Source organism: Globicephala melas, chromosome 6, assembly GCF_963455315.2.
Source record: "Globicephala melas chromosome 6, mGloMel1.2, whole genome shotgun sequence".
In the NCBI taxonomy this organism is placed as follows: Eukaryota; Metazoa; Chordata; class Mammalia; order Artiodactyla; family Delphinidae; genus Globicephala; species Globicephala melas.
This window is the reverse complement of record NC_083319.1, coordinates 34,738,104-34,881,137: the sequence shown is the minus strand read 5'-3', so window position 1 is coordinate 34,881,137 and position 143,034 is coordinate 34,738,104. Positions and strand designations below refer to the sequence as shown.

At 46.5% G+C, this 143,034-nt stretch overlaps 3 protein-coding genes across 5 annotated transcripts; 2 read left to right on the top strand and 1 right to left on the bottom strand.

The window, feature by feature from the left end:
• The first annotated feature begins 43,481 nt into the window (after positions 1-43,481).
• On the top strand, positions 43,482-68,116 carry ALDH1B1 (aldehyde dehydrogenase 1 family member B1). 2 transcript variants are annotated; one of them, XR_011377533.1, is made up of 4 exons: positions 43,482-43,590; positions 59,121-59,329; positions 59,935-60,025; positions 62,012-68,116. XR_011377533.1 is itself a non-coding variant. In XM_030884301.2 (2 exons), exon 2 carries the CDS (start codon positions 45,648-45,650, stop codon positions 47,199-47,201), a length of 1,554 nt encoding a protein of 517 aa, XP_030740161.2. In that variant the 5' UTR covers positions 43,504-43,590; positions 45,638-45,647; the 3' UTR covers positions 47,202-48,491. The 2 variants fall into 2 exon arrangements, 1 of the variants encoding a protein (XP_030740161.2); XM_030884301.2 differs by lacking the exons at positions 59,121-59,329; positions 59,935-60,025; positions 62,012-68,116 and adding an exon at positions 45,638-48,491 and having other exon boundaries at positions 43,504-43,590.
• On the bottom strand, positions 55,710-70,381 carry IGFBPL1 (insulin like growth factor binding protein like 1). The gene is made up of 5 exons (XM_030829770.2): positions 69,725-70,381; positions 61,693-61,802; positions 60,936-61,052; positions 59,161-59,314; positions 55,710-58,020 (listed from the first exon to the last, which is right to left on the bottom strand). Exons 1-4 carry the CDS (start codon positions 70,170-70,172, stop codon positions 59,165-59,167), a joined length of 825 nt encoding a protein of 274 aa, XP_030685630.1. The 5' UTR covers positions 70,173-70,381; the 3' UTR covers positions 55,710-58,020; positions 59,161-59,164.
• LOC115838658 (stimulated by retinoic acid gene 6 protein-like) lies at positions 70,005-142,681 on the top strand. Of its 2 annotated transcripts, XM_060300729.1 has the most exons (19): positions 70,005-70,492; positions 90,284-90,412; positions 107,859-107,934; positions 109,689-109,789; positions 112,489-112,619; positions 116,390-116,510; positions 118,099-118,144; positions 120,341-120,469; positions 123,079-123,149; positions 124,551-124,662; positions 127,024-127,177; positions 132,608-132,683; positions 135,780-135,861; positions 136,207-136,255; positions 136,714-136,831; positions 137,923-138,042; positions 139,319-139,482; positions 140,191-140,337; positions 141,071-142,681. In XM_060300729.1, exons 1-19 carry the CDS (start codon positions 70,452-70,454, stop codon positions 141,199-141,201), a joined length of 1,998 nt encoding a protein of 665 aa, XP_060156712.1. In that variant the 5' UTR covers positions 70,005-70,451; the 3' UTR covers positions 141,202-142,681. The 2 variants fall into 2 exon arrangements, 1 of the variants encoding a protein (XP_060156712.1); XR_009564280.1 differs by lacking the exon at positions 141,071-142,681 and having other exon boundaries at positions 137,855-138,042; positions 140,191-140,325.
• The last annotated feature ends 353 nt before the right edge of the window (positions 142,682-143,034 follow it).

The window sequence follows — 143,034 nt, the reverse complement described above, 5'->3', positions numbered from 1 at the left end:
AGTGACAGAATTTGGCAGTGCAGCCTCTGCAGATGGGCCTGCTTATGTCCAGACGCAATCTGAGGCCAAAGACTGAATCATCTCTCTAGCAATTTCTTGTTTCCAAACACGTCTATTGAAGAAGGTGGGGATGCTCTGCACAGATAAGCAGACAACAGAAAAGAAAAGCTGCCTTTGCTGGTGGTGGTGGAGGTGGGGCTGGGGAGTGGCGGGGGAGAAGGGCTGCAGAATATCCCCTTGAGTGGGGTGGACGTCACTGGATGATGAGAAGGGAGCCTGGCAGATGGGTAACGTTTAGTCCATATCAAGTTTTTTACGTGTGTTTTCTTCTGTGAGCCTCATGACACTATAAGAGGGTTAGCATTATCAGCCCCATTTTACAGGAGGGAAGACTGAGATTTTACAGGGTGATTTGTCAAGGGCTCCCAGCTGATGAGGGCAGAGTTGTGAGTGAGGAAGAACAAATGGGGCATCCACACACATCCGAGGGTCCCCTCCACCCCCTGTGTCCAACACTGAGATCCTTGTATCAGTCTCCTAGGTGATCCTGTGCCCCAGCCCCTGTGTGGCCTTCCAAGTTACTTAGTCCCCAGCAGGGCTCCCCAGGGTCTGTCTTCAGGATAAAGTCTGGGCTGCTCTGCTTGGCATGCATTCCAGGCCCTGCAAGGCCAGGCTCCAGCCTGCATCCCCAGCCTCGTGTCCATCCCTCCCCTGTGAGGCTCCAAGCTTGGGCCCAGCCAGTTAACTTGCAGTTCCCTGAACACACTCAGGGCTGTCTAGCCTCCAGTCTTGGCTTTGGTACCTTCCAGTCACATCTCCCTGTGGCATTTCTACTTTGTTATCTTTACTTGTGCCTGTGTCTTTTCTCTCCTCATTTAAATGTCTGGTCTTCTAGGACTATGACCTCCCTCTCCTTGCCACTCATCCCTGCACCATAATGAACATCCTTCACATATGTGTCCCACCTTACAGTTCGCAGAGTGCTCTCCCTCTGCAAGGTGACAAAAGGGGGTGGGTATCAGCCCCATTCCAGACTGAGGCCAGAGAAGGGAAGGGATACCTAGTTGGCAAAGCCACAGTGACTGAACCTAGGTTCCCAGAGTACAGGTCCAGTGCTCTTACGGCTGTGCTCCAGTTTACGGAAGGTGACTTTATTTATTTGAGGACAAGCTGCCCACCCACACAGAGGTGGTGCCCACATGCCTCAGGGTTGCCTTTGGGGAGAAAGAGGGCTGTGTTAGTTTCTTGTTGCTGCTATAACAAATTACCACACACTTAGTGGCTCAGATTATACAAATGTATGATTATCTTACAGTTCTTTAGGATGGAAGTCTAACTCAAGTCTCCCTGGGCTAAAGTCCGGGTGTTAGCAGGGCTGTGTTCCTTTTTGGAGGCTCTAGGGGAGAATCTGTTTCTTGCTTTTTTCTACCTTCTAGAGGCCACTTGTATTCCTTGGCTTGTGGCCCCTTCCTCCATCTTCAGCACCAGCAAAGAAGGCTGGTCAAGTCCTTCTCAGGTTGCATCTTTCTGACGTCCTCTTCTGTCTCCCCTTTCCACTCTTAAGGACCCTTGTGATTACATTGGACCCACCCAGAATCCAGGATACTCTCCCTCCCTCTTTTAAGGTCAGCTGATTTTCAACCTTAATTCCATCTGCAACCTTCATTCCCCTTTGTCATGTAATCTAACATACTCACAGGCTCCAGAGATTAGGGTATAGACATCTTTGGGGGCATTATTTTGCCTGTCGCAGGGACAAAGAGAAGATCCCTGCCCACAGAACCCATCAATGGGTTACTTGGCAGAGTAGGTGACTCAGGCTTGGACCAGATGTGCCAGAGCTTCAGCACCCTGTCCAGGGATACAGTTCTGTAGGACCTAGGAAAGTTCATGGATGGCTGAACTACGTTGATTTTGTTATCTTTATCTGTGCCCATGTCTTTTCTTACAGTCTAGTCCTTTAAAACCTGGAGCAAGCTCCCTAACACCAAGGTGCCCAGGGAAACTGAGGCTGCCCTGGTCATAGGCATTTAAACTTGCCCCAAATTTCCCACATTTTATTAATCTCTCATCCACCACCCATACTCACTGCTTGCCTAATCTCAGGACGTGGCACCATCTCCAACCAAACCCCTACTACCACTCCCTACCTCCCACACACCCAGAGGCCTGGCCTGTTTATAATGAGAATTGGGTCACTTAGAATAAAATCCAAACTTCTTACCAAGGCTTCCAAGAGTCCTGCACACTCTGGCCTCAATAAACTATCCCCGTGTTCACTGAACTCCAAGAAGACTGGCCTCCTTTCCATCACCTGAATACACCATGTGCCTTCCTGTCCCAGGGCCTTTGCACAAGCTATTCCCTCTTCCTGTGACTCTCTTTTTCTACCTTTCCCCTGGCTGATTCCTACTCATCCTTAGATCTAAGCCCTTTTCAGAGAAGTCTTCTCTGATACCTCTCACCTCTCCCAATTAGGTCTCCCACATCCTTGTCTCTCTCTCCCAGAACCTAACTCTTTTACTTCATAGCATCTATGTCATTATCTCTGCCATGTTCAGGACAGAATACACTCAGGCTCTGTCACTGCAAGAAGGTCATTCTTTGGACCAAAATCTTTAGGATTAAAATGTGCTAAACTTTTCAACTTTATCCTCTCTTTTCAAGGAAAAGGAATGAGTCCAGCCTTAGAACCTCAGCTTCTACAGACTGATTTTTTTTCATGGGCTTTGAGGTCAGGCCGACCCCTTCCTGCTCCCTACTCCTCCACCAGCTGAGCAAGTAAGTCACTGTTTCTCTCTGGGCCAATGACTCTGCTCTGCCCAGCTGACTCTGGCCCAGGAGGGTGTAGAATGCCCCCTACCTGCAAGCCATGAGAAGGCCAGAGGCCACCCAGTCAGAATCTAACACCCAATAGAGATGAGAAAAGGTGAAGGTTAACCAAGATGCACATTGTCCCCAGGATGCCCTTTCTGACTCCCTCGTCTCCTTTATCTGCCATTAGCACTCTGCATCCTCTGGACAGGATACATGCTGCCAGAATCTGTTCTGCACCTTCATGATCCCTGCTAGGAAGGCCTGACTTTCCCTTCAAGGACTTCAAGGGTTTCCTCAGGTTACTCTGGGATTGGCTTCAGACACCCAGGCTAAACAGGGGCCCGTCCACTGCAGAGTGGGCCATGGGCCCAGGGTCCACTTCTGCATCTTGCATCTCAGATGCTTCTCTGCCAGCTGTCTCCTTCATAATGCAGCCTTAATAAACCCTTGCTGAGGGTGAATCTCAGGGCAGGATCACTCTGCCCTCTGCCCTTGGTTCCCCCAGAGAGACCCACTTGGCCTACAGATGAGATCAGGCTGGTTGTCCAGAGCTCTTGGGGATGACAGGTGCTGGCCTCTCTGAAGATGGCTGAGCCAGAGTTCACAGTGCCCATCCTATTCATCTCATTCAGAGTCACAATGATGATAATAATAACATGAGTCAGAAGGTCATGATTTTTTTTTTTTTTTGAGTGCCTGCTATGTGCTAGGCACAGGCTGGGTGCTTTATCTGAATTTTCCTCTGTTCCTCCCAACAAGCACATTTACAGATAAGGAAACTAAGGACAGAGAGCTTAACTGATTTATACAAGGTCACCTGGCCTTTGACTTGAGAAGCTAAAATGAGAACCAAGTTCTGCCTAACCTCTCACTGAGGTAGTCATATTCACAAAAATGCAGTCCATGTATATAGCATTTTATAGTCTATGGAGCCCTTTCCCATCTGCCACTGTCTCTGATCTTTGCAGTAACCCCTTGGGCTGTGTATCATCAGCCCATTTATTCAGATGGGGACACTGAGACTTAGAGTAAGGAATCAACTGGCTTAAATCAGGGGGTGTATGATTTATCTGTTGCCAGGTGTGTAAGAAATAACCCCCAAACTTGGCAGCTTAAAACAGTACACATTTATTATCTCACAGTTTGTGTGGTCAGGGATCCAGGCATGACTTAGCTGAATCTTCTGCTTCATGGTCTCCCATGAGGCTGTAATCAAAGCATCAGCCCAGGGTCTGTGGTCTCATCTGAAGGCTCAACTTGACAAGAATCTGCTTCTAATCTCATTCACGTGATTGTTGGCAGGATTTAATTCTTTGTGTGTTGTTGGACTGAGGGCCTAACTTCCTTGCTGGCTGTGGACCAAGTACCACCCTCAGTTCCTTGTTGTGGGGGCCTTTCCAGTATGGTAGCTCATTTTATCAAAGTGTACAAGCCAAGAAGATGATCGAGTCTGCAAGCAAGGAGGTCATGATCTCGTAACCGAATCATGGAAGTGACATCCCACACATTTGCTGCATTCTATCCATCAGAAACAAGTCACTACTTCCACTCCAGACTCCTACCCCAGGGGAGGGAATTACACAAGGCCATGATTATTAGCAGGTGAGATTATTGGAGGCTGTCTTAGAAATCTGCTTATCCCAGCAGGGGGCTGGGCTGGAGCCCGGGATGTGCAGCTCTGAGTCTGGCCCTTCTTCCTGGACATGGAGATGTGCTGGCACGGTGGCAGGTGGCAGTCTTCCCTTGTCTGTGCTCTCGGGAGGCTCTTAGGGCCATGCAGAGCCTGGGCCAGACGTCTCCATCCCAGGAAGAGAGCCGGCCCCATTTTAATTACATTGTCGCCCCCAGGGAAGCCTGTGCTCTTCTCCAGATAGTTTTGCTCCCCCTTTACTGCCATTCCTGTCTTTAAATCAAAGCCGCTCTCTGTTCAAGGGCTTCTGGCCCCGGGCAGGATGAGGATTTATGAGTGGGTGATCCAGAAATGTAATATAAAGGAGTCAGGACCCAGACAATAATGTAAACTGAGAGGTCCTGGAGAGGCAGGCGGCCAGGGCCCAGTGACCTTTCAGGCTCAGCAACCATCACAGCCTCCCCTTTTATGAAACTCTTCCATCATCCATCCTTCCCTTCTGCCTACCCCCACTGTCCCTTCTTACTGCCCGCGCTGCAGCCTCCCACCCACAGCCAGAGCCCAGGTCACCTGCATCTGCCTCAGCCTGCCTTTCCAGAGCTGCTTCTGCTGTCCTCCCCTGTCCTGTCTCCCTTCTCAAATCCTTCTGGGCTCCGGTCTACGTGAATAGGCTCCTGTCTCCATGCCTTTGCTCAGACTGTTTCCTCTCCCGGGATTATCCTTATCTCCAAGTCCTGGAGGTGAAACCTCGTTTAAGACTCCTTCACTGACCTGTCCCTGTCTCAAGGCACTGAGCACTGTGAGCCTTAATATTGGAGGCTGTTATGTCCATGTCACCCTCCCCACATTAGACTGAGACTTCCTTAAGGGTAAGGGCTGGGTCAGAACCCGCCATGGTTCTACCACTACCTGGCTCACGGGAGGTGATCAGTCAATGTTGGAATAATGGGAAAAGTCAAGGTCAGAAAACACTAATTCAAAAAGATACATGTACCCCATGTATTTTCACTGCAGCATTATTTACAATTGCCAAGATATGGAAGCAACATAGGTGCCCACTGACAGAGGAAAGGGTAAAGATGATGTGGTATATATACACAATGGAATATTACTCAGCCATAAAAAAGAATGAAATCTTGCCATTTGCAACAACATGGATAGACCTGGAGGGTATTATGCTAAGTGAAATAAGTCAGACAGAGAAAGACAAATACTGTATGTTTTCACTTATATGTGGAATCCAAAAAACAAAACAAACAACGAAGATAACAAAAGAGAAACAGACTCACAGCTACAGAGGAAAAACTAGTGGTTACTGGAGGGAGCAGGGGGAAGGGCGAAATAGGTGAAGGGGATTAAGAAGTACAGACTATCAGTTACAAAATAAACAGGTCACAGAGATGTAATGTACAGCACAGGGAATATAGTCAGTATTTTATAATAATGTTGTATGCTGTGTAATCTATAAAAAGAGTCACTATGTTGTACACCTGAAACTAATATAATATTGTAAGTCAACTACACTTCAATTTAAAAAAAAGAAATTGGGCTTCCCTGGTGGCGCAGTGGTTGAGAGTCCGCCTGCCGATGCAGGGGACACGGGTTCGTGCCCTGGTCCGGGAAGATCCCACATGCTGCCGAGCGGCTGGGCCCGTGAGCCATGGCCGCTGAGCCTGCGCGTCTGGAGCCTGTGCTCCGCCATGGGAGAGGCCACAGCAGTGAGAGGCCCGCGTACCGAATAAGAAAATAATAAATAAAAAATTAGAAAAAGAAATTATCTTTGAGCAAATAGTGCTCTCCCTTTACCCCTTCCATGTGTGGTCAGTGACTTCCCACCCTGCTCCTTCTCTCTTCCCTGGGGTACTCTCCTGTGCCAGGCCTGCTGGTTACAGCACCCCGACCCTGCCACATACCACATGCTCCAAGCACCTATTCTATGCCTCCCACACAAGTTTGGGAGACTATGGGTGGGAACAGATGAAGGCAAAATCTTCTTTGCCCAGAGCAAAACCACCTTCCCAGACATGTGTGGGGTCACAGATATCCAGAGGGACATAGACAGTTGTGCTCAGAAGATGCCACCCAACCCTCTCCTGCTTTCTACCTGACTTGGTTTCCCGGCCAAGGGCCGCTTGGGTCACCCAGGAGTCACCCCTGACTGCTGCTTCTTCCTCGACTTTTCTCCATTCTCCAATCAGTCCCGTGTTTTGTAAGTTCTGCCTTCTATTGAAAGCGCTCTTCCGTGTGCACCCTTTTCTCCACCCCAACTGCCACTGCCCCGTCCAGGCCACCAAGGATCCCCTCCCTGCCCCCTCCCCCGCCATTGCTCTCCCTGCCTCCACCTCCCCTACGCATTTATCCTCCACTCAAGTGGCCGGAGCCAACATTTGTATCAAGTTCCTCACTTGTGCAAAAACTCTGTGGCTCCCCACTGCCTGGGAACAGCACTCATGCTGCCAGCAATCAAGCACTCCGCAGTCTGGCTGCCCTGGGGCTTCTCTGGCCTCATCTCCCATCTCCCCATCATCTCTCCCCACACTCTCGAAGGCCCCGCAGACTGGACCACGCCCCATTCCCCAGTGCTCCTGGTGCTTCGCATCTCCACTTCCTCCTCATCTCTGCCCAGGTAGCCCTACCATCCTTCCAGGACAGCACAAAGGCTGCCTCCTCCTTGAAGCCTTCTGTGACCACCTTCCAGAAGGCAGTGAACTCTCAGCCCTCTGAGGTCCCAAAGGTTTCGCATTAAGAGTATAAAAGGCATTCTTTTTTGCCATCTTTCACCCCCATTTGCGAGCTCCTGGGGTCAAAGACTAACCTCAGCTCCCTCTCTTCCAAACCCCGCCCTGCTGCTGCCTCCTGCGTGGAGACAAAGACAAAGGCCTCCCTTGGGGGAGGGGAGCTGCCTTGAAATCTCCTGGAGGCTCCTGTCAGCTCAGTCCGGGAGAAGAAAGTGGCCCAGAAGGCTGCGCTCCACGGGAGGGGTTCTCACCAGAAGGCCCAGTGCTGGGCCTGAGCCAAGGAGTGTGTGCGGGGAGCGCAGGGGTGTGCGGATGGGGGAGGGCGGCTTGGCAGCCACAGGGGCTGGTTGTGATCCGCTCTTGTTCTAGTTCCCTGATGTCTTTGTTCAGAATCCCCAGTGTGCTCCTCACTGGGCTAGGCGGTAGGGGTAGGCATGGCTCAGAGAGGGGGCAGGGCCAGCCCCCCTCCTTCAAGGGGAGAACTGAGAAAGGGGAACAGTCTGGAAGGAGCCTTTTTGTTAAAGGGTATAGCTGGGCATGGGTCCCTTCCGTTGCTTAGGGTCTGATTACTTCTCCTTCAAGCTATTCTTTCTGTCTGCTCTGAGCCTCCAGCCTCTCCCTCTGGGCTGGCTCCTTCTCTTCAAACAGCCCACCCTCACCCCACACTGGGCTCCCCTCCCCAAGCCTTGCCCACCCCCCTTTCCTAGGGGTGTCCTCACCAAGGGCTGTGGGTCAGGGTTCAAAGCCTACACCCTCCTCTTCCTGGGCACCCCAGCCCACCCGCTTGTCTGAGCCAATCCATTTTGTTTCATATTTATCTGCCCTGACTCTGAGGTAAAGTTTATCACACAATCCACACAGCTGGAGGGGCGGCCCAGGTTTCCATCTCATCTCCACCCCTTATCCCCAGGTGCCCTGGGCCTGTCCCTGCACCACTCGGAGCCTCAGAGTCCTCACCTAAAATGGAGGGAACAGTACCTGCCTCACAGGTGCCGCGGTGCTGACCAGGCACACGGAACTGCCACATACCATCAGGAGTGCCCGGTCCTCCTTACTCAGTGTCACAGCCCCGTGGTGTCTACTCCACGGGTCTTTCCTTGTGAAGCCCACCTTTCCAAGCAATCTTTCCTTCTCTATCCACCCCTCTCTTCTGCCCTCCTCCTCTCTTCCTGGGCAAGCCCAGCCACCCCTCGGCTTCTGCAGCCGTGAGGACACCACCGGCTCCCAAGCCTGCATCTCCAGCCTAATCTCTCTCTCCTGAGCTCTGGAGGCCCTTCTTGGCCCTCCCTCAGGCACCTCAAACTCAACAGTCCCAAACAACGTGTCTTCCCCATCATACCTTCTCTTCCTCCTGAGTTCCCCATCTCAGGGAGTGGTCCCACCATCCACTCAGTCCACAAATCCTGAAGTGATCCTTCCCTCCAGACAGCCCAAGTTCAGTGACAGCTCTGTCACTTTCAAGCTGTGTGACCTGGGACCTCAGTTTCCTCATCCATGAAATGGGATAACAGCCCAGAGGTTGTGAGAGGATTAAATGGCATCATTCACTCAGGGTGGCAGCACAGAACATGGTATGGCCTAAAATCTATTGTAAACTATTGTTATTATTATGATTACTAGAGGGGCCCTCTTCTTAATCTAACAGCCACTGTCCCTCTGGATTGGCTTGGGAGGAAGGCAGGATGATGCCCATGGAGCCATGGAAGGAGACAGGGGAGGATGGAGCCAGATGAGGAGGAGGAGGGTTCATGGAGCAGGGGATTCCCAGTAGAGGGCCACGAGGGGTAAGGCTCCTGGGGAAGAAGAGCTGGCATGGGACAGGGAGATGTCCAGGACATGCTAATCGGGCCCAGGTTAGTGCCCAGATGACTCCCTCTCAGGTCCTTTCCAGCTGTACATGCTCCCATTCTGGGGAGTTCTCTGTGTCTGACACCATCCCCTTCCTAGAACATTAAAGCCAGAGAGGCATCTCACTGAGCTCAAGACCAGAACTTCCAGCAGAGCTGTACCACTATGCACTAGGCTACCTCAGGAGGTAGCAAGCAGCTGGTCAAAGAAGGTATGCAAGCGGAGGCTGGTGGGCACTTGGCAGGCAGGCTCCGGAGGGGACTCTGGTGTCTGATAACACCAGAATGAAATGATCTTTACGTTTCCTTCCTGCATGCTGCCCCAAGAGCCTGTTGTCAGAATATTCCTAATTAAACCTTATAATAAAGATAAAATATACAGGCACTAAAAAGTGCTAGACTTAAATCCATACCATGGCATACTACTCAGTAATAAAAGGGAATGGACTTTTTAAATCGATATATGCAAGAACTTGGATGCATCTCCCAGGAATTATGCTGAGTGGAAGAGTGGTGGTGGGGGAACCAATCCCAAAAGGTTACATACTGTATGATTCCATGTATGTGACATTTTTGAAATGACAAAATTTTAGAAATGGAGGACACATTTTTGGTTGCTGCTGGCGGGAAGGGTGGTAGATGCTGGAACAGAGGCGGGTATAGTTATATACGCGTGTATTCATTTCCTGTGACTGCTGTAATAAATTACCAAATTTAGTGGCTTAAAACAACACAAATTTATTCACTCACAGTTCTGGAAACCAGAAGTCCAAAATCAGCGTCACTAGGCTAAAGTCAAGATGTTGACAGGGCTGTATTCCTACTGGAGTCTCTGGGGGACAGTCTGTTTCCCGGCCTTTTCTAAAGCTTCGGGAGGCTTTGCTGCAATGCTTTGCTGCATGACCCCTTCCTTGCATCACACCAACCTCTCATATCCATCATTTTCTTCTTCTTTCTTTGACCTTCTTGCCTCTCCCTTACAGGAACTCTTGTGATCACATTAAGGGCCCACCTGGATAATCCAGGATAATCTCCCCCATCTCAGAATGCTTAATCATATCTGCAAAGCTCCTTTTACCATATAAGATAGCATTCACAGGTTCCAGGCTACCTTCGGGGAGAGGGGTGGTGGCATTCTTTAGCCTACCACAAAGGGCAACCCAGGGATCCTGTGGTGTTGGATACACAGACGTACACAGGGGACAAAATTGTATAGAACTTGACACTCAAGGAAACACCACTGAGTACAAGTAAAAACTAGTGAAGTCTGAATAAGATCGGTGGGTTGTACCAATGCCAGAATCCTGGACGTGATAATATGCTATAGTTTGGCATACTGGGCAAAGTGCACAAGAGCGCTCTCTGCATTATTTTTCACAATTGCATGTGAATCTACAATTATTTCAATAAAAATTTCAATTAATAAAAAAGTGCTAGACGGAAGTGTGGCAGAAGCCAGTTTGGTTATCTTCTGAGTGCCTCTTCCCTGGAAACGTCAGTCCCACCCACACAGTGGGCTCTTAGCAGCCATGTGTTGTGAGGTGAGCTTTCCCTCTAGGCTACAGGTGATTGGGCCAGGAATGGGCACTTGACCCAATTAGAGCCACTTCTCAGCTCTTTGGGACAATTTAGAATTGGGACACCAGAGAGTTACCCTTTGGAAGGCTGGACTAAAAACGCATAAACATGTGCTTTGGGTATCGTGTTCCACCACACAGAGGGAGGAGCAGGGGATGCACATTCGCAGGCAGAGATGATCAGAGCCTCTGCAGAGAGAAGCAGACCAGAGCTGGAGAAGAGGGCACCCTGGGTTCTGCTTAGCTTTCTACTTCCTGTTTCTAATCCCTCTGGGGTGTGGCCTGACCTAGCCCTTGGATTTCATAATATTCTCTCTGCCTTGGTACAAAATCCCCTCCGTCCCCATCCCCTAACCTCCAGCCAGCCGAAGAGGATTTCTCTTATTTACAATCAGGAAGCCCTAACTACTAAAGATGGAGTGTGTCAGGACTCTGAGCTCCACAGCCTGCTTGTCCCCACCCAGGTGCCATGGAGAGGTGCATGTGTCACCCCTCCTTGGTCCTTTTTGTATCTTGGGCTTTAGTTCCTGTTTCTTACCCTCTGGGCAGAACTTGTCTGTTTGCACAGTGAAGGAGAGGGCCTCGCCCGGGAGCCCTGTTAGCTCCCCACACCATCACACCGCAGGCACTTGACAAATGTGCATAAGATTGAGTAGAAGCCATCCTGAGAATCCTTAGTCTCAAGGCAGAGGACAGTCTGAGGTGTGGGCGAGCTGAAGCACTGTCACATCTTAGAGAAAAGGAGAATGAGAAGAGTCCAAGTCAGCTCCCCCAGGCAACCAGGAAACAATTTGCAAGATGGAATTCAACAAGCAATGCCAACAAGATCATAATGACCATATTTATGGGAGAATGTGGAGGCCCGAGCGTGGGTTTTCATTATCATGTGTACAAATGTGATCATCTCCGTGCAGCCAGCCTCCCGCTCCAGGCGGCAGCTGTTGGCTGGTGCATGGTAATTTGATGTAAATTGCCCCCAAATATGGTAATTTTCTCTCCTACCAGGGGAGTTTGAAGTCGCAAACCTGGAGATGTTGGCAGCAGATGTTTTCTTACTTCTTTGCAGGCTGCTGGTATTGTAGAAAAGGGCAAGCAGATCTGGAGACAATGTTTACCTTTGCTACCTTCAGCATGCATGTTGTGTGGACTGGAATGAGCCACTTTACCTCTCCGAGCCTCCAGTTTCCTCATCTGTAAAATAGGCACGATGTCTGCCCGGGCTGCTTTGAGGAGCAAAGATATAGTCAGAGCACCTAGTACAATGCTTTTATTAATATTATTGTTTCAGTTCTCAAAGTTGCCAGTTGTGGGGGGGTTGAGCAGTCAGTGCCCAGGGATTTCCCCTGGTCCCCAGAAGTGAGTTCCCCCGGGCAGAAAACAACAAGAACAAGGTGATTAAAATAAACATGAAAAGTGCTGTGGGAAAAGGTCAGACTGAGGACAGACTGAGGGTTCAATATCTGTACAAGGTAAGAGCTCATTGGAATTTGTAGGGAAAACATCAATACCCCAATGACGTAAATGAGCAGAGGGTACAGACAGACCGTTCCCACCAGAGAAGGGCAAATAGCAATCCAACACAAGGAGCAATGTAGCCTCCTTCTTTTTCTTTTCTTCTTTAAAAGGTAGTGAAAGACATCAAGTTGAAACAGCCTCAAGATGGCTTTATTCCCATAAAACAGGAAAATTATTCAAAAGAGGAACCTGATCCAGGTGACGTTGCTAGTAAGGGTGGAACACCCAGCTCTTGGGGTGGCAACCTCCGCGGGCATGGATGCTTTACTAGGTGACCTAACTGTGTGTACCAAAAGTCACAACAGAACGAATGATCTGGGGGCCTCGCTAATGTGTGTTTCTCCCGAGGAAATAATCTAATAGAAGTAAAAAGCTGAGTTAACAAAGATGCTGTGGAAAAATGTGGAAAAGCAGGGTGTGCATGCATTCGTGGTAGATGGTGAATCGAGCCACGATGCTTCCACATGAAATACTCTGACATGCTTAAAGGGGAATGTTTTGAAGAGTGGGCATACAATGCGGAATCATGTTTATGGTATATTTTAAATTTAAAAACAGAACAAAAGGCTATTAGCAGCATGATTGACAATATAAGCACATGTGCCCATGTGAGGGGAGGACGGCTGTTATGGAAAGGAGAAGCCCCCTTGAGAGAAATGGGGAGATAGCACAAAGGGAGACTACCTTCAGCATGAGAGTTCTGTCTCTAGGCCACAAAAGGTCGTCTCAGAGTAGCTGCAGCAGCAGCAGACTGGCTTTGATGGCCCTGAAAAGCTGACCTGGGGTGTGAGGGGAAACTCCTTCTGGGGGCTGCTGGCAGCTCAGCTCCAGGAAGAATCTTCTTGTAGTCAGAGCCGTCTCATGGTGATGTGGGCTGGGTCCTGAGGTAGTGAGCTCCCAGGGGCTGGAGGTACGCAAGCAAAAGCTGGGGCAGAGTCAAGTGCAGGTAGGCAGCTGGATGAGACGTCACCCATTTAGATGGTTAAGTGATGCTAATCTCCTGCCTACTCATAACAGCACATCTGGCCAGATATCCCCCAGACGGAAACAGGGTAAACTCATTTGTTCACGGAACACAGGGAAGGAAAGGAGAGAAAGAAGAAGGAGGAGGGCGGGAAGGAATGAGGGAGAGAGCGAGGGAGAAAAGGAGGGAAGAAGTGAGGGAGGGAGGGAGGAAGGGGAAAGGGGAATAGGAGAAGGAAGGAAGGGAGGAGAGGTGAGCCCCATCACATGCTAAACAGGGATCTAATCCCTTTGTAAACACTGTCAGAAACTTCTCCTCCTAATTGAAAAGCCCATGCAGCTGCTTAATCCAGTCCATGTTAATGAGACCAAAACACATTACAGCAGATATTGACTGCAGGCATCACAGCGCCAGGGCTGAGGACACCAGAGTGAATACACTGACAGAAGCGGCGCTGGGTCAGTCTTGGCCTTTATGGGCATCATCGTGGTGTTCCCTCACTTGAACCACCCTGCGGCGAGACTCTGTCAGACGCAAAGGGTCTGCAGGATTTTCATGGGGGAAAGTACCACTCCCACTACCTAGATTGTTGTCCCTCTGAAATGGAAAATAGTGGCCTCTAAAGGCCTAGATAAAAACATCTGCTCAAACAAGTATAGCAAAGTACAAATCTGTTCATAGGACCTTTTTTTTTTGCCTGTTTAATGACTTCAGAGAAATCGTTACCAAGATAAAATGGGCCATTTGGGAGGCTGTGGTTGAAGCTATGTTCAACCAATTCTCCCCTCCTGCTTGTGACATTTAACCCCTCCTACAAAAGGTTAATGCTGTTATCTTCAGCCTTGCTCTTAGCAAAAGGTCTCTCGTCGTATTTTCAATTAATTAGTGAGGCACCAAAGTGCTGTGGCCGTGGACCTAGACCTTGGAGTCGCACCAGCCTTGTTCCAGCCTTGCCATCCCTCACATGGGTCTCAGGACAACTGTGCATCAATTCCCTGCTCCAACCTCACCCTCCCCAGGCCATCCTCCACACAGGCTACCAGAATGTTCTTTCTACTTTACCATTCTGATTCTGCTTAAAGACCTTCCACGCTCCATATTGCCTACTGGATAAAGCCTAAAATCATTCATCTCCATTCATTATTGTTCTAGCATTAGCTCCTCTCACCACACCCCTAATCATCACCACCCCAACTCCCACTACAATCACACATCCTACTGCACCCCAGCCATTGACCTGCTAGGAGAAAGCTACCTCACTCACAGGGCTGGGCTGAAACCACAGTATCTAGGCCAGCGCACTTCACATTTCACAGAATATGTAGTCATCTGGTTTGAAGGGTTCTTAAAAATAGAATCCTAGCTTCGCACAACACTTCTCAGTTTACCAGCCTTGTCATGTAAATTATCTCATTTAACCCTGACCCCAGCCAACCTCATGAGTGGATATTATTATGCCTGTTGTAAAGGTGAGGAGCAGAGGCTGAGGGAGATGACTCAGAGCCTGGAGGCAGAGCTGGAACCCAAGGGTAGGAACCAACTCCCCTGAGCACATCGTGCAGTCTGGCCCAACAGTTTGTTTCCAAGATCCCAGGTATTATTTCTCCTGTCTTACCAAAGAGGAAGCTGGAGGGGCCAAGGAATGCTGGTATCACAGCGCTACTGAGTAGCAGGGCTAGAGAGACCCCAGTCCATCCAGCTCAATGCCCACATCCCAGCTGCCTTTCCGAGACAGCCATAAAGAGGCCAAGTTGAAGTTACCCTTTGACCTTGGCAGTCATTCATCGTTGGGTTCCGGGGACAGGGTCTTCTAGATCATTATTTAGAATGTGATGGTAAGTGGGCATTTAACCAGACAACAGCTGTCGTGTGAATTGAGTGACCCAATTGTCCTTGAGAAATGTGTGTCTTCTGGGAATGACTCCCAGCCCTTTCTGTGCCCTGATCTGAGATGACTAATGGGAAATCTACGTCCGACCCTGAACCCAGTGGCAAAGAGAAGAGGCTTAAACCCTGGTCTGGTGCATGGGGTGCTGCACACCCTCAAGTTGTGTTTCACAGATTGCTTTGAAATCCTAGTTATCTGCTCATTCATTCATTCATTCCACAAACATTTCTTGAGACCTATGCTGTGGCAGAAACCAGGCATTCCCACATATGTGAAATGTGGCTTCAGTCTAGTGGGGAGCTAGACAGGTAAACGTATAAGTAGGAGGTTTTCTTGGCCAGCTCCTGCCTTTACCACAGGAAGGAGCGGAGGCCTAGAGCAGGTAGAGTCTCTTCTCTGCATTCAGAGGACAGATTTGCACAAATGTGCGTGCGAGCCAGAGACTTCACAGTGGCATTTTTTCAGGAGGCTGAAGGGGTTGAAATTTCTGTTTTCCCCCAGGCAACCTGTAGGAGAGTTCCTTTGACAAGAGAGTAAAACATCTGTGTTTACAAGAGAGGCAGCTAAGGGCCTCTGAGGCTGCCTCATGAAGGTGTTGCCTCAAAAGACACAGTCTGAGGTGGAGGCATCCAGAGGCGGCGGCCAGAGCCTGGCTTAGAGCCTCGGGTGCCGGTTTCTTCCTTCTGGTCTCCCGTCTTGGTGGGAGCCGGCAGACCTGGCCCGGGACCAGGTCTAGACTTGCTTCCCACTGAGTGGTTGTTTGATGGATGGACTTCGTCTCATCTCTACCCTTTTCCTTCCAACACTCAGCTCACAAAGACCTCAGAACACTTCTTCATCCTGCTGTTTCCCATCTCCTAGATCATATTGAGCTCCTTATCTTCACAGTCAAGGCCTTTACTACAGCTCGTCTCTCCTCCTCAAACACGCCTGCATCCCATGCTGAACCCGGATCAAAGTCCTTATTCCCAAACATGTGTCTTCTTTCCTGCGGGCCTGTGCCCTTGCTGTCTGTCCCGTCTGGCGGGCACACCTCTTCCCCAGGCCTTTGCTCCTGTCCATTAAGACCCCTCCTCTTCCTGGCCAAGAAGACTGGCCTCCTCTTTGAGCATGCTCCACTTCCCTGGGTGTTGAGGCAGCCCCAGAGGCAGAATGTTCTGAATTCTTCCTCTGCACATTCCCCTGGTCAGAGTAAAATGCACAAGGAGCTATTTGAGAACAGTATCAGGCAACACACTATCAGTTAAGGAACTAGTGAGAATGCGGGTAGGTGCTTTGCTTTTCCCAGCGAACAACAGCTGGATCAACCCCATGACGAGGGTGACTGCAAAAGTAAGTACAAACAAACTCTCTGTTGTTGACACAACGCTCCTTCGTCCCATGGAAGGCTTACTTCGACTCAAATTGTAAGTCTCTGGTTCAGTCACTAGGTCATGATGCTTGTACTCTCAGAGCCTTAGTTTCCCCATATATAAAATGGGATGGATGAACCCACCCATTTGCGGAGGTGGAAGTGCTTTGTAAACTGTGAAATGAAGTAAACCCAGCAGAAGATCCCAGGCACCCGGTGGCATCTGAGTTCTATCCCCGGGACCAAAGATATCACCTAAACAGCCTTCAAGCAACGAGAGGTCTCATCACACAAAGTCTCACTCAGAGTAGCCAGGAGTAATCCCACTGAAGAGATGCCAGCTGAACTCTTCCCGAGGCCTGGAGGTGCAGAGGGCTGGTGGAGCCAGGACTGACTGCACACAGGAGCCTTGGACGCCCCATAACGAAGAATAGGGAGGGTCTGCAGGCTCCTGGCGGGGCAGAGTCCGTGGGTCCAGGGCCAGGGGCTGTAGTATCAGGGAAGAGAAGCTGGAGAGAGGGACCCATTCCCAGTCCTCTGCGTGGTGATCTGTGACCGAGTGAGATACAAGGAGGGACAGAGGCCAGGGACAAGTCTCTTCCCCTCAGTTTCCTTACTTGTAAAATAAGAACAAGGTGCCCTCCAAGTCCCCCTTTAGCCCTGAAATTCTGTGGGTCAGTGAGAGGTCTCCCCCGGTGAGCAATCTGCTCCTGCACAAACACACAATATGAAGAAACCAAAGCAGATTGTTCTATATTCATTTGGAAACTAACTCCCTGAAACAGCCTCCTCTCCCCCAATGCTTGCTGTTGCTTTTCCAAATCTCGGCATCAGAGCCACAAGTTCCAGGTATCTCTGCATTTGATGCAATCAGGCTAGAGAAATCTCTCCTTCCAGACCATAGCCAGGTGGAGCCATCTGCAACATGGAGCTGAGAATAAAGCAGCAGAAAGACTGCTGTGTTGTTGTGAGTGGAGAAGAGGTCAAAAATGACCCCTCGGCCTCAGGAGGCAGAGGTAACGATGGAATGCCAGAGCTTGACCACGGGTGGGTCAGACGGAGGGACAGTCTGTGTCCCATGAAACTGACCCTCCTAACCATAGCCTCAGGAGTTAGATGTCATTTCCCCCATTTTAGAGGTAAGGAAAACAAGGCTCAGAGAGGGGAAGTCACCTGCCTAAGGTCACACAGCCAGTGGCCAAATCAAGCTTCAAAAGGTAGTCTCACTGGGCTACAGGACCTCCCTGCTGCTGACAGTCATCTGTTATAAGCATGTCCCCATTAGCGGAGTGTCCCTCCAACAATAAGTGCTGGGTAGACTCAGCTCTTATCCCAGGGCTCTCAGACGCAGAAAAGATGCTCAGTAAATGTGGGTGGAATTGAATTTAATTGAACTGAATTTCCATGGGAGCCCACCTGACATTGGAAATAAATGGACAGGTGATCCTCTGTCAGGGCTGTGGTGTGTATCATCTCTGCAGTGGCTCCCAGGAGCCAGGCGGACAGATAAAGTGTTTCCGTCCCAGCGGGGGGCACAAGATCAGACTCTTAGAAGGAATTAATAATATCCAAGGAATTCCTCTGGAACAGTAGGGGGGAATAAAGATTCTTCAAAGAAAGCCTAATAGCGAATTCTCTGGATTTTCCAGCTAATTTGAAGGTACCTACTTGGAACATTTTCTTGTCAGAAAAGATTTTAAAATACATTCATTCAGCGTGACATGATAATTGAGCCTGGCTGCCTGATGAATGCCTTTTATCTATTCCTGAGCTATTGTTCCCTGGGATCGAGCTGATGGGCTGGAACGGGCACTTTGTTAAGTGCACAAACAGAGCTACTTTCAATGATATCTGGCCATGGGATGCAAGGGGGTCTCAGAAAGATGCTGTTGGGGGTTTGTAATGGTAAGGTATCAGAGAAAGAAGGAACTTCAGAGATCAGAAAAGGCAACTTCCTCATTGTTCACCTGGGGACACCAAGGCCCAGGGAAGGACAAGGACCTGCCAGTACTACACGCCAGGAAGATGGCAGAGGTGGGACTTAGACCTGGATGTTCTGACCCAGAAGCCAAGCCTCGCCTTCCTGCCTACAGGACTCCTATGGAGAAAACACAGCAATGGACATTGTGTGTCCGTGTCACTCACACCCCCACTTGATCCTCTGCCTGTTGCCCGGGGAACACTCACCTGTTTCATGCCAGGGCTTGGCTGTCAGAGCGCAGTGCATTTCTGACAGCTACCTCTTCTCGGCTATACAATGCTGTTATCGAATCAGCTATTTTCACAGGCCCTTTTCCCTTTCTCCATCTTTTATCTTTTCCTTTATTTTAATGCCTTTGTCTCATGGAAGGCAAATTTCCAGGCCTGGCCATCTGATAATCATTTGCAAAGGCTCCATGCTTCTTTATCATCCTTTCTAAGATGAAAGGACTTGTTTGGACTTATTGTTTATCTTTACGTAATGTTATGGCTTATATTGATTTTTCTATTGAAGTTTCTTCAGTATTTTTAAAAACCAGTTTCTGTGTTAGGGTGTCTGAGAGAACTCCATATGTTAATAAATTGTTTGCAAAATTGTGACTTAGGTTTTCTGCCTTGTCAGAGCAGGGTGGCTATTTCTGTCTTTAAAAACTCAGTGAACTGCCTTTCGTTAACATTTAACGAATAAAACAGTTCCATCGGGAGTACAAAGTTGACATTTTCATTGTTTTCCTTAGAAAACACCACAGTGTTAATCATCCCTCAAGGGACTTCGTTTTCCACAAAAGTAAGATAACAAAGGCCCAGGGTAGGTGTGCATGTGTGTGCACACTTGTTGGTATTTGGACATGTATGCATGTCTGTTTTTCCATGCTAATGTCTGTGTGTCTGAATGTGTATTTATGACACTATACACGTGACTATATTTGTCTGCCAATGTATAATTAGCCATGTGTATGTCTAGGTTTTCGTTGTTGCTGGTGGTGGTGTGTGTGTCTGTCTGTCTGTCTGTATAGATGAATCTGTGTGGATCTGAATGTATGTGAATATGTGCATTGTGTGTGTCTGTGCGTCTTACGGCCATGTGACTATATTCATGAGTAGATGTTTTCATGTACGTGTGCTGCTTTGTATGTATATACACATCTATCCAGGTGTGTGAGTGGGTGTTGTGTGTGTGATTTGTGGGTTTGTGTGCCCATGTGTCTGATTGTAGGCACTTGCGTGGGGATGTCTTTGTCTGTGTTTCACTACTCGAGTGTTTGCAGGAGGGGATGCCCAGATTAGTGTTCAGAGCCTCCTGTATACATGCACACAGTACCCTCTAGTGGACATCAAAAGAAAGCATCCCCCCAAACCCCCACAGAAAAGAAGGATCTGAATCACCTCTAGTGCTACACTAGTCCATGGCTACATACAGGGCAAAGTTTCCAGGATGGTCCTTGAGAGGCAGGGGAGGGTAAGGCTTCCACTTAACAGGGAACTCCCTGCAGGGTCCAGCCCCCTGGCAGCTGCTTCATAGTGTGGGATGAAAGGACTCATCCTCAGGTATGGAGGCTAGATCACTGAGCTTCTACTTAGTGGGGTCAGTGGGCCAGGAGGAAGGGAACCTGCATGCCATCAGATCAGGGTGCAGAGGGGCCTTACTCAGAGCTTCCACACTTGCTGGGGCCCTGCCTTTTCCATTGTCCCAGTCAGGCCCAATTATAAGAACACGTTCAGCTCCACGCCCTTCATGTACCAATGTACCAAGTTCCACGTCCCAGGAAATAGGATCCCTTCACCTGAGATGTTGTATGAGCTTCCTCTTGCTGCTGTAACAAATTACTACAAACTTAGTGGCTTAAAACAACCCAAATGTATTATTTTAGAGTTCTGGAGGTCAGAAGACTAAAACAGATGAGCAGGACTACGTTCCTTCTGGGGGCTCTAGGGGAGAATCTGTTTCCTTTCCTTTTTCAGCTTCTGGAGGCTGTCTGCAATCCTTGGCTCATGGCCCCGCATCATTCTGACATCTGCTTCTGTTGTCACATCTCTGTCTCTGACTCTCTTACCTCCCTCTTTCCTTGACCCTTGTGATTACATTGGGCCCACCTGGATAATCCAGGAGACTTCCCATCTCGAGATTCTTAATCACATCTCCAAAGTCTCTTACTACATGGGATAACATTATCAGGTTCTGGATATCAGGATGTGGACATCTTTGGGGGACCCATTGCTCAGCCTACTGCTGATACCCATTCCAGAGTCCCTCATCGCCCTGTACAGTTCTGTGTAGGTCAGGACAGACAGACTTGAGCACCTAGGTTCATTTGTGGAATGTTCACCCTGTGTCTGACATTGCACTGAACTCTTTATGGACCATCTCACTGGATCCTTTCAACATGTCTATGAGGTAAGCACTGTTGTTATGGTATAACTGAGACATAGCAAGGCTAAATAATTGGCCCAAAGTCACACAGCTGGAAGTCATGGGGACAGATTTTGAAAACAGAATTTTTCAGCTTCAAAACCATGTTCTTCACCATTAAAAGACATCACAAGGGTCAAACTTCCATTTTATAGAAGAGAAAGCTGAAACCCAGAGACAGAGCATTTGACATCAATCAATGCCTTAAGAGAAATGTAAACATCTGTCCTTTTAGAGACTACGGTACCAAGCAGTCATGGGTGATCCAGGGCATAAAGATTGTTTAAATGACAGGTGTAGGGACTTCCCTGGTGGCTCAGTGGTTGACTCCATGCTCCCAGGGCAGGGAGCCCGGGTTCGATCCCTGGTCAGGGAACTAGATCCCACAAGCATGCTGCAACTAAGAGTTTGCATGCCACAACTAAAGAGCACATGAGCCGCAACTAAGGAGCTCGCCGGCCGCAACTAAGGAACCAGTGAGCTGCAACTAAGGAATCTGCAAGCCGCAACTAAGAACTGGTGCAACCAAATAAATAATAAAATAAATAAGATTTAAACTTTTTTTTTAAAAAGACAGGTGTATTAAGGTATAATTTACATACAGTAAAATTTACCCATTTTTGGTGTACAGTTCTATGAATTTTGACAAACATATAGCGTTTTATAACCACCACCACAATCCAGAAGTAGCATATTTCTGTGACCTGCCCAAAATTTACCTCATGCCTCTTTATAGTCAAACCCCTCATTCCATCCCAGCCCCTCCAACCACTGACCTATTTTTATGTCCCTTCAGTTTTTGCCCTTTCCAGAATGTCATAAATGGAAACATAGATGACCTTTTAATTCTGTTTTTTATTGGGGTCTTATATACATGTTGTAAAATGTATGCTTTTTTGTATAGAGTTCTACAAGTTTCAACAAAAATGCCCACAGTCATGTAACCAATGCCACAGTCAAGACACAGAACTATTCTATCACCCCCCAAAATTCCCCTGTGCTGTGCTTCTGTAGTCATCTTTCTTCCCCACCCTGACAGTCAGTGATCTGTTTTCCGTTCCCATAAGTTTGTCTTTTCCAGAATGTCATATAAATAGAATCATACAGTATGTAGCCTTTGAGTATTTCTTCTTTCACTAGCCATAGTGCCTCTGAGGTTTATCCACGTTATATGTATCAGTAGTTCATTCCTTTTAATTGCTGAGCAGTATTCTATTGTAAGAATGAACCAGTTTGTTTATCCTTTGACCAGTTGAAAGACATTTAGGTTATTTCCCAATGTGGCGATTATGAATTATCCTTTGTAAGTTGTGCTGGATTTGCTTTGATAATATTTTACTGAAGCCGTTTGTATTTATATTCATGAAGAATATTGGACTATAGGTTTTTCTTTTTTCAGAATATCTTTGCTTTTGGTATCGGGGAAGTGATGGCCTTATAAAGTGATTGGGAAGTGTTTCCTCCTCTTCTACTTTCTGTAAGAGTTTGTGTAGAATTGGTATTATTTATTCCTTAAATAACTTGGTATTAGAATTCACCAGTGAAGCCATCTGAGTCTGGAGTTTCCTTTGTTGAAGGTTTTCAGTTATAAATTCAATTTGTTTAACAGATACAGGGCTATTCTTGTTATCTATTTCTTCCTGAGTGAAGCTTTGGTAGTTTGTGTCTTCCAAGGAATTTGTCCATTTCATCTGAGTTATTAAATTTATTATTGTAAAGCTGAGGAGAAAGTATTGAAATAACCAAACACAGGAGTGAATGAGTTACTTAAGGAGACCATAGCAAACAAAGAACAGAAATTCTGGGTTAGGAAATAATTTGAAATTCATGAAAAACTTTATGCTTTTTTGAAACGAGTCAGTGTATTAAAAAGTACAATTATGCAGAAAGATGTAGCGCAAAGTCTTATCAAAAAATTGGAAACCACATAAATGTCAAAGTTAATAGAGTGTATTCACTTGATAGAATATATGTCATTTAAACCATGTAAAAATATGCATAGCAAAGTCTAGTAGCAAAGTCTAGAAAAACACCAAAATGTTAATAATTATTTGTTAAGGTTTTGAGTCTATGGGGTCCTTTTCTTCTTCTTTTCTATTTCCTCCAAATTTGCTATATAACATTTTTTAATGGGATAAAAAATCACATTTCCTCCCACCTCTAGTGGGGTATAACTAGAGTTCCTATCAAAAACAGGACCTGACACATAGTAGCTCCTCAATAAATGGAGTAAAGGACCAGCACCTGAGATGTGAAGGCCCCTCTCTCCTGGGGCCTTGGCTGCTGCCAAGTCTGCTACTTCTGTTGCCACTGTCACCATCACCGCCACCAATCTGGGCTTAGGTCCAGCCCTGCCTGCCTCCTTGGGTCCTACATTAACTCCACACTGCCCCAGGTATAGTGTGTGTGCACATCAAGTGGCCAGGCCAGCTGCTTGGTCTGCACACTGCCCTCTCCCCATGGGGCTGAGCCCACGCACGCATGTCCTGCCACCAGGCATGTCTCCCCTCTCACATGCGTGCTCCATTGTCTCATTAGACTTCATTTACAAAACACAAGTTCAAAGGTAAACGTATTAAGCATTTCAAGACAATGGCAAATGCCCTGTGCAACTGCACAGATTGCTTTTCCGGAAAACCAGCCTGGTAAAAGCATGGTGGCTTGGGCAACAGGCTTTATGTGGAATGACATCCCTTAGAAGTCAGAGTGGGTGCCAGGGCAGGCCCAGTAGTTGCTATTTTTGGAATACACATATACTCCATAACTACAATTGTGTAATTGTATATATTGTGGAAAGTAACAAGAAACCAAACATCATGAGGACAGAGAACATTTATTGGTTTTATTTACAGCTATATCCTCAGAGCCTAGCACTTAGTGGGTAATGAATATTTATTAAATATAATTCTAGAGATTCCTAGCCTTAATCTTTCTCATGAGCTTGATAACTCCTATACATCCTTCAAGATCCTATTGAAAATGCCCCTTCCTCTAGGAATCCTTCTGCAACCCTTCCACAGTTGGTGATTCTTCTTGTGCTTTTACTGCACCTTGTGCAGCCCTCTATATTAGCACAGAGCCAAAGCATGAGATTATACAGCAGCACATTATATAAATCCTCGTAGCTTGGTTTAGTTTCAAAAACTTTCCTTAGGAATTTTGTAACTATCAAAATTCTTAACCCCATCAACTAGGATAAAGCAAATTATTCTACAGCATTTTCTAAGAAGGAAGGTATCTTATCTATTAATCATCCTTCCCTCCTTTTTTGCCAAATGCTTTTATTTTAGTCCTAAAATGTGGCTGTTTACTTTTTTTAAATAAACTTTTTATTTTGGAATAAACTTAGATTCAAAGTTGTGTAGATAGGAGAGAGTTCTCCCTGTAGTTAGCGCCTTACGTTACCATGGTACATGTGTCAAAACAAAGAAATTTGACATTGGTACATGACTATTAAGTAAATGCCAGACTTTATTTGGATTTCATCAGTTTTCCATTAATGTTCTCTTTCTGCTCCATGATCGAATGCCAGACACCATGTTGCAGTGAGTTATTGTGTCTCCTCACGGTCTCCTCTGGTCTATGACAGTTTCTCAGTCTCTCCTTGTTTTTCATGATCCTGACAATCTCGAGAGTCCTGGCTGGGTATCCTTTGGAATGTCCCCCAGTCTGGTTTATCTCTTGTTTTTCTCATGCTTAGACTGGGGTTGGAGGTTTATGGAAAGAATAGCACAGATGTGAAGTGCCTTTCTCATCACATCACTCCAGGTGACACTTGACATCACTGGTGAGGTTCTCCTTGCTGCTTGGTTGAGGTAGTGTTTGCTAGGTGTCTCTTCTGGAAAGTTACTATTTTTTTCCTTTCCATGCTTTATTCTTTGGAAGCAAAGATAGGATCTAGAATTCTATCTCATGTGTCCCAGAACCTATCACCATATTATAATTAAGTGGACACCCAATGATCTGAGAATTACTATAAACATGTGATGCTGTGTTACTCAAATTACAAAATAACCCTGATTTTGAGGAGGTAAGATGAGAGTGTTAGTGGCACTAATTAGTGTTGTTTGTCATAAGCCCTGTTCATATTTCCAATGCTGGCTGCATCTGGCCCCCTATGACAAATGACATAGTTGTTCCCACGCCCCTACTCTGTCCTAGATGTTGTCTTGGGCTCTGTGGCTTGGACCATAGAGTTGAGCTGCTTCAACCCCTCTCTTATACAGTAGGGGAAAGTGAAGACCAGAGAGGGAGAGGGCTTGCCTGAAGTCACACAACCCTTGAGTAGCAGAACCAGAGCTGGAACTTGAGTCTCTCACTTGCCCAGTGTTTACAGTAATACTAGCCATAAACTGGGACCCTCCTTCCCCAAATTCCTATTCAGACAGGAAGGGTTCTCTGCTTTTCTGCATGGCTTCCCATTCCAGTCTCAGTATCTGTGTCCCTATTGTACAATCAAGCCTGGATCTAGCATGGAATGTCCAGAGAAAAATAATCATACTTCCACACAGCCCTAAAGAAGTCTCTGGCAGGCAGGGTGACAGTTCCACTGAGGGCTTAGTACATGCTGGGCACAGAGTAGATGTAAATAATTGTTGGATGAATGGATTAGTAGAAACATTTAAATTCACCAGCCCCTTCCACCTGGTTAAGGCCCATGATGGTAACATATTCCAGCTCTTGAGAACACTTAGCAACCTCAACCTTTACACCAGTGGTTTGACTAGAGACCTACTAAGGGCCCTTCCCCTATAAGCTATACTCTGAGGGCAGGGGCCATGTTGGTCATTCTCACCAGCTGGATGTCAGCATTTAGCACAGAGAGTAAGCACCTAGTAGATGTTTGATGGGAATGAATGAGTGAGTGAATGAATGAGTGAATGAATGAGGTCCCAGGCACAGAGAGGCCTGGGCTGTCACACACACACAGCAGCCAAGTCTTCTAGTGGCCCAGATGCAGCTTCCATTTCTCACCAGCTGCCAGGCCATCGCATCCGATGCAGGTTTTCAAATAGAAGCAAGAAGTTGAATGTTTGAAGCTAAACAAAGCAGTGGGCTGAGCCAACCTTCCTGGAGGCAAGCTGCTTCCCCCTCCACCCCGCCTGGCACCTCAGAGCCCACAGCCAGGCCTGCCCCACAGCCAACACTCAACTTCCAAAATCTGCACCCAGTCAGGAAATGTGGGGCTAGGGGCTTCTTCGAGGGAGGTCCCCCACCATCTTCCCATCCTGGATGGCCAGGGCAGACCTGGTTTTCCTTTCCTTGTCCACCCCCCTCCCAGCCAACACACCCAGATCCTGGGGGCAGAGGGGGGAGGAGGTCTACATTCAGCAGTGGAAAGAAGGAAAGAAGGAAGGAGATCCCACACCTGGGCACCCGCTGGGAGCTCAGCTGGCTGCCCCACTTGGACTGGTTGCTCACAGCTCATTACACATCAGAGGCAGGGGCTGTGACCACCTTTTACAGATGTGGAAAAGGAGGCTCAGAGAGGTTATGAACTTGCCAAGGCCACACAGCCCCATTGGTGGCAGGGCTGATTGGACCTCAGCTCTGTCTGATCCCAGAAACTGAAGTCTTGCTCCAGGCTGTGGAGAAGAGGTTTCTGGTCCCAAACTCTCTTGTCTTCATTGCCAGAGTATTTCCCTTTTCTCTTCAGTCCACATGAACCGCCACTAGAATGATTCACTCCTTTGTTTATTTATTTTGTTTTTGCTCTTAAGGCTAGTATAAGTAATGGGGGACAGGGGTGTAGTTATGGAGCTACCAGCCATTCACTCCCTGGTGTGAATTACTGCAATCCATTTGCTTTCCTTTTTTTTTTTTTTTAAATCTATTTTATTGAAGTATAGTTGATTTACAATGTTGTGTTCATTTGCTTTCCTTTTGACCCTGACCCCCAGCTGAGTCTCCCTTGTATGGAGCAGGTGGAAATGTTGTTAAGAAAAGAGAGTCAGGGTCACTTAACAGCCTTCACTGTAGTCAGTGGGCAAATTGGGAAACTGAGGTCAAGGGCAAAGAAGAGAAATGCCCAGAAGTGGGGTTAGGAAAGCAGGCAGAATGGGACCCCAGTTCAGGAATAGAAAAGGAGATTCCCAACACCAGAGTGAGCTCTTCCCACCAAAGTCCCCTGGTGAAGGTGAAGGAAAAGCAAAGGTGAAGGTGGTGGGGGAGAGGTGTGGAAGGAAAGACGGAGATTTTCAGAGAAAGGATCCTTCTGAAATGGGCCATATCTCCTGGGATACAATTGCCTGTCCCAGTAAAGGAAGCCCAGCCACCCCGCCCCCTAGCATCCACACACTTATCTGAAGACCCTAGTTTAAAAAGATGCAAGCAGAGACTTACCTGATGGCGCAGTGGTTAAGAATCCGCCTGCCAATGCAGGGGACACGGGTTCTATCCCTGGTCCGGGAAGATCCCACATGCCACGGAGCAACTAAGCCCGTGCGCCACAACTACTGAGCCTGTATTCTAGAGCCCGCAAGCCACAACTACAGAGCCCGCATGCTGCAACTACTGAAGCCCACACGCCTAGAACCTGTGTTCTGCAACAAGAGAAGCCACCACAATGAGAAGCTCACGCACCGCAATGAAGAGTAGCCCCTGCTCGCCACAACTAGAGAAAGCCCCCGTGCAGCATCGAAGACCCAATGCAGCCAAAGATAAAATTAATTAATTACTTAAAAAAAAAAGATGCAAGCAATCTAACCCCATAGCTGGCAACAGCCTAGTATCTTAGAAAGTCTGTATTCTCTACCTGGGTTCCAGCCCCTACTCCACCACTTAACAAGGCTTGTGGATTTCTCTGAGCCTCAGTGTCCTCTTCTGTAAAATGATTGCTTCCTTTTGAGGGAAGAGTTCATGACTATAAAGCATGTAGTACACCTAGTATATGATTGGCTTTCATGAAAAAGAGAACAACTACCTTTTGTTAGGACTAGAAATGGACCTTTTACTCGCTCCTCACTCTGGTTCCTCCTAGGGCCTGACCTGAAATCTCTCACTGGTCTGCACAACCCAGCAGAAACCCCTCCCAGGCAGTGCACGGAGGCCAGGAACCCAGGAAACCTAGATTCAGTTCCCACCTCTTCCGCAGACATGCTGTGTGACCATAGACTCGTGCCTTCACCTCTCTGGGCCTTAAATCTCCCATCTGGCATTGAGGTTAACAGTCTGTAAGTGCTTTATTTCATTTATTCCTTATGCCTATCTTAGATGATAAGTATTATTGATACTCCTTTCTCACAGATGTGGAAATCGGGGCACAGAGAGGTAAAGTGACATGCCTAAGGTTATTCATCTAGTGAGGGGCAGGGTCAGGATTCAGTCAAGTCTCTAATTTCAGTCATCCTGGAGAACTTCAGGAGTGGTGAGGCAGATGGTGAGCATGGTGAGCTCCAGACAGGCTTGCAAGTCTGTGACAGATTTGAGGAGAAGGCAAAGGACCAAAAGACTGGGAGGAGGTGGGGGAATGTCTGACTCATCAAGGCAGCTGCAAGGAGAGGAGCCGGTGAAGACTGAAGGCAGTGGGGGAATCGGGCCAGAGCCAAGTCTGTGGCCAGGGGCAGAGGGCGCTCCTTGGAGAGTTTGAGGGGCCTCATGGGCACAGTAAGGAGCCCTGGACTGAACTCTTGGATGGCAGAGGATTTGTGTTGGGGCAAAGGCTGATGTAAGGAGTCATGGCCTTGGGTGTAATGCTGATCTATCCCATGATTATTGTACGTTTACAGCCTTCTATCTCGTCACTGTGTGATCTGCAGGTGTTTATCAGTATGTCCTCATGGTGATCTGGGGAGGGAAGTGGGGAGGTGAGGCCTGTTTCACAAACTTTAGAGGTGGGTATTGAGTGGGAGCAGAGAATTTAGAGAGATTTGAGCCATTTGTTGGAGTCAGTCCTGGGCTCCCCAGCAAAAGAGATGTAGGAAATCCTCCTGTCTAACCCTCAGCTGCTCTGTTACTTGAATTCTCTCCACCAGAGAGGTTGAAAACAGGTGGTCATCAGTCAAATCCGTATTTTGTTTCGCTTGCAAAGGGTGTTAAAAATTTGTAGTTAATATTTTAAAACAGGGAGATGTGGGGCAACTGGAACTCTCATCCACAGCTACTGGGGTGTAAATGAGAACAACCTCTTTGGAAAGCTGTTTGACATTTATCTGCTAAAAGCTGAATACCTGCATGCCTGCATGCCCAGAGGCCCAGCAATTCCTCTTCCAATTGTATCTGGGCACCAAAAGACACATGCTGTTCAAAGTAGCACAATATGTAATTGACCCAGATTGGAAACAACCCAAAAGCCCATCAAGAGTAGAGTGAATGAATAAATTGTGGTATATTCACACAAAGGAATACTATACAGCAGTGAGGATGAAATAACAGCTACATGACGGAATCTCTCATGATGTTGAGGGACAAACACTAGATGCAATGTCCTATGATTCCCATTAATAGAGTCCCATTTTTGTAAAGTTTAAAAACAGGATAAACTGGTTTATGGTGTCAGAAGTCAGGACAATGGTTACCTTTAGGGAGGGTCACTGGAAGGGGCACTGGCTAGAGTGAGGGTGTCTGGGCACTCATAATATTTTGTTTCTTGATGTTGATGCTGCTCTCACAGGTACATTCATCTTGTGAAAATTCCTCAAGCTGTACACTTGTGATGTATGTATCCACTTTTCTGTCTGTGCATTATCCTTCAATAAAAAGTTGGGTTTTTTTTTTTTTTAAAAGCAGTACAGCTTAAAAAAAAAAAAAAGAGGGAGGTTGTTTATAACTACCCAAGTTTTCTGCTTCTTTGGAAAGTAGGAAACTCTGACCACTCTGGCTTGTGACCCAGCCTGGCTGTCCCAGTGAGAGTGTGTGGGATGCCTGCTGACCACAGTCCTCACCACTTTGTTCCCTGTCCTGAGACAGAGGACTAGTTACTGTATATCAACCCAGTTGCAGCATTATTTTTCGTAGAGTAGAGAAGTATTTGCATCTACCAAAAATAGAACAGAAAGAAAGACAGAAGGAAAGATGGAAAGAAAGAAAGAGAGAAAGAAGGAAAGCATGCATGCAAGCAGGCTAAGAGGACCACATGATCTCAGAAAAAAATTGGGAGAGACGATTCTTGTTTGGCTCTCTACATGTATATATATATATTTTTTTCTGCGGTACGTGGGCCTCTCGCTGTTGTGGCCTCTCCCGTTGCGGAGCACAGGCTCTGGACACGCAGGCTCAGCGACCATGGCTCATGGGACCAGCCGCTCTGCGGCATGTGGGATCTTCCCGGACCAGGGCACGAACCCATGTCCCCTGTATCGGCAGGCGGACTCTCAACCACTGCGCCACCAGGGAAGCCCCCTCTACATGTTTAATATACAAACCTACTTCACTCTTGGCAGGTCATTTGCCTGGCCCCTGGATGCATTTCAGTTTGCAGCCCTTGCTCTACAATCACCCCTGCCAATGTCTGGCCTCTGTTTGCATACCCTGATGACAGGGAACTCATTCCCTATCAAGGCAGTGCTTTCCATTATGGGCCAGTTCTGGTTGGAAAGTTCTTTCTCAAGCTGACCTGAAATCTGAGAGTCTCAGACTGCGACGCCTGGATGAGACTTGAGAGATTTCCCAGTCAGAAGTCCTCAGCCTTTTTTGTCCCCAGAGGCCCCTGTCATTACCCATTCCCTCAGGCTCTTTGCTGGGATCTATTGTGTCTACCTCTCAAGCTGAGTTTATTAAGTACTCACCTGAGAGGACGTATTTCCAAGCAATAGTGTCCTCTGGAATTTTTTAACTCTGAAAAGCCTTTAACTGGGAACCACTGGTCTAGTCTAGCCCCCGGGCTTTGCAGGTGAACAGCAGATGCCCAGAGAGGAGAAGAAAAGTCCAAGGACACATGGTGAGAATGCCTTAGCAGATATAGCTCTCTGACCACTCCAATCCCTAACTGGTCACTGGGGTTGTTTTCATCCAGCCTGACCCAGGCAGAGAGCAGAGGGAAATGGGAAAGGGACAAAGGAGGGGTAAACTTTGGTGAAGAGAAGAGGAAGGACATAAAGGTGAATCCAGGGTAGTTTGTGCCTCTGTCCAAGGCAGAGAGTGCCAGGAGGGAGGCCAAGTGCACTGGGCAAGGGGCAGTGGATCTGGGGGCATAGGCTGGATGGGAGATGAGCCGGCATATGAATAGAGGGCAGATTCCATCACAAGCTTACTTACCCAAGCTTCATGCTCCCTCACTCACTCTGAGCCACCCGTTCCCAAACCCTCCCTCCCCTCCATGCTCTTCCCACCTCCAGGGCTTTGGTCCCAATGGTCCTTGGGCTGTTCCCTCCTCTCTCCTCTGCTGCTCAAATGGATCACTGACCAACACAATGCTGGACTTGGTTGTGCCCTTTGGTGTGCTGGTCACCTCCACAGTCGTGGTTCTCTTAGTCCTTACCGTGGCCCTGCAGAATGAGCATAGTTATTTCTAACTTACAGACAAGAAAACTGAGGCTCAGAAAAAGTACATTTTTTAATTTTAGGGACTCCTAAAAAATGAAGTGGGGAAATGAGACTGGGACCCCAGGTCTTCAGGCTTCAAGGTCAATGTTCTTTCGACTACACTTCACCACCGTGCCTTTCATGTGAAAAATATTCCAAACCACGGGGTCTCATGTATATTCATAGAAAACAAAACTGGATAGAAACATCCAAAAATGGGAATAGTGGTTATCACTGGATGATTTTTATCCTTTTCACTCCAATATTTTCAGTTCAATCCATTTTTTTTTAACAATGAACATGAATTGTTTCTATAAACAGAAAAAAAACCCCAAAAAACATTAGAAGTTAAATCATTCTCATCTCCCCAAAGCCCAGCTTAGTTTAGAAGGAGAGCTCCCTGGAGATGAGCAGCTCTGTCCTCTAAACCTTAGTAGTTGTGTCCTGCAGTCCTTGCTATGGACTGAATTGTGTCCACCCAAAATGCATATGTTGAAGCCCTAACTCCCAGTAAGACTGTATTTGGAGATAGGGCCTATAAGGAGGTAATTAAGGTTAAATAAGATCATATGGGTTGGACCCTGATCCAATAGGATTAGTATCCTTATAAGAAGAGAGCTTTCTTTCTCTGCCCACCATGTGAGGACACAGCCAGGAAGTGGCTGTCTGGAGGCCAGGAAGAATGTTCTCACCAGAAACTAACTCTTGGCCTCTAGCCCCCAGAAACATGAGAAAATAAATTTCTGTTAATTTAGCCATTCAGTTTGTGGTATTTTGTTATGGCAGCCCAAGCAGAGTGAGACACCCCTTCAACAGCAGAGAGGAGTGGGCCTGGAGCAGGGGTTAGGGTACTCACGAGGCTCCCCAGGGGTGCTTGGGTGTTTGTGGAGGACACAGACTACCAGATCAACCCCCACCCCCAGGATTTCAAGTGGGCATGTCGGAGGATGAGCCCAAACAGATTCAGGTCCTAATCCCTGGAATCTGTATTATTTTAGATGGGAAAAGGGACTTTGTAGATGTGATTAAGTTAAAGATCTTAAAATAAGGAGATTATCTTGCATTATCCAGGTAGGCCCTAAATGCAATCAATCACAAGTATCCTTACAAAAGAGAAGCAGATAATATGCTGCTGACTTTGAAGATGGAGGAAGGGGCCGTGAGCCAAGGAATGCAAGAAAAGTCATTCTAGAAACTGAAAAAGGCAAGGAAGTGGATTCTCCCTTAGAGCCTGCCCTGTGCTCAGGAAGGAGTATGGCCCTGACACCTTGATTTTCTTTCTTTTTTTTTTTTTACACCTTGATTTTCGTCAATGAAACTGATTTCAGACTTCTGACTTCCAGAATCATAAGAGAGTAAATGTGCATTGTTTCAAACCACAAGTTTGTGGTAATTTGTTACAGCAGCAATAGCAAACCAATACACAGTGTCATATCCATTTGGTACAACCAGGAATGTTTAGAGCAGGAAATAAATATCACCTCTGGTTCCAGAGCTGTAAGTGCTGGAGGTTTCAGGCTCACATATGCCTTTGTTGTTAAGGGGAGAAGGAACTTCCTCAAAGCCCCAGTTCCTCTGAGAGAGCAATGACTGACACTGATTTCCGGAATGTTCAAGTGAGTCTGGGTGAGTTGGACATCCTGGGTTAGAATCCACCACTCATTAGCTGGGTGACCTTGAGCAAATTATGCAACCCGATCTTTTCTTCTGATTCTGACTACACATTAGAATCACCCTGAGCATTTCAAACCATACCCGTGGCCAGTCCCTATCCTTAGAGACTCTGATTTAAGTGGTCTGGGGTGAGGCTTGGGCATCAGTGTTTTGTTTAGCTTTTAATGGATTGTTTTTGGCCGTGCCACATGGCTCGTGAGATCTTAGTTCCCCAACCAGAGATTGAACCCATGCCCTCAGCAGTGAAAGCACAGAGTCCTAACCACTGGACCGCCAGGGAAGTCCCAGTGTCAGTGTTTCTGTAAGCCCCCTGGTGATTATAACATAGAGCCAGACTGAGCAACCCCTCTCTAAATCTCTTCCTCCTCCAAGATAGAAATCATAGTCAGGTACATGTCACATGGGTGTGAGGAGCCTGAAACGAGGTAATCCATGGTAAGTGTTCAGCACACAGTAAGCCCTCAGTAAATATTAATTATTATTATACTTCAATCTAGACAGGTGGATCATCTTTCATCATCATCATCTTTCAGTGTCCCCTACTCTATCCCTTTTCAAAATTTTCAGGATAAATAGAAAGGCCCAGTAGATCACTAACATGATGACATTTTCAGGTACACTTAAACTAAGCATTTCAAACTCCAGGGAGACACAGACGCGGTCTAATCAGAGGTCTCTCTGGCTTTGTGGGAATCCAGTGCCACACAGGGCAGTGTCACCTAGGTGAGTGTCTCACTCCCAGCATTGCCTTAAGGTTGCAAGAAATGACCCATTTATAAATATTCTGGATGGAAAGGACCTGTCTGGCAAGCAGACCAGTAGTTTTAAAAAATCCTTCAGGTTTTAAGACCAAGAGCTTGATTTACAATGGACTCAAGGGCTGCCTCGAAGGGGTGGCTTCCAGTTTTCAAAAATAATTGCTTTTCTTCTTCTGTGCTCCTCAGAGCTCTTCAGGCAGAGGGAGAAACAGTTTCCTAACTGGAGAGAGCTTTGGGAATGGAACCCAGCGGCTACAAGCCCTGGGAGCAGGAATCAGGGAACACGCAAGGGCAGACCCAGGTTTTGTGGGGCCTGAGGCCTATATGTTACGGGTGGGGTGAGGCGCTCTCTGCCACACCTGGGGCTCTGGGAAGCAGAACCGATGATGTTGATTATAAAGAGATAATGATTAAACAGGTTGGCAAACGTTGCTTGGTGAATAAACCACCTGCCCCAGTATAGCTGTTCCTTTGTCCCCGCTTGAGGTCTGAGATGGGCTGAGGTGGAAGGCAACCAGAGATTCCAGCTGGAAGATTGTTCTGCCCTCTAGTTACCCCTCTTTGTTTTGATTTTGCTTGAAAACAAGATTGAATTATCCTTTTTTCCCCTCTGGGTGTTACAAGTCAGGAAGCCTGTTAAATAAACATACCTATTAAAGGCACTGATCTGTCCCCAGCATGCAGTTAATTGCAGCTCCAAGGCCACAGATGTAGTGGCTTTCGGATGTGGAGGCTGCCTCTTGGTGCTACTCTACCCTGCCCTGGCCTGCTGCGGTCTCCTTGCCTGGCTCGGGGTAAGTCCCTGTCCCTCTCTGGGATCCAGTCTCCTGTCCCATATAATCAGGGTGACAATACTATGAATTCATAGTCAACCCATCACAGTGATGAACCCCTTTGGCGCAAGCCCTAAATGACAAGGCAGGACTCATTTTCAGCTGAAAAGCACTAGTATTGCCGTATGGGTACTTTAATATAAAACGATCACCTACTACTTTGTAAGCAGCCGATGTCTAAGCCCCCAAGAGCCCACCTCCACTCTGACCTCCCAGCCCCTGCCCTGGGACCCCGCCCCACCCCAAACCTCCCCATGATTCAGCATCTAGAGGAATAATGCCTGGCCGAGTGAGGGGGACCCAAGGACTGGCCATAGAAAAATTACAGCCAGGCTCACGTACATTGTCAGTGCTGGATGTTCTGTTAGTTAACATTTGGAAGAGCATGCCTGGGCCCCTCCACGGACTCAAGCACTTCCCAGTCTTGATATTGTCTCCCTGAGGAGCCTCTCCCACCCTTTGCATCCCAGAGTGGGGCCCAGCTTGTGGAAGAACCTGAGTGCAGCTGGGAATGAAGCCACCTCCCAGCCAGGGACCCGTGATCTGTCTACCCACCCTCCTTTCTGGCAGGTCATCTGGTCCAAAAAGTTGGCCTTGAGAGGACAGAGCAGGCCAGCTGTCCTCCAACCCCATGGAGGACTCTCACCAGCCCATGTAGAGGCCACGTTCCCTGGTTCCTGCTCCTGAGTCACTTTATACTGCCCCTTCCTCATGAATATTCCCAGACCCCTCTACCCAGGGGCATAGCTGGGAAGGACCACAGAGCTACAGAGACCCTGGAACTGCCTCAGGGGTCACCAGGGTGTGGGGGTCAGCAAGCTACTCCTCTTTACCTGGCTTGACATTGGCCTTTTGTATAAAATTTCCCCTCAGTGTGTGGACCGTTAGGCCCAGAGGGCACATAGTGAGGCAGGCCTCTGGCCCCCCCAACCACATGAGATGCCACTGCATCTCATGTCCTCTCTCCTCTGTGGTTCCATTGTCCTCACTGTGCAGACACATCACTCTGTTCTGGGGAAGGAATATTCCATGAGCCATACATAATCCATATGAACAGATGTACAATGGGAAGCACCTTCCTTATTCCAATTTCACCAACCTGCAGCTAATGCCTTAACCAGCCTATCTGAAAAGGTTGTTTAAATACCACACCTGACACCAGGTGAACAGTAAATAAGACTGTGGCACTTGTGGGTTCTTATTATGGTTGCTGGTCCAATCCCCTCCTCCCCATGAATTGATTCCCTGAAGGACCTGGAGAAGCCCTTTTGCCTCTCTGGGCCTCAGTCTCCCCATCTGTACAACGGTGAGGTTGAAGCTCTAACAGCCCCCTTGTTCCCTGATCTGTCCCTGATTTTATAAGGCCAGGGGCAGGAGTAGCCATCATGGGAATCCTCTCTGCTAGGGGCTGCTCCTCCTGGATGACACACTGAGGCAGATACATGGCAGGATCTTTAGAATCAGATTTGGAGAGGAGAGACTCAACCTGGGTCAGTCACCTCCAGTAGCTTGTGGGGTGCTTAAGAGAGTGGCATTCAAATTCAAACTTTGCAATTCCAGATGTACTACTTACTAGTGAATCATTTTCTCCTCTCAGCCTCAGTGTCCTTAGCTGTCAAAGAAATTGATAACACTTGTCTTCACAGCAGAAGGGTCTGCAGACTCCTAGTTATCCCATGTCTTGTCTTTCCACAGTCACAGAAATGGAAGCCCTCAAAATGACCACCCAAAATAAAAACTACTTTCCCAGCCTCCTTTGCAGCTAGTTGTACCATGTGACTAAGTTCTCGTCAGTGGGATGAAAGTATAAGTGTTTGGGGGCAGCTTTGGGGGCCCGTCCTTTAAGCAGCTGGCATGCATTCTTTGCCTTTTTGTCTTCGTCCCTCCCTCCATCCTGCCGCCTGAAATCTCACTCCAACCCTCAAATAAACCCAGGTTTATTTGAACGATGAAGACAATGCTTACTGCTAAGATTGACCAAATCATGACTTGGAAGGGGCAAATATCCTTGAGGATCATTTATCACATTCCTAGACTACTTACCTCTGGGCTTACTTTACTTATTTAGAGAAATCAACTCCCATTTTGCCACTGTTATTAGAGTTTCTGTCACTCAGAGCGAAACCTAATCCTCACTCACTGCCGTGGGATCTGATGAAATTAGAAGGTTCTCTCTAACCAAGGCACCCTCCTGCCTTAAAGTCCTTCTGTGCCTTCTCAGGATAACATTGAAACTCCTTAGCATGACATTTAAGACCCTTTGTGATTTGTCCCCTCTAACCCCTCCAGCCTTGGCTCTCTCACTGCTCCCCACCCTGCGCATCATACTGCAGGCACCGGCCAGCAGGAGCTACTCACAGCTCCCTGACAGCAAGCCACCACTCACCTCTGGCCTTTAGCACATGCAACTCTGTCTTCCAGAAATGCCATCTCTCCCCTGGCCCTTTTCAGATTTCAAGATTCAGCCCAAGTATCACCTCCTCCAGGAAGCCTCCCCAGACCTTCCCAGGCTTTGCTTTGCTCCGTTTCTTGTTTCTCTTTCCTCCACCGCGTGAGAGACGCACACCAGTTTCTGTGTCTGTCTGCCTCCCCAGTCTATGGGTGGCCTGAGGATGGGGATGGTGTCTCGTTCATCTGTGCACTGCCAGGGCCTCTGTGACAGGGTTGTCAGTAACAGGAGCTGAGTGAGGGAGGGATAATGGGTGGCAGATGCTTGCCAATGTGGAAACTGCTGGGCCTGGTGAGGGCTGTGCTGAGGAAATAGTCTTTGAAGCAGAGAGAACTGACTCGAGACAGAGGTGAAAGTCAAGGGCATCCTGAGCAGCTGTTCATCCCTGCTGCCCTACTCTGGTCACCTAGGAGCTGGATACTGCTGGATCCAAGATACCCTGGTGCATTCGTTGGCAGATCTGCACTATGTATCGTTAACGGTGGGGCAGCATTTCAGGATCACTCAATCAGAAAGTGTGTGAAGATACACTTGGCCCCTGCCAACTCTTTGCACTTCAACCGTTGCCTCATTATGGCCCAGAACCAGCAAAGATAACAGGAAGGGAAAGTCAGTTGAATGGGTTTCATAAGTAACATGCATTTGGAGTCCAAAGTTTGTGGTCCAAGGACTCTGCTAACAATGAACATTATTTAGCAGCTTTACTAGAACTTTCTGGGGCCCTTATCACCTAATGGCCCTTTCATTCATCTCATATCCCCTCCTTTTATAGTGGAGAAGACCAAGGCCAAGAGAGAGGAAGTTGCCCAAGGTCACAGGGAGAGGCTGGTGAAGGGACCAGGAGCCAGGCTCTCACTCCAACCCTCATGCCCTTTGCACAACCCTTGCCCGTTCTGTGATTGCTGTCCAATAATTAACTGTGGATTTAGAAAGACATGGACTCCTTGGAGCCATTCATGAGGGTCATGAAGGGACAGATCCATTATACAGAGTCTTTGAACCAGGAAGATACATCCTATTGATGTGGTAACATAATCTTTTCTTATTTTTTTTTTCTTTTCTTATTTTTTTAAAACTTTTATTATGAACAAATTTAAATATACACAAAAATAGAGAGAGAGAGAGAGAGAGAGAGAGAGAAAGAAAGAGAGAGTATAATGAATCCTCTGTGCCCATCAGCAGCCAGCTTAATAATTATCAGCGCCTGCTGTTCTTGGTAATATAACTTGGTAACATAACTTTTCCCCAGGAAACTAGAGGAGATACGTGCTCCAACCAGTATGATCTTTTCAAATTGCACATGGGATCGGGATCGTGTTAACTGACCTCCTTCTTCCTCAAAAGTCTAATAGGATCCTCTGCTGTCGAAAAGAAGACAGAGCAGGGCTCCCACCCTGCCCTAGACAGCCTACCTCTTGACTTCTTTTAAGTGAGGGAAAGATACACTTCCCTTTTCTTTAAGCCACTTTTATTTTGGGTTTCCTCTTGCGTCAGTAGTTCACAAGTGTAGCTACATATTAGAATCAACAGAGGAACTTCAAAACAAAAAATGAAACAACAATAAAAACCAGACAATGCAGTACAACACTGAGGGAATTCCAATTCAGTTGGTCTGGAGTGTTTCTCAGGCATCAGTGTTTTAAAAAGCTTTCCAGGTGATGCTAACACACAGACACAGTTGAGAACCTCTGTTTAATCATATGTGTCTGAACTGATTCTGGTACATGGCTCAGCTGAAAGGTCATCTTCTCCCAAGAAATCCCAGGAGAAGGAAATCTGGACTCCCTCTTTGTGCTTCTACAGAGCTGGGTGCTAATCTCTATTAGAGGTATATGGCAGTTTATTTTTATTTTATTTTTATAAATTTGTTTATTTTATGTATTTATTTTTGGCTGTGTTGGGTCTTCGTTGCTGCGCACAGGCTTTCTTTAGTTGCGGTGAGCAGGGGCTCCTCTTTGTTGTGGTGCGCGGGCTTATTGCGGTGGCTTCTCTTGTTGCAGAGCACGGGCTCTAGAGCGCAGGCTCAGTAGTTGTGGTGCATGGGCTAAGTTGCTCCACAGCATGTGGGATCTTCCCAGACCAGGGCTCGAACCCATGTCCCCTGCACTGGCAGGCAGATTCTTAACCACTGCGCCACCAGGGAAGCCCTATATGGCAGTTCAGTGCATTCATTTTGTTTGGGTCAGTCTGTCTGCTGTCTCCAGGTGGTACCATGTGTGCCTGGGCCAGGGGTCAGAGTTCTTAACTGGGCCTCCAAAATTCTGCATGGCCCACGCCTCCAGCCTCTTCCAGAACCATTCACCCCTTTGCGCTTCCCACTTCTGCCCACTTGTCTTTTCCCAGTTCTTTGAATGCATCTTGACCCCTCCCACCTCCAGGACTGGGCACACGCCTGTCCCTATTACCTGCAATGTAACCTGCCTCTTCATTCAGTTGGGCCCTCCTTGTCTTTCAGATCTCATCCTCTATCCTTGCTACTCAGAGCATGGGCTTGGCACTAGCAGCGCTGGCATCACTGGGCAACTTAGACACGCAGAACAGAAGGCATTTATAGTTAACAAGGTTTAACAAGGTCTCCCAAATATGTAGAATGCAGCTATGATGGGTAGTTCTGACTCAAAAATATGATTGGGGTGAAGGCAGGAGAAGGGGGTGCTGTTTTTAGAAGAAAGGAATGTTGGGCAGACAAAAGAAATGATGTCCACCATAATGATGGAGTGTCTACACAACAGAATACTGTCGACCACCTGGCCTGCTCCAGCTAGGCCAGAGGCCATAATCCCAAATGCCTACAAAGCCTATAGATTGAGTGTATCAATGTATTAGTTTCCATTTGTTAGCTGTAACAAATTATCACAAATTTAGTAGCTTAGAACAACACAAACTTTATCTTGCAGTTCTGGGGGCTCGGAAGTCTGAAATGAGCGTCACTGGGCAAAATTAAGGTGTTGGCAGAGACCCATGTTCCTTCTGGAGACTAGGGGAGAATTGTTCCCTTGCCTTTCCCAGCCACTTGCATTCTTTGGCTTGTGGCTGCATCACTTCAACCTCTGCTTCCATCATCGTATCTTCTCTGATGTTGACATTCCCGTCTCCCTTTGATGAGGACCCTTGTGATTACATTGGACCCACCCATATGATCCAGGATCATCTCCCTACTTCAGGATCCTTAACTGCAGACATCCATGTGCTGCCACAACGTCTGTTTCCATCCCAGTGTTATTTGTGTGTTTGTGTGAGAGTCTCGATTCTAGTCGGAACTCAGACACTCATTCTCCTGTGTGACATTGGGCAAGTCCCTCTCCCTTTCTGGATTTCAGTTTCCTCAACCATGAACTGAGGTGTAGAGGGAGGGAACAAACAAGGAAGCCAGGCAGGTGGGAGGGAAACAGTTTGTGGTAAAGACTCAGGGCTGCTTTGATTTGACAACATTCAGACTTAGTTCATGTTCACAGACTGTAAATTTAGCCGAGTGTAGAGGTTCACGTAGGAGAAAAAGAGGGGGGGAGGTATATTTTGGGTTGCTTTTACATGCATCTTTATTTATTTATTTATTTATTTATTTGCATCTTTATTTTTAAACTTCCATTTCTTGCACCTCCCTTGGTGTCTTGACCCCGTCTTCCATCTTCTGTTCAAATGCAGAGAATGGAGGCATCTGCTATGTTCATTGTAGAATCAATGCCCAGGGAAGCTGGCATGTCTTTTTGTTTGGAATCTGTCTGATCCATTCATTATCTCAGAGCCTGGAATCTTCTCCAGCAACTTCCTAGACATCCAAGGCTTCAAAACCCTGAAAGAGAGATATAGCTTCTCTTTCCCCACCAGGCCAGTGTAAACACATCCCTGGGTGACATTCTTTGCTGACAATGACCTGACTATGGCTTGTGTTATCTCATTATTCCCCTTCAATCCTTTCAGTCCAAATACTCACAGTGGCTCCAGGCCCAACTTGCATTCTAGAGGCCTGGATCATTTTTTGCCAATTAAAAAGATGAATCTAAAACATTCCTTCTGCAGAAATAATCTGTGCCTTTTACCCTGAGCCATTGCACATTCATCCGTCTCTCTAAACCATAAATGTCAAGCACTGTGGAAGGTTTTAAGTTTTAAAATTTTTGGATGCTTTTACAAATGCCTTGCAACAGGACTACCTTCTGGTGCCAGCCACAGCTTATGAAGTGTCACGGGTGGGTCTTCTGGATGGACTCTAGATACAGACAAAGCATTCACTTGATAAGTCCCTTTCTTAAAACCACCCATGATGGAGTCATAGAATCCCAAAGACCACTTAGGCTGCTGCTTCCCAAATATAGTTGTGCATCAGAAGCATATGGGGAACTTAAAAAATTCCTGGATCACAACCAACATCTAATAATTTAGAATCTCTGAAGGTAAGCCCAGGGAGATTATAAAGTTTTGCTTTTTTTTTTTAATGCTCCCCAGGCAATCCTGATGCACAGCTACATTTGGGAACCACTGGTCTAGTTCAGTCCTTATCTGGTATTCTCCTCTATAGGATTTTGCCAAGTGGTTTTATATCCCTCCTTGTACTCCTCCAGTGATGGGGGACTGACTGCCTTTCAAGGCAGCCCCTCCCACCCATCCTTAGCCAGCTCTGCTTTGTCATGAAGTTCTTCCTCTGACCCCGTTAACTTCCTCTCATGGGTCTGGCTCTGTCTTCTAGGGCCCCACAGACTACGTCTGTTTTTACCCTTTGGAGATTTGGAGGGTGAAATCCTGTCCCTTGAGCTCTGAGGGATGGATACGCCCAGTTCCTTCAGCTGCTTCTCACAGGATGCAGCCTCTCCCAAGGGGGTCACTTCTTGTTTGCTGCTGGCCTCTCACACCTGCCACAGCTTTCCAAGTGGTCTGACCATATGAAGACTGACTGATACTTGTTTTGTCATAGACTCACTGCCTCTATCAATGAGGCCTGTTAATAGTTGACCAAATAATCCTTAAGTTAATCTACCAAGGAGTGCCATGCCAAGTGCCCAAGGGGTGCTAGGCTGGTCATGTGCTGTGTGGGAGGCAGAAGGGGTTTTGCAAGGGGCCACATGGTTGCTGGGAAAACATGAACATAGATGTGGCAAGACACAAGATGTAGTGCTTTTAGTGAAGAACTAAATTTTGCCTCAAGGACTGTGAACATCCTAAGGATGACATGGTAACAAAAGATTGCATAGAGATGTAGCTTAAGGAAAGAATCATGTGAATTAGTCAGGTTCAACAGGAAAATGTGAATACTCTAAATATGTGGAGAGGTAAAGAGTTAATACAGACATTGGGTGCTGACAGAATTGCTGGAAGGGCCAGAGGGAGGGAGAATCAGGGAGGACTCGACCTTCAGGACTGATGCCCAGAACGAGATGGATGTGGCCCACCAGCGTTGTTACTATCTGAGGCCACCTCTGGAGCTATTTAGCTCAAGACACACCCCTGCAGCCATGATTCAAAGAGCAAGGGAACAGGTAGCTGGAGTCAAGGAGCTGCAGTTGCAGTGGCCACCCCACACCCAGGAAGCTGGAGAAGGATGCAGAAAATCCTCATGTTTCTGCCATCATGCTAGTGATGACCCAAGGGGGCAGGACAATGCCCTCCACCTTCCACATGTGACAGGGGTACTGCTAATCGGCACCACTGAGTTCACATCCAGAACTCTAGCTGCAAACAAGGCTGCGAAACAGCTTGTAGCTTCCCAACGTCTCCAACCAGAAGGAGGGTGCAGTGTAAGCGAAGTGACTGAGAGATGCAGGTTCTGGATTTAGCTTCCTTTATGGCAACAACAAGATGGAGACAATCTAAATGTCCATCAACAATCCACCCTACCATGGAATTTTACACCACCCCGGAGAGGAGGATGTTGTCTTTTAATTAGTGACATGAGAAAATGTTCATAATAAATTGCTGTTCAAAAAAAAGGTAGCAAAATAGAGGTCACCATATGATTTCATTTTTATTAAAAGAATTTTTGAAAAATGCAGAGGAAAAACCAGCAAGATGAATGGCAACTTTGGGGTGAAAGGATTGAAAGTAATATGTTTTCTTCTTTTATCCTGTTCTGTGTTTTCCAAGCTTTGTACATTGCACATATACTCTTTATGTCCTTTAAAAAAAAATGCAGCTTTTAAAAACACAAATATAAAATCAACTGGGAAAAAGAGCAGAGAGAGTGGAAGACAAATTAGTGAAACAAGGAAAAAACAGAGAGGGGAGACCCAGAAGGGGTTAAGGAGAAGTTCAAATGATGTTAACCTAACAAGGCGCCTCGTGTTGCGAGAAAGGAAGAATACAATTGGGGTCTAGTCTCCGATTGCTGTGTGACCTGTGAACTCCTACCCATTCGGGCCTTAGGACTCCAGCTCTGAGTGGCGATGCGAGAGGAGAGCGCTGGCGTGTTGCGGGATACCCCGCGGGGTACGGGGCGCTGGGACGTGGGAAAGGTGGGGCGCTCCCCGCCCCCGGTCCCATCACCCCAGTCCCAGCAGCCCCAACACGCCTGCGCCCGGAGGGAGGAGCTGCCTTAGCAGCGGGGCTGGAAGTCGGCGGCACGCCAGGCGCAGGCGGAGCCTCATTGGTGGCTGAGCCCCGCCACTGCGCGGAGGCGGGGCCTGCGGCAATCTCCCCGCTAGAGACCAGGCTAGACCTGTGAGAATCCGAACCTGCACCGGAGCGCGAGCGCCAACCTGCTGCAGGTAACTGGTGCCCTTCCCACTCGGCCCCCCGGGCAGGCCGCAGCTCCCCTTCCTGCAGTGGAGACTTCCTCTCTGGGTCTCGGCTTCCCCACGTGGGGGCCGGCCTTTCTGCCCCGGAGGCGTGCACTGTAGGAACCTCTTCACGCTTCCCACCCCTCCTTGCGCACCCGGGTATCGGGGTGGCGCCTTATCGCCCCGTGGACTCACACCCTCGAAATCTTCCGGGTTAGCTCGGCCTCATCGCTCCCGCCCACCGGGCCTACTGGGCCCCTGACTGGTAGCCGAGAGGCCAGGACACGCACTCCCTCCCCGCAGAAAGGGTGAGGTGGGAGCCACCCGGTCCTCGATGACCCAGAAGGTCCGGTCCTTGGCACATTGGGCGCTAATAGTGGGAACTGTAAGAAACTGTCCGTAGTACGGAAGAAACACAAAGCTAGGGCTGTGGGAATCCAGCCTGAGGCACCTATTCTTAATTGCTGTGTGTCCTCAGTGAGTCCCAGAACCTCTCTGATCCCCAGCTTTCTTCCATAATGAGGGTCATCAGGGCTGCTGGAAGCCTCGGTGAGTTAACTACTGAGAAGGTGGCCTAGAAACTGCAAAGCATGGTGTGCTTTGAGCAGTCCTCTTCCCGTATGCAGGTGGAGGCCCAATGCACACCCCACGTAGGCTCTAGAGTAGAAACAGCCTTGGCTGGGCATGAAAGCAGGCTTGCCAGCCTTGGTCTGTGACCACCCCTCCTGCCATTTGAACCCTTGCACCACCACCCCATGGATTAGTGACCCCGCATCCCCCTTATCCTGACCTCCCCTGGGACCCCTCTTTCCTCAGACCCAGGCCTGTTGGACCCAAGGCTGCTTCTGTCCCAGCATGGGGCAGAGTCCTGAGCAGAGTGGACCTGTGTGCACCCCTGACAGTTCTGCTGGCTCAGCTTCTTCCCAAGGGATGGCTTCCTGGGCAGCACTGATTTGCGTGGGGCCAGGGACCTGGCTGGGGTCTTGTTTTCCTGGATGAGTTCTCTGCTCCTTTCCCTCCCCAGTGGCAGAGGGTGTGTGTGCTGGGGTAGGGCAGGTGCAATTCCTTTTGGGGGCTGGTGGGGTAAGGCTCAAGAGAGACAGCAGGAGTGGAGGGATTGATGTCCTAGCTGGAGAGTAACTGCTTTAATGAATCTAGGAAATGTATATACCATTTAAATTACATTGAATAAATTATATAGACTGTTTAAATGTTATAGTTGTTTTAATAAAGTCTACACTGTTTTCAGAGTTGTAGGCAAGAGTAAACAGAGCCTTCTTTCCAGCTGCCGGACTCACTGCACTCCTGGGAAAGCTGAAGCCAGTCCCCCGGGGGGACTGGGCTGGGCTGGTTTCTGAGGGTGCCGCCAGCTCCGATGACCTGGGTGGGCGTGCCAGGCTTTTCATATGCACGACCCCATTCAGCATTCAACAACTCTGGCTCTGAGTCCCTTGGGGTTTTACTCTACCCGTAGGTCAGTTAAACAGCCTTAGTAAACAGCCTTTGTGGATACTTTGATGTTTCCTCTGTCTGTCATTTAATAACTACCCACTGAGCAGCTACTCTGTAGCCAACGTAATTCTAGGTATCAGGGACATAGCAATGAATGAAACAGGAAAAAAAGTCCCTGCCCTCATGGAGCCCATTTTGTTGGGGAGAGGCAGACAATAAACACAGAAGCATGTACATATACTATTTGGTATGTCAGATGGGGGAAGATAGAGCACAGTATGGGGGAGAGAGAGTCCTGGGGCTGAGGAAAGTTGCAGTTTTATAAAGGGTGCTCAGGGAAGGCCTTACTAAGAAGGTGACATTTGAGCGAAGACCCAGAAGAGGTGAAGGAGTGAGCAAGAGGCTAGATCGGACATGACAGAATTGAACCAGAGAGTTCTTCAGGGCTTCTGTAGCCCTTATGATCCATGTTTTCAGAGGTGACACCCCTTTATGCTAGAATCTTGGAACATCTGAGCTGTTGGGCCTTTGGGGGACCCCTGCTTCCCTCTCCGTGTTCACCCTGGCTCCTGTCGCTCTCCAGAGTACTCAGCATGCTGCGCTTCCTGGTGCCCCGGCTCTTTTGCCTGCGCCGTCTGGCCACCCCATACTCCTCAGCAGCAGCCCTCCCCAGCCCCATCCTGAACCCTGACATCCGCTACAACCAGCTGTTCATCAACAATGAGTGGCAAGATGCGGCCAGCAAGAAGACCTTCCCAACAGTCAACCCTGCCACGGGGGAGGTCATCGGCCACGTGGCTGAAGGGGACCGGGCTGACGTGGATCGGGCAGTGAAAGCAGCCCGGGAGGCCTTCCAGCTGGGGTCTCCATGGCGCCGGATGGATGCCTCAGAGCGGGGCCGGCTGCTGACCCGCCTGGCTGACCTAGTGGAGCGGGATCGTGTCTACTTGGCCTCACTGGAGACCCTGGACAATGGGAAGCCTTTCCAGGAGTCTTATTTCTTGGACCTGGATGAGGTCATCAAGGTATACCGGTACTTTGCTGGCTGGGCTGACAAGTGGCATGGCAAGACCATCCCCATGGATGGCGAGCATTTCTGCTTCACCCGGCACGAGCCTATTGGCGTCTGTGGCCAGATAATCCCGTGGAACTTCCCCTTGGTCATGCAGGGCTGGAAGCTGGCCCCGGCACTTGCCACGGGCAACACTGTGGTCATGAAGGTGGCAGAGCAGACCCCCCTTTCTGCCCTGTACTTGGCCTCCCTCGTCAAAGAGGCGGGCTTTCCCCCTGGGGTGGTAAACGTCGTCACAGGCTATGGCCCAACAGCAGGAGCGGCCATTGCCCATCACATGGATATCGACAAAGTTGCCTTCACTGGCTCCACCGAGGTGGGCCACCTGATCCAGAAGGCGGCCGGCGATTCCAACCTCAAGAGAGTCACCCTGGAGCTGGGTGGGAAGAGCCCGAGCATTGTGTTGGCCGATGCCGACATGGACCACGCCGTGGAGCAGTGCCACGAAGCCCTGTTCTTCAACATGGGTCAGTGCTGCTGTGCCGGTTCCCGGACCTTCGTTGAAGAATCCATCTATGATGAGTTTCTCGAGAGAACTGTGGAAAAAGCTAAGCAGAGGAAAGTTGGGAACCCCTTTGAGCTGGACACCCAGCAGGGGCCCCAGGTGGACAAGGAACAGTTTGAACGAATCCTGGGCTACATCCAGCTTGGCCAGAAGGAGGGGGCAAAACTTCTGTGCGGTGGGGAGCGTTTTGGAGAGCGAGGCTTCTTCATCAAGCCCACGGTCTTTGGTGGTGTGCAGGATGACATGAGGATTGCCAAGGAAGAGATCTTCGGGCCTGTGCAGCCTCTGTTCAAGTTCAGGAAGGTGGAGGAGGTGGTGGAGAGGGCCAACAGCACCAGGTACGGCTTGGCTGCTGCTGTGTTCACCCGGGACCTGGACAAAGCCATGTACTTCACACAGGCGCTCCAAGCTGGGACGGTGTGGGTAAACACCTACAACGTTGTCACCTGCCACACGCCATTTGGAGGCTTTAAGGAATCTGGCAATGGGAGGGAGCTGGGGGAGGATGGGCTTAAGGCCTACACAGAGGTGAAGACAGTCACCATCAAGGTTCCTCAGAAGAACTCGTAAGAACGGCTGCCAGGGAGCGCCAACTCTAGTCCCAGGATGCCAAAACCACCTACCAGTGGTTGCCAAACAGTTTTTTAGCCACGGACCCCCTTTATTTGTTCCAGATGAACACTTAGAGGAACCTCAACAAATAAAGCAATTAAAATGAGAGCTGCTCTAGTTAAAGCAGGGATGGGGGCTGGGCTCAGAGCCCTGTCCACCTGCACTCCAGCCCCCTTGGTGGCCCTGTGTTACTTCCATGAAACCTTAGGAGTCTCTGAAAGACAGATTAAGAAACACTGATCCAGACCATGGCTCTCAGTTCTTCTTACTGATCCAAGGACTTCCCGGTGGATTAACTGATGTCTTAGTGGGTAGACTCATCTCAGACATGGGATTGGAAGGCATTAGGAGTTTTAAGCTAGACCCCATAATCTTGGCCCCCTTCTTCAGTGACGTACCCTAAAAATCAAGGCTGCTTTTCTTTTTCTAAGTACCAGTTGCTGACTGGTTTGCTTGCTTGCATTGCTTCATTTTGCTACTGATTGTCCTTAATTTGAGGGAAGAGGTAGACAGAAAATGCATTTATATAACCATTCACTTAAAATAAGCTCAAACAGGGGCTTCCTTGGTGCCGCTGTGGTTGAGAGTCTGCCTGCCGATGCAGGGGACACGGGTTCGAGCCCTGGTCTGGGAAGATCCCACATGCCGTGGAGCAACTAAGCCCGTGTGCCACAACTACTGAGCCTGCGCGTCTGGAGCCTGTGCTCCGCAACAAGAGAGGCCGCAATAGTGAGAGGCCTGTGCACTGCGATGAAGAGTGGCCCCAGCTTGCCGCAACTAGAGAAAGCCCTCGCACAGAAACAAAGACCCAACACAGCCATAAATAAATAAATTAATAAAAAATAAATAAAATAAGCTCAAACAGCTCTAATGTCCATCAACTAATGAGTGGATAAACAAAATGTTTCTATGGAATATTTCTTATACTGTTCAGCCTTAAAAAGGAAAGAAGTACTGACACATGCTACAACGTGGGTGAACCTTGAAAGCATTATGCTAAGTGAAAGAAACCAGACGTACAAGGCCACATATTGTATGATTCCATTTATATGAAATATCCAGAATAAGCAAGTCCATAGAGACAGAAAGTATACTAGTGGTTGCCAGGGGCTGGGGGAGGAGGGAATGGGGAATAGCTGCTAATGGCTATAGGATTTCTTTTGGGGAGGTTTTGAAATGTTCTGGAGTTAGTGTTGATGGTTGTACAACTTTGTGAATATACCAAAACGCGCTGAATTACATACTTTAAAAGGGTGAATTTTATATGTGAATTAATTTCAGTTAAAAATTAAACTCACACATTCTGTTTGCAAATCAATTTTGTATCAATATTCTTTTGCTGCTGAACATTTTACAGAGTCTTGGGGATGGAAGGGACCCCGATAGTCAGAAGTCCCCTCCATAATATTTCTAGTTTTGATTTTGTTTTCTCTCACCTGAGTGACAATGTGCAACTTTAAGACCCACAGAGAAAAGTGCTGGGTCCTGCCTAAAACCAGTTTATTTCAGCTCTCATTTCAAGGCTTCTGCTGGCATTGTCCCTCCAACCCTCACCAATACACACCAGCCCTCAAGCCAAGCTCAGCGTCAGGGCCATCCTGACACGCTAGGGTTTGGGGAATTTCAAACCTGAGAGTTCAGTTTGTTTGTTGTTAGTCTCACAACTCCATTCCGCAGCTGATGGGAGTGAGACCAGGTCAGCCAGACCCCGATTCAGAAGCAGAATGCTGATCCTCTCTCTCCTTGTCTTCCATCTTTCTAGACCATGCTGCTCATGACTCACCATACTTTTAGGTCCACTCAGCCTTGTGAATGCACCCGCCCACCCCGTCATCTCTTTAACACCCCATTATCTCACCTAGGCATTGAAACGATTTTGTTCAGTATCTTACCTTGGAGTTGGCCTGAAACTGCTTCCTGAAGACTCAGGGTCTGTTTGGTCCCTTCATCTCGCCTTCCTAGGATCTCCTTTCTACACCATTTGTCTAAGGCTGGGGTGACCCTGACTGCCCCGCAAAGTGCACATTTTACCTAGTTTTCTTGGAGGCTATTGGCACTTTCCAACATCTCAATGTTTTAACAAATTCATTCCTCATTTGCTTCTCAATACTTCTAAACCGGACTTCCCTGGTGGTGCGGCGGTTAAGAATCCGCCTGCCCGTGCAAGGGACATGGGTTCAAGCCCTGGTCCGGGAAGATCCCACATGCCGCGGAGCAACAAAGCCCGTGCGCCACAGCTACTGAGCCTACGCTCTAGAGCCCACGGGCCACAACTGCTGAGCCCGTGTGCCACAACTACTGAGCCTGTGCTCTAGGGCCTGCGTGCTGCATCTACTGAGCCCGCGAGCCACAACTACTGAGCCCTTGTGCCACAACTACTGAAGTCTGCATGCCTAGAGCCTGTGCTCCACAACAAGAGAAGCCACCGCAATGAGAAGCCTGTGCACCGCAATGAAGAGTAGCCCCTGCTCGCCACAACTAGAGAAAGCCCGCGCACAGCAACCAAGACCCAACACAGCCAAAAGTAAATAAGTAAAAAATAAGTAAATTAAAAAAAAAATTTCTAAACCAAAGAGTTTTGTAGAGGGTGTCCCAGTATGGGGTGGGACTGGAAAAGGATAATCTTCTAGGTCCCTCATTTCAGTCCCTAAGATTCTGAGACTGAGGAGTCAAATAGGTCAGATTCCCAATCAGCTCAGCCCCCAAAATCCCTCTGTTCTCATCACCATTGCTCTGAATGTGGGAAAGTGTGAGCAGGGAGGCTGAACGGGGCATCATTACTGAGCGTGGACACTGCCTGCATGATGACTTCACTTGGTCATAGACGTTGCAATTCCGGGGCATCTACCCATTCGACAAACTTATACCAAGCACTTAGTTTGTCAGTCTCTATGCCTTACATGCCTTTGAAGTCTCACAATAATCCTATCAAGTAGGCAGTGGGGTTACCCTTTTATTCAGAGGAGGAAAGAGAAGCTGAGAGGTTTTGTATGCAGCTCATTTGGAGTAATTTTCCCATGTGCCTACACTATGGGCCAGGAGGAAGGTGTGATACTGTGATTTATAATGAGACATATATATTTGGTCTTCATGCATTTCTGGCACGGCTCCTAAAACCCTTGGAATTTCCTAAGTGATGAGAGTGATAAAGGTGTTTTTCGTTATGTTAATGAAGTGACTTTTGGGCCTTGTCCATCAGAAGCACAGGTGGACTTGTGGCTGGCATCTGAAGGGGGGGGTGGAGCGACGACGACGACGGACGGACGGACGACAACAGTCTAGTAAGACTGACCCCTAAATGGGATTTGGGTATCTATCTATCTGTCTCTGGGTAGTGTCAGAATTGAGTTGAGTTCTACTACCTGCTTGTGTCTGAGAATTGCTTGTTGGTATGGGGGACCCCCCCTTCTGAGCAACACGCACTTTGGAATTGGGTCCAGGAGACAGGGGAGGGGGAGGCAAACTAAGAGCACATATAATCAAACCCCGAAGCCTGGAGAGCCCACAGCAATGCCAAACAATCCCAAACACCCAACCCCTTTGCTGGAGCGGTCAGGCTGCTGCTCCATCACCCAGATGCCAGGCCACTTAAGAACCTCAGCTTGAGTTGGCTGTATTCTGGGTGTGAGGCTGCCCTCTGGTGGCCACTTTGTTAATTAATTTGAAGGCTAAGGTGCTGGCTCTAGGCAAGTTGTAGGGAAACAGAATTGAATGAGGCCGTCCCTGCCCTGCAGGGGCTCATGGTCTGGCAGGGGGATAATTACAGACCAAGGTGAAAAGTGATAAGTTTTAGTGAAAAGTGATAAGCTGTGATAAGTAGAAGTACAGAGACTGTAAGCTCACAGAAAGAAATAATATTAAGCACCCACAATGTTTGTAAAGCACCTACAATAATGTTTGTTATATCATTTAATGCTTCTGATTACCCTCAAGGCACTTATTATTATCATTCCATGCTTGATAAATAAACATGGAAGCCCAGCCATGTTCAGCTAGTAAGTGGAGCCAGGACTCAAATTCAGGTCTTCTGACTGCCTTCTGCACCCAGCTCAGCCCAAGGGAAAGGCCCAATGGCAGGAGCATGGGACTCTGCAGCATGAAAAGGAGGTAATCTGGCACAGGGATGCAGGAAGGGTATTCCTGGGAGAGGAAAGGGCATGGAGTCTGTGAGAGAGCACGGAGGGTGCAAGGAATGGTGTGAGGAAGGGAGAGACCTGAGAGGAGGCAGGGACTGGATGGGGAAGGGCCCTTACCCCTGCGAGGAAGGCCGCGTGTTGTCCAGCCACGAGGGTTTCAAGGGAAAGTGATTGGGTCATATTTTGGTTCCTAAAGCTGGCTCTGCTTCAATGTGCAGGATAGGTTGAGGGGTCAGCTTGGTGTGGGAGCCCACTCGGGACACTGCTGCCTATGCCAGGGATGCTGACCTGAACCAGGTGTGAGGGTGGGTGGGAGATCCTGAGAGCCAAGAGGTGGGCTTTGGGGTGTGGTGACAGACTGCTTGCAAGAGGAGAGTGAAAGTTAGGGTGACCCTGAATTCCTTGCTGGGATAACAAAGTGGGTGATTGTGCCCCCACTGGGAAAGGGAACCTAGCTGGAGGAGCAGGTTTGGGGACAAGGTAGTGAGTTTATTTATCTATTTGTTTGTTTATTCAGCACACTTCATTGAGTGCTGGCTATGTGCTGGGCAGTATTGTTGGTGCTGACGATACAGCAGGGAACTAAAGTCCTGCACATCCTCCCCATCAGGGGGAGGCTGACCATAAGCAAAATAAATGAAATATTTAGTCTGTCAGATGGTTAAGGTTATTAGGGAGAAAGGTCCTGCTGGGAAGGGGAATAGGGAATATGGGTGGGGTGGGGTAGGAATTGTTATCTTCAATAAGTGATAGACCATCTGAAGAGGTCCATCACTTAACAAAGGTCTCACTGAAGAGATGACAAAGGACTGAAAGAGGTGTGGAAATGGCAGATGCAAAGGTCTGGGGGCTGAAGCACACCTGAGGTGTCCAGGGAGCTGGATGGAGCAAGCAGTGGGGAGAGACAAGGACAGAGAAAAGGCCGGGCTGGGGGAGGGGCAGATGGTGAGAGCTTTGAAGGCCACTGTGCCGACTGGGGCCTTTACTCTGAACCGTGAAGGAACCAGAAGGGGAACAGGGCTGTAATGCGATCTGACATATTTTAAAAGGATCACTGGGTCTGCTGTGTTTTCAGCAGATTGCAGGGAGGGCAAGGATAGCTTGATCTTGATGATGCTGACATCAAGGGGCGGGTGGAGGATGAGAATTCTGTGAAAGGCACTAAGGAAAAGCAGGAGAACCTGGGAGAGAGGAGTCAAGAAGCCAAGGAAGGTGGGAACGGGAGGGAGCCATGGGTGGAATCAAGTGTTTCCAAGAGATCAAGTAAGAGGAGGCTGAAGCCATGGGGCTCCCTGGAGACCTCGGTAAGGGCAGGTTGTGTGAATGGGTGGGGGCAGAAGCCAGACTGCTGTGTGTTGAGAGCACCACTTAATCCCCCCAAGCCCCAGTGATCTGTACATTAACCCTAGATTGGAAGACCTTGGAAGGAAAGCAGGAAGGCACATTGTGAGGGCCTTTGAGAGCCCCTAGCCTCCCCATTCACTTAACTAGAGTGGACCGAGTGACCGTCCAAGGCCAAGGAACTCAGTGGGGTCAGAGCGTGGCCTGGATTACAGGTCTCTTGCCCCCAACCAAATGCTTTTCCCACATGTATCAGGGTAACATTAGGTGCCACAACAAATAAACCCCCAAGTTTTCAGGGTTCAACACAACAGTGCCTTATTTCTTGCTTATTAGATAATAATCTAATGCAGGTGTGGTTAATCAGCACTTGTCCTCCATGTGGAGATTCAGAAACACAGGTTCCTTCCATCTTGGCTCCACTGTCTACAGTACTTCTTGACCATTTTTATGTTACGTATTCCTTTGAGACGCTAGTGAAAGCTAATTTTTTTCACCAGAAATAAATACACACATGCACATCCACACAAAATCTGGCACACTTTCAAGGGGCTCATAGACCCCATGCAGTCATCTATAGAATTCCTATGAGTCCACAGGCCCAGGTGAAAACCTGCTGCATGGGGCCTTAGAGACCTCACGTCCCCTGTTAGATGGGGAAGAAAGCACAGAAAAGGCACAGCTACTTCTTAAGGCCCTGGCATTGTCGTGGAATGCACTGCTTCCATGCCCAGCCGTTGGCAAAAACCATCTGACCCAACTGAGGTGCAGAAGGAAGCGGAAACGTAGTTATGGGGACATTTCCATGTTGTCCTCAAGTTTTGGAGGACAGCTCGCTCTGGCACACAGAAGCACCTCCTTGCAGTTGTGCACAATGGTTAGAGTGTGTCTTACAAAGATGCTTTTAAAGCTTAATCCTCTTGTGGGCTGTTCACTCCTACCTTCCAGCCTTACTCAATGCTGTTTCTTTCTCCTTCCTTCTTTCCTCTCCAAATTCAGCCCATTGTCTTGGAGCCTTGTTGGGGACCTACCTCCTCCAGGACGCTTTCTCTGACCATCGCAATCAAGTCATCTCTGGCCCCTTTGAGCTCATAGCACCCACCCTTCCTTTAGTCTTGCCTTGTGGAAGCTCTTGTTCGTTATCACAGGTCTGATTTTCTGTCCCACTAGGCTGTGTTTCGCGCAGACCACCAGCATGTCTGATCTGACTCCCTGTGTCCTTGCCACTCAGCTCACAGCCCTCAGTATCCCCTAGAGAGTGGATGGTGCATGTCCGTTCATGCATGGGATCCTCAGGGCAGCAGGACAGGGCAGTGATGCTGACCTGCCTGGACTGATGAGGAAATGAAGGCTCCTAGAGTAGAGGCAAGTGCCTCAGACCCACAAACCATGGCAGGGTTTGACCTTGGTTCCGGGTCTTTCAACTCCAAATGTAATGCCTACTCTATCCCAGGGATGACTGCAGCACCTTCAGTAGCAGAGACAGGTCCAGCTCTCTGCACCAGGGCTGCTACTCCGGGGGCTGTGAGCAACAGTAGATCCCTCAGCACCAAGCAGTGCCTGGCGCCCAGTAGGTGCTCTGTAGATGCGTGTGGTGGGTGGATTTACCAATGGAGGTGAGAAAAGCTTCTGCTCCCTGCCTCCCATCCCCTAGCATTAATGATTTTTACTCTTCCCCTGACATCCAACCACTCCCTAATATCATGGGGGAGATTTAGGATAACAAAGAGACAGCCATAGTGAAAGGAGACACAGGTGCAGTCAATGCTGAACTCAGAGGCAGTCATGACTGTAAAAAAGTTCAGGCTCCAGGAGAGAGGTGTCAGCTTGAGCTGAGAGTGGGCAAGTGTAGCCACTTCTGCCCTGGATGATGGGCTCCCTACGCTCTGAATTCATTATTCAGCTGCAGACACCAGGGCACTTTAGTTTCCCTTAATTAATTAAAATATCACATAATAATCATTCTCTGATTTAATGTTCAAGAGGCTCTGGCGAAGGCTGGGGATGAGGAAATTTATTATGGGAGACTGTTCACTGTCAGCTGGTTTGCTCATTCTTATTAATCTTTCCTGCATCATCCACCTCTGGAGGAACGGAGAGGGCAGTGTTTTTTAAAGACATGGGATTAATTTCACCCTAAAACTTGAAGAAAAAAATCCATTTTGACTAAAAACTACCCTTTCTTGTTTAAGGTGGAAAGTGGATACCTTTGGGATTGAACACTAGCTTTTGGATTATCTTCCTCAAGCCTAGTTATAACCCAGTTGACAACAGAAGACTGAGATTCAGGCCCACCTCTTATAGCATCAAGTCCAACCTCTTCTGGTGGCAGTTAGGGGTGTGGCCAAAAACTACCCCATTACCTGCCACTAGAGCTCTCAGCCACAACTGGTCACTACTCCCCATGCACAAACTACACTGCACTTCTCCACCCCTGCTCCTTTTACGTGCTACTTCCCTAGCCTGGAATCTCCCACATCACTTCAATCCCCAGCTCAGATGGCTCTCCTCTTCCAGGAAGTCTTCCTTGATCTCCCCCTACTCTGATCACAAAGCAGACACCTTGTGCTGTGTGGCAGGATGGCAACCTTGTCCCACTCATCCCCACTCAAGTCTCACCTGAGTGCAGGGCCCAGGTCCCACATACCTTCATATTGCCAGTGTCTGCACCCTCTGGCCTCTGGAGAATGCTGTTCCGTGTGCATGTGGGGTAACAGTAGAATGCTTATACAGTGGGAGACACCAGTTCAGAGGGAGTTAGAAGGATCAGGCTGGCAGTAGATGATTAGTTAGGGCTGGTTAAAAATTGCAAGCAGGGTGACCAGGTACGACAGTAACCACAGCTCAGGTGTGAGAGGTAAGGACAATTCGGATGACAGTAGTTGATGTGGGCAAGCGAAAGAAGGGAAAGATGCATAAGGGATGATGGAGAAGTATCAGTGGTACCTGGGCCCACCTACAGCAGCGTTCCAAGGACAGAGACCACAAAGACTGTCCCTAAAAACGTTTATTTTCAGAGTGCAGGGGTCCTGTGACATCATCACATCTATGAAAATAGGGTAGAAAACATAGGCTCTGAGGGCATCATGTTTCCAAATGATAAAAGCCACAGCACACATTCGCTTAGCCTCTGAGAGGTCTTGGGGCTCTCGCAGTTGAAAAGTCATTAGGTTGGAACAATCATGCTAACCTGCCTTTTTGGTTTTGGTGAAAACTTCAGACAGTGTAACATTTATTATTATTATTGTTTGTACATCATTACGAGGCTACACCCAGCCTCCTGCGGGCTTGATGCTCAGCCCTGTCACCCCGGGGCTCCATCTACCCTGCTCTTTGGGTCCACATCCAGCTCTCCAGATTTGACTGGGCAAATGTGAGGTGATTCAACTGATTTTGCTGAATGTGCTTATTAGCAGATGCATGATGTTGTTCTACTACCTTCTCTACAGTTCCCTATTCCTCTGACATGGTTTCACTAAGTCTCTTCCCAAGCCATCTCCCAACCACTCAAATCACAGAGGAGTTAACTGCAGACTTGGATACGGAAATCACTGCCGTGGGGTTTGGGGGAGCCTAGTAGGGAGGGGACGTGAGCAGATCCCCTGGAAGGCCCAACCTCCAACAGACAAGGACAGCTTCCCTTTTGATCAGGTTCAATTTTGACTTTATTTGAAGAAGGGGTTCCAATGTTTTTAAAGTTTGAAAACCACCCATCTAGTTTCGTTCCCTTATTCAAATGAGGAATTGAGGTCCAGAAAGTGAAGGGGACTTTCTCAGGGTCACCCAGAAAGATAGGGGTGAATTCCCAAATGGACCTCATGTTTCTGGATTCCTGGGCCACCCTCCTGCTATGTACGTCAGGGTGATGCCACCCCAGCATTTCAGATGTGGAACAGCCAGGCTTAAAGGCAGAAAATGCAATTCCAGAAAGGACTCCAAAATGCAACGCCCAGTGTGAGTGGCTTGAGAGTGTTGCTTTAAAAGTTGAGATGGACCTTAAGGAGAATCCCTGAAACCTGTGGAAATGGCAGCATCTTCCTTTCCATAGTTACGAGATTTTTCTGAGAAGCAGCACCATGGAGTGGAAAGGGTGCCAAAGAGGACCAGATGCCCTCAGCTCCTGTCCTTCTCAGAGGCTTTCAGGCCTCAGGCAAGCGCTTTACTCTCGGAGCCTGGTTTTCTTCATCTGTAAAGGGGGAGGGACATTAATGCTTATCCTGCCTGCCGTCCCAGAGATGGGAAGTGACCACAGACAGGACAGTGTTTCTTGAAATTTAACAACTATCCATATGTGAGATCTCAATTCTGATTTTAAAAAATTTTAGTCCCCTAGGGGGTCTATTTTTTTAGGCCAGATATTAAATATTCTCCTTTTTTCTTTCTTGATTAAAAGAAAAGAAAGAAAGCTTTATTTCTGGTTAAGGTCAAAACATCTCTAAGTAAAATGTATTCTACTACACTCTAATTCCACAGCCCAGAGAGAGCAGTTAACCCCATTTTTACAATTTGATGTCCAAAAGCCAGGTCTCCACTGCCAGCTTGGTTAGAGAATGCTGGGCCTGTTAATAAGTGGACATCTTGGTCCCCAGATGCCCAGCCAAGGGGCCCCCGAGTCTGGCTAAGTTTCCGTCTAGGACTGAGTCTCTTTAAAATGGGAAAGCAGCAGGAATAGCAGCTATCCACACCTTCATATGAAGCAATGGCATTTGTTTTTGAGGGAATATTATTGCTAAGACTACACTTCCCATATTTTTTCTGTAGGACCGTCTTACTCCAGGATGGCAGTGTTTGAAGGGACATGGGTAACATCCAGTCCAAATACCACATTCACAGCTGAAGAGAACAAGGCTCAGAGAGGGAGGGACCTACCCAGTTCACACAGCAAAGTTAGAGAGGTCAGGCAGAGGACAGCAGGACCCTCCCCCCTCTTCCTACAACACATACTAAGTCACTAATCAGCCCTAGACAAATGAGGTAAAGAGTCACAGCTGACACACACCTCGGTCCAGCCCTTTAGAATTACAAATATACCTAAGGTGACCTTCCCTTGGAGGGAGAAGTTAAAAAAAGAATTCTCACAGAGCTATTCATTTCAGAAGTATAAAAAGGCTACATGCAGTCCGTTTTCCCAATGTTTGCCCTGCTAAAAACTACATCTGCATACGAATCTAGTTTGCATCTAATTTTTAAAAACATACGAAAGCGGTTATCTACAAACACAGTTCTTCCAATTCTTCACAAAGCAAACAAGATCCATGACTTGACTTTTCCATCATCCTGTAATCAATGTTTCTAAGACCCTAGAAGAAAAGAGGGACAAGAATTAGAGAAAAAAAGCCTGCCCTGTCATAGTCAACTATGTGTTAGATGGAAGGTGGGGGAAATGCCCCTAACTTTAAATCTCTCCCCAACCAGGAGTGGTGCCGGTGGGAGCAGAGATGCCTGTGGGGGTCTAGGAAATACATGTAAGGCCAATGGATGGGCATTTCAGGGAGGCAGATTCCAGCTTAATGTGCGGAAAAACTTTCAACTATTGGAAAAATCCACAGATGGTTGTTTGGTGGTAGTGAGCTCTGTGTCCCTGGAGGTATGCAAGCAATAGCCGGCCAATTCTGCATGTTGTAGAGGGAACTCACGGACTGGGCTGAGGCAATGGTATTAAAATTCCATGGCTCTTTGTGACCCCTTTGAAAACTCATTTATAGTAGACTATATTCATACCCTGGTATCATTTCTGTTTTTAAAATATAAATATATGTACTTATAAATTATACATATATTTAAAACATGAAACATACATACACACACATATGTACATACAGAAGTATACATACAAGTGTACAGGACAAAAAGTCTTGATACTTGACTTTTTGATACATATATATAACTATACACATATATAAAAAACTAAAAGTTAAGTATCAGGAGGGCAACTTTAAGAGCCTCTCCTCACTGCATTCCTATTTGACGATTTTACACCTTACATTTTCCTCCCTGTTTCTAGAAGCTCTAACTACTTGCAGAGCTACAGACAAGGAAGAACCTGGGAATAGACCCATGAAGCTCAGACTGTCTTCTTTGCGGGCATGTTTTCACCTGGGTGCTGTCATAGTGACCACATCTGCTCTCTTAGCACCCTCACTGGGCGGACTTGGAGAAATAGAAAAAAATAGGTGGTCTTTTTCACCTGACGGACACCCATAACAGTCACAGCTCTTGACTTTGCATCCTAGCGGGAAGCCCAGTGTGATACGTGTGTAGAACATACCACAGAGTCTACCTGCCAATTTTGTAATATGTTCCTACTCTTGGTTTGCATTTCTCTGGTTTCCTTGATTCATGTATTTTTCTTCTTATTTATTATGCATCTTATGACTCATCTCAATCTCCCGTGACACAGGTGTACAAATACTGCAGATGACTTGGAACATGCACATTACCCCCTCACATGTGGTCATCTGGACCTGGGAAGCGGGCGGCTCTGTACTGGCTCCGATCCACCACGGTGACTGTGCCGTGCGACTGGGCCTCCCCAACCGCGTTGGCTGAATGGCACTGGTACACCCCCTCGTCTTCCTTCCTCAGAGGGTTGATCTAGAAGTTAAACAGGCAAGTTTGTACAGTCATATATGGCATAGCAAAATTACTTATTTAGTTCTCAATGATTCTGAACACTTACTCCTTTTCAAAATAAGACAGAGCTCACCCTCTATTTCTCTTCTTGCCTCGGCTGCCGAGAAAGAGTTAAACTTCCTTCTCAGTACCCTCTCTATCCTGGCTCTCATTTTAATATTTCCTCTGCATTTCTGCCTTTTACTGTGAGCTACCTGGTCCTTTTATTGAAGGTGATAGGTATAGATTCCAAGGAAAATACTGCAAACTAAAAGAACAAAACTCTACTGACCACAGAATAGCCCTCAAATGCTCCCAACGGACGCAGCCTTTACAAAATAACACCAGAGACAACCTTCCCCCACCTCTCCTTGTAATAAAAGGAGGGGAATATGCTTGATGTGAAAAAGCCATGGACCCAACTGCATTCTGAGTCTCTGAGCTGGGTGGAGAAGTTGCCCACGCTGGCCGAGATGGGGGTGGAATGAGGAGGACACCCTCAAGGGCCCATCTCACGCCCCTGCAGAGGAGATCCACGGTAGCTCCCTCCTCTCTTGCTTTCTCTCGTCATAACAGCTTCTCTCCACTGTGAGTCACTACAGACTGGAGAGGGTATGTGCACCCTATCTCATTTTGATCCCATGGTGGCTGAAGGCGGAGCATCGTTATCCTCACGTTACAGGAGACTCACAGGTAAGTCACAGACTGTTAGGGTCACTGGACATGGTCCAGTCCAAGGCCCTCTTTTTATGGTTGTGGACGCTGAAGCTCTGAGAGGTAGGGTAACTAGCCCCACTCGGGCCCCCATCTCGTCACTCCATCGCCCTTTTAAACACAGGGCATTCCCTCTTCTCAGCCAAACTGCCGCACGTGGCATAGAAGAGCCCTGGAGGAGGGTGTGAATCTGCCATCTTCCGTCTTTATCAGCCATGTGGTCTCAGGCAAGTGTATTAGCTTCCTATGGCTGCTGTTGCAAATGACCACACGTTTAATGGCTTAAGACAACACAAATTTATTATCTACAGTTCTTGAGGTCAGAAGTCCGAATGGGTCTCAGTGGGCTAAACCCAAGGTATCAGCAGGGTTGCCTTCTTTCTAGAAGCCCTAAGAGAAGCATTCTAGAGGCTGCCTGCAGTCCTTGGCCTGTGGCTCCCTCTTGCATCTTCAAAGCCAGCAACAGTAGTTCATGTCTTCTGACACTGCCATCTCTCTGGCTCTCTCTCCTGCCTCCCTCTTCCACATTTAAAGGACTCCTGTGATTATATCGGGTCCACCCAGATAACCCAGGATAACTTTATTAAAGTCAGCTGATTAACAACTTTAATTCCATCCTTATTCCCCTCTTGCCACACAACATACCATATCCACCAGTTCCAAGGATTAGCATAGACATCTTTCCGGGGCCATAATTCTGCCTACCTCTGAAGATCACTTCTGCTCTCAGGGGTTATACTACCTGCCTACTTTCCTCTCAGTTACTGTAGCGTCCAAGGAGAAATGGATCAGAGTATTTGAAAGGTGTAACATGTTATAGAAATACAAAAGGTGCTTTATAAGGGCCAGTCAATAATAGCCAATAATCCTAAACAAATGAGATACTCACCAAAACCCAGGCCGTGGCTGCGTGGTCAGAAGGGCCCCCTTGCACCTGGACAGCTATATTGATGTGGTCCCCAGGCAGGTCCTTCAGCACCTGGGTGCCCTCAGGAGACCGTGTGACCTACAGAGGACAGAAAAACCAGGAGTGATTTAGAAAAAGCATTTCTGGATAAGGACCACCCCACAGACACCCTCGTTGTCTTCACCCTCCTGCTGACTTGAAGGCTGACCCTAGTATCTCTTATTCCTATTAAATGCCAGTTTCTTCCTAAGCCTGAACGTATGTACAGACAGTGCCCCCTGCTGGACAGCGAAGATGTAGACACCACCACTATCAGAATCTCATTGTCTTTCACAGGGCTGTTGAGATAAGGAGACAACATATGCCAGTCTCTCAAAAACTGAACTGCAGAAAGATCTAGTTTTGGAATAGGATTGGGTCATTTGCCACCAGCCAAGTCTTTCTAAAACCCAGATCCAGTGAAGGAAGCTCTAACTTCATCCCAGCTGACCTAGGCTAGATAAACAGCAGAACTTCCTGGACAGCTAAGTGGCAGAGGGAGCAAATGGCAACACCCCTTCTCTGGGGAGACGTTTGGGGTAAAAGTTTTGAGGCATAAATCTGGAGGCAGAGGAGTGGAACATAAGTTTTTTTTTAATCCTCCAATTCACATATAAACACACACACACCCTTAAAAAACATTTATACACCCCACCCCCCCCAAACACACACACACAGAGAAGTTCTTGGATATAAATACCTTCCTCCATGTGACAACTGGGGCAGGCACAGCTCTCACCTCACAGGACAGGGATGCCTGTGCCCCGGTGACATTGTGAACACTCCGGGGTGGAGTGATGACCACAGGAGCTGGGAGAAGAAGACAAGGGAAGACAGCCTTGACCCTGATCAAGCCCCCCACATCTAAGATACCCTGCCTGCAGAGAGCATGTTGGGGCAGATGAGAGCTCCCCACAGAAAGGACACACTTATAGGCAAGGAATCATAGAAGAGAGTTTTCTTAGACCTGGAAGGATGCCTACTTGTTTCCTCCTAAATTGCCTTTGTTCTGCCAACAGGAAAACAGGGATCCAGAGAGGAAAGGCGACTTCTCAAAGTCGCCCAGCATGTCTGTCTGTGGTCTCATCACACTCCCTCCCAGGATCCCTTCCAGGACCCCAGCTGCCATCTGCTTACAGCTCAACTACACTGACAGTGCGCCAGGCTCCGGGAGGGGCTGGTGTCACTTCACCCAAGGCAGAGTCTTCTACCAGATGGGCTTTTCTCCTTCCGCATGGAGGGCATTTCAAAGAATAACGCCATGCAGAACAGCTGCCCTCACCCCCTGCTGAGACCCCCTGCGGTTCAAGATGCTCATTTGCATATCACAGGCTCCACACACCTCCCCATCCCCGAGGATAAAACTGCAGGCATGGACACCGCCTCGCTGCGTGGAGAAAGGTAAATCAGGGAATCCAGCAGTGTGGTGCTAGGCTGCCAGCACACTACAGAAAGGACAGGGCGGGTGTGGGCTCGCTGGGCGGGACAGGAGAGCATGTGGCATTTGAGTTAGACATTCTTAGCTGATACTCCACACTCTGCCCTTCTCCCTGTGCCTGGCATCTGCTCTACTCACACTGGAACTAAAAGAATCAAGTCCAACTGCCTCAGCTTTCAGGCCCTCCGCCCGGCCCTCAGCGTACCTGCCTGCCCTGCCCTGCCTTTCTTCTACGTGGAGTGCGCCCCCAGCTCCCCATCCTGAGGGCCTGGGGGTGTGTCCTAGTCCAGGACCAGGGCGTCTGCCCGCTTTGACTTACTGAAACCCAGCCTGCCTTGCAGTGCAGGTGCTTCATCTCCACGGACCCACGCTCGCAGCTGTCCCCGTGGGGTCTTGGGCGAGGCGCAGTGTGGAGGCTTGGTGAGGAGTATGCTCTCTGCTCAGGTCTGCTGTCTGTAAGATGGGGATAATACCCCCTGCTTCACAGGGCTGTTGAGCTGATCTTACCACGTGATGAGTGTGAAACTGAGGGTTTGAGTTAACACAATATGCAAGTGGGGGGCAGGGGAGGCCTGTTAAACAGATGACTCCGCGAAGAAAGGCATGACAAAAGAGCAAACACATTCACCCTTGGGCCATCAAAATGCAGAGTTCACGACTCTTGGGGCTTCATCTGGGGACTCAGACATCCCTGCAGCCCTCCACAGGCCAGCCTTGGAGAGAGAAAGGGCCCTCGCCCACCTAGGTGGGGCTGCAATGAAAAAGGAGAACAAAGGGAGAGAGACAGAAGGCTGGAGCAAGAGCATGGAGAGAAGGAGTGAAGGGGCGCAGAAATGAGACTGGCCTGACCCCTCCAGACAGACTGGGAGGCAGACCCTGTCAAACTGGTGCCAAAAAATCTCTGGGAAAGTGTCTTAGAGCTATGGAGTCTCAAACTGGAGGGGCCCAACTCCCCAAGAGCATGTGCCTATCTGTGACGGGCTCATCTAGTCTTCACTTGCATGCCCCCAGTGATGGAGAGCTCACTACCTATGAAGCCAGGTCCTTCCGTCCTTGGCTCTGCTGGTTAGAAACCTTGTTCTCACCTGGAGCTAAAACTCACCTCCTGTAACTCCCACCTATTAATCTCAGGGCTGCCCTCAGGAGCCCCACAGCACCTTGGGTGCCTCAAATGGCTTCCAGTGAGTTGAATACAGACCCTGCCCTCCTCACCCCCAGGCTGCTTTCTTCCCCCTCAGCCTGATCAGCTCACTCCTTCAGCTGTGACCAACTGAACGCCCTCCAAGCACCACACCGCTACCCACAGCCCCGATTGTAGCCAGTCCCCTGAATGGACTAAGGTTCTAGGCTTCTAACATTGCCCAATGTGACCCAGCCACCTGCTGACCGCTACAAAGAACCACAGCACTGCTGTTCTCTGGCGGAGCCCCATCTGCAATGGATGACAAAGAAAGTCTAATTTATTCCAACCCCCTGCCAGCATTACTTCCTTTGGAGCCCAAACCAGTCGTCAAATGGCTCACTGTGGGAACAATCAGACCTGCATCTTATTCCAAAGCCCTCAGTAGATTCCAAAGGGACACTCAATCAACATGCTTTACTTTCTTTCATGTAGAGTCATAAATTTTAAATGAGATTTCATCAGTCCCTTTCAGGCCTAAATGAATAAGCCAGTAAATCACATTTCATCTTTCTCTCTCTTTGCATTTCCCCCTTTTTCCATAACTACAATTAAGAAAGACCATCTTGGAAATACTGCCTTTGCCACTAATTTCAAGGCAGAAAATAGCACTTCTTTTCCAAAAGAGCCCCCTGCTTTTGGTGATAAAGTGATGTTCAAATTTTGATTTCTTTTTAAATGTACATACAGTACATTCATTCCTTCTAGTATACAGTTCTAAGTTTTGGCAAATGCATACGCCGTGTAACCACCACCATACCCAAGATACAGCATTGTTCAGTTATCTTGAAAATTGTCCTCATGTTGCTTAATCTGTTTTTAATTTTAACATCTGATTTTAAATTTAAAATATTTTTATCCATAATAGCTCTTTACAATCAGTCATCATTATCATGATAGTATTAATGGTAATAATACCACCCTTCTGCTTACAGGCTTAAGCCATTCGATCCTTCCAGCAATCTCCCCAGCTGCCAGATGGGGGAGCTAGCCAGGGTTACCCAGCCTTAAACAGCTGGGTGAGGCTATGAGCCCAGCGGTCTAGCTCTGAGCTCTGTCCCACACCATCCTGCCTTCTCCTGAAATGACAGGGAGTTCCATGTCTGCTACTCCTTTCATCCTCACACCAGCTCTGTGAAGTAGGTGCTTTTAGCCCCACTTTACAGATGAGAAATCCAAGGCTCAGAAAGGTGAAGCACCTGGAGGAGTGAAGATGCAAACCCAGGCACGCTGATTCCATTAATCCCACATGGATTTTTAAAGTGAAACATTTGTTAGCCATATGGACTCCATTCCAGAATAAGAAAGAGTTCCTTAGGGATTGTGTTGGGGGCCCCCAAGATAAGTCCCAGGATCAATGATTTGCTACAAGGACTCACAGGACTCGGCACAGTTTACTCACAGCTGGGATTTATTACAACAAACAGAGACAAAGCAACTCAGCAGAGGGAAAAGAGGCTCATGGGGCAAAGACCCGGGAAGCCAGGAGCACACTTTGAGGAGCCTCTCCCAGTGGAGTCACACAGGACGTGCCTAATTCCCCAGCAACGACTTGTGACAACACGTGTGGCGTGCCCTCTACTAGAGAAGCTCACTAGACATTCAGTGCCCAGGGTTTTTATTGGGGTCCAGTCCCCCAGCCTCTGCCTCCTACGTACCAAAATTCCAGACTCCCAGAAGTAAAGCAGGTGTGCAGCATAAACCATGCTGTTTGTACAGTGAGCTACTCTTATCAGTTCTGGAAACGGTGGGAAGCCTCCCCACATCCAAATTCTCAGACACCAGCCAAGGGTCAGCCTCGCCAGCAGGGCTTTCTAAGGATAACAGCCTCAGGCCTGCTATGTTTACTCTTTTGTGCACAGAAATGAAACTCTCCATAATCACCCCAGAGAACAGCTCTTGTGAAGATACCATTAAATGGGCAATGTATCCTTAACCCTGGCAGGACATTCCCAGTCTTACTGTCCCCAAGGGCTCATTCGAGTGTGGCGCTGGGGTCCTCCACATATGACTACCACAGGCAGGTTCAATCCTGTCTCTGCCACACTCCAGTTTCTTCTTTAAAATGGGCACAGGAGTCCATTCTCTCCGCTGTGCCCTCTACACAGGCTGTTGTGAGGACAGTAAAAAGACCTCTTGCCAACTGTAAAAGGCTTCCACGGAGGGACCTGAGGACTCGGCAGGTTGTGCCACCCCAAAGGGTGGTCTCCTCGAAGATGCCCTGCCTGCTCAGGACCCTCTACTGACCTCTGGTGAGTGGGCCTACCGGTCGGGCCCCGCCTGAAGGCTCCAGAGGCCGTGGCCCAGAGCCCTCACTCTGGCGAGCCCGGGGCGCAGCCTCTCACCTTGCTGCTGCCCGAGCTGCCACACTCCTGGAAGAGCCAGGGCTCTCCTTTCTACCTGCCTTTGGCAAGAGTCATGTGGCTTTCAGGAGGGAGGATGGTGTCTGGTCAGCCCGGTCTGTGAATGTGCCAGCTTTGTCTCCCTAGTTCTTCCTTGCTAAACACTTGTTTCCTTCTGCTTGTGTCAGCAACAGCCCTGGAAATGCTAGGCTGGCACAAACCCACCCATCAGGTAACAGAATAGTCACCCAGGTGGGCACTGGGGGTGGGCCAAATAGCACCAAGGGAAATTCAAATGCCCGGGGGCCTGGTCGCTAACCATTGGGCAAGCTGCTAACAATTTCCTCCTTATCTGCAAATGAGGATAATGACTGTGGCCCTACATCCTCCGGGGTGAAGGGAGAGAATGAATGTGACTGTGTTATTAACCGTGTGGATCTATACAAATGAAAGGGATCGATATTGCTAAGTGCGTGGGGATCTGTCCCCCCACCCCGTCAACTGAGTGTCTTTGATGGCTGGAATGAAAGATCTTCCTTAATGCCTCTGAGATTTCTTTAAAGTTAATGGCGCTCGGGAAGGAAAGAATATCAGAAGTCATCCGCCAGGAACCCATCTGCTCGTATGAAAAAAGCACACAACCAAAGACTTTAATAATCAACACACTGAACAGCCCTGACAATTTATGCTAATAGTCAACGTGAGGATGTGGAACCAGAAACAGCTTAATCCGGCTCCCTGCAGCCTATGCCTCAAGCCCCCTCCCTCGGCATGAAAGGCTTTTGAGCACGAGGCCCCCCCTTCTTTGTCCCTCTCACAAAGTGGTATTCGCTGCCTCTCCTGGTTACCTGGTAACACACGCCTTGCACAGACTGAGGTTTCTAAGTGCAGCTGGAATTTCAACCGAGGCGAATTTTCTAAGATTTTGGATCTCAAGAGCTCACTGAAGCTTCAGGGGCTCAGTGCCCCCACGGGCACTGGCACGGGACCCCGTTCCTATTTAATGCAGCATTCAAAACACGACCTCAACCTGCTTTCTGCAGGATCCCAACCTCCTCCCAATGCTAGCAAACAGGATGCGTACATGGAACAAAGCAGCCTTTTATTTTATTTCATTTATTTTTGGCTGCGTGGCATGCAGGATCTTAGTTCCCCGAACAGGGATTGAACCCATGCCCCCTGCAGTGGAAGCTTGGAGTCCTAACCACTGGACCACCAGGGAATTCCCCCAAAGCAGCCTTTTAAAGTAATGATAACAATAACAATTACAGTATTGTCACTGATAATAACAGTAACAACAACGCCATGCCACCTTACTGTTGAGAAATGGAACTAATAACTCAGTAGAGAATGAAGTGTCACCCTGCAGCATGGCACTCAAGGCCTGCAATAAGCCTGCCCCAGACTACTCTGGGTATCATCTCCTCTGCCAACCATCCCACTGGGTACTGCCCACGGGTCCACTGTTCACACTCGGCCCAGGATCTCCTTCCTCCTTGTATTCGTTCATGCTGTGCCTCCCCATCCCCCCTTCTCAACCCAGGAATTTTCTACCCATCCTTCAAGGCTCCTCTCAGGTGCCTCCCCTTCTGTGAAGCTATACCTGTTCCTCTCAGGAGCCATCACCTGGTGCTAAACAGAGGAACCAGCAACAAGCCTTGGGGGAAAAAAGGAAGGTGGATTCAGACTGAGAAACCCTGAAGATTCAAGGGTAGCCAATTTGCAGCACCTTCCAGAGTGCTAGAGGTGCATGGCCCCATCTGAAAACAGCCAGGAAAACTCAGGCTGGAGCCCCACCTCAGCTGGGAACTAGTTATGTGGCTCCAGGGAATTCGCTTCTGCCTGCCTCAGTTTGCCCTTCTATTAAATGGGAGTGAGACCTGGCCAGGGTAGTTGTAAAAATCAAGGAAGAAGATGGAATGCAAAAGCGATTTCCAACAGCAAAGAATTATTCTTATGTGGGAACATAGTGGGTCTTCAATACATGTGTGTTGATCAAAGGATTACTCTCATTAATAGCATTTTGGGGCATTTCAGAGAGTAGGGGGAAAGGTCAGAATTTAAGCCTGAAAACTGTTTCCAAATGCCCCTCAGAGGCATGGGTAAGAACACTTCCCACACTGCGGGAGCCTAATATTTACAGAGGCCTCATTCCCTTAAAGTCAGGTGCTTGCTTATTTGAAGGCACAGGTGAGGACTGAGGAGGGGTGATTTTATTACCAATATTGAAGCAGAACAGCTGCTGCTCTGACAGTCTGTTTCCCTTCAAGCAAGGTCCCCAGGGGCATTGTTAAAAAGTGCTCCTGCCAAGTCATCTGGATAAAGGATGGCTTGAGGGCAGCACAGAATGAGGTGCTGCCTTCCCTGGCTGGAAAAGATCCCCCGTCCACACCTTCATGCTTCACCAGGACACAAGGGCAGGGGGGCCACACAAACATTTCAGGACAAAACGAGATGGGGAAACAGTGCCGGGGTCTGGATAGTGGCTGATGACACAATCGCTGGTAGGGAAGGAGAGCAAAATTCTGGGGAGGCCCGATGCCTGTCACTAATGGGATCATTAAGAGCAGCTTCTGAATTGCCTCTGTTCGGCCCCATGAACATCTTTACTCCCAGGGCCTGTGCCTGAGGTGGGCTCAGAGCCCACAGATCAGAGTGGAGGGGCTGTCACATTTACTTGTCATTTGGTAATTTTCAATGAATTAGGGGTATGGGGCTTCCATCTGCCATCTGGCCACACTCTGGTAACCATGGCAACCGCCACCTGCCTGACTTAACACTATCAAGTCCTGTCCTGAAACAGTACTGAATAGGGTGCCGGGGACCCAGAAGCTAGCCAGGCTTTACAGATCACCCTGGATGAGTCCCTTGCCCCATGGGTCTCAGTTTCCTCTGCATAACAGCAGATTTGGTCTAAATGCCTTCAAGGCAGCTGTCTCTTAGGAACAGAATACCAGCCCTGGGAGGAATCATCTGAGACCATCAGCACAGGTTAGAGTCTGGGATCTGGTCAGCATTTCTCATGTCTCCTGCATGTGAAGTGAAAGTGTTACCTGTCTGGAAACAAAGAGACCTGCCTGTGAATTAACTGCTGAGGAAAGCAGATTGTAAAAGCAGGTGACAGGAACGAGAAGAAAGGAGACAGGACTGTTTAAATGCCACAGGGCAGAAACAAAGGTTTGAAGTGGAGGAACCTCTACAGTGGCTCCACAGGGGCTGACACAGCCCCTGGAAGGAACCAGCCCAAGGCTGCAGCCAGGGAAACACCAGCCAGCTCTCTCCTCCACTGGGAGCCCCAACCAGGAACAGCCAGCGGTGACTTTCCTGTGCTTCGGGGGCTGCCTCAGACCCCCCAGTGGGCAGCACATTATTTCCAAGTTTCCAGGGACAGGGGCCTTCTTGCCTCATCTCCAGTAGGAACACCCTGCTCCCCAAACTCCCAGTCTCCTGGAGGCAAACATGCCAGGCCTGGAAATAACTGTACCAGCAATTACTTAAGTACCAAAAGGGACAGCAGGCTCATCAAAATTACGACCAGCTCGGTGGCTGGTGTCTCCATGGGTTTGGTAAGGAAGGGTACAGGTTGTGGATTCCTGCCCCGGCCTCCTTAAGTAACTGGCCAGGTAAGGAAAAACTGACCCGAGGGAAAACTGAGGCCCGTGCAGTGCTGTCCATCGCGGCGCACGGGGTGATCCTTCACCCCATAGCCCAGGGGGTCGGGGTCCCTCTTTCTTTACCCGCCCCAGTAGTGCAGGGCAGAAGCCAGACTCACCAAATTCGCAGGGTCCGTCCCGTGCCTTGTGCAGGTGGCCGGGGTGCGCGCGCGGCACCTGCCGGGCGCGCAGGCGCAGCGCGCAAACGCTGGGGTACGAGCGGCCGTCGGAGCCGCAGACGGCGCCGCGCTGCGCGCACACGCAGAGCCCAGTGCCCTCGGGCCCGGCCCCCGCGGCGCGGCTCGCGCACACCAGCCCGGGGCCGCAACGCACGCCGGCCCACCCCCCGCAGCTCGCGCCCTCGGCGCCCAGGCAGCGCGCGCAGCAGCCGCACTCGTCGCGCGCAGCGATGCTGGGCGCGGGGCAGCGCGCGGGCTCGGGACAGCGCTCCGGCCGGCACGGATCGCACTCGGGGTTATGGCCGCCCGCGCCGCGGAGCCCGAGGCCGGGTGCCGGCTGCGGCTGCAGCAGAAGGAGCAGCAGGAAGAGCACGGGTGAGCGTGGCATGGTCCGCTCTGGCACAGCAGTGGCGCCTCTGCCTGGAACTCCGCTCAGCTAGCGCGGCGCCTCCACCCCGCCCGCCTCGCAGTCGCTGATTGGCCGGGCCTGCACCGCGGGGCTCCCGCACTCGGCTGCTCGGCCCCGGACTAGCGCGGCCCGGTAGGCTCCTGGCCCGGCCCGGGTTCCGAGCTGGAGGGGTGTTCTGAGACCTGCTCTCCGACAGCCAATGGGCTCTTGGAGACCCAGTCGGGGCGGGAACTTGCCCGAGGTCGCTCTGGTAGAGCAATGATTGGATGTACGGTCTCCGGATCCGAGGTTAGCTCCAGGTACTATTCCACTTAATCCAGAAGGATGCGCTCTTTTATTTTATTTTGCATTTAGTAGTTTTCTAAGTTTTATTTTAAAAAGGGAATATATAGTTTAAAATTTCAAAGTTTACAAATGGATGTAACTATGAAATGAGGGCTTCCCTTCCACCCTATGACCCAGTATCCCACCCCCCAGCTTCAGGAGGCCACACCTTTTATCAGGTTCTTGGGTATCTTCCCAGGAATTTTGTATGTTTATAAAACCACGTATGATTGCATGGCCCCTCCCTTTAACACACACACACACACACACACACACACACACACAAGCATGCTCTACACATTACTCTGCACTTGGTTTTTCTACCCACGGTATTTCCCATAGTTTCCCTACCTCTTACCATCTGTGAAACTGACCGTCTGTAAATACAATCAATGGAGTGGAGTTTAACTGGCTTTTTTCCGCCATAATGCTACATAAAGTCATGGTGCATCTCAAAGTCAGCCGTGACTTTGGCTGTGATGAGATGGTGATACATTTTGGATTGTCCTTGGACATTTTAACTTTGCAAAGTGTTTAACTGCACAAAAACGTAGTTATTTAACCAGTTGTTTTCAGTACTTTCGCTACTGCAGATAATGCTCTGATGTCCTGGAGCACAAGCGGCAGCGTATCTCTGGCATAGTGGGGCGTGCGTGTTGGGAAGACACAGTGGAACAGGTTCTTTCAGTCAGATTTTTATTCCTATGGCCCCTGTGCTTGCGCAGAGTCAGACTCTGCACCCCGTCCATGGCCCAGTCCTGGCAGGGGTCCCAGACGAGAAACTCAAGGGAGTCTTGATTGCTGGAGTTTAATGTGTGGCCAAATGAAGACATTGGATGGAAAGAAGGACTTGTTGACCAGACTTTACGAGTGGCTTTTCATGCCTTCACCCCCAGCCCTCATTTACCCTGTGCTGTTTTCTTTATTTTCTGAATTTCTAGAGAAGAGATGGAGGAAGCCTCCTGGAGTCTGGGAAGACCAGCTACAGTACTCTTGTGTGATGTCCATTTTGCTTTTCAAGGTCCTTTCCAGTTTGCAGCTTTCAGGAGATGTCCTTATTCCCAAAAGGAGCCCCTGCAGAGGCCACTTTATGTAGTGGTCAGAGCAGGGCCAGCTGCCTGGCCTGCTGCAGCTCTTCCCTTGCAAGTAGATGCATAGAACAGGTACAGGCAAAGTACCATGGGAGTGGTGGTAGATGGTGATAAGGACTAAATATAATAATGTCGGTATAGCACTCGACATGGCTCTCAGTACTTATTAGCAATTGATTTCAACCAGGAGGCTGCTGTCTTTACCTGGAATGGTCTTTAAAAGTGCTCACACCCCTTGACCTTCTACACCCTTCTATAAGCCTCTCCTAAGGAAATATCACTATGTGTGAAGATTTCATTCTGGAGTTGGTCACTACAGCAAAAATTTGGAAAAAACCTAAATGCCCACTGATAGGCAATGATTAAATAAATTATGGTATATCCAACAATGAAGGATTATCTGGGCATTGAAAATGAGGAAGGAGAAGTAGCTTAAGTGCAATGAAAAGATGTTTGTAATATATTGTTTAGTGAAATAGCAATGATAAATTGCATGTCTAGTATGAAGGCATATTTGTAAATATGTGGTTTTGTATACGTGCAGAAATTCAAGATAGTTTAATGATGTAAAGGAAACACTTATAATGTTAAACGGAACAAAGCAGGGCCTGAAAACAAAAGAGATAAGCTCCATGCTGGTTTTCAGAAACATCCTTCCTAATGGGTTCAAACTTTCAAATGGTCATGGCTGTCCAAAGTGAGAATGGACTGCTCCAGAGGTAGTGAGCTCCCTGTCAGTGGAGGAGTTCAAGGATGGCAAGGAGTGTGGAGGGGATCAAAGCATCAGGGATTGGGTGAGAGGATCTCTAAGTCCTTCAAACTGAGCCACGATTCCCATGGTACAGTGCCCTGAGACCTGGACTGGACAAAAGCTGGTCGTGATTGGCAAATAAATGTACACAGGAATGATTTGCCAGCTTTTAATGCAAACATTGAGAGTGCAGTAATTGAATGGTGTTATAATGATGAAGTTAATGTGTGCTTACTGCAGGTTGGGATACACAGTCACAGAGGCACATTTACAATGATCTACATGCCTTTTAAGTAGTAGGAAGAGCATTCTGTAAGCATGACTCAGAATTAAAGCAGAAGACTCATTTTCCAACACTGAGCCTGTGGTATCTGGTTGGAGAAAACATTCCAAAGCTTTGAAGGTGATAGGCATCCATTTCCTTTTAAAAGTTGCCGGCAAGCCCATAGCCCAGCGAACTCTGGTTCCCAGAGCACCAGTTAGCACTGTGGGCAACACCTGTGGGCCCATAGGATTATGGGAAAAATGGAGATGAATTCTCCCGGCGGGAAAGGAGGTTGAGGCACCTCTGCCACGTGGCAGGTATGAGCTCCCATGGCGTGAGTGTCTACCTCCTCTGCTCCCAGCGAGCACACAGGGAAAGCTGGCTAATGCCCCACTCAGGGTGGATGCACACACACCCAGCAGCTGCTAACATGGGTGTGAACGTCCCAACCGATTCACTCCTCCTGTGAATGTAGATATGAACGGCTCCGTTCATATCTAACTTGCCCTCCGGGAGTGGAGAGGGGCTCACGTGAGCAGAGGACCCTCCATCCACAGGCCATACCCTTGAATCTCAAGCATGACAGTCAGGCCAGGCATAGAAGGTCCCCATCCAGGCTGAGGGAATATGAAAGCCCTGTCTCCAGGCCTCTGCTGGACCATTCTAGAGTAGAAGGAGAGGTGGGTTTCCAGAGAGAAGCCCATGAATGAGGGGTGGCAGTTCTAGGGGCACAGATGTCAATCCAGTGCTGTGTAAGAGGGGACATACAAGATGTAGAGCTCTGCAAAGATGGGGCCTCGGGTGCTGAGCAGCCAAGTAAATGGTAGAGGGCTTTGCCCTCCTGCCGTAAACAACTCTAAAACCTGGACAGATAACGAAAACAGCTGTGTGCAGGTGCTGCATAGTATTTTCCATCGTGGGGCTGTGATCCTTGAGAGGGGACACACATAACGTGAGCCCCACATCTACCCAGACCTTCCTCCTAGATAGGTTTCCCAGGCCACAGTATGGGGAGGTAGAGCCCAAGCAGATGGCAGAAGGTCTCCTGGACAGATGAGGCAGAGATCAGAGTTCAGGGCTCAGGTAGCTGGGTTTTGTGGGGAGGCAGCCACAAAAGAGGGAGGAACCACAGAGAGGGAACCCTGGAAGTCGGTGTAGAAATTCCCCTTCAACCTTTGGCTGATCCGGAACCACACAGGTGCAGGGTGAGATCCGGAGGCTCCGCAGAGAGCAGCCGCTGGGGGGCTGAGGGCTGGGTGGAGATGGTGGGGCTCACACAGGCCCATCCAGAATGGAGTGCCCCAGCCCACCAGGAACCCTTTCTCCAAGCTCAGAGACACCAGGCAAGCAGCTACCCACTGCAGAGGTGTGAGTTTCAGCTCTAAGAGCTCATGCCATATACTACTAAGTTTAAATAATTCCAACCTTTCCCGTTTTTTTAAAAAAATATTTATTTGGCAGCTCCAGGTCTTAGTTGTGGTACATGGGATCTTCGTTGCGGCACGTGGGATCTTTTAGTTACGGCACGTGAGATCTAGTTCCCTGATCAGGGGTCGAACCTGGGCCCCCTGCATTGGGAGTGCAGTCTTAGCCATTGGACCACCAGTGAAGTCCCTCGCTTTGTTTTTCTAGTCCTGATAGTGATAGCTGCTTCCTGCAGTTGCTACCTCCAGATTACCTAGTTAACAGTTCTTTATGTTAACTTCCTTTTTTTCCACCTGATTAGACCCTAAATGGAGTGGTCTCAAGAAACAACCCTTAAAGATGGGTCACAATCAGAGAACCAGAGAGCTTAACTAGAAATAAGCACCAATAATAATATAAGTTATTTACTAAAACAGTAAATTTATTTCTTATAAATAAATAAGGTGAATTAGGGTAAATATTGCTGAAAATGACATAAAATTTAATTGTGTGGTTTGCATAATTACAAAGTGAGTTGAATTTACAGCCTTGCCAATCTCTTGTGTGAAAGTTAGGCCATTGATTAGGAAGGAGTGGGAACTTGGATTTTGATTGGTTAGCCTTAATTATATGTGGCATAATCATTTCTGGTAACCAAATCTTAAAGTTCTATCAGGGTGCCCATGTCAGTGGCGCTCTGCTGGTCAAAATTTGAGACTTTGAAATAAAAATTTTGTCGTATTTGTGCCTCCAAAAAAAGAGAGTTAAAATGGGGATATCTGGTGGGCTCAGAGGAAGCTGAAAGTTTGGAGCCTCTGAGTTATTCTCAGCCTCTCCTGCCAGTGGAAGCAGCTTGCAAGTTATGTGTGGGAATACTCACTTTCCCTTGCTTAAGGACACTTTGATAAGGTCACCCAGGGCAGTTATCTTGCAAGGGATACCTTTTCTCCTCAAGACTTAACCCGCTCCCTCTTATGGCCAGTAGACTCACAACTGGCATCAGAGCTCCACATGTTCAAACAGGGCAAGTACAGAGTGTGATCTGGGAAGATACAGCTTCTCCACTGAAAGAATGGCAAGATTTTGCTAAACTACATTGCAGCATCCTGGGGAGTATGTGCAGGAATGGATTCTAAGGGTGTTAGACCAAGGAGGACAGTTGAATACATTCAATAAAAGTTGAATTTATTGATACAAGTGCCTTACCTGAGATTATGGGCTTAATGTGTTGGTTTGTACAGCTGGTTATGACTTAGCTGTTTGAGTGAAATTGAGACTCGATGAGCATCTTCCCTATTGTGTTATGAAGGAAGGAATCAAAAGGCTTATGGGAGATGTTGGAAGAGAGTTATTATTGACAACCTGCACGCCCACCCACCCACTACATTCCCCAAGGGGGGGCCCAGAGGACTTTCCTTTCCCTACAACATTGGGGAATTCATTAGTGGGGGGAGCAGTAGTATCCTTGAAAAGCCCTGTGGTGACTCTCCTCTGTCGGTCACATATGAGGGTGGGAGATTCCACCATTGAGATTGGCTCCTTGAATCCACTGGGGATGATGGGATCCCAGAAGAACAGAGGCCAACTGCCAAAGACTTAGCTGGGTGCAGGTATCATAATGGATGGCAGGGTGAATTGGATATCACAGTATTTGACCCACAGGGATCTTTGGCCTTGGCTAATTGTCACAGTGTCCCTAGGAATGAAAGAGATGGCCTCCTACTAAAAGGTTACTTGCTCTATTACAATAGGAAAAACTCTTGGTCTCATGTCCAAAAACCAATTTGAATCACTGTAGAAGAAAGCCATGGTCTCTCTTTTTTTTTTTTTAATTTAATTTAATGTATTTTTCTATACAGCAGGTTCTTATTAGTCATCCATTTTATACACATCAGTTTATACATGTCAATCCCAATCTCCCAATTCATCGCACCCAAACCCCCCGCCGCTTTCCCTCCTTGGTGTCCATACGTTTTTTTCTCTACTTCTGTGTCTCAGTTTCTGCTCTGCAAACCGGTTCATCTGTACCATTTTCTAGGTTCCACATATATGCGTTAATATATGATATTTGTTTTTCTCTTTCTGACTTACTTCACTCTGTATGACAGTCTCTAGATACATCCACGTCTCTACAAATGACCCAGTTTCGTTCCTTTTCACGGCTGAGTAATATTCCATTGTATATATGTACCACATCTTCTTTATCCATTCGTCTGTCAATGGGCATTTAGGTTGCTTCCATGACCTGGCTATTGTAAATAGTGCTGCAATGAATATTGGGGTGCATGTGTCTTTTTGAATTATGGTTTTCTCTGGGTATATGCCCAGTAGTGGGATTGCTGGGTCATATGGCGGTTCTATTTTTAGTTTTTTAAGGAACCTCCATACTGTTTTCCATAGTGGCTGTATCAATTTACATGCCCACCAACAGTGCAAGAGGGTTCCCTTTTCTCCACACCCTCTCCAGCATTTGTTGTTTGTAGATTTTCTGATGATGCCCATTCTAACTGGTGTGAGATGATACCTCATTGTAGTTTTGATTTGCATTTCTCTAATAATTAGTAACGTTGAGCAGCTTTTCATGTGCTTCTTGGCCGTCTGTATGTCTTCTTTGGAGAAATGTCTATTTAGATCTTATGCCCATTTTTGGATTGGGTTGTTTGTTTTTTTAATATTGAGCTGCATGAGCTGTTTATATATTTTGGAGATTAATCCTTTGTCCGATGATTTGTTTGCAAATATTTTCTCCCATTCTGAGGGTTGTCTTTTTGTCTTGTTTATGGTTTCCTTTGCTGTGCAAAAGCTTTTAAGTTTCATTAGGTCCCATTTGTTTATTTTTGTTTTTATTTCCATTACTGTAGGAGGTGGATCAAAAAATATCTTGCTGTGATTTATGTCAAACAGTGTTCTTCCTATATTTTCTGCTAAGAGGTTTTTTTTTTTTTTTTTTTTTTTTTGCGGTACACAGGCCTCTCACTGTCGTGGCCTCTCCCGTTGCGGAGCACAGGCTCCGGATGCACAGGCTCAGTGGCCATGGCGCACGGGACTAGCCACTCCGCGGCATGTGGGAGATCTTCCCGGACCGGGTCATGAACCCATGTCCCCTGCATCGGCAGGCGGACTCTCAACCACTGCGCCACCAGGGAAGACCCCACTAAGAGTTTTATAGTGCCCGGTCTTACATTTAGGTCTCGAATCCATTTTGAGTTTATTTTTGTGTATGGTGTTAGGGAGTGTTCTAATTTCATTCTTTTACATGTAGCTGTCCAGTTTTCCCAGCACCACTTATTGAAGAGACTGTCTTTTCTCCATTGTATATCCTTGCCTCCTTTGTCATAGATTAGTTGACCATAGGTGCATGGGTTTATCTCTGGGCTTACTATCTCGTTCCATTGATCTATGTTTCTGTTTTTGTGCCAGTACCATATTGTCTTGATTACTGTAGCTTTGTAGTATAGTCTTAAGTCAAGGAGTCTGATTCCTCCAGCTCCGTTTTTTTCCCTCAAGACTGCTTTGGCTATTCGGGGTCTTTTGTGTCTCCATACAAATTTTAAGATTTTTTGTTCTAGTTCCGTAAAAAATGCCATTGGTAATTTGATAGGGGTTGCATTGAATCTGTAGATTGCTTTGAGTAATGGAGTCATTTTCACAATATTGATTCTTCCAATTTAAGAACATAGTATATCTCTCCATCTGTTGGTATCATCTTTAATTTCTTTCATCAGTGCCTTATAGTTTTCTGCATACAGGTCTTTTGTCTCCCTAGGTAGGTTTATTCCTAGGTATTTTATTATTTTTGTTGCAGTGGTAAATGGGAGTGTTTCCTTAATTTGTCTTTCAGATTTTTTCATCGTTAGTGTATAGGAATGCAAGAGATTTCTGTGCATTAATTTTGTATCCTGCAACTTTACCAGATTCATTGATTAGCTCTAGTAGTTTCCTGGTGGTATCTTTAGGATTCTCCATGTATAGTATCATGTCATCTGCAAACAGTGACAGTTTTACTTCTTTTCCAATTTGTATTTCTTTTTCTTCTCTGATTGCCGTGGCTAGGACTTCCAAAACTATGTTGAATAATAGTGGTGAGAGTGGACATCCTTGTCTTGTTCCTGATCTTAGAGGAAATGCTTGTTCAGTGTTTCACCATTGAGAATGTTGTTTGCTGTGGGTTTGTCCTATATGGCCTTTATTATGTTGAGTTAGTTTCCCTCTATGCCCACTTTCTGGAGAGTTTCTATCATAAATGGGTGTTGAATTTTGTTGAAAGCTTTTTCTGCATCTATTGAGATGATCATATGGTTTTTCTTCTTCAGTTTGTTAATATGGTGTATCACATTCATTGATTTGCATATATTGAAGAATCCTTGCATCTCTGGGATAAATCCCACTTGATCATGGTGTATGATCCTTATAATGTGTTGTTGGATTCTGTTTGCTAGTGTTTTGTTGAGGATTTTTGCATCTATATTCGTCAGTGATATTGGTCTGTAATATTCTTTTTTTGTAGTATCTTTGTCTGGTTTTGGTATCAGGGTGATGGTGGTCTCATAGAATGAGTTTGGAAGTGTTCCTTCCTCTGCAATTTTTTGGAAGAGTTTGAGAAGGATGGGTGTTAGCTCTTCTCTAAATGTTTGATAGAATTGACCTGTGAAGCCATCTGGTCCTGGACTTTTGTGTGTTGGAAGATTGTAAATCACAGTTTCAATTTCATTACTTGTGATTGGTCTGTTCATATTTTCTATTTCTTGCTGGTTCAGTCTTGGAAGGTTATACCTTTCTAAGAATTTTTCCATTTCTTCCAGATTGCCCATTTTCTTGCAATAGAGTTGCTTATAGTAATCTCTTACGATGCTTTGTATTTCTGTGGTGTCTGTTGTAAATTCTCCTTTTTCATTTCTAATTTTATTGATTTGAGTCCTCTCCCTCCTTTATCTTGATGAGTCTGGCTGATGGTTTTTCAATTTTGTTTATCTTCTCAAAGAACCAGCTTTTAGTTTTATTGATCTCTGCTATTGTTTTCTTTGTTTCTATTTTATTTATTTCTGCTCTGATCTTTATGATTTCTTTCCTTCTGCTGACTTTGGGTTTTGTTTGTTCTTCTTTCTCTAGTTCCTTTAGGTGTAAGATTAGATTGTTTATTTGAGAGTTTTCTTGTTTCTTTAGGTAGGCTTGTATAGCTATAAACTTCCCTCTTAGAACTGCTTTTGCTGCATCTCATAGGTTTTGGATCATCATGTTTTCATTGTCATTTATCTCTAGGTATTTTTTGATTACCTCTTTGATTTCTTCAGTGATCTCTTGGTTATTTAGTAACATATTATTTAGCCTCCATGTGTTTGTGTTTTTTACGTTTTTTTCCCTGTAATTCATTTCTAATCTCATAGCGTTGTAGTCAGAAAAGATGGCTTGATATGATTTCAATTTTCTTAAATTTACTGAGGCTTGATTTGTGCCCCAAGATGTGATCCATCCTGGAGAATGTTCCGTGCGCACTTGAGAAGAAAGTGTAATCTGCTGTTTTTGGATGGAATGTCCTATAAATATCAATTAAATCTCTCTGGTCTATTGTGTCATTTAAAGCTTGTATTTTCTTACTAATTTTCTGTTTGGATGATCTGTGCATTGGTGTAAGTGAGGTGTTAAAGTCCCCCACTATTATTGTGTTACTGTCAATTTCCTCTTTTATAGCTGTTAGCAGTTGCCTTATGTATTGAGGTGCTCCTATGTTGGGTGCATATATATTTACAATTGTTGTATCTTCTTCTTGGATTGATCCCTTGATCATTATGTAGTGTCCTTCCTTGTCTCTTATAACATTCTTTATTTTAAAGTCTACTTTATCTGATATGAGTATTGCTACTCATATGGTCTCTTTAGAGACCACCTCTGTGTCTTTTGGTTGGAGCATTTAATCCATTCACGTTTAAGGTAATTATCGATATGTATGTTCCTATGACCATTTTCTAAATTGTTTTGGGTTTTTTTTTTTTTTTTTTTTTTTGCAGTACGCGGGCCTCTCCCGTTGCGGAGCACAGGCTCTGGACGCACAGGCTCAGCGACCATGGCTCACAGGCCCAGCCGCTACGCGGCATGTGGGATCCTCCCAGACCGGGACATGAACCCATGTCCCCTGCATCGGCAGGCGGACTCTCAACCGCTGCGCCACCAGGGAAGCCCTTGGGTTTGTTTTTGTAGGTTCTTTTCTTCTCTTGTGTTTCCCACTTAGAGAAGTTCCTTTAGCATTTATTGTAGAGCTGGTTTGGTGGTGCTGAATTCTCTTAGCTTTTGCTTGGTGTAAAGCTTTTGATTTCTCCATCGAATCTGAATGAGATCCTTGCTGGGTAGAGTAATCTTGGTTGTAGGTTCTTCCCTTTCATCACTTTAAGTATATCATGCTACTCCCTTCTGGCTTGTAGAGTTTCTGCTGAGAAATCAGCTGTTAACCTTATGGGAGTTCCCTTGTATGTTATTTGTCATTTTCCCCTTGCTGCTTTCAATAATTTTTCTTTGTCTTTAATTTTTGCCAGCTTTATTACTATGTGTCTCGACCTGTTTCTCCTTGGGTTTATCCTGTATGGGACTCTCTGTGCTTCCTGGACTTGGGTGGCTATTTCGTTTCCCATGTTAGGGAAGTTTTCGACTATAATCTCTTCAAATATTTTCTTGGGTCCTTTCTCTCTCTCCTCTCCTTCTGGGACCCCTATAACGCGAATGTTGTTGCGTTTAATGTTGTCCCAGAGGTCTCTTAGGCTGTCTTCATTTCTTTTCATTCTTTTTTCTTTATTCTGTTCCACAGCAGTGAATTCCACCATTCTGTCTTCCAGTTCACTTATCCGTTCTTCTGCCTCAGTTATTCTACTATTGATTCCTTCTAGTGTAGTTTTCATTTCTGTTATTGTATTCATCTCTGTTTGTTTGTTCTTTAATTCTTCCAGATCTTTGTTAAACATTTCTTGCATCTTCTCGATCTTTGCCTCCATTCTTTTTCCGAGGTCCTGGATCATCTTCACTATCATTATACTGAATTCTTTTTCTGGAAGGTTGCCTATCTCCATTTCATTTAGATGTTTTTCTGGGGTTTTATCTTGTTCCTTCATCTGGTCAAAGTCCTCTGCCTTTTCATCTTGTCTATCTTTCTGTGAATGTGGTTTTTGTTCCACAGGCTGCAAGATTGTAGTTCTTCTTTCTTCTGCTGTCTTCCCTCTGGTGGATGAGGCTATCTAAGAGGCTTGTGCAAGTTTCCTGATGGGAGGGACTGGTGGTGGGTAGAGCTGGCTGTTGCTCTGGTGGGCAGAGCTCAGTAAAACTTTAATCCGCTTGTCTGCTGATGGGTGGGGCTGGGTTCCCTCCCTGTTGGTTGTTTGGCCTGAGGCGATCCAACACTGGAGCCTACCTGGGCTCTTTGGTGGGGCTAATGGCAGACTCTGGGAGGGTTCACGCCAAGGAGTACTTCCCAGAACTTCTGCTGCCAGTGTCCTTGTTCTCATGGTGAGCCACAGCCACCCCCTGCCTCTGCAGGAGACGCTCCTACACTAGCAGGTAGGTCTGGTTCAGTCTCCTATGGGGTCACTGCTCTTTCCCCTGGGTCCTGATGTGCACACTACTTTGTGTGTGCCCTCCAAGAGTGGAGTCTCTTTTTCCCTAGTTCTGTCCAAGTCCTGCAATCAAATCCCGCTCGCCTTCAAATTCTGATTCTCTAGGAATTCCTCCTCCCGTTGCTGGGCCCCCAGGTTCGGAAGCCTGACGTGGGGCTCAGAACCTTCACTCCAGTGGGTGGACTTCTGTGGTATAAGTGTTCTCCAGTTTGTGAGTCACCCACCCAGCAGTTATGGGATTTGATTTTATTGTGATTGCGCCCCTCCTACTGTCTCATTGCAGCTTCTCCTTTGTCTTTGCATGTGGGTTATCTTTTTTGGTGAGTTCCAGTGTCTTCCTGTCAATGATTGTTCAGCAGTTAGTTGTGATTCTGGTGTTCTCGAAAGAGGGAGTGAGAGCATGTCCTTCTACTCTGCCGTCTTGAACCAATCTCAAGCCATGGTCTCTTAACCAGGTTCAGACTTCATCTAGACACGGAGCCCCTTGTTGGAAGAGGAGGCCACGCCCCCTTGAAGAACTCTGTAGAGATTCTAGAAATCTTCATCTAAGCCCCCTCCAGAGGGACCTGTGATCATTTACTAGAGTGGTCCACTGTAGCCCACAGTCTACGTGGGGGCTTACAGCAGTCAGGGCCCATATTCCAATCACAGTGAACCCACCTGTGCTTACTTCTCCAGGTCCTGAATCGACTAGACACCCCTGGCAACTGGCAGAATCCCAACATCAGTTCTGTGACACATGGAGTAAGGTCTCCTGTTAGAGGGAGGAAGCCCCTGGAACTTACCTTTTCTGCCAGGAGAGTGAAACAGCTGCTATCAGTTTCTGTATAAATAATTGAAAGAGGAGTAACCTTGCCAAAGGGAGCATTCATTCTTAGAAAGCAGCACAGCCTAGTCTCACGTGAGGAAAGCGCTGGCCTCTTTTAATGAACGTTTGGCCCGGCTCCTTTCAAGGTAATAATGTGCCTTTATTGTACGGAGCATTTGGTCCCTTCCTGAACCAGGGTCAACAGAAAAATAAAGTTTTTTTTCTTATTCTCAAATGACTCCCCTGTTGGGGAGGGGGAGTTTCTCCATTGATCTTACTACAGCTCATCCCTAATTCATAGATTCATTGCTTCCTTCTTCATTCAGCAAGCTCTCAGAGGGCCTAACCCCTGCCCGCCAGGCCTGTGCAGGGCACAGAGGGGGCGGGGATAGAAGAGCAAGACAGGCTCTTAAAAGAAGGCAAGGCAGTTAGGAAAAGCAACTTCAGTGCAATAAACGCTGCTACAGAACAGTGCTTGGGAGGTTTTCTGGAAAAGATGCTTCTTCAACTGGGTCTTTTTTTAAATGTTAATATTTAATATTAATAATATCTTACAGAAAAACCCATACGAATTTTTGGCCAACCCAATACAATTTTTAAAGGTTACACTCCATTTACAATTTTTACAAAATGTTTGCGATATTCCCTGTGCTGTACAATATATTATTTTTTCTTTTCTTTTTTTAGATAGACTTGTTTTTAAATTTTATTATTTATTTACTTTATTTTTTTGGCTGTGTCGGGTTTTAGTTGTGGTACTAGGGGTCTTCACTGAGGCGTGTGGGATCTTTCATAGTGGCGTGGGCTTCTCTCTAGTTGTGGCGTGCAGGTTTTCTCTCTCTAGTTGTGGTGCACCGGCTCCAGGGCGCGTGGGTTCTGTGTTTGTGGTGCACGGGCTCTCTCTTTGAGGCGTGTGAGCTCAGTAGTTGTGGCATGCGGGCTTAGTTGCCCCACAGCATGTGGGATCTTAGTTCCCCGACCAGGGATCAAACCAACATCCCCTGCATTGGAAGGCGGATTCTTTACCACTGGACCACCAGGGAAGTCCCTGTAGAATATATTCTTGTAGCGTATTTTAAACCTAATAGTTTGTACCTCTTACTCCCCCACCTCTGTATTGTCCCTGCCCCCTCCCCTCTCCCCACTGGTAACCACTAGTTTGTTCTCTACATCTGTGTGTCTACCTCTTTTTTGTTATATTCACTAGTTTATTGTATTTTTTAAAGTGCATATAAGTGATATCATACAGTATTTGTCTTTCTCTGCCCGACTTATTTCCCTTAGCATAGTACCCTCCAAGTCCATCCATGTTGCTGCAAAGATTTCATTCTTTTTTTATGGCTGAGTAGTATTCCATTGTATGTATATATACCACATCTTCTTTATCCATTCATCTGTTGATGGACACTTAGGTTGCTTCCATATCTTGGCAATTGTAAATAATGCTGCTATGAACACTGGGTGGCACGTATCTTTTTGAATTAGTGTTTTTGTTTTTTTTAGATATATATACACAGGAGTGGAATTGCTGGGTCATACGGTACTTCTATGTTTAGTTTTTTGAGAAAACTCCATACTGTATTCCAAAGTGGCTGCCACCAATTTACATGCCCACTAACAGTGTATGAGGGTTCCCTGTTCTCCACATCCTTCCAACACTCAGCTGGGTCTTGAAGAGCCAGTAGGTGCTGCCTGGAAGGACAGTGGAGAGAGAGCACAGAATGTCCGAAGGCATGAAGACCAGAGAGAACAAGGCATAGTCAGGAGGGAGGAGAGAGCTCGTGGGGATGGGGGTGGGAGGTGCAGAGGCACAGGAGGCCGGAGAGGGCAGTGAGGGCCAGATCACCAGCCTTGCCCAGCCAGCTTGAGAAGCTTGGAAATGTGGAATATCCAGGCTTGGCCCCTGTAGCTCAGGGCCTGCATTGTTGTCTGAGACTGACACTTTAAAGGTGGAGGGGAGAGGGACAGCACATACCCTTCGAGGAGCCAGAGGATAAGTCTTTGAGGAGACTCCTTCCTACTTCTCCGTTCTTCCCTTCAGCATCTTTTCCCAGGGCTTCCACCAAAATGCAAGGTAGGTATAGCAGCCACCTGTGCAGACTGCCACCTTGTGGACAGTACAGGGATTACAGATCTAGATATGACTTCCTCATTCCTTAGTTCAATATACTGTAGTATTTCTTAATAATTCAGATGAGCCAAAGTGCTGGGATAAGGTGCCCTTTGTTTGAGGGGAGGACAAAAATGCATACAGACAATCACCGAATGCTCAGAGGTGTAAGTCTACCTGAAGCAGTGGGGTCGGTGAGGAGATGTGGGTAGGCTTCACAGAGGTGACATCTGAGCTGGGTCAGGTAGGGAGCAAGGGTCTTTAGAGACCACCTCTGACATCCTCACTTTACAGAGAGGGAGACTGCAGCCCAGCGTAGGAAGGGACTCGCTCAAAATCAGAGTCCTTCAGGTGGGTGTCCCAGGCCAGGGCCCCTTTTCCTGTGCATGGTTGACCTCCACTTAAAATGGGTCCCCCTCCCAGTGCCAGAAATGGCCTTTGCAGAATCTGATCTGCTGCGCCTCCCTGTCCCCTGGCAGCCCCATCCCAGCAGTTTGTCCAGCCTGCCTATTGCTGCAGTAATCTCTTCCCTCGTTCTCTGCACTCCGCCTGTGATGAACTGCAAAGCACTGAAACCCTCCCCAGGGAGGACACTGTACTTAAGCCAGGGTCTTGGCTGACATGGGAAGACGGCGGGTGTCTCCAGGGCATCTACCCTCAGGGACTACCATACTTATCAGTACACAGGTACTTTGTAAATTTTGGGACCTGAATGAATGGGGGAGGTCAGGGAAGGGGAGGTGGGTGGCACCTGAGAGGTCAGTCAGATGTCTTGTGGACTTCTCCAGAGCTGAGTCTAGTCTGGGAAGATAAATTGGGGCCAGGTCACAAAGGCCACTGAACGTTCTCCCAGAGAAGGAGTTTGTCTTGCATTTGTCTTTCTTCTGCCAGCAGAGGGAGCCAGGCCTGTTTGTGACAGAGGAGGGACAGGATGGGAATATAGGATAGCTTCATTCTTTTTCAAAGTGAGAAATATTGTCGCTAGTCAAGGGTCATACCCATTGATATTACTTAATGAAGAAATTGCCCTGCCCTAGGTCTTCCAGATATTTTGGTTCTTTTTTTCTAAATTAAATAATTAAGCCATATGTCTGTAGAATAAATAGAGGCTGTCCTGTGATAAGCTCCCAACACTCGGGAAACAAGCATGGCCTTTGTGATGCACTGCTGAATTTCCTTGTGTCATGTCTCCAGAACCCTGGACCCTGATAAACACAGGGCTTAAATAGAGTAAGTCTTCCTAACCTGGGTTCTCGTGTAGTCATCTCTTTCCTCACGTTCTGCCAACTGCAGCACCATTACATGGCTCCCGGAAAGAGGTCTCTAGCGGAGTGCTTAGGGCTCTGTTCTATTAAATGTTTTTATCAATAACCTGGATGAACTCAGCGAAAGTGTTCAAATGCCCGAGTACTTCAAAAAGGAATTAATGTACATTGGATAGAAGAAGCGGTATTCAAAAAGGCTTGCAGAGGTTAGAAAGGCAGAGAGAAATCAAATGTTGAACTGTCCTGCAGACACATGTCAAGTTCTGCATTTAGACTCGACACTAAAATGAGAAAGCGTGAGGGGGAAATTGAAATGGATTACACAGGGTTGTCTCCATGTTCAAAGAGGCCATGTCTGGAGCATGGTAGCCACTTAGAAATGGTTCCTTATTACTGTGCCTGAAACTGTGCTGAACTGAAGCATTTTAGAACAAGAGTCTGGGCTTTTCTCCCACTTTAACATGGCCGTCTTCCTAACTCCCCTGGGCAGTCAGTGACGATTCAGTAGTGACTCTTCCTTAATGGTGTGAAGAGAGCAATTGTAGAATTGTGACGGAAGTAACCAGGAGAATCCAAGAATTTAAAATATGCATTTGAAGCCTGGGCAGTGGAGCCAGGAAGCACCTGGCAGATGAGCAGTCACAGAAGAGATGGCATCTCCATGTGCCTGAAGGAGGAGAGCTTTACACTTCTTTTCTCTGAATGACGTGGCATGGATGTACCGAGAACTGCTTCTTCTGGGAAGGAGAGGGCCTGCTTTCAGAGGAAACACGTGGACAGTGTTTCTTTGTTTGCAGGTGTCCAGTGAGAGAGTTATGTTGTACCGATCCTCATATTTCTCTGTCTTTTTCGTTTTTCCTTCATCATTTTCAATTTTGAAAACAAGCATTTGTGGGGCCTCCCCTGTCTCCCAGGCGTCATGGCGAATCAGGCCTAGTCCTGGCTTCCAAGCTACCGTGATCTAATAGGGGGACTGGGACCTGGGCACAATTAACTGGGATGTGACCGTCTGCTCCACTTTCCAGTTGGCACTCGGTGGAGAGCATGCGCCCTCTAATTGCTCATGCTCGTTGAGGGCTTGCTCACCCTCCTGAGCATTTTATATTAGCTCATTTCAACCTCATCTGTCATGAAGTAGGTGTAGCTTGTCTCAGATAAAACCGAGGATCAGAGGGGTTAACAACATAACGTGGCCAAAATTACAGCTGGTAAGTGGTAGAGTTGGCCCCGAAGTCCACACTCCGTACCACTGCCCCAGGCTGCTTCTCCACAAATATGTGCTAAATGGACGAATAAAGAAGGCCTCAATATGTGCTATAAAAGAGATGTAGGCCAAGCCAAGAGAAGTGAGGTTACACCATGGCGATCAGAACACTACGCCAGATACTAGCCTTGAGGTGGGACTTAATGAACGAAAAACCATGGCGATAAGCAGGTGGGAGGCGCCGTTCTAGGCAGGAGTAAAGGGATCAAGGTGAGCGAACACAGATGGCCTGAATTGTCGGTTATGGTGCCTATTCACTGCCTCCAGGACCCCCTCCCACTCCGTCAGAGCTGATGAGACCAGGGGTGTTATGGACTGAATTGTGTCCCCTCCCAAATTCATATGTTGAAGCCCTAACCTCCAGTACCTTAGAATGTGACTTTATCGGGAGACGGGGCCTTTAAGAGGTAATTAAGTTACAACAAGGCCATTGGGGCAGCCTGATGCAATCTGACTGGTGTCCTTATAAGAAGAGACTAGGACATAGAGATGCTAGGGTGCAGGTGCACAGAGGAAAGACCACGTGAGGACACAGCGAGAGGGCAGCCGTCTGTAAGCCAAGGAGAGGCCTCAGGAGAAACCACACTTGCAGACACCTTGATCTTGGACTTCCAGCTTCTGGAACTGTGAGAACATAAAGTTCTGGTTTAAACCACCCAGTACATGGTATTTTGTTATGGGGGTCCTAGCAAACTTATATAGGACTGAGCCAGAGACAGGAAGGCATAGACTGGCTGTGACCACCTGGGAAAAAGATAAACTGGGGCAGATCTTTTCTCTTAGCAGTTAGAACTGGGGAACTCTGGGAAGGAGCCAGTGGACTTTGGGGGTAGAGGTTGAAAGGATACTATGAACTAAAGTCAGGATGGTGGTGAGTTAAAACCCCAAGAGAGCAGAAACCCTAAGGAAGCAAAGGGGCTGAGTCAGAGAGAGGAAAGATTGAAGAAAAAGGCCAAAAAAGGAGAGAGACAAGAGAAAGACCACTTGGCCACAGAGGGGAGGAACCTTTCCCAAGAGTGGCTTCAGTCTCCAACACCTTCCCTGGTTGGGCCCCAGCCCTTGCAGGGGAGGAATTGGAAACCCCTTTAACTCCAGGCAACTCGAGTGGATCTCTGTTCCTTGTTCCCTAAAGAGCCAGAGTAACATGAAAGGCCATGTTTAGGGATGGATAAGCAACTTTGAAAAAAATATAGATGGAAACCAGTGGAGATGAGGCTGGAAAAGAGGGTTGAAGCAACTTCTTGGAGGGTTTGGAAAGCCAGGGTTGGGAGAGCAGACCATGGAGGACGTTTGGCAAGTCTGAGCTGTGCTTTAGGGAGATGCGTGTCTGCACTAAGCATGGAGACTGGGGGCTGCAGGCCTGTTAGAGAGCACTAGTGTTGGTCCAGGCAGGAGGTGGTGAGGGCTGCAACTGCAGCAGTAGCAATGTGAATGGAAAGGAAGTTGTATTGGTTAGGATAAGGACTAGCTGCTCTAACAAACAAACTCCAAAGCATATAATAGCTCTTACATAATAGAAGATTATTCCTTATTTGTGTAAACTCTCAAATGGCTATTCCTAGTCTCCTCAAGTGTTGATTCAGGGACCCAGGCTCTTTCCATGTTGTGTCTCCACCATTCTGAACACCACCTTCAGGCTGGCAGAAGGGAAAAGAGGAATGAGCCCTCTGACATCCAAGGGATGGATAAGAGCCGCCAGGTGGCAGAACGAATGAGGCGAGAGAAGGGGAGGAGCCACAGACAACTCATGGGCGATAGGAGTATGATGCTGCCACTACCTGGCCTGGCAGCTGATGGATGCGGTGAATCAACAGACAAGAGCACCTGGGGTCTAGTTCCCATTTGGCTCGGGATGATCGTTTGGGAGCAGGGTGGCCATGTAGAATCCATGGGCCATTCTGGTAACTGGGAAATCTTAACACACTTCTCAGCAGCAAGAGTCATGCTCTGCCCTGATCAGGACTTGACCATTCCTTAGCTTCCTGCATCTCTCTGGGTGTTATTTGGTTCTCGGTCCCACTGATGAGTGTTTAGTTCTTGTTCTGTGTCTCAAGGTCAGACTCCTGAAAGAGGTGACCTGTTGGACAGAATGTCCATCACAGATGGCAGATTGATATGGTTTATGACTGGCTGCCCTTGGGTCAGGCACTCAGCTTTGGCCCAGTGAGCAGCGCTCTGGGGCACAGAATTGCATGGCACCAGCATGGACGCTCACACCCTTGGCACAGCTCTGTGGACGTGGCAGGCTTTCTCAGGCTAGTCCTCTTAGTGTACTTCCCTTCCTTAAGCCTCCGTCTTCTCATCCTTAAAATCAAGAACTTGGACCACATGATGCTCACAAGTCCTCCACGTTCTGTGCTGTGTTAGCTATAGGGCAACACCAGCTGCTGTAACAAACAAGCTGGCACTCCACTGGCTTATTACAGCAGACCTTTATTTCTTGCTTATGGACAGTTGGTGTAGAGGACAGCTTCCTCTACATGGTGATTCAGGGACTCAGGCTCTTTCCCATCCCATTCCTTTAGGGCCTTTGAGTCCTAAACCAGCAGGTGCGGGAAGGAGAGGGTAGAAAAAACACACTTGCTTCTTAACTGTCTTAGCCCAGAAGTACCACACATCACTTCTGCTCACATCCCATTGGTAGCCTTGATCCCGTGTTTATTCCTAGACTCCTGGGTGGGCTGGGGAGTATGCCCCCTGGCTGGGCAGGTACTTGCCAGCAACAGCTTCACTTTATGGCAAGGGAGCAGGAATTCCTTGTGGACAGCTAGCCCCGGTTCTGCCACATGGGTGGGGTTCAGTTTTGAACTTGTCTCCAGCCACTTCTCCCAGCAAATTGTCCTGTTTCCAAGGAGAATCTTGAAGCCAGTGGTGCTAGTTTCCTAGTTTATTGCCTTGAGGCAGAGTCCTACTTTATTGCCTGTAATAATTCTTACAGCTAGCCGAAGAGGCCTCAACTCCTGGGCAAAGCTCCATTAGCTCAAGGAGCCAGTGCCCACAGCCAGTGAGAGGCAGCAAGAGTCTTGGAGAGAGGAACTAGGAGGGCAGTTCCTGCTTTTGCATGAGAAAGCATGGGAAGGGCGGTAGAGCAGAAGAGTAGCCAGTAGTGTTCCCAAACAAGGAAGGAGGCCACCCACTTGCTGTCATTTCTCTGGTAAATATTTGACTGGATGTTTGCCTTTCGCTGAGGTTTTATTTTTGGGTTCTGGGCAGAACGTCAGAACATCAGAAGCAGTCATCACCAAGAGGCAAGAGAAGCCCAAAGAACCGCCCAGAGAAGCAGATTGCTCACCAGAGCTGCAGGCAGTGCTTTTCCACCAAGATGCTTTCCTCAAACGCAAGGTGAGTTATCAGGGTCAGGCTTGAGACAAGTCATGCTGGACAACTGTATGTTCCTGGCAACTGTATTCTTCTTTTTTTTTTGGCCATGCCCTGACCAGGGATTGAACCTGGGCCCCTGCCAGTGACAGCACCGAGTCCTAACCACTGTACCGCCAGGGAGTTCCCCCTTTTTTTTAAATAAAAAAATTTTAATTGATGTATAGTTGAGGTACAGTATTAGTTACAGGTGTACAATGATTCACAGTTTTTAAGTGAATACCCTCCAAATCCATCCATGTTGTTGCAAATGGCAAAATTTTGTTCTTTTTATGGCTGAATAGTATTCTGTTGTACATATGTTCCACATCTTCTTTATCCATTCATCTGTTGACGGACACTTAGGTTGCTTCCGTATCTTAGCTATTATGAATAGTGCTGCTATGAACATTAGGGTGCATGTATCTTTTCAAATAAGTGTTTTTGTTATTTTCTGATATATACCCAGGAGTGGAATTGCTGGGTCACATGGTAGTTCTATTTTTAGTTTTTTGCAAAACCTGGCAACTGTCTTCTTTGCTATGGTGATTCATGGAACCGGGAGGAGGGCATGGTTTACCTAATTTGTAGGCAGCTGGCACGATGGGTCGGTGAATAGATTTCTGTTCATCTTCAGTTTAGAGCCACAGAGTGGAGAGGGAAGAGCGCAGATACAGTGTTAGCAGACCTGGGCTTGAGTCCTGGCTCTGTAGTTTCTAGCAGATCTTAAAGCCTTGGTTTCCTCATCTATTAATCAGGTGTAATAACCCCTGTCCTACCTAACCCACAGCTTTGTGAAGATCATCTGAGAAAAGAGTGTGAAAGGACTTTGAGAGCTGTACAGTCCCATCTAGAAGCGTTCTCACTCAAACATATAAACTTAAACACTTCATTTTAAATGATCCCAGAACTAAAAAGGCTGCTCAAAAATAGAACAAAAATTAGAGCCATCACTTTCTGGTGTCATAGTGTTCTTCTCTGTTTAGATTGTCAAAGGATGTTATTGTGGGGATGGAAAAATAATTTTCCCTTCTAGGGAAAGAACCCTTCTAGGTTCTTGACTGAGACACCCCTGTAATAAAAAGATTAACAAGAGAAAAACAAACAAATTTAATAATATGTATGCCTCCTGTATACATGGGAGATACCCAGGAAAATAGAGTAACTCCCCCAAATGGCTGAAGCTGTCACCCTAAATACCATCTTCAGCTAAAGGCAAAAGAAAATGTTGGGGTTGAGGAGTTAGTTATAGGAGGTTATCAGGAAGAGCACAGTAAACAAGGGTAAGGTCATTATGCAGATTTAAATAATTGTTTTCTACATTGATAAGAGTTTCTAGAGATAAGGTCATCTTACCTTGTCTACCTTATCTACCATTCCTGGTACAGTGAGGAAGACACCCTTACAAACAAGAGATTTCCCCCATACATGTACATGTCTCCTACAAAAGCTCCAGTTTTAGAGCTTCCCCTATGTCTGCAGTTTCTTAAAAATAACCATGTTAAAATAATCCTTATGCTGAAGAGGCATATCTTGGGGTGACAAATTCTTCCCCCCTTCATCCCACCTTTGAAACTTCAAACAAGTTTCACAGTCCAGAAGCTGAGTTGACAAATTGCTCCATATCTCATTGAACCTGTCTCAGTAGTGAGAATAGGTCAGCTTAGTTAAACAGTTGTGTCTCATTTCAGGAGGTGGTCTTGCAGGTGTGCGCCCAGAGTTAGGCCTAGATAGTGCCAGTGGTCAGGTATTTATTAAGAGGCATTTCTATGGAAACGGAAGAAAACCAAAGCTTAATGGTTGGAGAAGACTCTAAACCACTTTCTGAGCCCAGGAGGCAGCCAGTCAAGAAGATTTTCTCTGTGTTAGGGTTGAACCATCTTTTGCAGTTTGAGTGTCTCTGATGATGTCATCAGGTGTTCAGTTACACTTTCTGAGTGGCCCACAAAGCAACAGGCACAAGCGATGTCTAAATATGAGCTGTTATGGTGATTTCTCTGAAGTGTATATCAAGCCATTCACATTCAGTTTGCAGGGTTTCAGGGAAAAGGGCAGCTTTTGTTTTTAGTGATTCCAAGTCAAAAAGGTGGGAGAAAATTGGAAACATTAGTTTGGAGATTTGTAGCCGGATATTTGAGGAAACTAGAATTCAGGATCCAGTCCAGTTTACGGGTAGAGAACAAAACCCCAGAGACAATTAACAGAACTAGAATCTTATCTACAAGTGTGTATTATAGTTTCTACTGAAACATAATTTTTCTAAAATCACCCTTATTTCTATCAAAGATAGCCAAATGAAGACTAATTTGTTCACAAAATAGGTCTAGTTTCAATAAACTTGTCCCGATTATTTGTGCAAGCGCAGCAAGAATAGCAGGTGACCATGTAGGGTCTTTTAAATATTCTTTGCTGGCTTTTCATAAGGAATTTCAGATTGAACTTTTTGTTTGTTTGTTTGTTTGTTTTTGTGGTACACGGGCCTCTCACTGTTGTGGCCTCTCCCATTGCGGAGCACGGGCTCCGGATGCGCAGGCTCAGTGGCCATGGCTCACGGGCCCAGCCGCTCCGCGGCATGTGGGATCTTCCCTGACCGGGGCACGAGCCCGTGTCCCCTGCATCGACAGGCGGACTCTCAACCACTGTGCCACCAGGGAAGCCCCAGATTGAACTTTTAAAAGCATCTAGAGGAAAAAAAAAAAAAAAAAAGCATCTAGAGGTCAGGAAGCCAAGCCAAAGACTTTCCATCAGACTTTGCCTTAATGCTTATAGATGTGAGTTGATTCCTCTCTTCTTGAGGTCCCCCAAGTATCCTGTACCTGCCAGGAAGGGACTTTCCTTACTAACCTGGTAAGACTGTCAGGAACCCTGAAAGCAAGGTACCAGGCTGTTTTTCCAAGGGGATTTATTGACTCTATAAACTCAGCCTTAATTATTTAAAACTGTCTTGTCATATCTGATTCTATGAATCTTCTCAAATCTGACATTCCAACCAAAACTTTGATAATATAACAAATGTTTCCAATTGTGTCCTGTTACAAGAAGAATAGATTCTTATTAACTTATGCAAATAAATATTTTGTCATAAAGAACATTCACTAAGCTTCCAAATTCTGAAGGGATCAGGTAGGGAGAAAAAGTAATTGTTTCATCCTTATTCACAAAGGTACACTTTATCAAATTGCTCTAAGTCATAGGTAGCTTAAGAGAAAAAGTTTCCTTAATATTAAAGAACTTAATCTGGAAAAACAAAACATTAAGGAACCAACAATGTTTCAGACAAAAAGTCATAAAATTATAATCATCATCATCAGTTCGTTCAGTCTGTTATTAATTCTTGTTCTGCTTAAATCCAGTTTTTTCATCAGTTCTGGAGATTCTTACTCAGTTCAGTTTTATGATCTTCAAGTTATCAGAAATCTGTGCTTGCCAGAGTCCTTTCCATGAATCTCCTTGAAGATGAAGCACACTTGCAAACACTTCTGCAAAAGCATCAGAGTAAAACAGTAACTTCTGTAAATGGCAAAGACTTAAAAGTGGCCATGGTTAAAGATCTGATTAGAGTTCATTACAATGTGATTGACAAAGAAATTTGGTTATCTCTGTAACAGACAACATTCTAGTTATTATTAAGGTAATTACTAGAATTATGACTGATTAACATTATACCAGACATATCAGAATTTTAGGAATTTCATACAATTTCTGGAATGCTTATATACCTATACAAATACAACTTAAAGAAGGCTTAGTATTATGTCTTATTTGACAGTGCTTTCCATATAATTTAACATATCAATAAGCCTCTATCTCTCTGTCTTTAAGGAGAAGAAATCTTTTGAGATGTTCCAGGGGCCCTCTGGAAAATCCCCAAATTACTTCCATGTCAAAAAGACTTTAGTTAGAGTTTGATTTGGCAAAGTTTGTCAAAAATATCAAGAAGTTTGGACACTTGACTAAGAATCACACTATGAAACAATACATAGTTGTCTGTTTAACCAAAGTGACAATAAAAGATTTTAAAGGCAAATAGAGATTGTTACACAGTTGTGAGCAAAACTTATCTCTTTTAATATTGAGATGATTCAGTTCTCTTAAATAATCAAAGACCTGATTAAGACAACATGAAGCACAAGAAATTATTTTGATAAAACACCAAATCTTTGCTTTCTAGGCAGATTACTTAAGAGGTAAAGAAAAACCTTTCACAACTTCTTATCAGGAGAAGACCAATAGTCCAATAGAACTTTGTCCTTTTAACAGATGAAAGAAAATCAAGTTCCAGTTTTATATAAGTACACTATTAAGGCTTATTTTAAATACCCTTATAATAACAATTCAGATTCAGCCAGCTTGATTACACAACGTAAAATTCTCTTTCTCTCCCCCTTCAGCTTTCTATATACATTTAGTTTATCCTTTATTTTCCACCTTCCCATTCTGAAATAACCAGCTTTACTTTAGGACAAAATCACTTTCATTTCCTTCAACAGAAATGCATCTGCATACATCATATCTTTTCTTAGGTAAAAATATATCTTACTTTTCTTGCATACAGAGTTGTTTCCCATATTATTTCTGGTAGCTTTAATTACATATATTAATTAGAATTCTTAACCCTTAGCAACCTTAACTTCTGGTGAAAACTAAGAAGTGAGCAATTGTGAACTCTTATACCAGAATTCCGTAGACTGGCAAATTTATGAATACATTTCGTAATTTTGAAGCATACACTTTTTCATAGTACAATCTTTCAATGTGGCACAAAATACATTTACTAATAAACCCAAATATCTTTAGTTTCTCTGTAATAAGAAGAGTCAGTAAACCTGTGTTCAGTAATTAATGTTTCACTGTTTCATCTTATTTGGAAATGACCTAGATATTCAATGAGATTCCATTATTTAACTTAGCTTAGCAAAACTTTAAGGTTTCAAGTTACCAAAAAGATTTTGGTAGCTATTTTTAATTAGAATACCATACACATATTTATTGCTGAAAAGTTCACCTGAAAACTCTTATCCCATTTACCTCTATCTACATCACTTCTTCCCAACAATTATGTTTAGACTATTCACAAAAATCTAATGAGACATTAGACAAAGTCAGCCATCATCCCAAGCTATTTTCCTTGCTGACCAGTTTTGCAACAGAGATAACGTTATCTATGTATTTATGAGAGTTTTAGAATACCCAATCCTTACAAACACGTGTCCTTCAACCCACATAAATAGAGCTCTTTATACATTAATTTCGACAATACCATGTGGAGGTAGAGAGATATCACATCTCTACAACATACATGTATAAACATACATAAACATACAGACAGATGCAAACAAGACCTTATAACTGTTGTTCTAAAATTTTAGCCATGAGACACATACAATAATACAAAACTCACTAGCTTATAAAAGAACAGTTGGATTCAAACTTTGTTTTGGCAGTTGTCACCTGCTCAGATGGCTAAAGCTTTTTACTAAGATTTGTGGGAGGACATTTAAGATTTTTCATTAGTCTGATTTCCACATAGTTCCTTCTCTTCTGCTTCTGATGAGAAACTTCTCCCTAAAGTTTGCTTTTCAAAGAATGGTTCTTAGGTCCCAGAGAAGATGAATGTAGAAAATCTACATCAAGAAGGCACAGAGAAAGTACTCAAGTTTTCTCCAAGGAGCTTTGGGGTATATTTGCCTATTATTAGAGGTCTAGAGTAATTACTATTTAAAATTGTCCTTCTTTTTCTTAAGTGCAGTACAACTCTGTTTCTGAAATCCCAATATCTACAAGCATTTTAAGATGAAAAGGGGAGATTTGGGGATTGATAAGGCTAGGTGGACTTTGAATTGTTTCTAGAGCCACATTTCTGGTTTTGTAGCGATTTGCAAGACAAAGACAATTGTTTTCTATTTCAGAGAATTGGGTTGTAACCTCAATATCAAGAGACTGACCCACCCATCCAACTAAATTTGCTGCTTTGTATAAGGGTGATTTCCTATTGAGATGGAGATAAAAAGGTTTCTACATTAGAGAGTTTCAGGGTTTAATAGACTGAAAAAGCCTAAGGTGTTTTAAACAAAGGCCTCATTTCTGAGTGCACATTCAACCTTGGACCAATTCACCTTAGGGGGGAAAGACTCTACGGTTGCTCTGTCAGCATCTGAGTATCAGCCTCTATCGAACCATTTCCAAGTCATTTGTAGGAGGGCCTGGGAGAGATTCTGGCTGTCTGATTCCTCTGTGAGGGGTTTTTTTCCCAGGGGCCTGCCTGGCTTGTCTGCTAACTTGTCTGCTAACTAATAATCATGCGTGGGAAGAATACCCCTTAACAGCCAATCTAGGTCTCTGTGAGTGGGGTTGTGAATGGTCACTGATCTTTCCAACTCCTCTCTTAGTTTGGTAGGATCTTCTGAAAGTAGAGGTAAAAGGGCTTTGTAATTGAAAAGATCTGCGTTTACTTCACCTCTCTAAAGCTTTATCCTTGAAGTTGGAATAATAGTCCGTGCTGCATAGGTTGTAAAAAGACTGAGATAATAACTGTAGAGACCATACATAGCCCAGTGTCCAGCATGTGATAAACGTTCAATGAACGTTATCATTCAATGAACGATAGCTATTATTATTTTACTAAGTGAAAATAAATGAAAATGAATGTTGGTTTACTGGACAGTTAAGAATGGTAGGGAGCAGAAAATGGGCTTTTGTCTTCTTCAATCACCAATTTTTTGCATGGTAACTCTGTCTGAAGTTGTCAGATAGGCGTGAAAACATTCTCATACACTCCCTCCGAAAGGAGGGTACCTACCAGGTGCAGATCATTCCTCTCAGTACAGCAAGCTCAAAATGAATGGGCAAGGTCAAAAGGAAAATAAACAGAGATCTGGACACACAGAAGAGAAAACAGAGAGGCCCTGGGAGAAGATGGAATAAAGACAGGCCAGACACAAAAGGTCAATCAATATCTCTTCTTAAAATTAGCACCCGTGGGGACTTCCCTGGCAGTCCAGTGGTTAAGACTCCACCCTTCCAATGCAGGGGGCGCGGGTTGGATCCCTGGTCCGGGAACTGAGATCCCACATGCCGAGCGGTGCAAAAAAAAAAAAAAATTAGCACTTGTATTTGAGTCCCACTGTGGACAAGTGACAGGCTCCCTCTGACCCGTGCTCTCTGATGATCCAGTGAGACCTTGGGATGAGAGTGCTTTATAAACTGTAAAGCACTGTTATTTCCTGCAGTGCCCTGCTCAGAACAGGGGAAGATCTCGCAGCCCCTCTGCCCTGTTCCCAACTTGACTGAGCTGATTCTGTCTCTCTGAGTCAGTTAACCAGGTGGTGGTGGAGCCAAGGCACCCAGCCAGGGTGTCCAGCTCTTTGGTACTGTGGCTCCTGTGTCTCTCCGTAACACCAGTGTCCGCCCCCCCCTCCCCCGGGAGGCGCCCCAGGGTCTGCTGGGGGCCGGGCTGCTGCTTGGAATCCTCCACTCCCACCTCGTGGAATAGCGTCTGTGGGAGGGAGTTGTAGGGAAGGTGGAAGCAGGCCTGAGAACCAGCAAGCATGGTGCTTCCCAGTTAACAAAGCACCATTCATACCCATTCTCTAATGATCTAGGGAAGTAGATCACATCCATTCTACAGATGAAGCAACCAAGGCTTCAGGAGGAGAAATGATTTATCCCAGGTCGCAAGGTCTCTGACTCCAAATCCCAGGCTTTCCCTCTGGGCAGATCTGAGGACCCACATGGGCATGAAAACCCACCTATACACACTGTCTGGTGGAGGTTACCAACCAGAGCCGAGAATTCCTACCTGTAAAGCAAGGTCCAAATGGATGGGAGTAGTCAAGGCAAAGAAGCAGAAAACAGATTTGGACACACAGAGAAGACAGAGGCCCTGGGGGAAAAATGGAATCAAAAAAGGGTATCAATGTGTGTTTTATTATGGAACTTCCCCTGATTCTCAGAGTCACTGAAAGTGACAGACAGGGACAAACCAATAGGCAATAAGAGAGAGAAGCACAGAAAGACACATGGAACTTTCTGGGAAGGGTGTCAGAGGCAAGCCTGTGGGGGATGGAGGAGCTGGGAGGAAAACAGAAGGGACGGTCAGCAAGGCGGCAGCCTGTGTGGGTTTTGTGATAGTCGTGGACTTTATTTTATTTTAAAAATTTAAACTTTTTATTATGGATGTGTACATATTTATACAAGAGAAGAGAGAATAATATAAAGAACCCCCTATTCCCATCACCCAACTCCAACAATTGTCAACACATGGGCAGTCCCCTGGACACCCCTGCCCACTCCCCCTCCTCAGACAGCCTATCACTTCCTCATGGATTTCATCTTGAGAGGGAGTTTGCTTTCCCCCACACCATTCTTAAAGTTGTGCGTACACCAATGACCTGCACACACATCCACTCTCAAACCTTCACAAGCCCCCGCAATTCTCATGTTTGTGCCGAAAGAACTCACACTGCCCTGCCCATAGGAACAGAAAAATTCATTCAAGAGTCACGGAGGATGACAGCTATCAGTTACTTATGTGGTCATCCACGTTGCCAGGGTTCAAGTCCTGGCTCCACTGCTCACTGGCTGGGTGAGCTTGGACGAGTTTCCTCATTTTCTGGAGCCTCAGTTTTCTCATCTGTGAAATGGGGTGATGATAGTACCTCTCACAGGCCTGTTGTGAAGCTGAAATTAGTTAATAAAAGCATAACCCTTAAGGTATGGCTTGGTGCACAGTAGGCCCTTGAGAAACATTAGCTTTCCATCCATCCATTTAGGAAACGTTAGTGGGCACCTGCTGTTGCCACGTTGGGCCAGGAGCTGTGCACATGAGAAGAATGAGGAAGGTCCCTGCCCCCTAGTATCTCCCCATCCAGTGGGGGACACAGACGCAAGAAAAGACTTTTCCACACAGTGGGCTGGCTGCTGTGACTGTGGGCTGAGTCCCAAGCAGTCCAACCTTCTCAATTTACAAGTGACCAAACAGACCACGGGCCCCCCTGAGCCCAAGGAGCCACAGCACTTAGCAGCAGAGCTGGGTGGCCTCGGAATGGTTTCTCCTGGCCAGCCACCTTTATGTGAGAGCCTCAGGGGAAGCTGGTGGCTCTGGAGGACAGCGGGGCCAGTCTGGGCAAGGGTGCTCTGGGCCCCCCTGCCTGCAGTGTGGAGCAGGACACTGGTCACAGGGCCAGGTATGTGCAGCGCTCTGGCTACTGGTTAACCAGGTGAAGGACTTCAGTCCACTGTGTGGTCAGGGGCCCAGGGCAGGGGAGTCCCGGATACCCCCTCACCTAGCAGGAGGCCAGGGATGCCAGGCCAGCTGCCCATGACGTGCACTGGATTGGGGCTGGGGAGGCGCTCAGTCTGGAGACGGCTGACCCCAGATGCCCCAGGGACAGAGGAGCAGATGGGGTCTGGCATCTGAGGAGGTAGAAACAGCCAGTGAGAGTCCCCTTTCAACCCAATGAAAGAAAATCCTTTTCTTTGGTCCAAAAGCAGGGAATGGATGGGAAAGTTCAATACTGACTGAGCACTGGACTCTCATTGTATCTAATCCTCACGGCAGCCTGTAAGGGAGTATTAGATCCATTTTCAGGATGAGAAGAGTAAGGCCCAGAGAGGGGCAGGGCCCCTCTACGGGCACACAGCTGATTGCTGGAGTGGGGCTCACTCCCAGGTCCAGCACTTTTCCCTCTGGGCCCCCTTACTCGATGAGATGGAAGGGGCGACTTGGAGGATTCCCACCACTGGAGGTGCCCAGATGAGGCTTCGTGGCTGCCCATGTGTGGGGGGCTGGAGGCAGGTCCTGGGGGCATTCAAACCACCATGGCCTTGGGTTCCAGAGCCTTTGAGTGACCAGGCAGGAGTCTGTGAGTCCGTGGCCAAGGGTGGACTGGAGTGTCTCACATCACGGGTGTGGACAGGGTGCAGCTCAGCCGTGTGCTTGCCCAGCACTCAGTGTACACAGACGTTTCCCTCTCTCCCGCCCACCTTCCTCCCCTTCCTTTTCCCCTCTTCACTCATTCATTCAGCACTTGCTTGGATTTGTTATGTACCTTGTCCCTAGTCAGAAGCTGGGGGTGGGGTGGGGTGGGGGATGGTAGGAGTTCAAAGTGGTATGAAGCGTGTTTCTTGCTTATGAAAAGCCCAGTCTGAAAGTGAGAGATTAAGCATGAAAAATGCACCTGTAGCAGGAAGCAGAAGTGATGAGCACCAGAGAGCACCGCAGGCTAAGTCTGGGGGAGGGTGGAGTGTCCTTTCCAGGTGACTCCGGCCTCAGGGGGGTGAACAAAGAGGCTGGTGCAACAGTTCCAGACAAGTGATAGGGCCTGAGCTAAAGAGTTTGCAAATGACCTTACCTGCTGTCTATCCATCAGAACAAGGCCTGGTATTCGGGAACCCTGCAGTGCAAAGACCAATACTTGCTGAAGGTGTCAGGAGTCAGAGGCCTTCAGGGGTGCACAGCCCCTACCCTAGCAGTCACCTCATAGTCAAGTCTTTTTTTTCCAAACAGCTGGTTGACACCCATTCGCGGGTTGTAAAATTAATTTCGTGTTTACGGCCAGCATTTTACAAAATGGGATGGAAAAGAACAAAATGAATAGAATTGAATTGAATTAAAGTTACCAGAGATCATATTAATGGTATTGTTTTATGAAAATTTGTTTTGCACACATGTATCCGAACTGGGTCATGGCTATAATGTATATTTGACTTGTAGTCAAAAAACTTAAAAACACTGATCTGGTCCAACCCCCTCATTTTGCAGAGCTTTGGGAGAAGAGGGTAGGGTGGGGCACTGGCCCGCTCCTGTGTTCTCTCTACTAAACTTGTCTTTCTCCTAAAGCATAGTTTATATTGACATAGGTCTCCAAACTCAGCCATCCTCATTATTCCTGACCACTCCCAGAACCAGTGTCCCATCTGCCCAGTGGTGTGCCAGGAAATATGTAGTAACTGGCTCCCTGAAAAAAGTATGCATATACGTACATAAGGTCAATATAAATTGTACTGTTAGAATAGATTATCACACAAAATTTACAAATAATAAAATATACAATGATCTTTCTTGCAGATTGCACAGAGCCAATTAAATCTCAAAGAATGCTTTCATTGATTTTTGCCAAATTCTTGTGTCTGTAGCCAACCTGCCATTGACCCGTGAGGTTATTTTCCACATGAATGTTGGTTGATACTTTTATTGACATTAATGAGTAACACAAATGTGAAACAATGGAGACAAGGTATATATAAGTCAGAACTTCACTCATTTGTCAATGTCAGTTGCCAGAAACTATTTTTTCGATGAATGGGATAAGAGTTTTAAATTCTAGAAGAATATTTCCTCTTTTTCTTTTTTCTTTTGCTATTCACAATGTAATGGCTACAAACATATGTTTAAATTTAATCTGCCTTGTTAACATTTTCTCTGTCACTTTCTAGACAATCTGCAGAACAGTAAATCAAAGCCTGATTTGTAGTGTTCACCCATTTCCCTGGTATAAATTCTCCCAGCATGGCTAATTTCAAGCTAACAACATGATGTTGCTGACATGGAGATGTGAAGAGAGGCACGGTAGTGGCACAGACCATAACATAGAGTTTTCATGGTGCAGGTATAACAGATGTAAATAACCTCTAGAGAATAAATCATAGCAAAACGTAGCAAAATAATTAGGAAGTGATGGGTTTTGAGGCTTTACTACCTTCCTTTTAAATAACTTATTTAATTATACATTTATATAATTTAATTTTTACCAATGGTGGTGTTTAACAACCGGCTTGCAAAATTCCTGATAATGTGACAGTTCCAAGCTGGTACAAGCCAGCCTGAGCACACTATTACATCTACCTCCGACCCCAAGGCAGGACTGTGGAGAGGCTGTGTGTTAGAGGATTGATGGGATTCACAAAGGCAGGCCAGGGCTGGCCCAGAGTCAGACACCCCAGCACACAGGCTACTGCATTGCTGGAGGCATCACATGGACGGGCACGTGTGCGCGCACACGCACACACACACACACACACACTGCACATACCTCTCCCTCCTTCCCAACCCTTCTCTGCACTCAGAAGTGGGAACCAGGTCAGGGTCCCGCTCACTGAGCCCCTTGAGCTGGACCTGGAGTAGTCCTGGGCTTCGTGATGTTTTCTGCCCACTGGCCCTCTCTGGGCCTCAGCTTCCTGAGGGAAGTTCCCTTGGAATTTAACAGACATGCCCTTATCCTGTCTGTGCCAGGTGCTGGGCTGGACTTGGGATCAGAGATGAGTCAGCCATAGCCCGGAAGGTCAGAGAATGCTAGGAGCTCCAAGGGGCCACATGAGCCAGCAGCAGGGGCTGGGAGGATGGTGACATGCAGGGGTGCCTGGCTCCCAGCCTCACCTCCTCCTGGGCAAGTTAGGTAACCTCTCCTGGCTTCAGTTCCTCATTATGAAAAGGAGGTAATACAATCTACCTCACAAGATTCTTGTAAAGATTAAATAAGGTAATATAAAATAGCAGGATTCCTAGGACATAGTGACACACAATAAAGTGACATTAATCAATAAAAGTTATTATCATATGTTTAACTTATGACTATAATTTATTTTATTTATTTATTTTTGGCTGAGTTGGGTCTTCATTGCTGTGCGCAGGCTTTCTCTGGTTGCGGTGAGCAGGGGCTACTCTTCATTGCAGTGGCTTCTTTTGTTGCGGAGCAAGGGCTCTAGGAGCCTGGGTTTCAGGAGTTGTGGCACGCGGGCTCTGGAGCGCAGGCTTAGTTGCTCCGCAGCATGTGGGATCTTCCCAGACCAGGGCTCAAACACGTGTCCCCTGCATTGGCAGGTGAATTCTTAACCACTGCGCCACCAGGGAAGCCCTAACTTGTGACTATAGAGTGATAATGTTAGGACCAAAGGAATCAGGACTGCGGGAGCACAGAGACGCCCCACCAAGGCCATCAGGCAATCAGCGTGGGGTGTTGGGGAAAGGAGTTGGGAACGCAGACGACCCTTGCTCTAGATGCACCAGCTGTGTGTCGTTGCTCGTTTCACCCTCATAGCTTTTTATTTTCAATATTTTTTAAATAATGAAAGATTTGTAATTTATACCCTATCACAGAACAAATCTTGCATGTTTTCACTTTATGCTGATTCCTGGGCAACTTCCCTTCAGATGGTGTTTTATTGCTTTGGCATAAAGTCCAGTCTTTTCCCTGTTTACAAAAGCAAGCCATTCATTCATTCGACATGTGTTTATTACTGCCTATTTTGTGTCAAGCACTGTTCTAAGCAGCTATCAAGCAATGCATCTGTGTACTACCCTTGGGAAATTCAAGAAAATCATTAAAAAAAAGTAGAATGAATGCAAATCTTACAACCCAGAGGTGACCACTCTTCACAACTTGGGATCATATTGTTTTATAATTTTTTTTTTTCACTTAACAGTGTATCATAAACACAGTTCCAAGCTATCATCAGTGGAAATCGGATTTCCTACATTTGGGGGTACTGTTTGGCTGCTGCCCTGCAAAAGCTGTTTACCCCTCAACAGATCTGCCCCTCAAGCCCTGGACCCACTAGGAAGCAATATGAGTCTCAGAGACCAAGAAGGGGCTCTCAGTGGCCTTCTAACTTGGATTGACTCCAGTGCCTGCTTCATCTATTCACTGCTGGAGTGAAAGCATAGCTTTCATCTATTCACTGCTGGAATGAAAGCATAGCTACACTCTCTACTGTCCCTGAGCTCACCTGTTTCTAGCCGCTACCAGACTAACTCTCAGCTCTGCCCTCCAAGCAAAAGACCGGCTCAGCAGTGAATTGGTGTAGGCAGAGTCACCCTGATGAACGAGTTCTGTGGGTCTGTATATCCTAATGTTAGAAATTGCCTTTCTTTATTAAAAGAATTCCATTTCCTTTATTGATTAAATGAAGAAATCAAGTTTAGTCCAATTCCATTTTTGCTTGAAACTACAGGTTATAAACACACATAATTATGGAAGGAGAAAGGGCTTTTAGTTACTACTTTACACGTTTGTAAGTATTTTGAATGTTTTACGATGAACATATATTACATTTAAAATGTTATACACACATATGAGGGAAGGAGGGGGGCAGGAAGAGTGAGAATCTTAGCTTTCTAGTACCTGAATTCAGGCACCTCTCTGATTATTTCCATAGTGTATATTTTTTAGAAGTAGAATTCCTAGAAGTGGAATTGCTGTATTTAAAGGTTCTTGGTGTATATTGCAAAGTTAATCCTCAGAATGGTTATACCTCCTTACACTTCTGATTACCAGCAAATGAATACCAACTTGTCTTAGCCTTCACTAATGCTGGCCATTTTTGGCACCAGGGACCGGTTTCATGGAAGACAGTTTTTCCACGGAAGCGGGGTGGTGGCGGGGTGGGGGGCGGGAGGGCGCGGTGGGGGCTGGGGGGCCAGGGGGAAGGCGGTGGGGGGGAGGGGGGAGGCGGGGGATGGTTCAGGCGGTAATGCGAGCGATGGGGAGCGATGTGGAGCTGCAGATGAAGCTTTGCCCGCTCACCCGCTGCTCACCTGCTGTGCGGCCCGGGTTTGTAACAGGCTGTGGACCAGCACCGGTCCATGCTTGGGGCTTGGGGACCCCTGCTGGGTGGTGTTGTTAATAATTCCCACTTTAATAGATAAGACAGCATTTCATCTTAATTTCTCCTTTTATTACTAGTTGAAATTCTAAAAATGTATTGAATATTTTTATTTCTTCTTTGTTGGTGGCTTAATATTCTTTGGACAGTTTTGTTCTTGTGGTGTTTCAATTGTAGTCTTTATTTCATTTTTTTCTCTTCCTGTGTTTGCTGGAGTGATTGAATTTTCATTCCTTCATACACACTTCTTAATACATTGATTTACTTTCTGTTTATATCCTTCTAGTAGCTAACTGTGGATTTTTAGCATACCTACTTAGAATTATATTTTACTTATAAAGCCCAGAAAGAGAAAGCAGGTTTCTACATCATCTTTCTAAACATGACAAGAACTTGGTCATCATTTCACTTCCCTTTGTATCTACACCTGTTCCTACCCACCTCTCCCTTCTTCCATGTGGGGTATCATCTGGTATTTCAACTCCAAATTGGCATTTCAAACATTTTATTTCACAATAATTACCTAGATATTTAACAATACATTTTCCTAATTTCTCTGTTTGTTATTCCTCTTAAATTCTTCCCCTTCCTCCTAGATTTACTTGAGAATTTCCTCCAATATTTCTTTCAATGAAGGTCTTTCTGAGTCTTTGTGTTTCTAAAAATGTATGTATATATGTGTATATATTTAAAGTCCTGTACTCAGGAGTAATGGGAAGCTTTGCTAATTATTTTCTGTGGCTTTTTGCACCCTTCTACTTCCTCCTAGGTTCATTCTTCTTGTAGAGAATTTCCTCTACTCCTTATCTCAGAGAGGTTCTGTATTAACTTCATTTCCTTAGGGCTCCTCTATCTGTTGAATTTTTGGCTCCCTTTGGTGGTGTAATCTTTCCTCATGTGTGATGTTTCTGGGTTGGGTGCTTGTCCTTGTGCTGGAGCTTCCACTGGGATATTTGTTTGGGGGTGGGTGGCAGCTGCTGCCACAGCTAGTACTAAGGCGTGCTTTCAGTGCAGCAGGATGGAGGTAGGATGTACCGCTCGATGGGGTACCTCAGCAGCTGATCTACATCCAAAGCACCCGGTCCTTCCCAGGTGCCACCTGTGATCTGGAGCACTGCCTTTCTCTCTGTGACCCATGTATACTACTCCCAGAGAGGTTAACCCCATTGCCTCTGGTCGGTCAGCAGGGTGGGAGGACTCTTGGGTCTCTGTGAGACCCCAACTCATCATTCTGTGGTCTGTCGGCAACCCCCGCCTGCATCAGCCTCTTGCATATGAGTGTAGAGCACTTTTCTGTGGTCACAGCCTGTAGCCGTGCTGGCTGATGTTTTTTCTCTTCGATCTAGTCCTAACTGCTCTCCATCATTCAGCATCTTCTAGTAGTTTCTGTGTCCCTGATAGATTCCCTTCTTGTTTTCAAATATGGCTATTTTTTTTCTTTCTTAAAAAAAATTCTTTCTGCTATTTTGAGGGTTTTTGTAGAACAAGGAGACTGACGTATGTGCTCAGTTTACTTTCCTAAAAATGGAATTCTAAATTTTATAGTTCTATCACATTTCCAACAGCATGAGTCACCCTCATCTCCCCCCACCACTTCTAAGTTGTCTTATTCCTATGTTTAGACATCACCGTGGAGTACTGGAACTTTAAAAACTTTCAGGGAAGTATGCCATGCTCACGGATTCCCAGAGGAATGCTCTTCCCTGAGACTTCTGGGAAAAGTGGGAGCTGACCGGGAAGGAAGCCCGAGGGATGGCCAGATGGATGCTGCAGGAGTGAGGCACAGAGTGAGCAAGGATCTGGAGGGTGAGCGTTTGCTGAGGTGGTGCAGTGCAAGTCAGAGCAGTGATAGTGAAGTGTGGCGGGAGCCCAGAAGGGAGCAGGTCCCTTTCAAAGAGAGACCAGGAAACTACTGTCATGTGTTTCACACACGAGACCCCAGCAGCCTTGTCCTGCAGACTCTGAGGTCTGGAGAGGACAGAGTCCACAGTCTGTCGTCCAGATGACCACTGTCCTGCCCCAATAGCCCAGCAGTGAATCAGAGTGAGCAGATGCTTCTTGACCTCTGGCTACGAAAAACCATGTCCGAAGACTGGTTTCCTGTGAAGTTACTGAAGCTTAAGTCTCAGGGGCCCTCACTTGCACAGGACCCTACCAAGGCTCTAGGAGGGTGGGAGGCACCTTGGTTAAGTGTTTACATGGTGATATGTTTTCCTTAAAATATGAAAAGATAAGATATTTTTGTAGTTTTATTTGAAAAGAACATCCAAATAATATAAGCTTTGGGTGCCAAGGAACCTGAATCTGTCCATGACTATGTCATCAAGAAAAGAAGGAGTTAAAAAAAAAAAGAAAAGAAAAGAAGGAGTTAGATCCAGTTAGTAGTGCAGTTGTATAGATAATTAAGCTGGAGAAAGAGATATGAAAGAAGATAATCCACTTAGTGAAGACACATCACAGGTGAGTGGCACTGACTCAGAAACGGAAGTTAAAAAAGATCAGATGGGGCTTCCCTGGTGGTGCAGTGGTTGAGAGTCCGCCTGCCGATGCAGGGGACACGGGTTCGTGCCCCGGTCTGAGAAGATCCCACATGCCGCGGAGTGGCTTAGGCCTGTGAGCCATGGCCGCTGAGCCTGCGCGTCCGGAGCCTGTGCTCCACAACGGGAGAGGCCACAACAGTGAGAGGCCTGCGTACCGGAAAAAAAAAAAAAAAGATCAGATGATCTCAGTGGGCTACAAGCCAAATTCCTGGCAGTGATGCTCAAGGCTGAAGGGTCAATGCCTGCAGCAGTGACTGATGATGTGAATGTGTGTTTCGGTTGTTTTTCAGGACCAGGCAGCTAAATGGCACTTGTGCCAGCTCGGTGGACATGGAGCTCTTCCTCCATTACTCCCTCATCCCATCAGTAAGTGAAGGCAGGGGAGGGTGGATGAGGGAAGAGAAGGGGAGCTGGGGTGCTCCCATACACAGTCTCCCAAAGGGATCTGAATAGGTCGGCAGAGACTTGCTCTCTTACATTATGCACTAAAAACACAGGCAGAAGAAGGCTTTGAAGGTCCCAAGAGTCAGGGGCACTGACTTTTAGGGGAGTCAGAAAAGGCTTTTCTGAGGAAGCAGTGCTGGAGCTGAGGTCTGTTGGAAGACGTAATGAAGAACATTTCAGGCAGAGGGGAGAGCACGTGCAAAGGCTCCGTGGCGGGCGGGAGCATGGAGAGTGTGAGGAGCTGAGAAGGCTGGCGTGGCTGGAGTGGGGAATTGGAGGTGGAGGTGTCTGGGGAGGTGGGCAGGGCCAGGCCGTGTATGAAGGAGTTTTGTCTTTGTTCTAAATACAGTGGGAAGTAGTGGAGTGTTTCTGGCCCAAGGATGGTGTGATCAGATTTATGGGTTGAAATGATCTGTCTGTTTGCAAGTGGGGATCAGGTTGGAGGCAGGTAAGAGAGGAGGCAGGAAGGCCAGTTAGGAGATGGTTGCAGGGGTCCAGGTGAGGTGATTTTACATCATCCTAGATGATGGTGGTCACCTCCAGATGTTCAAGGGGTAAAAGCAGTAGAACCGGGTAATGGGTTGGATAGAGAGATGAGGGAGAGGGAGAGGTTGAGGATGACTCTTGGGTTTGTAATTTGCACAGCTGGAAGGATGGTGGTATCTGTCATTCACTTGTTAAGGAAAATTAGAGGGCATCCAAGTTTGTTGTGGATGAAGGAACAGGGCAGGGAGGAAAATCAAGAGTTCCATTTAAGACATACTGAATTTGAGAAGCGTTCAACACATCAAAAAGAAATGCCAACTATGTAGTTGAACATATGATTCTGAACCACAGCTGGGCTGGAGATTCAAGTTTGTGAGTCTTCTGTGTATTTGGTGGCCATTGAAAGTGTGGACATGGATGGGGTCACTGAGGAAGAGAGGATGGGGGAGTAAGATGAGTGGTCCTTGGACTGAACCATGAGGAGCTTCACATCTGGTGGTTGGGTAAAGAATGATCCAGCAAAGGAGACTGAGAATTAGAAGAAAACCAGAAAAGTGTGGCTGATAGAAGCATAGGGAAGAGAGTATTTCTAAGAGGAGGAAGAGGTCAACACTGAATGCTGCTGTGAGGTCAAGCAGATTTGGGCTTAATGTTTACATTTGGATTGAGCAACAAGGTGGTAATTAGTGACTTTGGCCAGAACTGCTTCCGTGGAGTATGGGAGTAGAAGCCATGTTAGGGGGTCGAAGAGCAAGTGAGAGGTGAGGAAATGGAGACAGCAAGTGTAGATAATTCTCAGGAATTTTCTAGTAAAAGAAGAAAAGGGGCATCAAGTATAGGAGAATATGACTGAATCCACAGGAATAAAAAGCAAAGGATTTGCAACCTGAAAGTTATTACCCATTTTTTATGGATGAGGCCACTGAGGTTCAGAGAAGTTAAGTCTCCCTCCCAGCCAGTGTGTGGGACAGACTGTATTTGAACCCATGTCTGTTCAGAGCAACACAAAGGAAAGCTCAGTACAAAACATTCTGGAAGCTCAACGGTGCGTGCAGCCAGCTCTCCAAGTGTGGAGTTTGAGTCCTAGACGTTCTGAGTGCTTTGCTCACCCACACACTCTCCTCCAGTGAGGGCACCGAGGGGCTGAGGATGAATGTTCCCTCTGACAGACCCTTCTTCTGTTTCTATAGCTTTTCATCATTTTGGTCTTGTCCCTTCTCCAAAGACGAGAGCACCATAGACAGAGAGATGACGTTTCTTACCTCCTGGGAAACCGCTTCAGAATGATCATGTGAGTTGAGCCAAGGTCCATCACTACAGCTTGGGGTACTCTGTGTTTGGGACCAACACCATTTGTAAGACTAGGCTAACCACCAGTTACCTCCCTACCCACCTCTACCCCGCCGTGGACAGCTCTGCCCCTCCCTGCCCCAATCCACCCAAGGCCCAGAGAGTTCAGAATTGGCTTCCAAGCTACTGCGCCCTCAGCACCCAGGGCTGCCCAGAAGTGCTTAAAACAACTCGAAGAGGCTCAGCTCACTATGGGAAAGGCCTTCCCACACTCAGCACCATGGCTACCCCGAGAAGCAGGGGGGAGAGAGTTCCCTGTCACTGGTGGCAGCAAGCCTCCTTGTTGGGATGGAGGCATGAGACATGCCCCAGGAGAGCCCGCTGGACCAGGGAGCTTTCAGGGCCTTTCCCACTCTGCCATTCTGAATCTCTGCTCCCCTCCTCACATTTTTCCTTGAGTTCTAATTGTTCATCTCTCTGCCTCATCACCCTCTAATTACTACTAATGATGATGATGCAATTAGCATTTGTTGCATACTGACTCTGGCCCAGGTACTGAACCATCTGCCTTCCCTACGCTACTAGGATGGACCCCAGCATGGTGGAGGTTGTTATCCTCATGTAATGGATGAGCTAGCTCAGGCTCAGAGAAGTTGAGTCACTTGCCCAAGGCCACAGAGCTACCGAGTGACAAGAGCTTTAACCCAGCTCTGGTCGCTTTTGGCTCTGATTCTCCCAGTGTCATAACCTGAGAAGACTCAAGGATGTGGACACACTCAGGTCTCAGCCTTGGGCTCTGGAGAAGGGAGAGGAAGCCAGGATGTCAGGATGGAGTCTAAGGGTGATCTGACCTTTGCGGTGAGAGAAATCCAACAACAATGTCCATATACTGTATACCAGCCCAGAGTAGCAAACATTCTGGTTACCACCCATTAGAGCAGTCAGCCCCTCCCAAACTGCCAGGTCTAAGCCACATTGGCTGAGGCACAGAGAGAGATTGAGGCTGGTGGATAAAGATCTTCAGACTTTGCCCTGGGCATTTGGCATGTAGGGCCTGGTGTAGGACTTTTTAAGTAAGACCGCTATATGGATCATGTTAAACTGCTTTGAATTCAGTTAATAAAGGCACCGTTTTCTTGCTCTCTGGCCACTTTCTTATGAAAAGCCCTGCTTTCCTGAGTAGTTTTAGCTCACCATCTTCACCCATTAATAATCCTTCGCATGTGCATGACACTCCACAGTTTATAAAGCAGGTCTTCATTTGCCATCCACAGTGTCTCTGTGATATGAGCAGAGCAGGGGTATCATCTCTGTTTTAAAGATAGGGAGACTGAGTCCCACATAGCACTTACGTACTACAAGTGGGATTGATTAGAATTCAAGTCAGTTCAACCAAGTGCGTGTCCACGAACGTGCAGTGAGCAGCTACTCTTTTCAAAGCCCTGTGCTAGGTCCCACTCCAGAGGAGTTTATAGTTCACTAAACAAGTGATAAGAAAAGCATGGACATGAACTTAGCGCTGAGGGGACCCAAGCAAGGCAGCAAGTAGGTGTGCCTGATTGGGAGTGGGTTGTCAGGGAGGTTTCTGAGAGAGGTGCTCCCTGAGTTGTGCCTTGAAGATGAAGACGAGCCAGCCAAATGGAACAGGAAGGTGGGGTCCAGATCCTGACTCCCAAGTCCCCACCTGCAGGTACCTGCAGTACCCTTCCCTTCCTGCCACCTTGAGTTTTCATTAAGCTGGCTTCAAATGGCACTCCAGTGGGGAAAGCCTTTTCTCTTTGTCTCAAATGCAATTGCTTTCCCTTATGTAGACAAAGCTCTTTTGGTTAGAGGAAACAGATACCCACTCAAGCTTGTTTGCATAAAAGGAAAAGAAAGGACTTTTTATAAAGTTACAGAGATCTCACAGAAACTGGCAAGGTTGGCCTCATGGGAACTAGAGCTCTTGAGATGGGCGTCTCTGGGAGACGGATTCTACTTTTGCCTCTTTGTGTCACTGGGGTCCCTTCAGCACTATTTTACCGTTTTCCTCTCTGCCATCTGACTTTACCATCGGACTTAACGATCTCTGCTTCCCCCAGACGTCGGCAAGACTCAGTTTGGCATGACTTTCCAGAACAGAATTTTAACAGCTGACTGGCTCCTGTCCTCAGAATCACAAATCCAAAGTACAAGGCCAGGCACGGTGATTGGCCCATCCAAAGTCAGGTGACCATCTGACCACCCATAGTCCAATCAGCTGTGGCCAGGAGGTGTGATCACATGCAGCTAGCATAGCCAGTGATACCCAAACCTTCCCAGGGATATTGGAAAGGAGGACTCTCGTAGACCATGGCCAGGTGCAGGGCAGTTCCCCCAACCTGTCTTTCACATACTCTTTGTTTTGGTTTCTTAAGTCATACTGCTTGTGTCTCTCATAGATGAAATTCATCCCATTTTGCTTGTTGTCATGACTGCTGGTGTCCTTGCTTATGTTCCCCAGACTTGGAGCTTCTCCAGGGCAAGGATTTTGTCTTCCTCACTTTGGTACCCTGAATCTATGCCTAACCCCCCAATTGGCACAGAGGGCCTCAGGATATGTCAGTTGAAATAAATAGTTTACTACTCAATAGTCCCTCCCCAGAGTGGGATTGATACTTTGGAAATGAACTGTGGGAAGGAGCCACTTCTGGCCTCACGAGCTTTTTCTCTTATTCACAGACCTCTGGACTTCGTGGGCACTTTTCGTAACCGATGGTCCTATGGAGTAGCCTTTGGGGCTACAGCCAATAAGGTCATGTTCTTATTCTCAGAAGGCTACCAGCCCCTGCAAGTCCCACAATGGGCCCAAGGTACGTGTGCTGCCTCACACCTGCTGGGAGTTTTGCTGTGGAAATTCTTGCTCTTGGAGACTGCATGGCAGGGTTTCTCTGGGATCAGGGGATAAACTTTGTTGAACTGTCAATGTTCTTCTTAGCTTGTTACTTGCCCAAGGTCAGTGCCAAGCCCACAAAGTCTCGAGCTTTTTTGTGGAGGTTTTCTCCCAGTTAGATTCAAAGGTTTTTAGACGTAGTAGAACAAAGTCTCAGAAAATAGGTTCACTGTCACCAACCCTAGAAATCTCTCCTGAGTCATAGCCGTGACTGCCTTCTTGATATCAGTAAGCCCTCAGATGCTTCCTCAGGGAACAGTGTTTACTTCTCTGGCCATTGATCTGAGGCCTCTTTGTTCCCCGTGCCCTGTGCTCTCCCTGCAGGTTCAACCATCCCTAATCCAGTGACTCCCAAACATCTCCTGTCCAGCTTGGTTCTCTCTCCTGGGTTCCAAGCCTATATGAGCAAATGCCTACAACATCTCCTTAGTTTTTAGGAGTTTTTAACGCAAATTAAAACCAAAATGATACATCTCTTAGAAGTGTACAAGTTGAGCTTTGGCAAATGGTTACATCTATGAAATCATCACCACAATCATGATAATGAACCCCAGAAGTTAACTTTTTCCCCTTTGTACTCTCTCCTTCCCACCCCATCCAGTCACCACCCCCATCCTCAGGCAGTTATGCAAATGGAATCATACAGAATGCAATCGGGGTTTTTTTGGGGGGGAGGGGGTCTGTTTTCTTTCACACAGCATAGTTGTTTTAAGATTCATATATGTTTAGAATGTATCAGAAATCATTCCTTTTTCATTTCTGAATAGTGTTCTACCGTATGGAGAGACCACAGTTTGTTTATCCATTCACCTATTGATAGACATTTGATTTATTTTCAGTTTTTGGCTGTTACAAATAAAGCTGCTGTAAGCATTGTAAGTCTTTGTATGTTTCCATTTTTCTTGGGTAAACACCTTTGAATGGAATGTCTGGATTATTAAGATCATGTAGTAGATTATACTTTTAAAGAAACTGTCAGACTGTTTTCCAAAATGATGGTTCCGTTTGATTGTAGATTACCATCTTCAGTGTATGAGAGTTAAGTTTCTCTATGTCCTTGACAACACATGGTCAGTCTTTTTAATTTTAGCCATTCTAAGAGGCATGTTGTGGTATCTCACTGTGGTTTCAGTTTGCAGTTTTGTAATGACTGTTGTTGTTGAGCATATTTTCATGTGCTTATCTGCTATCACTGTACCTTCTTTGGTAAAGCGTTTGTTCAAATTATTTGCCTATTTTAAAATATTGGGGATTTTTCGTTTTCTTCTTATTGAGTTTTGAGAGTTCTTTATATACTCTGTATATAAGTCCTTTATCAGATGTATAAATTGCAAATACTTTTCCCCAGTCTGTTGCTTGTATTTGTATTCTACCAACAGTTTCTTTTGAAGCGCTGGCATTTTAAATTTTTATGAAATCTAATTTTTTCATATTTTCTTTTATGGATCATGCATATGATGTCATATAAGAAATATCTGCCTAAGCTAAGGTCACTTAGATTTTCTTCTTTGTGTTTTCTAGAAGTTTTATAGTCTCACAGTGTTTCGCATTTAGGTCTATGGTACATTCTGAGTTAATTTTTTTGAATATATAGTGTGAGGTGTGGATTGAATTCCTCTTTTTTTTTTTGCCTTTGGCTATCCATTTGTTCCAGCACTGTTGTCATTACAGAAACCTGTCCTTTGCCCACTACATTGCCTTTGCACCTTTGTTGAAAATCAGTTGTCTACACATGTGTATGTATGGGTCTATTTCTGGACTGTCCATTGTGTTCCATTGACCTGCAATATGTGAACGTTCCAATTTCTCCACATCCTAGCCAACACTTGTTATTTTCATTTTTTAAAAAAAAAATTATAGCCATCTTAGTAGGTGTGAAGTAGTATCTGATTGTTGTCTTGATTTGCGTTTCCGTGAAGCCTAATTGATGTTGAGCATCTGGCTGGACCAGAATATTGTTTCTTGCTTCATGGCTCAAGGGTTCCTCTTCTGTTTTTTTGTTTGTTTGTTTGTTTGTTTGTTTGTTTTGCGGTTCATGGGCCTCTCACTGTTGTGGCCTCTCCCGTCGCGGAGCACAGGCTCCGGACGCGCAGGCTCAGCGGCCATGGCTCACGGGCCCAGCCGCTCCGCAGCACGTGGGATCCTCCCGGACCGGGTCACGAACCCGTGTCCCCTGCATCGGCAGGCGGACTCTCAACCACTGCGCCACCAGGGAAGCCCCTCCTCTTCTGTTTTTACAGAATGATTATATATATGTACCCTCATTACAACCTCATATTTTGAGTTGGCTTCTTCCACTTTTGTCTGGACCCACTACTACCCATTTCCTAATGTTCTTACCTTCTCATTTTGGATTCTCGCTGCCAGCAGTTTCTCTTTCATGTGGGGCTTGTGCTGGGAGGGGACTTGGATATTTAGTATAATGAGCTCATGGGCCCTGATGGCTCCAGCATCCTCAGACCTACTAACACCTTACTAAGGTCTGCTGATTCTCACCTATGAGTCAAGGCCTTCAGCCCTGTGCCCAGTTTCAGCTGTTATTTCAGTTTCAATTTCCTGTGAATATCTGCTGGCAATTTTGGGTTCTTCTGTTCTTGGGATTTCAAAGATCCTATTGTCTTTCCTCTGCTTCCCCTTAATCAGATGTTGATATCAAATGAGTCCTGTCACTTAGATTTATTGTAGATGTTTGTTTTTGGTTTTGCTATTTTCACTGCTCTGTCTGCTTTCATGGTTGGGGGAATTCAGATAAATTAAAAAATTATGCTGTTGCAGCTTCTAACCTCACAGCAATTATTCCTTTTATATGGTCCTTAGCTGCCAGTCCCCCACTATTCACATTTACACAAATACTGACCACCTCAACCAACCATCTCCCCTCCTTTGAGTGAGAAATGTCCTTCCTTCCCTCCTTCTCTCCGTCCTACAAACTCCCACTTATATTTCATGGCCTTGGTAAATGTCACCACCTCCAGGATGCCTTCTCTGATACCCAGACCCCAGGTGAGGTCCATGACTTCCTCTTCTTGTCCACACAGCAGGTTGAATATGCCTCTATTACTGTACATATCACATCGTTTACTTTCCTTCCTGTCTTCCCTATTGGACCGTAAGCACCTCAAAGCAAGAACTTTGTTCATTCCCCCTATGTCCTTGGTGCCTGACCCACAACCCAGCTCAAAGTAGACACTTAGGAAAGGTCATCTTGCCCAATTACATTTTACTGGATCCTGTTAGACCATCTCAGAGCTAGTCAGTGGCAGCATTAATATTATTATTGCCTTATGGATGAAGTGCACAAGAGGTTTTAGAACACAGTACATCGCTGCTGTCTGTGTTGCTATGGTACACTTTATGGTGCTTTACTCTCAGTGATTTTTGTTTGTTCATTTTTGTGGTATGTTTCTGCCCATCATACTGTGAGCTAATCAAGGGCAGGGACAAAGTCTTCTTCATCTCAATAGTTAGCCCAGTGCCTGGCATGGAAGAGGTACCAGGAAGGGCCTTTTGCATGATTGCATGAAAGACATCTCTGCATTCCTCCTTGTACTAACCTGGGGCTTGTCCACTCATCTCCTTAAGTCCTGAGGTCTGTGACTGCAAGTCACACGAAACCCCATAACTGCCCTGGGTCTCCCCTGAGCCCGTGAGAAGAGGAACTCATGTCATCTCTGGCCCTGTCTCTCCCAGCCTTTGTGCTTCTGATCGGAGGCATCGAAGTCGGCCTGTCCCACTTCCCCTTCTTTGCTTGCCTCTCGTCGGAGTTCCGGCTGGTCAGCTCCATCCTGGGGTTCAGCTACTCTCTGATCTGGTAAGATGGACTCTGCCTGCCTGGCCTCCTGCAGTTCCTTTGGCCATGGCTGGACTCTGGACAAGGAGCTGGAGGTGACCTGAGAGCTCTCTTTGGAGGGCACCTTGCCCAGAACCGACGCCCAGGGCGGGTGGGCGGAGTGACTGGTCCAAGGCCCACCGCAGCCCCTCCTTGGAAACTGCACTTGAGGCTTCAGAAGGTCAGGCCTGCGTTCTGTCTGCTCCACAGGAGGCCGCTCATGATCAGAATATTCCCAGAAGTCAGGGCTGTAGAAAACTCCGTTTCTGTCAAGTGCCGTCAGTCCCGTGGTTAGAAGCAGGAGTCCCATTGGGTTCTGCCGCTCCTCGCTGTCATGCTTCCCTAGGAGCCCAGGAGAAAGTGCAGGTGCCTCAGCTGGGCGTTCAGTGCTGTCGCAGTCTGGCCTCTCTCCATCTCTCCATGCCTGACAGTCTCTAGCACACACCTCCGGTCATGCAAGACTCCTATACTCCTTTCTCCGTCCACTTATTCGTTCAGCAGACATCCCGCTGTGAGCCAGGGAAAACACTGGAGGACAGGAGAGACCCTCCTGGAACATGTGTTCTGGCCTCTTTGTCTACATATTGCTATTCCCTGTGTGGATCGTCTTCCCCGACTTGGCCCAGTGACAGATACATGCTCGTCCTTCGTGGATCAGAGCCCTCAGATGTGGGACCTTTCTGACCCTCCTCTTGAGCGCTGTGCCCTCAGCGCTGACACCGGACTGGCACAGAGCTGGCCCTGGGGAATATTTTCTGGCTGAAAAATCCCATGAACACTTCTACTCTCCAGCCCTGAAACTCATCTCATTGCCTGCATCCCCCTTACTGGGCCGGCTTCCCCACTACAGCATTTTCTGTGGGGCAGGGGTCCCAGGCCCAGTGTGTGTGAACCAGTGCAGGGGGCTCACAAGCAAATGATACCCCAATGGCTACAATTACAGAGTTTGTGACTTGCTTTTTAAAAATTAGAAGAGAGGGTATTCAGGGTTAGACGTGGAATAATATCATCTTAACAGCCTCTGCCAGACTTTCTGAGCTGGAGAGGAGAGGGTGGTCAGAACCACTTAGCAGCTTGGGCACCTTGGGCACCTTGGGAGTATGACCAGGAATGTGTGTCCAGCCGGGAGAAAACGTTGAGGCTTATTCCTCAGGGCAGTGTTTACAGACAGGGCATGTCCCGTCAGAAAGAGCCTCGGTCCCGGAGTCAGAACACCTGGGTCTTGGTCCTAGCTCTGGGTGTGACTCTGGAGAAATCCCTTCCCCTCTCTGGGCTTCAGTCTCCCCACCTGAGTGATGAGGGGAGAAAGTAGGAGACCTCTCAGTGTCTTCCTGCTCTGCCGTCGTGGATCCCAGGATTATGTCCTCAGTGAGGATGTGTTAAATGAATTCAGTGTGCATGTACCTAGGCACAAGCTGTATGCCTGATCTGGGTGGGATGTACTGGGGACCAGTCCTCCCAAGAAGGATTCAGAGGGGAGGTAACTCCAGGCAGGTGGTATCTGAGCTGTTTTCACAGGGGCTGTGCTGGGAAGGACCCCAGGACCCCAACCCTGGTTTCTGTCTTGCAGGTTTGCTGTCACCACCCTTCACATCACACAGTGTCCCCATGGGCAGGTGAGTCCCTGCTGAGCTGTGTTTAGGGTATTCAGTCCTATCACCATGGCCAACTCACTGTGTGACCTGGGACAAGCCTTTGCCACTCTGGGCCTCAGCTTCCTCGTGTGGACAAAAGGGGAGTTGGAACCATTCATGATGCTTCCATTTGTAGAGCATCTTGTGTTCATCAGATGTCATTCACAGGAGATGTTCTCTCAGTTGATGCTCATAGTGGCCCCTCAAGGGAGGGAAGCTCTTAGCAAACCTGTTTACAGATGAGGAAACTGAGGCACAAGTATATTATGTAACTCTTGAGAAGCAGCAGATTTGGGAGTTGAGATGAGGTCTGGCTGACTCTCAAGCTCATTTCTTTCCATTCCTTCATGTAGCCTCAGTTTCTCTGTCTATAAAATGGGAGACTCGAACTAGATGAATCCCTTATCACTTTGCCATGCATCCTCTTTCTCAGAATTAGAGGAAGCTGGTTCATCTGTTTAGCCCTGTACCCCAGGAAAAGGAGCAAGATGAAAGAGGGGTGTCACACTGCATCTAGAAGGGTTACCAGGTGTGTGAGGGGAGTACGAAGAAGCCACCTGGGCCAGGAGCCCACAGGAGCCTTGCCAAAGCCTTTCCTGGGCATCAGTAACTATGGAGGATTAAAGGGTGTGATAAAGAGAGTCTGGGGGGAGCTGGGCTAGAAAATGAGGCTGGTAGTCTGGGCCTTCCCTCTGCATCTCTGCACTGGGATTGAGGGCATTCCGGCACAACTCTGCCCCAAAAGAAGCCCTCCTTCCCACTGCTCACAGTACCTGAGGTTCAGGATCACAGGTATTTTCTTTGGAGTCTTGGAGAGCTTTCAGTCTTCCAGAGGTTCTTTGGAAATTTGAAATATTCATGGTTAATCGGCAGGGTCTCACTTCTATGCTCAGAATCACTAACACCAAGAACTGCTACGTGCCAGGCGTTGTTCTAGGCTCAGTTCCAATCACTAACCGGAGAATCCTCAGGACACTTTGCAGACAGTGTGTTAGTGCCATTCCCAGTTCACTGGTAGGAAAGCAAGGTTCAGGGGCTAACATGACTTACTAATTAAAGATCATGGGACTGAAATCCAGACTAAGGAATTAATGAAAATTTGTCCTCATGTTTTCAAATGTATTTATGAAAACTTTATTTATAAAAATGAGACATTAGAAAGGGTCTCAAATGTCAAATATTAGGGGAAAGTTTAGATAAAGTTTGGTTCATATAAATAATGCACTGTTATGCAGCATTAAAAATAATGTTCACAAATAATTTGTAACCATGTGGAGAAGTGATTATGCTATATACAGACCTACATATTTGGTACTATCTCTACTTATAATATATATAGCTATATGGGTATAGATAAAGATGAAAGACACTGAAATACTGATGGTGGTTATGTCTCACATATAAGCATATGCCGGAGATGAGGATGAAGACACGGGCCCGCACGTCTCAGAATGTGTCCGTCCCCCAGTCTAACACCACTACATCAAAACTCTGATTTCTCCTTAGGGAGAAATACTCTGGAAACATAAAAAAAAAATGAAACTAACCGGTAAATTGTGAAAGATACATAACAATATGATTTGTCTTAAAACAGTGGAAAAAATTGTTTATCAAAATGAAGCTAAAAATAGAAAAACTATGAGCACCATCTTGAGAGACCTGTTACTCTTGGGAGCTTGTGTTGCTCCCAAAATGATGACACTTATGGGCTCTCCCTCCCTCCTTCCTCCTTCCCCCGCTCCCTCCCTCCTTCCCTCCCTCCCTCCTTCCTTCCTTCCTTCCTTCCTTTTCTTCTTCTCCTTCTCCCTCTCGCCCACCCCCTCCCCCTTCCTCTTCTCTCTCTCCCCTCTTCTCTCTCTCTTTCACCCTCCTCTCTCTTGTGAGTATTTTCCAAAAGTAATATTTAATACCTAATGAGAAAAAAGCCATGAAAGCCCTTTGTATAAAATTAAATAGGGGCGCTAAGACTCAAGTCCAGGGCTGCTGGACTCCAAGTACACTGCTTGTTCTGATGATGTGGGGCTGGGGGAGCGGGGATTGGCTGCTGACCTCCAAGCTCTGAGAGGGTGGGCCCTGGTGGGAGCAGGCTGGGGCAGGCAGGTTCCTGTGCACAGCCTCACCAGTGGCCTAGCCCTTCCCTACCTAGAGCCCACGCCCCATGGTCTGCTTCTGTTGCAGTTTGTGGGGAAGTATGAGACTGTTGTGTTCTACTGGCCCTCACTGCTCTGCCTGGCCTTCCTTCTGGGCCGCTTCCTGTACATGTTTGTCAAGTCTCTGAGGGTCCACCTGGGCTGGGAGCTCCAGACGGTGAGTACTAAGTAAAAACACCGTGTGTGTCCTGACAGGTTAAGTTTTCCCAACAGCCTTGTGAGGTAGGTACTATTATTACTTCTCCCACTCTGTATTAGGAAACTTGGACCCAGAGGTGTCAGTTGCATTGCCCAAGCTCACATAGCTAGTCTATAGCAGAGCCAGACCTGGAACCCAGAGAATTGGGTTGTTGAGGCTCTCTCTTACCCATTGTGCTTCTTTTTCTAGTTCCTCAAAGTAAAGAGTTAGGTTGTTTGCATGAGATCTTTCTTTTTTTCTTAATATAGGCATTTACCGCTACACACTGCCCTCTTAGAACTGAACTGCTTTTCCTGGATCCCATAAATTTCTGTATGTTGTATTTCTATTTTCATTTGCTTCAAGATATTTCTGATTTCCCTTTTGATTTTTTCTTTGACCCATTGGTTGTTCAGGAGTGTATCGTTTGTGAATTTTCCAATTTTCCTCCTGTTATCAACGTCTAGCTTTTTGTGGTCAGAAATTATGTCTGATATGATTTCAATCTTCTTACGTTTAAGACTTGTTTTGTGGCCAAACATATGCTCTATCCTGGAAAATGTTCTTGAGAAGAATATGTATTCTGCTGCTGTTATATGGAATGTTCTATAAATGTCTTTTTGGTCCATTTGGTCTATAGTGTTGTTCTAGTCAGCTGTTTCCTTATTGATTTTCTGACCGGATTATCTATCCATTGTTGAAAGTGTGGTGTTGAAGTCCTCTACTATTATCATGTTGCTGTTTATTTCTTCCTTCAGTTCTGTTAATATTTATTTTATATATTTAGGTGCTCTGATATTAGGTATATATATGTGTTTACAATTTTTATATCATTTTGATGAACTGACCTCTTTATCATTATATAATGACCTTCTTTGTCTCTTGTGATAGTTTTTGACTTAAAGTCCACTTTGTCTCATGCAGAATCTTTAGTTGTGGCATGTGAACTGTTAGTTGCGGCATGTGGGATCTAGTTCCCTGACCAGGGATGGAACCCAGGCCCCTTGCATTGGGAGTGCAGAGCCTTAGCCACTGGACCACCAGGGAAGTCCCCATTATTTCTTTTTTAAAAAAATATTTATTTATTTTATTTATTTGTTTTCCTTATTTATTTTTTTTGGCTGCATCAGGTCTTAGTTGCAGCACATGGGATCTCTGTTGAGGCATGCAGGATCTTTTCATTATGGTGTGTGGTCTGCTTGGGTTTCTCTCTAGTTGCGGCATGCAGGCGTCTCTCTAGTTGTGACATGCAGGTTTTCTCTCTCTAGTTGTGGTGTGCAGGCTCCAGGACACATGGGCTCAGTAGTTGCGGCGCGTGGGCTCCAGAGCATGTGGGCTCTGTAGCTTGTGGCATGTGGGCTCTCTCATTGAGGCGTGCAAGCTCAATAGTTGTGGCATGTGGGCTTAGTTGCGCCGCAACATGTGGGATCTTAGTTCCCCGACCAGGGATCGAACCCGCATTCCCTGCATTGGAAGGTGGATTCTTTACCACTGGACTACCAGGGAAGCCCCCCCATTATTTCTTTATACAGCTTTCTGCCCTTTTCTCTTTCTCTGTTCCTTCGAGGACTCCAGAAGGACTCCCCCACCCCATTGACCCCCTGCCCCATTTCCCTGCTCTTAGCTTTCCCCAGACTATTCCGCCATGCTGATCCCCTCAGTGTTCTGGGTGGTGTGAGACAGGAATGGATCTGTTGGGCAGTGTCCCCCAAGACTGGGGAAGGTGGGCTCTCACTTCACTTTTATTTTCCCTCATAGGAGAAATTACAAGCTAAGAGGGCCTTCTCTCTATGCCCTGAGCTGTACTACTTTGGAGGAGGAGTGATGTTGGTAAAATGAAACTGTTCTCCTTGTTCTCTTTCATGCATCTATTCTTGGAGTTTTTGCTTAACTAGCGTGCTGTAACCTCCAAGGTAGATACTTGGGCCCCCACAAAGGTACTCTCACCTGTGGGTGGTTGTCAAAGTTGGAGTATCTGAGGGCGTATGGGAACTGGAACCTCCTGTTCCTCCAGCTCGCTGATGTCACTTACGAGTCAGAATTATAACCAGGTCTATTTTACTCTGCGCAACATCTGCAACGTATAAGATTTCATCTCACAGTGTGTAAAAGTTACATATTCAATATATTGTAAAACAGATGACTACTGTGGAAAGCTCATTACACTTGGAGAAAACATTTCCAAACATACTATTAAAGTTCATTTCAAAATAAGAAATGAGCAAGAGAAATTCCTTTTCATAAAAAATAAAAACACTGGGATTTTGGGTGTTTCATTTCTGGAACAGTGTTTTGAACTATGATGAGAAATCACCAAATCTCAAAGGGAAAAATCGACTTCACAAAACAAAGGCTGGTGTAAAGTAGTAAGCAGAAGAGTCAAGGAAGGTCAGGCCTCTGGCATTTCATGAAAGAAGTGCTTGGGAAACAGGAGACGGGACTGTATAGTCTCTTCAATAAATGACGGGTGTCTGGGAATGGCAAGTTTTATCGAAAATCCTGGCCTCTAGGGAAATAGCCCCTCAAAGAGACCAAAGCCCTAACAAGACTTTGTGAGCCAAAACATCAACCTCTCTCTTTTCTCACAGGAAGAAAAGCCTTTCCTGGAAGTTCACCAGGCAGAGCACGTCAAACAGCTCCTGAGGAAGTGCCCCCTGCAGTAAGCACAGTTATATTTGTTCACGCCCTTCGGCATTTGCACCAATATTGATGAGCCCTGACTGTGTCAGAGACCTGGAGATGACTGGAAGAGCGCTGTTTTAGGATGCTTGTTTGCTAATAACAGAAACTCGACTCAAATGGGATTAAAGAGAAACAGGAAAGTTATGGCCTTACATAATTAAAGAGCCTAGAGGTCGCCAGTTTTCAGACACAGATGGATCCAGGGGTTTGACTGATATAATCAGAACTAGGTCTCTTTCCCTCATCTCTCAGCTCTGCTTTTACCTATGTTAAACTCTTAGGTAGGCTTCCTCCCCGTGGTGGCCCCCAGAATCTCTAAGCTTATACCCTCCTGTCTTAAGCTCATAGAGAAGACAATGTTTTCTTTCAAATAATTCAAACAAAATTCCCATGAATGTGTTTCATTGGATCAAGTTGGACCACATGGCATCCCAGAACCAATTACTGTGAGTAGGTGATTGGAGTAAACTGATTGTTAAACCAGGGTCACATGTTCACCATGGGAACTAGGAAGTGGTTCAGCTTCACTTAAACCACCAGGACTGATGGTGGGGAAGAGTAGATTCCCAGAGAAAAACTGAGATGTTGTTACCAATAAAAGAGGACATAGCTCTTGACCAGGCAAGACACCTGGTCTTCAGTGACCATTCAAGTCACCCTACCCCTGCCACTGCCACTGTGCACAAGGGTATATTCCCAGAGAAGGGATATGTCTAATCCAAGGTCATAGTGGCAAAACTAGTTCTTTGGTTAGAGTTACATTTGGCTACATATAGCAGAAAATGCAAAATAATCATGGCACAAATAAAAGAGAGATTTCTTTCTTTCTCATGTAAAAGAATTCTGGAGGCAGGCAGTCCATACTAACCCTGGACTGCCCACCACGCAGTTTACCCATTGTCTGTCTTTCTGTTCCAGTAACCTAGTGGTTTCCATCATGAAGGCTGTCTGTGGCCCAAGATAGATGCTGGGGCTCCAGCCTGGGCCAGCCACCATGTCTGCCCTTCAGATGGCAGGCAGGAGAAAAGAGTGAAGTCAAAGGGAATCCTCCCAGCTGTGTCAGTTCCACCTGACCAGCCTCCCCAAAGTCCCACACCACATCTCTGGTCACGTCTAATTGGCTTGTTTAGTCTTGGTCACTCTTAGCTGTAAGAGAGGTCGGGAACTATAGCCTTTAATTTGGTAGATTGCTGTACTGAATAAAACTGAGTCTTTGTTCTTAAGAATAAGGGGAGAATGAAAACTGTGCAATCTACCAGTGCTCTTTGTCTTCACTGTACTCTAAGGTGAAGAAGAGGAGATGATATTATTTTCAGAAGAATCAGGCATTTGTTTACCAGCCACAACCTGTCTTCTCTTGATGTTTATTCATTCACAGAGAGAGAGAAAAGTCTTGGTTCCAAACCAGGATATATGAGTGGGACCCTTACTTTCAGTTCCCAAGCAGGATGATTGGAACCACTGTGTTGGCTTTCATCTGCTTGTACCTTGTAAGTAGATCTAAGCAAATCCTTTATTATTTTATAAATGGGGTGGGTCTAGGATAGGGGTTGTTCTTTAAAAGCTGGGTCAAAATTGAGTATCTGTAAATCAAAAAAGTACAATTCTTTGACCCCACCATTTTGACTCCAAGGACACTTATACTCATGTGGTGAATATTACTAATAAATATAATCGAGTTATTTACGGAGACTTCCAGTTACCAATTCCACATGTAAAGAGCTTGCAATATGCCAGTCCATCTTAACAACAAATACAAATCTGAACAAATTGAAGAATCAACAACTCTTCTTAGATCCCTAAGAGCAGTGAGGTCATGGAGCAAACCTTTACCCCTAAAACTGAAGAGACACGATCATCACAGAATGGAGCAGAAACCCCATGGCAACCAGTGCCAAGGTAGGAAAATCTGAACTGTAATTGATGCCATCAATCAATTGGATATTTTGGAAATCCAAAGACTACTTCATCAACAACAGCAGAATACACATTCTTCTCAAGAGTAAATGGAAAATTCAACAAGATAGACTATATCCTGGACCATAAAACACGTCTTAATAAATATAAAAGAATAGAAATCATACAATGTCTGCTCTCAGATCAAAGTGGAATTAAACTAAAAATCAGTAACAGAAAGATAACGGAGAATCTGCAAGTAGTAGGTATGAAAACAACACACTTTAAAGTAACATATGAGCCAAAGAAAAACATCAAGGGAAATTAAAAATGTTTTGAACAGATGAAAATGAAAACACAACTTATCAAAATTTGTGGGAGGCAGCAAAGGCAGTGCTTAGAGGGAAATTTATAGCATTGAATGTACATATTAGACCTGAAGAAAGATCTTAAATCAATCGTCTAAACTTTCACCTTAGGAAACGAACAAACAAAAAAGAGCAAATTAAAATGCAAAGTAAGCAGAAGAATAGATGTAATAAAAATTAGAGCAGAAACCTATGAAATTGAAAACAGGAAGTCAATAAAGTACAGAATCAAAGCATTTCATGTGGTCATTGTTATCTGAGATAAAATGTCTGAGTCAAAAGCAGGGTCAAATGGCGGGATAAAAATGGCCAAATTGTCTTCTGCTCATTTTAAATGTACTAGGATGATACCTATATAAACTAATCCTGTGATTAAGTTTTAAGTGGATGTATTAGGTTATGATGAAGTACCACATAAACCCACAAATTTCAGTGACAACACTGAATATATTTTTGCCCACCTAACAGTGTTGAGTGAGTGTTGAGGTTTGGGAGGTAGCAGTCTTCCACGTGTTTGTTCCATAACTGGTTTCTCCATCGTGTGCCTTCATCATCCCTGAGCACCCTCACCATCTGCATCCAGTCAACAGAAGGAGAAAGCAGGTGGCGAAATGCCTGTGAGAGGTTTTCAAAGGCTATGTGGACCCAGCACACATTCCTTCCACTCTTCTTCCATTGACAAGAACCTTGTTATTTACCCACATCTAACTCAAGGGAGGCTGGCAAATGTAGTCCAGCCTGTGCCCAAAAAAGAGGAGAAGAGATTTTAATGGACAACTAGCTAGAGTTCTCTGCAGCAGTGGGTAAATCACTAGGGGTTATTGTGTTTATTAAATCATTATTGGTTGTCTACTCTATGCCAAACACTATACTAAGACCTGGAAGAGAGAAGAGAGCTGATTCAGCAGAGTCTTGGCCTGGGAGTAGCCCATGGTCTAAGACAAGAAGATAAAATACAGTATGAAGTACTGCCGTCTAACTAGAGAAAAAGAAAAGGTAAAAGTGCTTTGGAAATTTAGTGAATTACTCTGGATTGAGAACCTGCCTGAAAATAGTAGCATTTGAGCTCCACATTCAGTTCGGTTGATGAAGTAAAATGGCGTCAGGGACTCTAGAAGCAATGGCATGATGATGGGGGCATGAGGGCAGGATGACAGGATGATAGGAGGGGAGCAAGCATGACATGCATACAGGAAACAGCACCTCCTCCAATTTGGTCATTGCCAAGATACAAGAAGGGGAACAGTGAGAAGTGTTTGGAATTGTCCCCAGGGTCACCCCTTATTCAAAGTCCACTCTGTTTTAATTATTTCACTCTGATTTAATTAATGTTTGAAGAGTTCTTTGAGCCCTTGTGGTGCCTACTCTTATATGCTGTTGTGTTAAGAACAGAGTTTGGGGTGACTCCTGTCTCCAAAGAAGTCACAATCCCATTCATCTCAGTAGAGCAAGTGTCCAGAGTCTATTGCAGATGAGTTTTGAGCTTCAGAGAGTTTTGACCTCAAAACCAAAGAGAGACCCATATGTTATTCATATACTGAGCTGGACTCAGGTGAGACCTTGAAACATTTGCTCTGTGTCCCCCAGTTCATTGTCATTGAGTTCTGCATGTTCGTGTATGTGAGAGATGAGCTGGATGTGTTTGAAGGGGAATTGGAGAGCTACGTCGCCTCCATGAACCGGACGGGTACCCTGACCCCAGTCCTCCTGCAGGTGAAAGAGCTGATTAGCGTCACCAAAGGTAAAACCATCCTCCACCTTTGTTCCTGCTGCCTGTGTAGGAAACAGAGAGGGACTTGTGACCTATGGCAGGTGCACACCTATAATGATTATTGCTGCTGGTCTTGATATTACCTGTGTTACAATTGCTCTATGCCTCCCTGGGTTGACTCAAAGGAAAAAGGGGTCAGGACACAGGCCATTTTGTTAGAACCTGTTTGGGGCTGAATTGAACATGCCCTGATAATTTTCTAATCTCAAATAGCCTATTTTGTTTGATGCCAGTGGAAACAACTAAAATCATCATATTTTTTTCACTTTGGAAAAGATAAAACAGTGGTCCATGACTTTATTATTATATGGAAAGTTTACTTATATCATTCAAATTTAATTTCTGCTTAGTTCAGGTTGCTATAACAAATTACCATAGACTGTGTGGTATAAAAACAGACATTTATTTCTCACAGTTCTGGAGACTGGGAAGTTGAAGGTGCTAGCAGACCTGGTGTCTGGGGAGGGTCAGTTTCCTGACTTGCTGAAGGCCACCCTCTCTTTGAGTCCTCACATACTGGATGGAGAACAGGGAGAGGAAGCGAACTCTCTCACGTATCTTCTTATAGGGCACTAATTCCATCATGAGGGCTCCACCCTCATGATCTAATCACCTCCCAAAGGCTCCATTTCCAAATACCATCACATTGGGGATTGGAGTTTCAACACATGAATTTTGTGGGGGGTGGGAGACACACACATTTTGTCCATAACAGTCACTTTACCTTAAAATAGTAGCTTTCTTTGAAAATGACATACTCTAATTATATGTCCATTGCCCATGAAGGAAGGAAAGTTCTTCACTATTCCTTGTTGAGAAAGGACCTGGACAAGATGTCAGGATAAACTCTGTCATTGGACAAGTCAGGTCCCTTCTCTTGGCCTCAGTTTCCTCATCTTTAAAATGGGACTGGGATGAGGGTACCAAATGGTTTCCAAAAGCCTTTGTAGCTCTGACATTTAATGGCTGTAAATTACCATATGTTCCTTAAGCCATGAAACAGGTGATGCAAATAATATTTTCACTTAAGACTCACAAGCTAGTAGAATATCAAAACCAGAGGGGAATAGATCTACTGTGAATTATTTGAGGAAAATTCTCTTATACATACATGACATAGAAGGTTACACTAAGGTGGGTACTGCTTCTTCCATATTACCATACTTTTTTGTTGCCCTTGAACACTTCTATTCATCTTTAATGTTCTGCCTGAGTCCCTTCCTATACACTCAGCGAGCATATTCTAATGTTTGATTTAATAATACTTGTTTTAAGTCATACTTCAGAAAATTCACATTTCTACCCCTGTTTTGGGCAACTTTTTAATGCTAACCTCAGTTACTTGGTCTGGGTGAATTGTAGTGAGTATATCGCCATATTCACTCATGTTTTATCTCCTCTTTGATATATTTCTCACGTTTAGACACTTTAAGAATCAGTATATAACATTTTCACTCTGTCTCAATCTCTTCCAGCTTTAAACAGCTGCCCTCTTTCCAAGAGAGACTCTTAGGCTGAACATGCTTCACCTTTGGGATGATAAAGGCATTAAATTAAAGGTGTGTGGTCATGTTCTTGCTGCTGGCTGGAAGAAGTCTGCACTCACTCTTCTTGTGGCCAGACTCCTTCCATCCTCTCCTTCCAAGGATGTGTCCCCTGCATCCCCTGGGGTGAGGTTTATGGTGATTTACCCACATCCTTTGTGTTGGTGGAGGTTTGGGATAGAGCAATTGCCTAGTCCTGGTGATGCTGATAAAGACACATCTGAAACTTGAAAGGAATGGAAATCAGCTTTCTTTTTCCTTCTTTTTAAAAACAGCTTTATGAAGATATAACTCATATACCATACAATTCACTCATTTAAAGTGTACCATTCAGTGGCTTTTAGTATTTTGAACTTTATGCACCCATCACCACAGTCAAATTTAGAACATTTTCATCACCCTAAAAGAAATCATGACCACTTTCAGTCACTCCCCATTTCTCAACTCTCCCCGGCCACTATTTTCTGGCTCTATAGATTTGCCTATTCTGGACATCTTATATAAATAGAATCATACAATACGTGGTCTTTTTTGATTGACTTCTTTCACATAGCAAGATATTTATAAGGTTCATCTATATCATAGCATGTGTCTCAGCTTCATTCTTTTTTATTGCTGAATTTTATTCTGTTGTATGAATATACAATATTGTATTTATGTATTTGTCTGTTGATGCAAATTTGGATTGTTTCAACTTTTGGTTATTATGAATAATACTGCTGTGAACATTCATCTACAAGTTTTTCATGTATTTTTATATATCTTGGGTATATACTTAGGAGTGGAATTCTGGATCATGTGGTAATTATGTTTAAGCTTTTGGGGGAATTGCCAGACCGTTTTCAAAAGCAGCTTCATCACTATGTATTGCCATCACCAATGTATGAGGGGTCCAGCTTCTATACCTTCATCAACATTTGTTAATATCTTTATTTTTTATTATAGCCATCTAGTAAGTATGAAGTGGTATCGCATTGTATTTTTTTTAAATTGAAGTATAATTGATTTATAATGTTTCAGGTATACAGCAAAGTGATTCAGATATATATATATATATATATATATATATATATACACACACACACACACACATATATATTATTTTCCAGATTCTTTTCCATTATAAGTTATTACAAGATATTGACTATGGTTCCCTGTGCTATACTGTAGGCCCTTGTTTTTTTTAATCTATCTTATATATAGTAGTGTGTATCTGTTAATCCCAAATTCATAATTTATCCCTCTTCCTCCCCCCCACCTTTGGTAATCGTAAGTTTGTTTTCTATGTCTATGATTCTGTTCCTGTTTTGTAAATAAGTTCATTTGTATCATTTTTTTAGATTCCACATATAAGTGATATCATGTTATATTTGTTTTTCTCTGACTTACTTCACTTAGTATGATAATCTCTAGGTCCATCCATGTTGCTGCAAATGGCATTATTTCATTATTTTTTATGGCTAAGTAATATTCCATTGTATGTATATACCACATCTTCTTTATCCATTCATCTGTTATTGGACACTTAGGTTGCTTCCATGTCTTGGCTATTGTAAATAGTGCTGCTATGAACATCGGGGGTGCGTTGCGGTTTTGATTTTCATTTCCCTGATGGCTGATGATGTTGAGCATCTTTTCATGTGCTTATTGACCATTTGTACATCTTCTTTGAGTAATGACTACTGAGATTCTTTGCCCACTTTAAAATTGGATTATTTGTCTATTATTGAGCTGTAAGAGTTCTTTGTATATTCTATATACACATCCCTTACAAGAGATATAATTTACAAATAATTTCTTCCATTCTGTGGGTTGCTTTTTCACTTTTTTGATGGTGTCCTTTGAAACACAAATGCTTTTAATTCTAATGCGGTCTAATATATCTTGTTTTCTTTTATCACTTGTGCATGTCTAAGAAACCATTGTCTAACCCAAGGTCACAAAGATTTACTCTCATATTTTATTCTGAGACTTTTATCATTTTAGCTGTTACATTGAGCGTATGATCCATTTTGATTTAATTTTTGTATACAGTATGAGGTAAGGTTCTAACTTCATTGTTTTACATGGGGAATATCAGTTTCCCCTGCACTATTTGTTAATAGGCATATTCCTTCCCCATTGAATTGTCTTGTCATCCTTGTTGAAAATACATTGACAATGGGGGTTTACTTCTGGATTCTCAATTTATTCCATTGGTCTATTTGTCTATCTTTATGGCAATATCACACTGTCTTATTACTGTAGCTCAAGAAATGTGAGTCCTGTAATTTTGTTCTTCTTTTTCAAGGTTGTCTAGCCTATTCAGGGTCGCTTCATTTTTATATGAATTTTAGGATTAGCTTGTCAATTTATCCAAAAATGACATTGGAATTTTGACAGGGATTTGAATCTGTAGATCAATTTAGGGAGTATTGCCATGTTCACAAAGAACAACCAATACGTAAAAGTGATACGTTTTTCCATTAATTTAGGTCTTCTTTAATTTCTTAAAACAAGCTTTTGTAGTTTTTTTTTTTTTTTTTCGGTACACGGGCCTCTCACTGTTGTGGCCTCTCCCGTTGCGGAGCACAGGCTCCAGACGCGCAGGCTCAACGGCCATGGCTCACGGGCCCAGCCGCTCCGCAGCATGTGGGATCTTCCCAGACCGGGGCACGAACCCGCGTCCCCTGCATCAGCAGGCGGACTCTCAACCACTGCGCCACCAGGGAAGCCCTATTCTTAAGTATTTTATTCTTTATGATACTATTGCAAACGCAGTTGTTTCTTACTTCATTTTCATATTATTTGTTGGTAGTCTATAGCAATACAATTGACTTTTATATATTGGTCTTGTGTCTTACAACCTTGCTGAACTCATTTATTAATTCATTTTACTTTGTTTGTTTATTTATTCCTTAGGATTTTCTATATATAGGAACATGTTGTTGGTGAATAGAGATAGTTTTATTTCTTCCCTTGCAGTCTGGATGCATTTTCTTGCCTAACTGCCCTGGCTAGACCCTCCAGTACAATGTTGGATAGAATTGGCAAGAGCAGACATTGATTTTCTGATTCTTGAACTGATGGGGAAAGCAGTCTGTTTTTCACCAATTAAGTATGATGTTAGCTGTGGGTTTTTTGCAGATGCTTTTTATCCAATTGAGGAAATTCCCTTCTATTTCTAGTTTATGGAGTGATTTGAGTTATAAAGAGGTGTTGGATTCTTTCGAATGCCTTTTCTGTACCTATTGAGAGTCGGTTTATACAGAAGCTTTTACTTCCTTCCCTCTGTCTCCATCCCTCTCTCACAAGCACACAGAATCATTCTGAAAGCAAATTAGGTACGAAATAGTAAAAACATACTGAAAGATGGATGAATGAATAGTCAAGACCCTGATTCCAGTTACCGTTGCACAAGGTGACTGTTTATTGGGTAACCACCCCCCCAAAAGCGGAGATTGGAAGTTCAAGAATTAATGATGTTTTACTAGGCTGGAGGCTACCTACCATGTGTACACTCCATAATTTTCTTTTTCTATTACTCACTGTAGATTGAAAATATTAATACCAAAGGCAAAGATTATAAATACGCAGGAAATAAAGGATATCGAGGGTGTATGGCTAAAACGAAACAGAAAATAAGCAAAACGTTATTTGCACAAGAGGTGTGTTAAAGGAAGTGCAGTATATTTTGCCCAAACCTTTCTGTTGTGAGTTTCTGCATTTTAGTTCTCCGACCAGGGATTGAACCCAGGCCCTCAGCAGTGAAAGTGCGGAGTCCTAACCACTGGACCACCAGGGAATTCCCTCTGCATTTTAAAAATAGTTTCTGGTTCATCTTCTGAGGCCTCTCGTATCACCTTTTCTGTTTCAGGAGTCTGGGTGGTGACCATCTTGCCTGCCTCCCTCACGTGTGTGAGCTACCTGTTTCACATCTTGGCTTGTTACAGGTAAGAGGGTTCTAGGAGTCATTTGTGTGTCTTCAGCCGGGAAAGCAGCTGACAGACTTTTCTCAGAATTCCCAGGCAGTGCCAGCAGTGCCCAAACTGGGAACAGCAGTCTATATAGGGTCTAGGGACAACCATACCTATTGGTAGTAAAAGACAAAAACAAACAAACAAAAAACTATTGATTTGAGCTCCCACTATAAGCTTGACATTGTGATTAGAGTCTTCTTTTGGTTTTCAGCAAAACCCCAAGCGGTACTTTCATCTCCATGTTCACTGCTGAGCAGGCGAGACTCAACACAATAACTTTAGCCACAGGCTGTTAGCAGCTGATCTCGTCTTCTGGCGCCTTCTGACCTTGTCATTTCTTGTACACTTCTGCATTGCTACTAGGTGTTAGACCCGCCCTGCTCTCCAGGACTAATCACACTGCGCTCCCAGTAGGTGAATCTGGCTCAAGGGGACCTCACAGGAGGTTGGGACAAGGGAACCAGGGGTATCCGTCTCTAGAACAGCAGCACAGGAGGAGGGGATGGCCTTCAGTATGTAGCTGGCATTTGCATGCAGACGGAAGTTGAATTTAGGTATCTATTGCTCCCTTTTCTCTCCATTTCTCTGCCTTTGTCTCTGCCTCTCTTTCTCATTCTCTCTCTCTCTCTCTCTCTGTCTCTCTCTGTCTCTCTCTGTCTCAGTCTCTAGTTCACAGTCTCCCACTCACTCACAGGAAGGCCAGGGCCAATTCCCACCCCTGCAGAGCATCCTGCTTTTGCATCCTCCCCATCTGGCTACTCAAAGGTTGGGTCTCTTGCAGATGACATCTAAGTGAAGACTCTCCTGGCACAAAGAGCCCCAGTTCTCCATCCCAGCCCTGGCTTGCTCCCTGTCTCTGCTTTCTTCTCCCTGGGCTCTGTGGGTGGACTGGACACTGCTGCTTACCCTTTCCCTGCCTGTTGTAGGGATATGTCTGCTCCTTCCTTCATTAGCCTACAAGTGGCTGGGAGATATTCACTGAGGCATTTGACCGCAACCAGGAACAACCACAATGCAGAGCTGGCAGCATGGATGTGGGTGGAGGGTAGCTGAGGGCACAGGGACAAGAAGGCCCCTGTGGTGGGGAGGCTTCCTTCCCGTCCAGGCTGGCCCTTCCCTCCCACACCTGTCACCCAGGAGTGACAATCCCTGCCCTGCCTACTTTACAAGACCATGGGGCAGAGGAAATAATGGATGAGAAAGCACCCTTTGGACAGCACTAGCACTGTGCCAGTATTGTTATTTTTCTTATAATTATGCCAACCTATCTACAGGCTTGTGTTTTAAAAACAAAGTTACAAAAATATTTAGTGTAAAGTAAGTCTTCTTCCCATCAGGCCCCAGATTGTTGCCCAAGAGCTAAGCACTATTATTCATTTTCTGTGCATCCTTCCAGAAATTTTCTCTGCAAATATATCTGTGCATGTTTGTATTCCTGGTTGCACACCTCTGGTACTGCCAAACAGAAACACAATGAAAGCCACAGATACAATTTTACATTTTCTAATAGACACTATTTAAAAAAGGTAAAGGAGAGGTGAAAATAATTTAATAATATGTTATTTAACCCAGCATAACTCAAATATCATCATTTCATTATGTAATAAATATGCAAACTATTAATGAGATACTTACATTCTTTATTTCATACTAAGTTTTCCCAATTCAGTGGTGATGAAATTGCAAAATAACCTGGAAATTGCTGGAATGGGATGTTAAGAAAAAAGGAGGATATAGATGTGAATGTGGACTGTTAACAAAACTGTGCCAACCTAATCTTTAGGCAAAAGGCCAGGCTGAGACGGGCATATGGGAAAAGCACACAGTGATTTCTTTGGGTGCTGGGATTGTGAGGAATTGTGGCTTCTTTTTCATTTCATTTTGTGTTGTTACAAGTGGGGGGCTATTGTTAAAATTTTTTTACCTGTTTTGAAATAATATTATATAGGTAATGTATATTCATTGTAGAGAAAATAAGAAAATAGAGCAAGCTAAAGAAACTAAAAGCCACACACACAGTCTCAACTATCACATTCAGTCACCGTTGAGATTAGGTAGCTATATGCTATTTTTACAAAATATATTAAGTTTAAGGTTTTTAAATTATCAGGGAAATGCAAATCAAAACCACAATGAGATGTCATCTCACATCTTTGAGAATGGCTATTACCAAAAACACAAAGATAAGTGTTGACAAGGATGTGGAGAAAAGGGAACCCTCCTACACTATTGGTGGGAAGGTAAATTGGTGCAGCCACTATGAAAATAGTATGGGGGCTCCTCAAAAAATTAAAAATAGAGCTACCATATGATCCAGCAATCCCACTCCTGGGCATATATCCAAAAAAGAGGAAACAGTAACTTAAAAAGATACATGCACCCCAGTGTTCTTTGCAGCATTATTTACAATAGCCAAGATATGGAAGCAACGTTAGTGTCCATGCATGGGTGAATGGGTAAAGAAGATGTGGAATACACACACACACACACACACACACACACACACACCAGAATACTACTCAGCCATAAAAAAGAATGAAATCTTGTCATTTGTGACAGCATTTATGACCTTGAGGACATTATGCTAAGTGAAATAAGTCAGATGGAGAAAGACAAATGATTTCACTCATATATGGACTCTAAACAAAACAAAACTAAAACTAAACTCATGGAACAGATTGGTGGTTACCAGAGGTGGGGTGGGGGGAGTGAAATGGGTGAATGGCATCAAAAAGCACAAACTTTCAGTTATAAAATAAATAAGTCATAGGGATGTAATGTACAGCATGGCGACTATAGTTAAAAAATAGTGAATATTTGAAAGTTTCTAAGAGACTAGATTAAAAGTTCTCATCACAAGAAAAAAAATTTTGTAACTGTGTGCAGTGACAGATAGTAACAAGACTTACTGTGATCATTTCACAATATATACAAATATCGAATTATTATATTGTACACCTGAAATAATATCATGTTATATGTCAATTATATCTCAATTTTCAAAAAAATATTAAAAAATGATTTTTAAGCCCCGGTCATGAGCATTACTAACTCCCACTTTTTCTTTAGGAAGCAAATGAAGAGGTTGTGGGCAGGAGATAAACACTTTCTCCCTTTGAAGTTCCATAATCCTTCCTCGTCAGAGAGTGTGGTAAGTCTACAGAGGCCTCTTTCTGCTCCGAGGCCAAAACCTGCTCTCCTGCACCTCAGACGGGGGGAGGGGGGGAGGAAGAGCTCTGGGCTGGGGGTCCAGAGTCCTCAATTCTAGTATGTTCTGCTGCTGGGTGACTCGGGACAGCCACTGTCCCCATCCAGCCCTCAGTTTCCTCATCTGTAAAATGAGGACAATCATGACACCTGCCTTGGTGGGTTGGTGGGTGACCCTCACATGAGACAAGGATGCCGGACACGTGTTAGAGGTAATCAGCATGTCTCCTCTTTCAGACCCTTTTTTCTTTCTAAATCTCAGGTGGCCTTTTTTCTTTCTAAATCTCAGGTGGCCATTGCAAGGTACTCTGGCTGGCAGATAGCTTATATTCTGTGGGGTAAGTGCCCTCACATGACCCATTCAATTCAATACACATTCCCTGGGCACCTGCAGAGTCCTGGCTGTGGGTAGGGAGGAGACACGTAGGGCAGAAGTGGCCCCAGCTCTTCCTTGAGGGACCTTCCGGAAGGAGTGAGAAGCACACATTCGTGTAGGTCATCATCACCACCTGTCCTGTGCCCACGGGGTGTGTATGCTAAGGGCGGTGGTGACCCAGAGGAGGAAGTGACTGTCCACACCCAGGACAGGGCAAGAAGCCTTTCTAGTGGAGTTGATGTTTGAACTGCACCTGGCAGGGTGAGCAGGTCAGCAGTCATGCCAGGCAGAAGAAACCAGTGCAAGTAAGAGTGCCAGGACCTTCGTTTGGGAGGAGGCTAGAGGGAAGACTGCAGGGAGGGACCTGTGTGACTGGATCCTGAAGGGCCTTGAGCGACCACCGGCTCCCTTGGCCCACAGGCTACCTCATCATCCACGTGATGCAGAGCCTGTGTGGCCTAGTGATCATGTACAGCCTGGTGCTACCTGTCATCCACAATCAGACCCTGGAGATGCTCCGAGGACTGGGCATCGGGATGTAAGTGCTGGGCGGGCTTCCTGTCACTGCCCAGGGCCTGGGAGCTGGTGGGTCTTCACAGCTGCTGTTTGAAATACCCCTTCCCTGCTGGGCTCTCACCAATCCCCGGACCCATGCTCCCAGCTCTGACCCAAGGATGGGCTAATATAGCAACTCATTGTGATGGGAACCTCACAGTTTACAAAATGTTTCCACGCTCACTGTTCAATGGTGTCCTCACAATTGTGTCTGTGGGAGATATATATGTGTCCATTTTATAGGTGGGAAGATTGAGGTTCAGGGAGGTGAAGTAAGAGAAAGGACAGTATAGTGGAAGGAGAGAGGAAATCTGAGCTTGGGTTTTAGATCAGATGTGTGGCTTGTAAGTGCCTCTCTGAGCCTCAGTTTACCCATTTGGAAAGTAAAAGTGAATGCTGACATTATTGAGAATTCACTACACATCTTTTCTCTTAAGAACTCTTTGAGGTTGGGACTTACATTAGCTCCCTTTTTTCAGATGAGGAAACAGAGGCACAGAGAGGCCGAGCGGTTTGTCCCAGGGGAGGAGGCAGGGCTGGGAGCTGGGCAATCTGAAACCAAAGCCTCTGTAAACCACCACCCCACGTTGCCACTCAGAGAATGCAAACACAGGGCGTGATGCCCTCTGGGGACCTCCCTGCTCTGAGGTCCTTTGTTCCAAACTCACCTAGAGCCTCCTGTGAGTCTGGGGCAGAACCTGCCCTGTCCACTCTCCCGTGGCCTTCATGAGCTCTTCTAAAGACCCCATCCTTTCTTTGATTCCTATGCTGTTAAACCACTCAGCCCAGCTGCCACCCCTCAACAAAAAGACATAATTAAATCCTGGAGTTCTGGTCTGGAGCCAGAAGACCTGATGATGCAGCTTTGAGAAAGTCATCTGCCCTTTGTGAGCCTCAGTTTTCTCATCTGCACAGTGGGCAGGAGAATGCTCTGTAGGCATAAAGGGCAGAGCTCAAGCTACTGTTGGTCTGGCGGGCAGTCAGCATCTCTCTTCTCTCTATCAAGGGGCATTCGAGATGGGCTTGGGAAGAACGGACAAGGCCACCTCAGGATGGTCTCACCTTGTGTTTCAGCCTCACCATATCCATCGTCCTGGGCCTCATGGTCCTGCAGGTATGGATCGCCGCCAGCTTCTTCCTGCAACCAAAGATGGGAACAGCTGACAAGCAGAAGCCCTTGGCTCTCAATAACAGGTGAGGGCAGAGAAGGGAGCGGGGCATTGTAGGGCTTTGGCCTCAGCAGTCTCGTTCCTTCCTCTTCACCCTTGGCAGGTTCCTGGGTGGACTCTACACTCTCTGAGAGGGTGAGGGGCAGTGGTTCAGAACCGGGGCCTAACTGCCTGTGGCCAAATCTTGGCTCTGCCCCTTATGAGCTTTGTGACCTTGTGTGACCTTACTAAACATCTATGAACCTCCACTTCCTCATTTTACAAATAATTGTGCATACATCAGAGAGGTGTTCTGAGGCTGAAATGTATTAAAATATGAACTTAGAACAATAGTGCCTGTGCCATGGGTAATCCTTTCTAGTTCATTCATTCAAAGCTGTTCACTCATGGAGGAAACAACACGGGCACTGAGGATAAAGAGATACCCCACACAATCTGCCTGTGATGTGCTCACGGTGCACTGGAGCCGACAGACACAGACATATAGGGACAGTAGAGTCCAGAGGGTGTGAAAGCATTGCAAGAGAAACATGAGTAACGAAGAAGGGGGTGGGGTGGAGGAGAGGCGGGGGGGTGGGGGAGAGGCGGGGGGGTGCAGGAGAGGCGGGGGTTCTCTTTCAGCTGCAGTCGGGACGTGTGAGCTGAGGTCGGTGGGATGGTAAGATTCCTACAGGCAGAGATGAGGAGATGGCGTGGCTGCAGCCCCCGCTGCACCAATGCAGGCAGGAAGCCATGAAAGGGCAGGATGTGTTGGGAGAAGAGTGAGAATCCAATATTGTGGCCATGTGGTGGCCTTAGATGGTGAGGGACAGGAAGGAGGTACAAAGTGGTAATGCCAGAAAAGCCCCTCTCAGCGAGGACCCCAGAATTCATAGGCAGTGTTTGGGCTTCATCCCATAGGCAACAGGAGACGGATCACATGATCAGGTGGTCATTTGAGAAATTTCACCTGGAGGACTTGGAGCAGTTCTAGCTGGGGGCAGGTCACTGTTGCAATGGACAGTGGGAAAGCCACACCCTCTGCCGTAACCACAAACCCAGCTGTAGCCACATGAGGTTTACAGTCCCCACTCACATTCAGCCTGCCCTGGGCTCAGCACCCTCTACACTGTTTCTGAGCCAGTCCTCACATCAGCTGCGAAATGGGGACAGTCAGCTCCTGCTAACAGCACAAGGTCACACAGCTAGGAGATGGGAGACGTAGGCTTTGACCACAGGTCTGGGGGGCCCCTGAGCCCACCTGCGTAGCCACCTTCTCATACTGAAAGGTGCTGCCCCCCTCCACCTGCTTTTGTTTGCAGGAGAGCATTCCACAACTTCAACTACTTTCTGTTCTTCTACAACGTGCTGCTGGGCCTGGGCGCCTGCCTCTCCAGGCTTCTTATCAGCTGCATCCTGGGCACGTGGCTGATCGCCCGCATCGACAGGACCATTCTGCAGAGTGGCTGTGAGAGAGCAGACATGGGTACGTGGCCATGCATCTGGGGAGCGCTGGTCTTGTACTTTTGCAGAAGCTGCCTGGAAGTCGGGTACCAGAGGCTTCACTTATGCTTAGAGTTTATCTTCCCATGGAGGCTATAAAGCTGAATAGAAAAACAAAACAAAACTATTCAGCCCAATGGTCAGAAGGGAATTCAGGCTATTAAATACTTGTATGTTTGACAGACCTTTGAGGTAGAATGAAGGGCAGTAAGAGGTAGCGAATTCTATCTGAACAGTTAGAAGGTAATTTATGAGTGCATGGCTCTGAAAATTTTGAGAAAACACATCTCAGAATTACTGGTGTTGTTAGTTGCAAGCTTAGTTAAGAAAATGGTTTGTTCAGTTTCAATGGGCCAAAATCAAAGCTTTTTCTGTGGAGAAAAAACAGTTTTTGTCCTATTTCTGGCCCATGTCTGTTCATTCACTCATTCATTCATTTAATGGCTGCTGCCTTCTTCATATAAGACACAGAGGCTCCTAGCTGCTATGAGCTTCAAATTCCCATAAAATGAACAGATTAGGGTGTGATCTCTAAGAACCTTTCCAGCTGCTTATACCTCATTTTCTAGATTCTCAGCAAAGACACAGGCACCATTTGGGAACAAAGTGATGCTGCAGTTACGTCATAACAAGCACAAGCTGGGCCATCCTGGGACGTACTGCATGGCCTGACTTGCCTTCTGGATTTCAGGGTTCAGTGCGTGGATTGGCATGCTCTATGTGGATCATTATCACACCAACCCTGTGCTTGTCAGCTTTTGTCACATCCTGATCACAGGCCACAGAGAGAGGAGGCTGCAGCAGGCCATCAAATACTGGTACCCAAATCAGTCAGCAGGTAAGTCTCCTGTTTGAACCTACACTGGGGTCGGACACCAGGAAACACGTACCTTCAGGCTTCCCTGGGATCCCTAAGATGTCCCAGGTTCCTCCTTCCCTGCCCCTCTTCCTCCACACTCCCTGCCCTGGGAGCCCTTCTACCCAGGGGACCAGGAGGCTTTGCCCCCAGTCAGCCTGGCTACAGGACCCCTAAGGCCTTGTGTCCTTGTCCTGCCACCTGGGCTCCTCCCTTGTTTCCAGAAATGAGCTCTAGTTCTGATAGCTGAGTCCTTCATTCAACCATTTGTTTGAGATGCTACCCATAGCCCAGGCTGCAAGCCAGGTGCCCTCCAAGATGGTGTGCAGTTTTGCTTAATTTGCCCCATTCCTTACCACAAGCTCTCCCAGCCACTGACTCCTATCCCCTGAAGGTTCTATACTGTCTACTCCCACCCCTGCCACCCCTATTATTCTGCTCTGCCTTCCGCTGGGAAGCCCTCCAGTTAGCCATGTTCTGTCGTGGACACTCAACACTGACCTGGACCGTTTTCATTGCTATTCCCAATGCTGCAGATACCCAGATCTGTGGGACAAATTCACATCCCTCCAGCCGCCCTCATGTCCCCAGGAGTCCTGGTCCAGCTCCTCCTTCCACACCTCACACCTTCTGGGCAGCTTTCGCTACAGCCTCTGAGAAGGACAGAGACAAGCTGCCCCCTCCTCCTAGTCTACTGGTTCTGGTTCTGTCCTAGGTCCCCGCACCTCAGTGAGGTCCAGGACAAGGTGGCTCCTGCTGCAGACCCTGATCAACAACCCCAGACTGGTCACGCTCAGAAAATCAAGGCCAGGTCATGGCTCCCGGGACTTACCCAGATTCTGTTGATGTGCTCGGAGAGCTGACGTTGACCTCCCACATTGCGACAAGGCCATTCCAGGACATCTGCCCCTGAGGAGGCCCAGGCTACCCAGCAGCTGTCCCCTGCAGTGTGACGGGATGCACAGGCGCTGTCCACACAGATGGCATACAGGCCAGCAATTCATGGGATGGCACTTGGGCTGAACAATGAAGTCTCAGGTCTAATTCATTCCCTTGGTAAAAAGATCAAGAACTAAAGAGAATTTCTGTTGAACAAACTTTGCCCAATAATGATTTCCACTATCCATGGTTAGGAGGCAGCCCTGGGGAGATCCATGTTGAGACACACTTAATGTAGCCACAGGGCAGAACTTTGTGTCACTGAAAGAGGTGGTAAATTTTTTTATATCAGGAGAGTTTAACCATTTGGCACAGTTTTTCTCTGGGAGAAAGTATGGCCTTAATCCAACAGGGTCCTCGTTGTTTCCTCCTTTCTAGGTCTTATGGTGGTGGGAGAGAAGGAATCCACGATCCCAGCCTCCAGTCTGGTGGGTGAGCAGACACACACTGAGTTCTCTCTCCCACAGCCACTGGGATGGGGAACGGATCAGAACTGACCTGGGCCTTGGTCACAAATCAGATGTACAGATTCTCTCTGACAAAGAGGGCATTCCCTGAGAAAGCCACTTGTCTGAGGAGGCAGAGATGGGACGGGCAGGCATGTAAGGTGGGGGACAACAGGAGCAAAAGTGTGGGCGCAGGTTTGAGGAGGGCGAGCCCTCTGGTGTATGCAGGGCATGGTGCTGGGGGCTGGTTAGACCATCCAAGGGGGTCCAGGTGCCCGGTTGAGAAGCCTGGACCTTTCTCTTTGTGCAGGGGGCCCAGTACTTACCCAGATTCTTCATTCCCCAGCATAAGATCTCTGATAAATGGGGGCCTGTCACTCACAAAACCTGTTCAAGTACCAGGAGGACTCACCCATAGGGTGAGGGAAGTCCCCATCCACCTCACAAATCCCAGAGCCATTGAAATCCGGTAATCATTGAGTACCTTCTGTAAGCCCAGTCCTTTGCTAGATGTGTCTGCCAGACGTATCTCTTTTAACTTTATCTCTGCAACCAAGCTTTGTCATTCTGCTTTTTGAAACTAAGGAAACTGGGACTCAGAGTATTGGGATCCCCCCACCACCACTTTCTAGCTGTGTGACATTGGCTAAGTTACCTCACCTTTCTGTGCTTTCTTTCCCCTACGTATTAATATAAAAAGGGAATGATACCCGCAACGCCAAAAATTATTTTGAGGATAAAATGAGTTAATATACACCAACACTCCTAAGCTAGTGCCTGACATATCCTAAACTCTCAATGAATATCAGTCGTTGTTTGTAATGTTACCCTTTGTGGTGACTGATTCATGTCTGCCTACCTCTCATTATGCTCTCGGCTCCACAAAGAAAGAGGCCTTCTCAGATTTTCTTCACCATTACCAAGTATCTGCTGTAACATAGTAGGATCTTGGAATGAATAAAATAATAAGGCCATGATGACTGAATATCTCAGCCATGAATTCAATACTGAAATCAACCCTGGCATCATGGTTGAGTGGCCGCTAAACAGAAGGTCAGGAGCACTGGGTTTGGGTTCCAGCTCTGCCACTAGAATGAGTCTCAGTTTCTCTAAATGAAATCTAGTGCAGACCTCACAGCCAGTGCCCCCCACTTGCACCCAGCCAGTGCTGACCAAGTACTTGCTACGTGCAGTCACCACTCCAGGGACACAGGACACCTGAGGAGATGAGGTTCTGCCTGCAGCATGTGGCAAGGCCTCTCTCTGCAGCTCTTGCTACAGTTGTCTCCCAGCC

Coding starts and splice junctions, on each gene's coding strand:
- LOC115838658 (XM_060300729.1), top strand. CDS start 70,452: ATGATTGGATGTACGGTCTCCGGATCCGAGGTTAGCTCCAG. Junction 116,511..118,098: donor TTCAGCTACTCTCTGATCTG/GTAAGATGGACT, acceptor TCTGTCTTGCAG/GTTTGCTGTCACCACCCTTC. Junction 136,256..136,713: donor GATAGCTTATATTCTGTGGG/GTAAGTGCCCTC, acceptor CTTGGCCCACAG/GCTACCTCATCATCCACGTG.
- ALDH1B1 (XM_030884301.2), top strand. CDS start 45,648: ATGCTGCGCTTCCTGGTGCCCCGGCTCTTTTGCCTGCGCCGTCTGGCC.
- IGFBPL1 (XM_030829770.2), bottom strand. CDS start 70,172: ATGCCACGCTCACCCGTGCTCTTCCTGCTGCTCCTTCTGCTGCAGCCG. Junction 61,803..69,724: donor GGACGGACCCTGCGAATTTG/GTGAGTCTGGCT, acceptor TTCTTCTCCCAG/CTCCTGTGGTCATCACTCCA. Junction 59,315..60,935: donor CAGCCACGGCCTGGGTTTTG/GTGAGTATCTCA, acceptor TTTAACTTCTAG/ATCAACCCTCTGAGGAAGGA.